The 117,335-nt window shown below is 40.1% G+C and overlaps 6 protein-coding genes across 6 annotated transcripts; 3 read left to right on the top strand and 3 right to left on the bottom strand.

Moving 5' to 3' along the window:
- Positions 1-1,054: 1,054 nt before the first annotated feature.
- Positions 1,055-19,998, bottom strand: ipo9 (importin 9). Its single transcript, XM_034198410.1, has 24 exons — positions 19,482-19,998; positions 17,141-17,202; positions 16,927-17,013; positions 16,609-16,810; positions 15,880-15,968; positions 15,491-15,577; positions 15,079-15,198; positions 14,215-14,315; positions 13,767-13,825; positions 13,520-13,671; positions 13,321-13,419; positions 11,377-11,483; positions 11,126-11,265; positions 10,826-10,988; positions 8,355-8,581; positions 7,747-7,895; positions 7,458-7,586; positions 7,013-7,288; positions 6,751-6,917; positions 6,420-6,553; positions 6,189-6,308; positions 5,648-5,752; positions 5,441-5,517; positions 1,055-2,163 (listed from the first exon to the last, which is right to left on the bottom strand). The coding sequence occupies exons 1-24, from the start codon at positions 19,639-19,641 to the stop codon at positions 2,053-2,055; spliced, it is 3,123 nt and encodes a 1,040-aa protein (XP_034054301.1). The 5' UTR covers positions 19,642-19,998; the 3' UTR covers positions 1,055-2,052.
- Positions 19,999-22,768: 2,770 nt separating this feature from the next.
- On the bottom strand, positions 22,769-50,359 carry LOC117534189 (guanine nucleotide-binding protein G(s) subunit alpha-like). The gene is made up of 12 exons (XM_034198331.1): positions 48,871-50,359; positions 47,047-47,119; positions 44,246-44,300; positions 43,916-44,035; positions 39,989-40,086; positions 28,507-28,561; positions 28,272-28,345; positions 27,166-27,224; positions 26,894-27,014; positions 26,036-26,166; positions 25,750-25,817; positions 22,769-25,399 (listed from the first exon to the last, which is right to left on the bottom strand). The coding sequence occupies exons 1-12, from the start codon at positions 49,007-49,009 to the stop codon at positions 25,253-25,255; spliced, it is 1,140 nt and encodes a 379-aa protein (XP_034054222.1). The 5' UTR covers positions 49,010-50,359; the 3' UTR covers positions 22,769-25,252.
- Positions 50,360-59,068: 8,709 nt separating this feature from the next.
- Positions 59,069-65,991, top strand: tubb1 (tubulin, beta 1 class VI). Its single transcript, XM_034198383.1, has 4 exons — positions 59,069-59,190; positions 63,623-63,731; positions 63,878-63,988; positions 64,351-65,991. Exons 1-4 carry the CDS (start codon positions 59,134-59,136, stop codon positions 65,490-65,492), a joined length of 1,419 nt encoding a protein of 472 aa, XP_034054274.1. The 5' UTR covers positions 59,069-59,133; the 3' UTR covers positions 65,493-65,991.
- A 1,062-nt stretch (positions 65,992-67,053) lies between these two features.
- Positions 67,054-73,112, top strand: LOC117534156 (PRELI domain containing protein 3B-like). Its single transcript, XM_034198278.1, has 6 exons — positions 67,054-67,396; positions 68,732-68,900; positions 70,480-70,569; positions 70,785-70,855; positions 70,960-71,062; positions 71,635-73,112. The coding sequence occupies exons 1-6, from the start codon at positions 67,365-67,367 to the stop codon at positions 71,749-71,751; spliced, it is 582 nt and encodes a 193-aa protein (XP_034054169.1). The 5' UTR covers positions 67,054-67,364; the 3' UTR covers positions 71,752-73,112.
- A 7,009-nt stretch (positions 73,113-80,121) lies between these two features.
- aurka (aurora kinase A) lies at positions 80,122-96,416 on the top strand. Its single transcript, XM_034198411.1, has 9 exons — positions 80,122-80,464; positions 80,857-80,922; positions 81,151-81,487; positions 81,577-81,622; positions 81,709-81,900; positions 84,429-84,567; positions 84,731-84,879; positions 89,293-89,467; positions 95,271-96,416. The coding sequence occupies exons 2-9, from the start codon at positions 80,860-80,862 to the stop codon at positions 95,451-95,453; spliced, it is 1,284 nt and encodes a 427-aa protein (XP_034054302.1). The 5' UTR covers positions 80,122-80,464; positions 80,857-80,859; the 3' UTR covers positions 95,454-96,416.
- Positions 96,417-99,245: 2,829 nt separating this feature from the next.
- Positions 99,246-103,834, bottom strand: slc32a1 (solute carrier family 32 member 1). Its single transcript, XM_034198271.1, has 2 exons — positions 102,884-103,834; positions 99,246-101,748 (listed from the first exon to the last, which is right to left on the bottom strand). Exons 1-2 carry the CDS (start codon positions 103,274-103,276, stop codon positions 100,561-100,563), a joined length of 1,581 nt encoding a protein of 526 aa, XP_034054162.1. The 5' UTR covers positions 103,277-103,834; the 3' UTR covers positions 99,246-100,560.
- Positions 103,835-117,335: the final 13,501 nt, after the last annotated feature.

The following is a 117,335-nucleotide window of genomic DNA, read 5'->3' as shown; positions in this document are numbered from 1 at the left end:
TTCATTTATTGCCATATGTTCTCATTGTTTTGGACTATGTTATTATTTCAATATCAAAAACGTTTTGATATTGAAATAATAACATAGTTTTTCTCAATATAATGACTTTTTGACAAAGTCATTATATTGAGATACTTAGCATTATTTTAAGAATGGTTCTTATTATCAATTATGTTTACGAGCAGCATTGAATGCACCTTGAGGTCAGTTTTCTCCCTCCCTCCCAAAACGAAGAGGATTTTGACCTTAACATGCACTTACAAAAAACCTCGTCATAAAGTGAGAAAAACTACTAGACATGTTCTGTGTTGGTAAATTAAACATAAATAAATATTAAATAAAGTTAAATAAAAAGATAAAGAAATATAGTTGGGTATCATCGGTCAAAGTTTAGGTTGACTGTAAAATATAAATGTACAACGACAATTCAAATCATCTTTTAGGTAAGCACATTTCTGTTTTAAGGATTAATGATGAAGCCAGTGGGTAACACCTCCCCCTTGTGGAACATCTGGAGCCTGCTGTATGATAGTGTAAGACCAGATGTGCCATGCATCTAAAAATGATAAAGTCAGGAGGATGAGCATTAAACAAGGTAACCCTGTTAAAGACCATGCACAGGTGTTTCCCCTTTGCCTGATTAGACCTCTGCAGCAGACTGTAGTTTGTGGCAGAAATGACAGCCTAATCAGTAGTACTTTATTTTACACCCCCCTATTTAGCATTCGGAAGCAGCATATAAACATTAAATGTAGTTTATAATGAAATTGTAAGCTGATAGGACAATTATTGTGTAGTAATGTAGTGTTACGGTCCACAACGTTTTAGTTTTCGTATAAAGTTGTTTGTTATATGATTACAACTGTGTTTTACTATATTGTCAAACAATGGGACTTTGAGTATTGTCAATGTAGTAAAATGAATTTATAATTGACTGTTTATTAAAATTAATTATTCTTGGAATAACATTTAATTGACCTTTGGTGTAACTTACCAAGTTTCACATGGTACTATGACGTATCCCCTTTATTTTAAACACCTTGAGATTTCCATGTCATTTTCAGTGTTTTATTTAAATAAAATTCATTATAATCATGTCTACATTTTTACTGTATATGAGCTGAAATGGTTAAGAAATATAAAACACAAATCACCACCAACTTCAACTATACAGTTAATTTATAGTGAGCCAGAATATGTAAACCAATACACTTTCAATTTCCATAAATAGGTACAAAAATGTAAATAACATGTATTTTACAGTTTTAGATTTATTTGAACAAGTGATTAAAAAGGACCTGCATATTTCAGTATTTCCCACATTTCGGGGAGACAAGAGAGGAATCTGGACATCTGGAAATCTTGTCCTTTCTGGACTTTTATTTAGAAATCTATCCACCCCAAATTTCAATGGGTATACAAGGAAATGACAATGCTGCGAATCACCGTGGCAACAGTTTGAATTTCCCAAATACCCATCGTACCCCGAGACATGACAGCCGGTATAAGAACTTTTCATTTCCTGTCAGAAACAGTGAACGTTTTTTGTGGAATAAAAGGCTGCCAATATTTCTCTCCCTCCCCCAAATATCACAAGGTTTGTTTTTATTTGACTTCCTTTAAATCAGTGTAGTCTGTTGAAAGCATTTTCTATGTTGCATTTTTTACAGAAATGACAAAAAGAATGGACTAAGTTACAAATAGCACATGGCAAAATAGTCTGTTCATATTTCATGTTTCACCTGTCCCACTGTGAAGCCTCAAGCTTTTTGTCCAATGCTCTCGTCAGTCTGAAGTTTCTCTAAAATGACGAGTCCTCTGAGTAGCGCCAGGAACAGACCAGGGCGTCTCTCACCTCCTCGCTTTAACATCTGCAAAATCCTTCATCCCGTGAGCACGTAGAAAAAGGGAGTTATGGGTAAGTGCTGTCCGTCTCTTTTAACCCGTTTCCCTCCTCGCTCATTCCATTTCTCCTTTCCATTGATAGGTTGTTTTAAATTTAAATTTAAGCGCACAAGTATTAGGAGAGTTCAGATGGAAGAGGAGCTCGGGCTAGAGGCCTATGGACTGCAAGGTTTGTCTCTCGGTGGAGGTGAGGTGTCCGGAGAACATGCTGTAACACGGCTGCTGGGCGAACTGAGTCAGGAAGTCTGTCAGGTAAGCCTGGGAACAAACACAGTGCAGGGAAACAGTTGTTATTACAGTGTTAGAAAAATACATTTTGCAAAGACAATGCTGGAAAATCAAGTAACAATTATTCATCAGTTGTGCAAATTGCATGCTTTATCCTTAAAGACTAATCCGACCAGGCTGGCCCCATTTCCCCCTAAAGCCCCATCTTGATCTGCTTTACCATTAAGGCAGAAAACCAATACCAATCTTCACACAGTTTGGGCTTTCTGTCACCGTTCCTGTAGCGAAGTCTTAGGGGTTGGTAATATTAGTCATGGTCACATGCTGCTTGAGGAACACTTTCAAGTATATAAAATAAATTAGCTACTATTAAATGCTGGACTTTTCATCACTTATTTCTTTATAAAGTAGAATGTTGTTACATGACACTAGGCATATTGCAACAAAAAAAACCACTATATTATGCAAGACTTAAAAGAAAGAAATAAGTTTGTCTGTTGTCCTCTCGAAAAAGCAAGACTTGGTGTTGTGAAGATCTGTGTTCCGGTATCTCAAGATATTGACAATAAGATGCAAAATGAAAAAGTTCTACAGTGCTGATTGTTAAATATAAACTGGTGGTGTGGCATCCTTTTTTTTTTATTAATTGAGATGTGTTGTTTCCAGATGTGTAATGTCACAATTATGTGTGTCCTTTTCCCTTTATTATATACCATTTCAAGACCTGGTGATTTAACTTTGATGAAGCCTGTGAGGGTCTAAGCTTAACCCCTCGATTCCACCGGGTCCGTCTGCGTCGCGGTTTTGGTCCGGCCTCCTCCGGCGTCATACCCTACTGGGCGCGTTTCAGAAGCTTTTCACAAGCATTTCAGAAGCGGAGCGTCTTGCCTGCCGGCTCGCAGTTTTTGTTGATTTGGGCATATTTCCTGGACAGGCTACTTTGTACAGACAAAGTTAATAATAATTGTAATATCCCAGTTATAAACGACATGAATCAAAGATGCGTTGCTGTATTTTAGTGATAAAAAAATGCATTCATCATCATAATTATTCTATATATATATATATATATATATATATATATATATATATATATATATATATATATATATATATATATATATATATATATATATATATATATATATATATATATATATATATATATATATATATATATATAAATAATTTACACAGTGCCTGTAAACCGGAGGAGAACACTGGCATTTCTCCTACTTGAAAGACTACGGAGGGATAGGGTCGGCAGAATTAGTTTATTTTGGAGATGGGCCGGATGCTCTGACCGGTCCACTTCCTGCCCGGCGCCTCTGCAACGCGGCGCGTCGAAAAATAGACTTGAATCCTATTTTGAGCGGAGCCCAGTGCCGAGACGCTTCTGAGCCGTAACGCGGCGCGTCTGGTGGAATAGCACCCATTGACTAGAGTGGCCGCGATCTTCGTGAACGCCGCGGCGCAGCCGTAACGTGACGCAGACGGACCCGGTGGAACTGGCATTGGGTTGCTGCTGCTGCTGGTGTCCACCAAGTCCCCAGGAAGTGCGCCGGACTCTGAGGAAAATATTCGTTATGGCCAAACGGCGGTACTACACTTCCGTATCAGTCGATGGGCCCGGAAATACTTTTTCCCCATTGACTAACATGGGAAAAGAGACGTAATTTACTAAATAAACTACCCAGTATGAACACTTGTATAGCCCTTATTCTCATTCGGTCCTCAAGTTGTAAAATATGCTAATAACGTTATTCTGAGAGTTATTTTCCTCGGCATTATGAACGCGGATCTAACCCACGGGACCGCGCCGCCCGGCACGTTCATGTGACGTGTTCAGTACTACATGAGTTTTACCTTTACCCATGGATGCACAATAAGAATGGATTATATGATTATATGAATATTAGGGCTGTCAAACGATTACAATTTTTAATCAGATTAATCACAGCTTAAAAATTAATTAATCATGATTAATCACCATTCGAACTATGTCCAAAATATGCCATTTCTTTATGTATATTGTTGTGGGAATGGAAAGATAAATGAAAGAAGGCAGATATATCCATTTAACATACAGTATCTATGTTTATTATAACATTGTTCTGTGTGTCAAAATGAAAGATAGCAGACACACCTATCAATCATCAAACCGTGGGGTCTTAATTCATTACGTGTTGATTTCTATCAACGGGGGAGTACTTCAGGAAAGTCGACGGGGGGCGGCTAGTGGAGTACTTCGTGACCACAGAGTGTGAACGTTGTGATCAGCTGTTTTAGCGCAGTTCTCCAGTGAAGGGGGGGGGGGAGTCTCCCTCCGCAGCCGGTTGGCGTAGTTTTGGCACAATGCCGTTCAGACCGACGTTAACAGCAGCCCTGTCTGTGCACACGGAGACCGACTCTGTCGTCCGGTGATCTAACCGCCTTCTGGAAAAGCTTCACAAGTACGTCGGTACGCAAATGCGCTTTGTGACACAAGTGACGGTACGCATTTCAGATTACGCACATAACCTGCGTACCAGTTATGTGTTACCTGTACTACAGCAAAAGTATTCTCCGTCGGGACTTCCTGCAACAACACCACGCCGTTATCTTGATTCTGATTGGCCAGAAGACATTATCAAAGATGCTCTATTGAGAAGACGATCACTACGTGACAAAAGTTTTCAAAACCGTTTCTGGTCTTCGGTATTTCCAGACAAGTGGCTACTGAAATCAATCTTACTAACTGCTGTCTGTGCAATTCTCGGTGCGAGTTGGCGGACTTTATTTTGCTTACTTTAACATCATTTTTCAAGGTGGGGCTAAGCCATTTCTTGGTATGGGTGTACCCCAGCCATACCCTGGCGCTGCCACTGGTGGGATGTATGGGGCGGGCCATTCTGCACATGCGTTAAATGCGTTTAACGCAATTAATTCAAAAAATTAATTACCGCCGTTAACGCGATCATTTTGACAGCACTAATGAATACGTGACGTTTCGCTCTCTCAAAAGTTGGGCCATTTTGTCTTCATGTGCCAATGAGCAACTCTCATAGGAATTAACGAGGCCCCGCCTCCCACGCTGTATCCAGTTCTTATTATACATACATGTGTCGATGGCTGCAACTATTTAAGGGTCGGATCTTCCCAGAATGCATTTAGAGCGAAGTTCAATAGACCTTAATGTTCCACAATAAGCCTAATTTTAAACCTAATGCACAAGACAGACTGAAAATAACATCCACTGCCCAAAGTGAGTGACCAGCATGGTGTTATTTGTTCATTCGTGGAACTAAAAGATTAAGAGTCTGCGTACCTGCAAATCAATCTGATATATGGGGTCCTTCAAGGCATCTGGATCATCCTCATCATCATCCTCGTAATAATCATCATCTGTAAAACAGGAACAAACCAGCCACTGAAACTTAGTGACCTGAATCAAAGTCCCAGGTAACAGAATTAATCAGAAGGGAAATTCAAGACAAGATACGGAATATTTGAGGAGCTGCTGAGTTACTCGTACCGTATTTGTTGGAGGCGATGAGATCAGAAAGCAGCTGCCCTGCCACCCCTTCATCCTCATCATCATCGTCGCCCTCTTCATCTTCCTCCCACATACCACTGGAATCTGAGGCAAACAACAGCTGGTGATAAATATGTCTGCTGTCCTACTCTTTAGTGTACAGGTTAATACACAGCTCTGACATCTGTAAGCAAGGCTTCACCTGCTAAGTGTGCCAAAAACCACTGCAACTAATTGTATCAAAAGTTGAACTGAGACAGAAAGTCAAAATTCACTAAATGTTATTTAGGAATTATTCCAGTTTATCCCATATTTGTTGCTCTTTTGTCTATTGAATACAAAAATGCAATGTAAAAAAAGAAAAAAAAGAGGGTACAATCAAGAGCAGTCTTTAAAAGTGTCCTGACATTAAGATTGACCTATTGTTTGAAATTCCTGATTGTATCACTTTCCCTCAATCATTTATTACAAGAAATAGGCATAGAGGTTTGACCTCCTCAATAGTGTGTATTGTCAAAGCATTAGTAGTATTTGTATTCACCTTGACTCCAGTCGGCTGCGTTCGTCCTGCTGGAGTTTGCCTCCACGACCGTCGACAGCTCATTGATGATCAATTTAAAGATTTTCACTAGCAAAGGAATGTTGGTCCAGCGCTCTGGGTCTGTGATGGGAGAAATAAAGAGTAATGAGCGTTAAGACAAAAACTGCTGTACATCTCTTAACATCCATCCCCGTGTGGACGTCATGTGATCTTTCTCATTGGCCTCCTTACTCTTGGCAGATTTGGAACGTGTGCGGATGCCGTCTTCATGGCTGTAGATCTCTTCCCCCTTCACCACGATGTCCTGGAGGCGTTTGTCGTCACTGTTGAGACCGTGCTGAAGGAGCTTACAGAGAGCCACCGTGCTGCAGGACAAACAATTATAGAACAACCAATGAGATGGTGCATCAATCGGTGTGACTTAAAATAACTACTTATTTATTGTAAGTCGCTTTGGATAAAGCGTCAGCTAAATGCAATGTAATGTAACTAATTTGAATGTGTGTTGGTTAATTATGTCAGAGAATAGTTGTAGAAATGATGAATGAGAATGTTATCTGACCTGACTTTGCCCTCGTACTGTCCATAGAAGAGGTGCTGCCTGCTCATCCACTCCGTCATGACAAACTCCAGGGCAGGTTTCCCCGTGGGGCCGGGCAGACTGCACAGGAACTCCAACAGAGGCTCCAGCTGGGAGTGCACCAGGTTGGCAAACACCATGATCAGAGACTACAGGAGGGGGAGGAGGAGGAAGGGGAATAATGAGGTGTTGAAGATAGCCTGTTGGTGAAGTAACAGCTACAGATGAGCTTTGCTCCCCTTACCTGCATGACACTCAGAGTCTCCGCTTGCTGCATCTTGCTCAGAATGGCTCTCAGGATCTGGTCCAGCTGTTCCCCGAGCTGGGTCCCCGCCCGAGAGATCAGAGTGGAAACCAACCGGCCCACGAAGGCGGCCGTGAACTCCGAGGTGCGGGGGTCCAGTAGCTGGTTGACAGCCTGCATGACGTACCATAGGCCGCTGTTGCCTTGCTCGTCCCTCCACTGAGCGATCTGCTCCAGGGCCACGGAGACGTACGCCCGCAGACACTCGCCTCCGTTCTGGAGAAGTGTGTGAGCAGAAGAGAATTAGGAAGAAGTTTTGTTATGTGAACGAATGTGAACACAATAAGTTATACATTGTGGTATTTCTTTATCTAAGTTATACCTCTAGACAGTTATGCTCATGTTGAGATGAAATGCAAAATAAAATTAACTTTGGTGTGTTTACCTGCATTATCGTGTTGTCATCAGTGCGTAAGGTGCACTGAGCCACCACAGGGAAAGCCTGGCACACCAGCAGCTCTGAGAGAGGGGCTTTGGTGTTTCGGACCACTGTGGTCAGGATGTCGATGGACGACTGTAGCAGACACAGGGAGACGAAAAGTGGTCTGATTTTGTTAAAAAAACAAGATAGCCCTGCAGACCAAAGCTGATTATTTGTCTTTTTTGGTCCTGTAAAATGTTTAGATGTGCCATATCGAGACACATGAACAATGTCAGTGCCTCTATCTACTCACAGCACAGAGTCCAGAGGGGATCTTGTCGGTGGGAGCCTGCATGATGCTGATCAGCGTGGGGATGAGACGCATCTGCATGGGGCCCTGGCAGCCCTCGATCTGTGCCAGCTCCTTAAAGATGTCCTGAGCCAGGGACGCCACCACAGGGTCTGAGAAGAAGAGGAGACAAAGATACAAAAAAGGGACATATTAAACTATGGATCTCTATCGAAATACAGAACCATTTATGCGTTAAGAGGGAAAATGGAGTCCCTAGGAGGAAATAGCTGGTCAACAGTATATGCCACATAGAAGTGGTGTACATCATTTGAAAGCTGGTAAACCTGATGCCTAATTCAAGAAGGAAGGAGCTCAGCATTTTTAGGTTAATATGTCTTTTTTTACAAAGATTTGGTTTCCAATTGAACAATTTCTGAAAACTCGAGAATGTAGAAGGTTTAACACAAATATGCTTTCTTTCAAAATCTATGTCAAAGTATCCAAAACATATTTTAAGTAAAAAATGTATCTCCTATTTAAGCCAGAAAGATTAAGAATGGAGTTCAAATGATGTGTTTGATATGAAAGTAGTCTGATAGAGGACGTTGTCAGAGGAGTTGTAGCAGTACCGTTGTTGTATTTCAGGAAAATAGCGATGGTGAGGGGGCAGATCTTGTTCTCTGCGTTGGTGGTGAAGGTGGGGTCCACGGTGCAGACGATGCACAGGGTTTCCATGACGAGGGTGAGCACCTCTGAGCTGAACTGGGCGGCCAGTTGGATCAGTCCTTCGAGGATGCTGGGGAGGAAGGGCTGCAGGACATGGGTGCTCTCCGACAGCTTCAGCTGATCACAGTACCTGGAGATCAAAGAGGAAAGCAGAATTTAATAAACAGACGGTATCCACCCAACACCTTTATCTGAAAGGTCCCATGTTTTGGCAATTTCTACTGATCATAATTCCATTGTTGAGGTCTACTAGAATACATTTACATTGTTCCAAACTCACGTTGGTTTCTCATACAGCATCTCTGTATAGTATGTGTATTCACTCTCTGTCCTACATGCTTTGTTGGAGCTCCTGCCCCCCCCCCCCCCCTATGAGCCCACTGTGCTCTGGTCAGCTCGCCCACTCTGTTCTGATTGGTCCACCACCGTTACAGCGGAACATCAGTGTTTATGTTTTACAATGGCGTTAGCAACCAGAAAATGACACCAGTAATGACAAACAGATGAGAATGCTGCGTGGGTGCCGTGTTGGCGGGACGTTGCGCGGCTCGCTGCTACGACTTGTGGGCTTCGAGGAGCGGACAGTGTGAGGTGGATTACTGGTTTCGTTTCCTGGTTGCTGCGTGGGGTCTGCGTGCCATGTTAGTGCAACATTGCGGAGCTCAGCCTGAACTTAGCTCCGCGGTGTCTGCTGGCATGGCACTTGGTCTATATCCAGCATCCAGGGAAACACAGCGGGAAATCCATCTCACACTGTCCGCTCCGGGAGCCTCGCGGGGTGGACTCCTCAAGTTCAAATCAAGTTTTATTTATATAGCACATTTATAAACGATTTTTGGTCGAGCCAAAGTGCTGTACATAAAATAAAAATAGCCTACAGTAGACACACTTTACAGCAAATACAACAGCACAGATTGTTCAGAATATCAGTATGAGAAAAACGACACCCTCTATCCTTAGACCCTCACATCGTACAAGGAAAGACTTCCAGAGAAAACCCACAGTTTAAGGGGAAAAAAAAATGGGAGAAACCTCAGGGAGAGCAACAGAGGAATAGATGCCGTGTGTACTCCTGAGTAGGGATGGGTACCGAGCCCCGGTATTAAACGGGCCCCGGGGCTGAATTATTAAAGACCGTGTTACCGTTAAGCTCCGACGTTATCCGTCTTTTTATCGGTACTGGAGACATGCGCAAAATATATGTCATATGTATTATTGCTACACAAACATTATATTGCAGCTTTAGTGTCGCAAACTCCGTTTCTAACATGCAAAACGACTGCAAAATGTGTCTATGATTATTTTTTGTATTTTCGATCTTTCCAGTCCAGACGAGAGATCTCTCTCCCCCGTCTGTGTGCGAGGGGGCGGGGCAGTTTACACACACGCAGCTGCTACATGCAGCAACACACACACACACACACACACGGAGGAGATGGCGGAGAGAACGTGCTCCGAGGTGATTAAACTTTACCCGTCTCGATGGTAACGAGCATTTGGTAACAATGCTCGTTACCAAAAGTCACGGAGAAATGCACCGTTTTAGACTGTCTTAGTAGCTCTGTAGCCCCATCCACGAGTAACGTTTCCACGTCAGGTATTATGTATGCTAGCAGCAACACACAGAGTTAACTCATGTGAAATATTATGTATTTAATTTAAATAAAAAGCAATGTTAGTTTTGTTAAACCGATGAGCGGTATCGATAAAAGTAGTAGTACCGTTAAAACCTTAATGATACCCATCCCTACCTACGGGAGCCTCGTGGGGAAGACTCCTGACCTGCTGGGGAGTCCACCCTGGCAGAGGGTGTGCCTATTGTTCTATAGCTGTGTGCTTATTGCTCCAGACTTAGTGACGTCAGTATGCCCCGGAAGAAAAAAATGGAAAAAGACAAATCTCCAACGAGGTGTTCTGGGGCAGCACAGACAGGTCTTTTCTGTGTTAGAGTTTTACTCGCTACAGGGTGTACTTTGAGGGTTTGTGACTCTGCAGACCACTTGCATGCAGAAAAACCTTCATAATACACAAGAGGACGGGTAATAACCAGAAAAGCATATGATGGGACCTTTAAGTCAGTTAGCCAGTGACCATTTAAAAACTTAAATGTTGCACATTTTTGGTAGTTTTTCAAGTATTTCAAATGTGGGTCTGAACCCCCTCTGACTGTCTGCTGATGGAATCATTTATTTGTGGGGTTTTAATGTTCAGCAGTTATATGAAAGACCAGAATTAATTGATTCCGTTAGAGAGGAACCATCCATACCGTTTTTTCTGGTTCTTAAAAAAAAAAAAATGGTGTTCATAGATAACAAATGTAACACAAGATGTTTTGTATAGCAGTTAAAAACAGTAACAAACACAGCTTGCTCACCCCCAGATGGCCCTGACCCCGGAGATGCGTACGGAGGGCGGCTGGTTGTCGTGCAGACCGCTGACGGTGGCCTGCAGGAACTGCTGGATGAGCTCCGGAGACATGGCAGCCGTGAAGCGACTGGCCGCCCACAGAGCCCGGCCCAGGAGGAACGGAGACGCCGCTGGACAGCAAAGAACCACACGAGAGGAGACGAGCAAGAGAGAAAGTAAGGTCAGTCACAAAGTTCCTACTTATGGTAGATTCAAGAGTTTTTCATGTGTGTTGTGGATCATTTCTCAGAGTCGGTTGAGTACTCACCTGCCAAGTTAAGATCGGCGAGAATAACACCAGCCAAGAAACCGTGCATGTCAAACTGGATACGACCGTTCTTCACGTTCTCTGTGATGATGGTTTTTACAGAGCCGAGGGCCAACATGCAGGCCTCATGGATCTTCCACCTGGTTAAAAAAAAGATACATATATTTCAGACTCAAAGCAGAAGTCTGGACAGGTGAAAAGTGTCTCAAATTGGACAGTTTAAAGACACTGAGATGTCATAAATAACTCACCAGTGCTCATTGCCGCTGTTTTTGGCCTGCTCGGCCTCCTGGAGATGTCTGGTTGCTGCCGCTGCCAGAGCTGCTGCGCTCTCATTCTGAAACTCTGCAGCAACAGCCTGCAAGCAGAGGTCAAAGGTCATCATCATACTCACTCTCCAAATGGACCAAAGGCTGCTGTGAAACTAATGCATACGTATCCATGCTGGATATTTCTGACCCCTGTTTTACAAGTGACCGCACTGCTCAGCGTCCCTATGATTCAACACTGCAAGAATATTAGAGTATTGTCATACTGATATTCTGTACAAACTGTGAAGTCCACTGAGACAAATGTAACATTTGTGATATTGGGCTATATAAATAAACATTGATTGATTGATTGAAGAACATCACTCATCGAAAGTAAACAACTATTTCCAGACGTTTTAAAGGACTAAGGCAACAAGGTTCAACAGATGCTGTATGTGTAGGAGAGGAACAAGGAGAGAAATAAATGGGTTTTTTTCAGGACTAAGTGTAGAGATATTGTTATACTGGACTGCTGCTGGACCTCGTTTAAAAGAAACAAGGTGTGAAAAGCTCCCTCAGACCATTTTTAAAAGGGAACTCACTCAGCTGTACAGTTAAATAAGCTGTGATTTTATATCAAATGCAGACAGGTAAGATGGCCTATCGGTGCAAACGCATTACAACGGCCCAAAACACTTCCATTAGGAGAATGGCGCTGCAGTTTCAAAAAACAATGCAATTAAAAGTAACACAAAAAATGTGCCAAAAACAAGGAAGAAACATCTTAACTAACTTGACAACACATGCACAGCATTAAGAAAATAATTTGTAGCACTTTCTCATTGTTTGTGTTGTTATGCGTGTTAACATTAGGGGTGCAACAACTAATCGACTTTATCAATTAAAATCGATTACCAAATTAGTTGCCAACTAATTCAGTCGTTGATTCGTTGGTGACGTCATCACGTGTGTTTTACGCGCCGTTAAGCTCCAACGTTATTGGACTTTTTATCGGTACTGGAGACATTTAAAAAATATAAGTCATGTATTATTGCTACAAAAACATTATATCGCCGAGTTAGTGTCGCCAACTCGTTTCTAATATTCAAAAAGACAAACAAATCTATGAGCGTCTATGATGTATTTTCAATCAGACGAGATCTCTCTCTCCCCCGTCTGTGTGCGAGGGGGCGGGGCAGTTTACACACACGTAGCTGCTACATGCAGCAACACACGGAGGAGATGGCGGAGAGAACTCGCTCCGAGGTGTGGTTCGTTGCCAAAAGTGCAATAAGAGTTTAGCATGTGAGGGCGGTAACACGAGCAATTTGTCTAAACATTTAGCAAAAGTGCTCCACATCCAGACGGAGGAATGCACCGGGTTCGACTGTAATCCACGAGTAACGTTTCCACGTCAGGTGTTATGTATGCTAGCAGCAACACACAGAGTTAACTACATGATACAAACATGGGTTAATGATTAGAGGAAACTGAGTTACTCTTTATTTTGTTACAGTTTCAGCTATTCTGTTCACAATTCAGATTATTTAATATGATTTGTTAAAACATTGTTGTTTCTTTTGATGTGAAATATTATGTATTTAATTTAAATAAAAAGCAATGTTAGTTTTGTTCACAATTTGTTAAGTTAATTTAATAATATATGTATTTTTGAATCAAGTATTCATCTTTATTGTCTTCATTGTTAGTTTCCACATGCCTAAAACAACCTCAAGCTAAATCTAAAAGTTGATGGCTAAACAAGAGAGTTTGAGAAATTGTGCAAGTCATACAGTAATAGTCCGAATAGTCGATTAATCGTTTCATTAATCGATAAATTAGTCGTTTGTTGCAGCCCTAGTTAACATGTAACTGTTATAAAAGGTGTTAATACAATTTGGTCTTTAAAATGTTGCCTTTTGGATTTGTAGGTTTTTTTCTCACCAGCAGCAGGTCCTGAGCAGATATCCTGACCGAGTAGGAGAAGGTGTCATCATCCTCATCCTCTACAAACTGCTGGGGATTTGCTGTCCACGCTTTGATCTGGAAAAAAAACCAAGATGGCACCAACACTTTTTTTACACCTCATAAATCCATCTTTGCCAACCAACGTTTCCTCTGATGTTTGCTGGCCGTTCCTCACCTGGTCCTCAGTGATCTGCATGTACAGGATGACGTAGTAGATGAGTTCCGGCAGTGCTTTCTTCACTGTGCTCTTAAACTTGTGGTTTTCCAGCAGCGTGTGGACAAAGTCAAAGATGCTGAACACCAGATTCTCAAAGCCCAACACTTCACCTGCAGAAAAGAGCCAAGAGAAATATCAGAAGATTGAAATGATGCTTTGAATGTCGCTAACTTTTCAAACAAATGTGACAAAGCTTTCTGCTCACCATCAGAGTCTACAGGGTCATCCACTTCCTCTGTGTAGTTGACTTCTGTTCTCACATAGGTGGACATTTGGTTAAGGAATACTCCAGTACAAAAACACTGTTACTCTTTATTTGTTTTATCTAGTTGTCAGTACTCATTGCATAGGATTTCCATTCTCATTATTCAATTAACTCTCCAAAATGTAAATGATTTGTAACTTTCAGTCTTTCTTAATATCAAAATGTTTGATTTTGATTAGTAATCATGTGACTTCCATGTAACAGGATGAGCCTATGTGTTGAGGTGGATCAGTGATCACAAACTCCAATAGTAAAAGTGCCATTAAGAAGTGAACCTGTAGCTATAACTCAGAACAACTATGTTTCACTTATTAGTCTAAAGAAGCTTTTAAAGATGCTTTGACAGCAGTAAATGAGCACTTGTGCTGTTTGGCATGGTAAAGGATATAAAGCTGCACTTTCAGTCAGTGTGTTCCAGACGATGGGTAGAATCTGCTGCATGGAGGACACCATGGGTTTGGGGAAATTGTTCACCAACGCAGTTACTGCCTGGGGGCAAGAAGGAAAACAGAATGAGAAATACAGATTCAAAGCATCAAGAGTAGACAGTCGTTGCAAGCACCGAAATGAACACGCAGACATTCCCAAATGCAGGTAGATTTCAAAAGGCTCCCCTGGCAGGCAAAGGTTTTTATGCTGGAAGTCTGTAAGGTGTTTTTGTACCATTAGGCTAATGAGCTATAATGTGGCTATGTTTACATGGGAGTAATCCAACCATTAATAAATACAACTTATGGATAAAATGTTGATCAATATTATGAAATATGTTTTCAAGTTTGCATTTAACATAATTTGAAATGGTGTATGTGATACAAAAATCAAATGTACTCTTCTGGCCTCATGTGCATTGCCCATGAGTGTGGACTGCTAATTGGAAAGGTCCCAGTTCACCTCCTGCCCTGCCGTGGTGCCCTTGAGCAAGGCACCGGACACTCCCCTTCCCCCCCCTCACTCCCATTGGTCCCCGGGCGCTGTACAATAGCTGCCCACTGCTCCTAGTACTAGACTCCTGGTACTAGGATGGGTTAAAAGCAGAGAACACATTTCACTGTGTGTGCTGTGTGCTCTGCATGTGTGACCATTAAAGAGGGTTTCATCCCTCCATATTCTATTCAATCTATTAAACATTTAATTTCGAATACATACAAGTTAAAACTTACTTGTCTTATCTCATATGCATAAATATGCAAGTAACAACTTCTGCTTTGAGACATGTGAACGTTGCGATACACTTCTACTCGCAGACTCTCACCTTTAGGACTTCCATCTTGAGACCGCTATCAGACAAGGGTCCCTCGGGCATCTGTAGAGCGTGCACAAACGCTTCAGTGAACTGCTGCACCACGGGGAAGATCAACGCTTTGGCTGCACCCTACACACACAAGTACAGAGCAGGAACAGTTTCATTACATACACATTATTGACAAGTCATAGGCAAGACGTTGGCAATGTCTGTCATCAGTTTTCAAGAAATGTGGACTTTTAAAAGTTAAATAAAACTATAAATGATGAATCAAATCAACTGCAACTCATTGGGTGAAAAAGGGAGTTAAGTCAAAAGTAAAACAAGTTCAATTGCATATATTTGATTCAAACTAAATGTAATATCTACTTATTCACATAATATCGGAGAAAATATCCTTGTATGTCTTGTTATGACTCACCTTCTCATGCTCTTCAATAGCACAGATGAGGTTGGCACAGGTGGTGAATATCTCCACGGCTCTGGATCGGGTACGAATACTGTACACCTGCAACAAGGAGGGAACATTAGAAAGGTCCCTGAAACTTCCTATAAGACAGACGCAGAGCAGAACCATCTCAGACATTATCAGGGACATAACAGCGCACAGTTCCAAATGGTAGTTGGAATAAAATGTGTGTATCCATTACAATATAAAATGCTTACAATACCTTAAGAACTAGACTGGGAAAAGTTTCACTATTTCAATTGACATTTTTAAAGAAAAAGCTAAGAAGTGTTGCATTTTAAAGTAAAAAGATACAGTGCTGCCCTTGGAAAATAGATGAACAAAATGTGGTGTAGAAATACCTCTGCCATGGTGAAGATCTTGTACATTTCAGGTAAGATGACAGGAGCCACCAGCGGCATCTGTGTGTCAGTCACCTCCCGAGTAAACTCTGAAAGCAAAACAGATTGTCACATGAACAAAAAAAGATTTAAAATGTGTTTTCTGACGTCATTATTTCTTCCAGGGACCTTTCACATCAAGTATTTTATTCTTTTCAAGAAAACAAAATACAACTTTCAAATACAGATAAAACGTAAGGCCGTGCACGAGACAGGAGTGCTTTCCCAACAAATCATTGTGTTTGACCTGTAATGAAATACTGTTTGTAACTTTCAAATCTCATCTTTTGGCACAAATGATATTGCTTGAATTCCTTGATAATATTAACACTGCATCTCCAACAACTTATAGCATCTCAAAATACCCTTTCAAGTGCTGCATTTAAAAGAATAAAAACAGGTCACACTTTTCATGCCTTTCCAAAATGTCATCACTTCTTCCTTTGATCCTGTATTTTGTGTGAAACTGTCACATCGTAAGAATTATTGATTTATTAACAAAAAAGTGTTTTATATTTATAAAAAAGTCCCTCAAGGATTTCCTTAAATATAGTGTTCATTAAATACTGGGATCATATTTGTACAACACAAAAACATTATGATAAAAAATAAATGTTAAGGGTTTGGCCTCATGTTGTGGAGGTTGTTGATGTACAGATTTAGTGTTTTTATGTTTATAATATTCCATACCTGTTAGGACCCTCATGGCCCCGTGCACAGCGTTGACATTTCCACTGACCAGCATCTCCATCAGGAGGGTGAGCAGCTGCGGCCAGGCCTCGGGCCAGTCCCAGTGGGCGATGGCCGACACGGCGTACGCTACACTGGAGCGGACCTTGCTGATGGCCTCCCGTAGACCGCTGGGCAGCAGCACCCTGATGGCGGCTTTAGCCTGGAGGGGGCAACAGCAGTTTGACAACTCAAATGAATATTATGTTCAACAATACTTTTGAAACAGGGATAGTTTTCCAGTAACAAACAAAATATATGTATTTAAGGTGTAATTACCTGATCGGAAGTTTCAGGAGGTCTAAATTTCTCTGAGTGGGAACACCAGTGAGTCTCCACATACTGCTTCAGGATGACTGACGCTAACTGCGTACACAGACAGATGTTTGAAAATAAGTGGAAGTCAGCTCAACATAGAATGTAGATCATGATTAAAAAACTGAGATGTTTATCTGACATCATTTGCTCACAATGTCTACTGTTTTACACTCACCTGACGGATTGCGAGTGCTCCCTGAGGATCAACTGTGAGTTCTGCCAGATGGACACCAAACTCTGGAACATAAATATATCAGCAAAGACAAAAATGAATTATTAATAAATGAGCTCAGCACATACATGATATGATTAGAGTAGGCTGAGAGCACTCACTAAGGCAAAAAGCTAGGTAGGAATCATTTCAAGTGTTTTTCCACAACACTGAATTACACTGGATGTAATGAAGATTTTAAGACACTAATAAACAGGAAAGAAATAGCCTTCCAATTCAAAATCTCTCCAATTTCTAGTGTTACCTAAATCTATTGACAAGGAATAAACGCTTTTATTCTTACAAATATGCCTCGACTTGAATTTATTTTGTGCTATTTGTAGTGGTAGATTTTCTTAATATTTAGGTTTTAGATCATTTGTTTTCTCTTCGTCACTTGAGTTTTCCCTGTAAGGACAATATGATTTGATCTGAGATTTAAACTGGATGCTGCTAATTATAAATATGACAAAAAAGCACCATGTGATAAGTAAAAAAAGAAAAACACAAGAAAGCCACAGCAAGTAGGCAGATTAAAACAAGCGTACACACAAACATGCAGAATTCTCTCAGCTGCAGCTTAATACAACAAACTTCTAGGTGTTTTGAGTTGGTGTACCACAATACATGACAACATTGATATAATGAAGTTCCAAGGCCACCGACATCGCAACAGCCTGTGAGCTGTAATGCGTACACTGGTGTGAACCTGGCCTGACCTGCGTGCAGATAAATACAGTTCAGGATCAGCATCAGCCTCAGCTCCATGCAGCTCTCTCATTAACTGGGTTTTACTAAAAGTGACATCAGGCGCCAGAAGACAATGTGAGTGCTGATGACAGTCCTGTAGAGCGTCTGCCTTAGAGAGGGGCCAGCGGAAAGGGTCGGCCTCGCTGCGACACAGCCGACAGAGTTAACAATTAGCCTTTTTACCATGGGCACGAGGATTGCAGGACATACAATGGAAAGTCTAGTGGAGCATAAGCTACGGCTGCTAGGTACTGTACCCATCCTATTGGATTGAGGACTTTATCAAAATGAAATCCTTTGTGATGGTTATTATTTCCACAAACACCAACTGTCCCCAATTGTTAACATAAGATACAAGGTTATTTCCATGGTGCCTAGGATTTTCATCAACTATATATCCAGATGCTATAATAACAATTTGAATACCAGGGACAAGGGAAAACAGACCCATTCTGTGACTGTTAGATACAAAAAGAATATAGAAACTGGCTGTCAACTGTATCATGTTTTACATCTATCAAAACAACTAGAACTGAAAGAGCAACAACAACAAAAGAGCCCATTTTGTGCAGTTGGTCTCCAGATAAGGGCACATTGATACGTTTGTGTAGGAATGCTTTACATTAAGTAATATGGACTTTATGTATGCATGGATGGATTCTGGGACAGTAGTCCTTTTTGTCTTGCCATCTCTCATCCTGATGGTGCTGATGCTGCATGGTGGCGCGGGAGAACCGCCCTGGGAGACATCTTCGCGGGAAAATCTGTCAACGGGCATTCCGTTGTTGCCATAGCGACCATAAAAATGGTTATATACGTTTAAGTGATGGGTAACTTCTGGGACCTCTTGAAGTCAGTTTGCATCTCACTGTAAACACTGTTGCTCTTAATATATATATATATATATATATAAACGGTTAAATAACACTTGTCTCAGGTGGGGTTTAGGACATGCTGCTGTCAACCCACCTGACCCCTTTTCCAAGTGACGTTGTCACATTCCAATGCTCTCCTAGTCCTAACCGTTTTTGTTGCTTTAGTTTCCGAAGAACTGGGAGAATCTCTTAGCTAGCTCACAGTGATACGCTGATATAAAAGCTAACGGACCGTTCCTATTGAGGCAGAAGAATAACCCAGCCCACCCTGTTGCTCTGCTGTTTAAGGGCCGGGGTCCTAGCAGTCCCCCATGTGCTCAATGTGACATACTTACAACCTAACGTTAACCATTACACTTGTGACACACGGTTAGTTGTGATTTGTCCGTCTGCGTCACTTTGAAGAAGGCAAGATAAGAGTTTTGAAGCTAACGTGTACACCACTAAATAACTTCTTAAAATGTGGCCTTCATGGACCTGACACAATTACCACACTATCGTGACTGTTAGCTACTTCCCAGCTTAGCAAACACAGCCGGAGTTAGCCCTGATGGAAGCAGCACATTGCTGTCCGCATGGTGCTTATCTCTGCGGAGGCCCATGCCGTCAGTGAGTGCGGACACCGGGCAGCTAGCCGCTGGTAACTCCCTCAAACTAGCTTTGAGAAACTGGCTACTCACCCTCTGTCACTTCCAGCACTTTGATCTGCTCCTCCGCGGCAGCGCGCACTTCTTGAACCGGGGACAGGATGGCCTTCAGTGTCTCGATTAGAGCCTCTTTTAGCCCCTGTTGGACCGGGCCAGCGGCCGAACCGGACCGAGCACTACCCGCCGCACTCATGCCTGCTGTGTGTTCACCCGCAGCCCACTACAGAGTCACCGCCACCCGGGGAGGAGCAGGTAGCCAGTCACAGAGGCGAAGCGCGCCAATGCATGGAAACGTGGAGGCGGGGCTTAGCGGGAGGAAGAAGCTCGTCGTCCGGTTCGGCCCACGTGTTTGTTTTTTACCCGTCTGTATTTGTTTTTAACCTCTGGCTCCCTCCGGTGGAGTGGGGGAAACGTATGCCTTAAACCGCTGTCAGAAATATTGGTCACTTTGAAAGCAGGTGGAAGGAGGGTAGGTAAGAATGGAGAAATCAGCTCGAGTGTGCTAGAATTTGAAAGTACACAACCGGAAAAAATCTGTCTCTTCCTTCAGACTTCCTTACAGAGCCCCTCCTCCAACACACACGAACGCGCACATGACCAATGAGGGCACGAGATAAGTGTGTGCACAGATGGAAGGCTGACAGGCAGGTAGGCCCATATATATCTATTCTATGGGTACTGTAGGCCATCCAGTTATTTTAGCCGGGCCGGCTAAAATGATTGGTCGTGCTTTTTACAGCACCACAGATGAAATGTTTTAATGTATTTATTGTCAAAGCATTTCATATATTCATTGCTATCGGGATGTTAAGACCATTCCATGGAATATAACAAAAAGTGTTTCTGAAGTGAATTACCTACCCCACCTTTAACTGCACAACTTCAAATCGTTTTTGGTTTTTTTAATAAAACATTTCAGTGCTGTCAATGTAGTAGTGGTATAGATACTACATGAAGTAACCTTTTCAGTATTGGTTGCATTTTAACATCACTTACTTAAACAATTCAAATGTATATTGCAATTATTTGCTTTCATACAAACACAATTTAAAAAAAATTAAATATCAGAAAAGTATTGCCACCTTGAATATATTTTATGCCGTTGCTCCAACTTTGAAGAGGCATTTTTTGTTTTGTCTATTGTGTTGTCTGATAGGATAGCCTTTCAATAAATATAGTACACCGTTTTACTTGCATTATATAAAATAAATACTACTCCTTCAGTCCCCCTGCGGATCAAAATGTGCCGGCATGGTGCAGTTTTGCAGTGACCACTGCCCAACAATGGTTTGTCTTACATTTGTCTTTGTAATATACCTGCTTTGACATCACCACTTGGGTGTACACTACAGCTGAAAGTATATGTCCCACTTAATCCACCTTTGGGTGTTTTTTTTAAGGCTTGGACAATGCTCTTAATTCCCGTTAGCATAAACATATACACTCATAATGATGTATAAATAAAAACATATGACATCCATGTTTGGTGAATAGCCATTTTGTTTAAAAAGTATACCTCCTCTGTTGACACTGAGACTCATCTACAGATACTTTGGTATATGAGAAGTTGACTAGAGACCTGACATCAACTCCAATCAAATCATGATTGATAAGGAAGCAGACTATGAGCCAGGGATTATTGACTATTATTAGCAGCCAATCTAAATAGGAGCACATTCAGCAACCGTACTCGAAATACGTTGTGGAAAGCCTTCCGAGAACAGTTGTTATAACAGCTTATTAATGCCCATGGTTTTTAAATGAGACGTTCAAAAACCACAGAGTGAAATATGCCTGTGTTCACATACCTTTGGCCATGTAAGTGTAATTAAAAGTTTAAATGACCACAGAGACAGTTTTGTGATTGAGTCCTTATTGTGTGTATCTAGTTACTCCTGCACAGTGGGTGGTGCGAGGCCATAAGGATTAACTTTGCAACAGCAGCAGATTATAAGACCTCCCTGCATCTGGTGTAAACAGGTGTAGTTTCACCTGAGCTTTAAAACAGGATTCCACTTTTATACAGACATTCTTTGAAACAATGGTGCAGTTCTGGGTGATCTTTGAGAGTTGGTAATCAAATCAACTGTGGGATTGGCGTTGGGTATCGTTTCTAAAGGAGGAATTACTCTCATGCGACATGTTTCCTCTTGAAGCTCAATCATTATATATATCAAACGAAATACTTCCTAGTTTAGCTTATTACATTTTCAAATGTCTTCAACAAATCTTCTTGCAAGTGTTAAATATCTTCATCCATGAGCTTTTCAGACAATCAGACTGAATTATAGTTTGTATGGCTTTTGAAAAACTTCTCATGTTATTTCTTTTGCAATACACAATATGCCATAAATAATGAGAGCATTTAAAGGCCTTGATGAAACAAGAGTTTTGTTTCCTAGATATCTTAAAAACGCAAGCCAAATGAGCACAACTGCACAACTACTATAAAAACTTGCGCCGGGATATTATTGTGCCTGTGCTTCTCTTGAGGTGTTTTTACCCATTGCTTCATGTGGCTTTTAAACATCTGCTTCAGCTTAAAGTATCGAAACCCAACGAATTCTGAAACACTTGATGTCAAAATAGCGAATTGAGCTCAAATTAAACCCTCTTATTGTTTCAGCCTGTGTGACATTAAGGAGAACACAGGTGAGGACGTGTTGACATAAAACGGTTAATGTAATCCCTTCTCTCGCGTTATCATTGCTGCACCTCTTGAAGGATTACGCCAGAGAAATAAACCTGGGCCCAAATGGCTTGGAAGTGAGATTTAAACATGTTCCAGGTAAGCCCGTCAGTGTTTTGGGGATATAGTGCGTTTTATATAAAGCTGATCTAAGCTTTATATAAAACGCACTATATCCCTTTCCAAAGCGGTAAAGTGTATTAAAACCTAAAAGGCCTGTTGTTTTTTTAAACTAAAGTGAATAATTATATGAATTGTATAATCATAAACGTTGAACTCTGGAAAATATAAGGCCCTGATGTCAACTGCATAAGAGGCCATGGTGGAGAGCATACCTGCATCTTTGACCACAACAAGTTGTCAGTTTAGGGAACAGAAGAGTTTCAGCTCCAACTGCTTCTGTTCGTCACATTCATTTTAACCCTGTGTGTTGTGAAAAGCAGGATATGACCTTGGCTAAAATGTTGATATTCCTCAGGACTGACTGGTGTAAGAAACACAAATTAGTTTATGCTCAGTTGCCATCGAGGTCAATCTATCTTAAACCAATGCAGTCTAATGCAATAGAATAACAATGAACCCTACTGTCATGAAGGTAATAATATTCAGTTTTTGTTGTAAAATCCGTATGTAAGAACACATTTAATATTTTTATTAATTGATCTAAATATTTACAGCCCATGTTCTCATGTTGTATCTTTATATATATAACCCTTAAAACACTTTGCAATCTCTGGTTTTGCAATATAAACACGTTTTATTATCATCAATTGTTTATCCTGTTTGACTGAGAGGTGTTTCTAATATTGAGTCTCCCCTCACTGAGGCAGAAATAAGAAGACCTCTCACAGAACATTACAATCTACATAGGGTTGGATTCACTGCAGGCCTGCTGCATTAGACTGCACTTTAAGACAAGTGAACCTAACAAACGGGCAGCTGAGTGTGTGGTGCAGATGTAGAGGATCGAGTAAACTCAGCCGTAGAATGAACCAAACACTAATACAACCGTTTCTTCTTGTTTAAGCAAAAAAGAATTTGGTTTATGTAGAAACAAGCAATGTTTTGCAACTGGATATTTGCCTCTCCTTCAAAAGAGTTAAAGCTAAAATAAAAAACAAATAAACAAATGAATACCCATCCCATTGCACCCAGAATCGCCACCTTTCCAACAACGTATGCAGATGTTACTGACAGAAAGGAAACCTGGTGGACAGCTCACAAGGGAGATAGATATCAGTGTACAGTGCATATATATAAAATATGAAATATATTTTATATATATATTAAATTGTGTTAGGGTTCAGTATCTTTCACTACACAGCATTAAAGGTGGTGTGTCTGATAATCTTCTTTTTTTTTTTCTTAATTTCTTTTTTTCAAATCATATTATATAAACCAGAGGAGAGTCAAAGCAAAACAAACAAATTAACGAACAAACAAATGTGGGGGGGGGGAAGGAAACTAAGCAACAGACGAAAGGCCAAAGCCCCGATCCGATGCCCCTCCCCCCGCCCTGCCGCGGGGGGGAGGGGGGGAGCAAGCACGGACGAGGTGGGACAGCCCCCTCCAGCTGTACAGCGCAGTGAAACATAACTTACATATTAGCTCATTTTTACACGTACAGTCGTGATCAAGGCACAGGGATCTTCTACAAGTATTTTTTTTTCTTCAATAAAGTTGTACAAAATAATACATTTTACAGTCTGTACAAGAATAATAGTCCAGCAGTAAAATAAAGACAGACGTACTTAAAGCCAGGTGGGACAGGGAGGGAGGGGTGAGAGAATAAGACGAAAGGTTTGGGGGGGGAGAGGCGTGTGGAAGGGGAGCTGATGAGGGTGAAGCGTGAGTGTGTGTGTGTGTGTGTATATTAGAGTGTGTTCCCAGGTAAAATGTTGCATCCAGTCTTGATAAGTCTTTATATTCATGCTTTCCTTTTCGATGTGTTTTTCCTTATTATATAAAACCTCTCTTTTATTTTCCATATGTTGAGTATTTATGAAATAGCAGCAGGGGCAGGGGGGGGGGGGCGAGGATGTATTTGTGTGTGTGTGTGTGTGTGTGTGTGTGTGTGTGTGTGTGTGTGTGTGTGTGTGTGTGTGTGTGTGTGTGTGTGTGTGTGTGTGTGTGTGTGTGTGTGTGTGTGTGTGTGTGTAGGGGGGGGTTAAATGGTGCACAAAGGCAGATCACACACACAGTGGTACACCAACACACAACATGGGGTAAAAACTAACAAAAACGTAAAAGTTGATTTGTGTTATTACAGGAATATATATATATATATATACACATATTTATATACACATATATATAAATATCTATATATATATATCTATATATATATATATATATATATATATATATATATATATATATCTTGGATTCTCTGCACTGCATGAAGTTCACTGGTATGCATTGTATGGTATTTATTTTCTTTTTTTTCCTCAATTTTTTTGTTGTTTTCTCTTCGATTGGTGTCTTGAAGAGCGGTCATGTGAGCCGCGTGGTCTTATGTTTGAGTCACGCTCACGTCCACAGGCAGCCGTTAGTCAATTAGTCCATCTGTTCGGGCAACAAAAAAGGCTCACAGCCCTCCTCTGTATCAGTTCTCCATCCTCCATGTCCATTGTTCTTCCCTTCCTCCTTCAGCAGACGGGGAATAAACTCCTCTCTCTCAGAATGCGTTATTCAACTCAGCCTCTGCCGACTGTCGAGCAGGAGGACTCAGTTTTAAAAGGCTCTCTGTGTGTGATATTAGACATTACAATCTATTTAAGGGCTCTGAATGCTGTAGTGTGTGTGTACCTGCCAGTGTGTGTTTATATCTGAGAGAGCTGAAAGGAGGGATAGCCTGCACGGAGGGATTCCAGTCTGTTTCTGAGCACAGCAGTCAGTCCTGGCTAATAGTTGATGAAAATGTCTTCCTTAACTCCTTTTTTTGAAGAAAAGTCTTCCACTGAAGTCCCCCGGGAGAGGAATCAGGATGGAGGAGAGGGCTCGGCTGTTTGGTGAAGTTGGGTGAGGTGGAGGGGGGACGGTGATTGGCTAACTGGTCGTGGGGGAGGGGGGGATAGATAGGTAGGTAGATACGTAGGCCGGTCACCGCTGCCCATCACAAGAGCTCGTACTGCCGTAGGTGCATCCTCTGAATGATGTCGCGACAGTCATTGAAGACGCGGCGGATGTTTTCTGTGTCGACGGCGCAGGTGAAGTGGGGGTAACAGTAATGCCGTCCGTCCCCGCTGGCTGTGCTGATCCTCTGAAGAACACACAGGTACACACAAGTTAGTGTTGAAGATCAGTGGCTCCACAACCTCTTAATGTCTTGTGCAACGCCACAGACCTGTAATAACCATTTTAGTATGTAGGATTTAGTTCGTCTAGTGGTTCGCGCACCCCTACTTTTACTTCAGGTAACATAAGAATGTGAAACGCCCTCTCTTGTCTGTTCTGAGCTATAGTAGATACTAGGCAGTGCAACGTGGCGGACTCCATGGCTGTACATATGAAGGCCTCATTCTACAAGGATTCTTAGTTTCTGGTGATAATGCACTAAAGTAAACTCAAACTCAATCAAACTCGATCAAACTCAAAAACACGAGTACGTACCAGAAACTCATCCCGAATGAAGTACTTCGCCCTTGTGACACGGGGATCCTCCCCTGGTTCTGGTATTGCTGTTAGAGGAGAAGAACATTTAAAAATATATATATATTTTCTATACATACTACCCTTTAGTTGCATTATTGGGAGTAATGTAAAGCATACTTTAAACTATGCTGTTGTGTTTTGACTTATAATGGATGCTCATCCAAACGAAACCATTTGAACTAGTTGGTAACAACCATGTTTATTATGCATTGGCCACATACAAATATCAGAGTCAATCTCTTACCATCATCAGGCGTAGTGTAGCGTGCGAACTCCGGAAAATACTCCTCAATTTTTGATTTCCCTGCCAAAACCTTCTCAGCGAGCAGGTCCTGTTTGTTCAGGAAGAGGATTACCGAAATGGTCCGTAGCCACCTTTGGAGGGAATTGAAGAACAAGATCAGTGCCAGATTCCTTTATTTTTTTTAATAACCCAAAATAAGTTACAGGTGAGTTACTGGAGGATGTCCACTTTTTAAGGGGCATTATAGAGTATGAATAGGCTCTGGCTGAAGAACAAGAGAAAAATGTACTCTGGAGGTCTGGGCTGAAAAGGACTTAAAGCTCCAGCCATACACAGATCAAGTGCGCCCATAGGGAGAAATACATATCAGCGTCTACTCCCACTGGACAGACATGCACCCTGTTTGTAAACAGCACATGTGTGACACCTAACATTTCTCCTCAAAGTGAAACCTCATTGTCGTACGGCTTCATTCTCAAGACATAACTGCATTCAATCTTTCCTTTACCATTTTACTAAAAATATAATATATATTTTTCAATTGGTTAAAAAGTAGAATAAATAAATAATGGTTAAAAAAAGGATATACATAGGTAATGTATGGCCCAATACACACTGCCACAGGTCCCATTACACCCAAAGGTTTAATACAATGGTACTCATAAAAAGCATTTCCATCAAGGGTTTAAGATAATCTTTTCATTATAACATTACCAACAAATGTTTTAACTGTGGCAGTGTGCAACAAGCTTGTCTTTATATGGATATCACGATCAAAATCTAACATCAGCCAGCGCATCAAAACCAAACTAGCTGTAACTCAGTCTCCATCACAACACTAGTTTCTATGATCATCACCTGTTGTTCCAGATGTTTTTGAAGAGGTTGAGGGCTTCCTGTAGTCTGTTGGTCTGATTGTCTTCTCTGATCACCATGTTGTAGCTGCTACTCGCCACCACAAAGATGATGGCTGTCACATCTGCGCCACATACACCAAAACACAAAGATTAAAACACCAACGGCGAATACAACTTCCAAACACTGTTGTTTATCTTTAGAATACCAAAGAAAAAGTGTTATTGAAAAGTGTCATCACTACTATAAAGCAGTCAAAGCTAGGAACATCTTACCGTTAAAACACTGGATCCATTTTCGACGTTCATCCCTCTGACCTCCAACATCGAACATACTGTGAGTAAAGGATTTACATTAAATACTGGAACAGGGATAACATTCACGTGACAACAATGTCTTGAGAAAATAAAACTCTTTAGGGGGAAATACATGAATTTATTAGATTTATTATTTAACACAAATACAATGTGTACATTGTCCTCTAATACAGTGTTTTTCAAAGTGGGGGGCCCCAGGGGGGTCACGCAAAGTTTGAGGGAAAGGGGAATTTTTTTTTAAAGTTACATTTTGTTGTTGTTGTAGATGTTATTAATAACTGCATATCTATCCATCTATGTGTCCTTTGATGCCAATCTTTTAATATTTTTGATTTATTAATATTTTATTTTATTGTTTTTAAATCTCACGACCGCCCTTCAAGCCAATCAGAATCGAGCTGCCGCTACTGAGAGTGAAACTGAGTATCTGCTCAGCTTCTGGAGCAAGTGAGAGCTAGTGAATATTTCGCTCTGCAGCTGGATGAGAGCACGGATGTAGCAAATATTGATGTTTATGTTTATTGTTAATAATTACTGTTGAGTATTATATATAATATTATTAAGGCATAAGTAGCTTTCAAAAATACTAAAAATATATGTTAATTGTTCATATTACTGTTCAAAATTATATAATATTATAAAGACAGAAATCACTTTAAAAATGCTTTAAAAATATGTTTGCTGTTGATATTACAGTTTAATATTGTGTTAATAATGTTTATAACAGAAGACACAATGAATGTAATGAATGACAAACAAAAGCATTTTTTAGAAGAATAACTGATTATTAATTATTAATACAAATATATATATTAAGAAAATGTATTAAGCTGTATGATTAATTTGTCATATTTTCCATCATAATGTAATCATCATTAAAAAAAAAAATTGCAACAGGGGGGTCCCCGCCAGAGGATAATGCTATATGGGGTCCTTGGCATGGCAAAGTTTGGGAACCCCTGCTCTAATACACTCTCGATGTTTTTACACAGATGGCGTGGTTCTTCTTTATAATCTGTGGACACACTTGTGAACTGCAATAAATGAATTTTGTGAAAACTCACTGGAAATTGACTTTGTCTATTTGAAATCGTGTCTCGAAGATTCCAGATGTCAACACTCTGCATCTCAACAGGTCCTGAAATAAAAAAAGAGATGGAACAGGAAGGTGTTAATTAGAAAATATAGAAAGAGAAAGGGATACAGACAGAGGGATGTAGAGATGTCATAAACAGGGGTGTAAGAGGAAGAAGTGTGTATGTGTGTGTGTGTGTGTGTGTGTGTGTGTGTACAGCTCACCTGGTCAGTGGGTGTGTAGTCGTTCTGCCTGACCACCTCAATCCGGTCTAAGAAGCTGTGAAAAGAAGGGGGAAAAATAGCAGTTTAGATCTTAGCGGCCTTAATGAAAGCTTATAATAACAATATAATAATATAATATAAAGCAATAATATTATATGTCATTAATAAAAACATTTCAACATTCCAATGAGCCGGATACATTAACCAGTTATGGATGCACCAATGATGTCCATTTTTTAAATCAGTGGTGTAAGAGTACAAAGAGACTTCTACTGGTGCTAGATACAAAAAAATCAAACAATGCAAGAATCTGATTAAGATACTGGCCAGGTTATGTCAGATCACATTCATTACTCATGTGATAGTAATCTGAATAACGGACAGTCAATCTACTCTCAGGTTGGCCGGTCAGAGCAGAACGACATCTGACCATATCTCTATGAAAGAACTCGAAACACCAAGACCAATATTAAATACAACAAATGAATCAATAAGTCAAATATATACCATAAAGTACACAATTCTTCTAGGAAATAAATGGTCATATTAAAAAGTATGGAATAATCGCAAAATACTTTTCTAAAGAAAACCTTAGGAATTCAGTCAAATTCAGCTTAGCAATTAGCCAGAATTTCTGTAATAATAAATGACATTTGAACCATCTACTATGTAGAAAAATACATAGAAACATTGAAATGTTTTAATAAAAGTACTAAAAAAGGTAATATATTACTCACTCGAAATGTTTGATAAGAATACAGGTAGGATCATATCAGCAATTGGCCAGAGTGTGTATTCATATATATAGAATATATATTTTTCTGAACCTTGCCCCAATTTAAAATAGTACTATGTTCAATAACCAATACACTGTTCTAACGTACATGGTGAGCACACACACACACACACACACACACACACACACACACACACACACACACACACACACACCACCACACACACACCACACACACACACACACACACACACACACACACACACACACACACACACACACACACACACACACACACACACACACACACACACACACACACACACACACACACACACACACACCCACACACACACACACACACACACACACACACACACACACACACACCACACACACACCACACACACACACACACACACACACACAGATGGAGGACAGGGGTCCCTAAGTGGCCACCAGGGGGCGTTTGTTTTAATTCACAGCAGATCAGAAGCAGCCAGTCTGAGTCACCAGCAGCCGTTTGCTCTGTCAGACCAGAGCAGCCTCTCAATGGAGCTGCTGTAGTAATACTTGCACAATCCTACGGTGAGACTAGATTTGCGGAGTGCCTACCCAAGTGAGTGTTAATTGTTCTGCTAAACTGGCCTGCATACATTAACTGCTGCTTATTGTGGTGTGGGAGCTGACTGATCCTTTCATTATGAGAGTGTGAGGGTCACCTGCTGGAGGTCTCTGCAGCAACAAGTCACAAATCAAAAAGGGGCCAAGTGACAGAAACTTTTACAAAAGCCTCCATCATTGGAGCAAAAGCATTTCTGTAATCCAGGCTGAAGGACCAAACATCTATCATGTGCAGGATGTGAGGAGCTGGATTATGTTAAAATACTTATAGGCAAAAAAAAAACAGTTTTAGAATGTTCCTGCTGTCCTGACAGTATTTGGTTCCTGCTGTCCTGACAGTATTTTCAGATGTACAGAGGAAACATTATGAGAAGGAGTTCTCCGCTCCGACAGTGGAAAGAGGAGTGGGCGAACCGCTGCTACACAGAGAGGATTTTGGGTGATTATCTTTAAGCTAAAGCAGCAACTATTGTGAGTGTCTAAAAAAGCAGCATCGATCAAACACAAATAATGCAGTTTTTTCACAATAATTCAGAAGTCAACTTTTGAATAGGTAATATAGGCATTTAAGTAACTAATATTGGCTACTGCAAACAGTTTAAACAGAAAGCTCCTACAAAGACATCGGATTGGTCTCCAACTTTTGCCATATGAGTTTGAATATCTGAGACTACAAATTTGACAGACACAAAACATTTAAAAAAGAATCAACATTAATGTAATTTAAATATTAAAAACAACAAGTGTTTGTAAACTAATTGAACATTTAAATTCCAATGTTATCTGAAGTTAGTTTGAAGATAAGCAAGGACATAAACAGACTGGGTAGTTATATTTGGCTGGGCATTAAACACATGTTTTAGAAACTTTTATTTATTGGTTATTGTCTATTAGATTACTTTAAGTCTTATATTGTCTAAAAACACAGCAAAACTTTACTGGAGTTGACACGTAATTAAAGTGATAGGAAAGCAGCAGAAACACACATATTTTTCCAAACTGTGATTATATTTTAGAAAGTCCTTTAATCTTTACTTTTGAATTACTAGATATCTAACCATTTCTGGGCCTCTCAAAATTATTAAATAAAAAGGCAAAACACTGTTCAATGGGTCACAACAGCCAGATCTGTAGCCTGGAAACAATGGAATGTATACATTGCAGAAAACCGTTCAAATAAAGCAGAGCATTATAGCGAAGTGTGTTACGTTTTATATTTTTACGAGATATAATGTGAAGCTTCAGGCTAACTAAGCAGAGGTGTTAATTTTCCCGGAAAAGGACAAATATTTAAAGAGAGACTGTTTAAGTATTGTATTGTTTTAAATGACAACAGGACAGGATGTGTCAGGGCATCTCTACTTATTAAATTACGAAACATAAACTAAACAGGCTGCTAAAGTAGACAAACGTACTAACTTCCCGCCGTGCATGATTCGTGTACGGCTCTCTGTTTTGACTGATGGCCTGCCTGCCAGTCCTACAACTAGAAAGGCAGGACGCTTGCTACTAGCTGCCTCTCAGGGCAAAGGTATGTAACCCCCTCTGAGATAACTAGGAATGTGGCAGGCAGGGGTGAAATGTGACAGGAGGGCTGCAGGTAACACACTGAGAGGAGCGGAGGGCTGCGGGAGCTAACGCACAGGCAGGAGAAAGAGTGTGAGGCTGAGAGAGAAACAGTTCAGGGAACTCACGAGCATATCTCTGCACAAACACACACAGATATTCATATTAAAAAAAACACACGGAGGTAATTAAGCAGCCTGGTCTGGTAGCATTGGCTCTCTGCGGGGGCCAAGTGGCTCAGCTGTTCCCACACCACAGCACACCCTCGCTGGACAACTGTTCCTCCTGTTACTGCCTGTCCACAGCTAACTTCAGCCTCCCCTCACATCCCCGGGCTGAGCTCCCAAACACATAAACAACCTGCATGTGATACAATCTAAAAGCCCTGAAAAGATGACAGAGTTAACATGGCTGCAGCCCGACATCTGCCGAGGCCAAACTCGTGTTTATCTTCAGCCCTGGTCTGAGGCGGCGACACGCCCAGGACAAACACACTGCTCAATTTTTAGCAGTTCTCCCTATTAATAGGAGAAGTGCCAATAATAACCATGCCTAGTCATTTGAACTAAATAATAGTGGCTGCCCCAGTAACAGAGAGGTCTGCGGTGTTATGAATAACCTGTCAGGGTTATTCTGGGGTAGCAGACTGGCCGACTTAGACTCTGGAAATACACACAGGGCTCTTGTCTGGTGAGTGAAAATAACCCAGTATTTACAAGAAAAGATTAACTATATTTTTAACTTTTTAGTGCTCTTTCCACTGTGGTACGAAACATGCAGGGGATTTAATATAGGACAAACACAAATTACCCGATAAATATACAGTATATACTTATTTGTATGCTGTATATTTTATTTATGGTTATATAAACATTAATTCTGGAAAATCTGTAATTAATTTTTAAGCAACATTAACAGAAAATACACACATTTCGAGAAAGAATAAGCTACATTTTACAAATAAATTCCCTTAATAATTTCCAATAATCAGTCAAAAACTGTATTGCAAAATTCCCTATACATTCAAATTAAATCTTGGTACTTTCTAAAATAGACTGCTCTCTAAATATTTAAAGTAATCACATTAAACTGCAACATGTTCAAACTATCCCCTTTATACTCAAAATCAAAGCAAGTAAATATAAGTTCCTTTTTTTCTCCACGTATCAAACTGAGGTCTTCCCATGCGCTGCAACAACAGAGCTGATCACCCTGGAGCCTTTAATGCATTCATCTGGTTAAAGTGGCAGTATTAGGACAAAGGATTACTCAGATTACGAGTTATACATCTTCAGCTCTACACGGGATTAGGCGACTGAGCCGTGCGATGTGTTGACTCGCCTGGCCTTCACACACACAAACAAACACACACACACACACTACACACAGCTGGAAAATATGCTGAATTATTAGCTTCACTGACTTGGAGAAAAAGCCCAACACACTTTATAAATAAGATAACATAATCAGGTTAAAGAGTGTTCTTACTGATTTATTAATTTAAATGTTTTTGGCAATATACTGTATTTGAAAACAGACTGCTTTTATGTTTAAACTAAAGAAATGAGCTGTTCTACTAAACCTGACAACATTTAAATAATTTACTTTTTACGTGAAAATACATTACAAACATACAACATCAGACACACAATATTCCTAAGAACCTATATGTTGCTAAAAAATCATAAAGGAAGTGAAGGGAAATTGTTCCATGTTACATAAATAAAACAACCAGTAGCAGGATTAAAATATAGCAACAGAAAATAGACCCTCTTTGTACATATGTGCAATGAGTCACTATTAAATTAAAAATAGTTCTCCAGTAATGTTACTCATTTGTTGAAACTCAACATGTGGCACATTTATTTCAGATATTCCTTGCATTGTTACGACTTTAAGTGATCATATTTACATGTAAGAAACAATTATGTGATAAGGGCAGCTTTAATGAACTCCTTTTCAACAAAAGTCCCTTAAACTGCACCACCATCATGAAGTACTCCACCTAAATTGCATGAGTTTGAAATGTAAAGCATGTTCCAGTTTTAAGCAGTGAAGAAAAACACTTGAATTAGTTGCGTCAGGATATTGAAATGAGACTGCACAACAGAAAACTGAAGCTTCACAGAACTCCGAAACACCGTGTGAGGAAAGTCAGAAAATGGACTTCTGGTGTTTCCTCAAAGGAGAGGGGGGGGTTTGTGCACGGCCTGCCGAGCGCAACATTTGGAGGGTCTTACTGCCTCTCTGTACGCCAACGCTTCACACTGCGAGCCGACCAAAGCAAAGGCTTCACCCGCCGATCCTTAATCAAACACACACATCCAGGGAGAGAGGGAGGCAAAGAGAGGAGGAAAGAAAAGAGAGAGAAGGCTGTGTCTGACATTACAGCGCTGCTCCAAAAATAGCTCCCTGGCGCCCTGGCCTCCAGCTTGGTTGTCATGGCGACAGAACTACAGGCGCTATAAATAGACAATCGGCTCCAAATCTTGTGCAACTGGAGAGAGGCCAGAGAGAGGGAAAGACAGACAGGGAGAGAGGAGAGGAAGAAAGAGAGAACCACGGAGAGAGGGGAGAAAAAAGGGAAGAGAGCGAGAGGAGAGAGGGGGAGAGAAACAAAGAGATACAGAGAGGGAGAAATGCAGGGAATGGAGTGGGTTAGAGGGAGAGGAAGAAGAAGTCCAAGAAAAAAGGGAACAAAGAATGAAAAGAGAAAATTAAAGAAGTTCAGTCAAGAAAGAAACAATAAATTATAGACTTGACAAAAGAAAAGAAAGAAAGGAAGACATACTGAGAGAGAGAGAGACAAGATGAATAGGAAGAAAGGAAACGACGACAAATTAAAAGAACACAACAAATTGCAAGAAATGACAAAGAAAGAAAGATTAAAGAAGATCAAACAATAGAAAGAAAAAAAGAAGAGAAATAAGGAGTTATGAAATTACTCAAAGAAACAAAACTAAATGAAATAAAAACTGAATAATAGAGGCTGGAAAAAGAAAGAGGAAAAAGAAAGAAAATAATATGACCAGAAGAAAGGACAAGCACAACAAAATGAAAAAAGACTAGGAAGAAAAACAGAGAATTAGGGTTTGGAAAAAGACACAAACTTTAGGAAGAGAAAAGAGTAGATGTGTTAAACAGCAGCAGCACATCGGGAGCGGCGCTGAACACACAAAGAAAATCACAATACAGAGAGATTGCAGTTTCTCAGACACACACTTTCAAATCCTCCCAGCTACCACAGAACACTGAGCACGTTTAACATCTGCTGCTTTCAAACACATCTGAACATTCACACCGCACTAAAGTACAGGCACTACAACCCCCTTCAAAAAAGAAAATCTGGATTTCTTTGCCCATCCCTCATATTCTCCTCTCTCTCTCTCTCTCTCTCTCTCTACATCCTTGCGATGAGTCAGAGACTCAATCCAAGCCATTTTCTGTCCCTGCAGAAGCTACACAGCACAGTGAGAGTAAATCAGGGGGTCTGCTGCACAGGACGGCACATTATGGCTGGGACAAGATTTCAGTGAATCAAAGGGTAATAAATAGCAGCTGGTATCACAGCGAGGCGTCACAAACAGACCCAGAAACGGAATGTAAGGGACGTCCAGTCATGTTCCTTCTTTCATCAAAATATATTATTCTTAATTTTCTGTTAAACCTGGTTATGGAGAGTTTTGAAAAATATGATCTTTCCGTGTATGAATTGATTAAGTCGGATACAGTTTGTTTGAATCCTTTAATTATAACTTGGTGTAAGGCCTAGAAAGTACAATCAGGAAACCCACTGCTAGCTTTATAAGCTGTGCTGGGTTTATGAGAGTTAAACTAAATGTACTCTATTAAGGGGTCGAAATATAGTTATATCCACAACTTAACATTCTTAACATTTGTATTTATTTATTTGTGAGTGTTTGAGCCGAACAAAACAAAGAAACAACTTTTCATATTTAAGCCGGTTCCAATGAACGGACGTTGGGCCTTTGATAAATGACTTTCTGATGAATCAGCTGGACAGAGAGTGTGTGCTGTATTCTCAAAAGGAGACCATTTGCTCTGGAGTTTCTTTCTTTGTGGTTGAAGGCACTTGTTGTTGTATGTCACTTTTGATAAAAGCGTCAGCTAAATGTAATGTATGCATTTCTTGTCAAATGATTTAATATATTTGCTTTAGCGTAGGGAGGAGGATTGGATAGATGGGTCAAACAAACACAGAACTTTAACCAGCTTAATATTAAACATGTTTAACAGTGCGGTGGTAACGTCAACGACAGAATCATTTATGTTATGCCATCAGCTGGTTAGCTTAGCATTAAGTTTGAAAACAGGGCAAAACCGCTAGCGTGGCTGTCCAAGAGGTACAACATCTGCCTATAGTACCTCCAAAGCTCACTAATTACAACATGTCACCTTGTTTGTTTGTTTCTTACAATGAACAAAGTGTATAAGCAAAGCCATTGTGGTTTGTTGGGTGGGTTATGTGCCAAATTAGTTTTTGTCTAGAACTAAGGACTTTGTTATATTTTTGTTAGGAGAAAATAACTTAAATAAGCAATCGATAATATAACATATGGTATATATTTATTTTACTCATAGTGTATATAATTGCAGTGTTTCCCATACATTGATTCATTTGCGGCGGGCCGCCACAATTAAATATCGTCCGCCACAAATAGATCTAAAAATAAAAATTACATTTTTTTTAATTTAATTTAAAATGTTGGTGCGGTGCCCCCACAAATAGAATCTGTCTACAAAGTTTATAATCATTTTCAATTATTTAAAAATCACATGTATTTGTCAACCAGGTCCGAATCTGTCAAAGCAGCTACAGTCATAAATGTCTTCATGTTAAATATGTCATTCATGCATCATCATGTATGTAACCAACATATTACAGCTCAACAGAATGTCTTGCTATTGAAATAGTTATTTAGAGGTCCATTTAAAAGCACTCAATTAAAAAATATATAATTGATCAAATATATTAGAATATATAAAAAAAAAGGAAAGGTTGGTAGACTTATATTTACAGATGATCATGTTTTTATTTATGTCAATTATGCACGACTCTTGAAAAGAAACCACTTATTTTTAGAGTCTCAGTAGTGATTTACAATCAGGGAGAGCAGCCAGAATGTTTCAAGACAAAGTTGACAACGTTCTCTCAATATGGATGAGACCTACAAACCTGGTTTGTCAGGTCTTTCTTTCGGAGGCAAAACAAACGCTTTGGCCTCCGTCCTGTTAGCGGACACAGTCAAGTTTGTTTGGACTTTATACGTGAATCGTCAGCAGCAGACCGAACACAACAGATCCACATGTAATCAAGGACAACAACATCCTTGCAAACAAAGTGTGTGACCATATAAGGTGTCAGGAAGATCAAAAACAACAAAAACACATGATACTGTAGGAGCATGACGAGGCAGAAACGGTCAGGGAAGCTTCACTAAACTACTTCTCATCAGACAAAAAAGCATCACCGCCCGTCAACTTCATCTTCCCTTTTGTATTCTACCATGAAACTAATCGCATGACCAAATGTGTGTTTGTTTTGAAAAAGGGAGAAACGGGGGTGTATTGTGTGGCCTCGAGTTGTCCCAGCGCTGATCCAGGTTTGACATTTTCATTTAATGCTAACAACCTTCATCAATAATGCTGAAGTTGTCTCTCTCCTAACACACTCGCTCATTCTTTCTCCTTCTGCAGCCTGCCTGGGTTAAAAATAGCTCTCCCCTCTCTCTTTCTCTGCTTCTCCGTTTACATAAGCACACAGAGGGGGGAGGGGAGCACTTCCGGTCTGGCCACCCAGCCCAGCATCTGATCCATAACACTGGGGCTGCTGGGGGGGAGGAGGGGAGAGACGAGGAGTGGAGAGGAGAGGAGAGATGAGGAGAGGAGAGACGAGGAGAGACAAGGAGAGGAGTGGAGAGGAGAGACGAGGAGAGGAGAGACGAGGAGAAGAGAGGAGAGGAGAGATCCCGCAATGCAGGGAAGCCCTCTCTTTCCATCCATCTCTTCAAACCTCTTTTTAAATTGTTCCGTCTCTCCTTTGGTTCGCAACTCTCTCCATCCACAATCACATTTATAACCAGGAAGCTTTGCCATGATCATCTGACCTCCACCGTGTCTCCCTACCCCCCACCCCCCCCCTCCACATGTACCTGCATAAAGTAACCCACATATAGGCCACACAACACCTGTGGCAATGCATGCAGTTTAAGTGACAAGGACACGAGTACAGTCCCAGTCAAGGTGCAAAATGTACTTTATTGCCAACCAGCCAAATTGATAATGTATGTTCAAATTTCCCCAACCATTTAATAGATAACCAATGTTTTTTAGTAGCCACTTGCATATTTTTAACCATTTATTCAACATTTGGCTAATGCCCTGCCTGAGCCATGCTTCCATTTTCTGCTACTTTATATTACAAATACTGCTACATTTCAGAGGGGAGTAATGTACTTTGTATTCTACTACATTTATTTTTTAGCTGGTGTTGTTTGTTTTCAGATTAAGATTTTACATTAAAAAAAACACACGACTAATTACACAACATGCAAGGGATACACTAAAATAGCTTATTAAAAGGTAGGTTGAAGTTCAAACACAAAAATAACAATAACATTCAAAGTTGACAACCATCATATGAAAACACCAACCTCCGATTTCAGCCGCTTGGCTTTTCACCTCATAATTTAGGTATTTTTGGAGCATTTTCATAGTTTCGCTGTCGGGATGCGTGCTTTGATCTGGCACCTGAAAACGACCTTTTATAGATTTGACAAAACCCAAAAATACAGCAACATTTGAAAATCCAAGCAGAAATCATCACCACACCCTTTTAGAGGGTTAAAAGTGACGATTGAGAGGAATAATTGTTTGTATACATCTATTATTGTATTCTATTAAAATGTCTTAAATCATGAGTTTGGATTGTTACCTCTTACAAAGAAACATTGTCTGTTTCAGATGTCCTTAAGCAGGTTCACCAAAGAGTGAGTGTCGTGCTGAAATTCTCAGATGGTTTCATTTAAATTATTGTTGCCAGAAAAGCTAAATATCAAAGGAAATATGAAGGGCCCGAGCCAGTTGGGAACAACTGGACTAAACTTCCTAACTTTACATAAAGTAGTTCAAACTAACTGCCGCTATCAGCTACCAATGTCATGTTACAAAAAAATGTATAGACCATTATTATAATATCATACTCTAATAACATGGTACTCACATTTTCCTGCAGAATATGGACTTTTAATACATTTTGCTGGAAAAATTAATGTACTTTCAAATACAGACTTTGACTTGTCACAGATAAGGGTACTTATAACGGGTCTGAGAACTTCTTCCACCACTGCATAAAGTGACATATACAAAAACACATCTACCTCAAACATGCACTGTACACAAACAAGCATGCACACAAGAGAGAGAGTGGGCGAGACTCCGCCCTCCAAGAGCTCTGGCTCCATGTGACCACTGCATGCCTTATAGCAGAGGCAGGCCTGACTGAGATCAAAAGGCGGATAAGATACCAGAAAGAAAGAAAGGAAGAGTTTGGAAACCGGGAAGGGAGAACAGGGCCAAGGGAGATTCAGAGCGCTGAAGATGTTTTGGGAAAAAATATCATATCTCAGCCTTTGTGACAAATAATTTCAATACACACAACAAAAGCACATTGACAAGGGTCAGCAGGGCGAGGAGGAAATCGCTGACAGAAACCAAAGACACGCTAACCACCAGGTCGGTGTCTTAGGTGTTGGGCCATACTGCTAAACAGACTGCAACCTAACTGAGAAGTCTACTTAGAGTACACTTTTGCAACTGCTCAAGCAGAATGCAACAAAGCAAAAGGGAGAGTAAACAAATCAAGAAAAAATCCTCTCTGTGTGCGCTGAAAACAAATCTGGTGTTTTGATATGGCCCTCTGTAAATGCGAAACAAAGAAGTGGATCGGACTGAGACACACGACAGCAATCCAGTCAATTAGCAACAAGAGGCGTTCATGCTCACGTACAGAACAACGGAAAGACCAAAGATGAATGAAGACAAAGGCAGTGGGAGGAGAGGGTGAATTAGGAGGCGGGTATTTGTTTGGGCGTTGAGTTCAAATATCTTTCTCCAGAGTTGCTGACTCCACATTAAAAAGATAAATCTGGTGATAAACTATATTTGTATTATTTTCAATAAATCCGATGAGAAGATCCTGTGTACAAATTCCATGGCAATCCATCCAATAGTTGTGGACGTGTTGCCATCACCAGCACTACACGGTGCCTTAAAATGAGCCACAACGCACACTGTAGTTTATCCACTAAGCTGTAACGCACTAGTAAGAACAGACACACGTTTGCACTCAAAGTGACCACATACCAAAACAACCAAATGTCCCACAATGTCGGTATAAGTGTAAAGAGTCACAGAGAGAAAAATGAAGCATGTCTTTGTGTCGTCCTTCATTTATATTCATGTTTGACTGCACAGTACGTATGGAAGTAAAACAAAGGGATATAACAGGAGATATTTCAAAACATAGAGACTTACTACTGAGCGCAGTCGATGAGTTGATATTCGTTAGACCTATCCCAGCAGGACCGCACACCCTCGTCAAGCCAGAGGAACTTTGCATGGTCATAAAACTCCTGGAGAGAGAAAGAGGGGTCTGGATTAACGACATACCACATCTACAAATAACTGCGAGTCAGACCCTCGGTTTAGGATCCCTGAAATAAAATGTGAAATCATAAAAAGATCTAAAAGAAAAGAGTGACCAGAACAAGAAGCTTATAGAGCAAGTCTTTAATATTTCTCTATACCACTAGTAGAGATGCAGATGAGTGCTACTTGGCACGTCACGTAAATTGTTCGAACAAGTGCACAACGTTATTTCCAGAGGGTTTATTTGAAAAACAGAAAATTATTTAGAAAGGATCTAGATAATGAATAATTGTTTGATTTGTTTTTGTAAACACAAAAATGCCAAACATCATCTTGTTCAAGTTTCTCAAATGTGAAGAATTAATGCTTTTATTTGACCTAAATGACAGAAAACCAAATGTATTTGTCTTATTTACTATCAGGGGAAAACAAATATGTCCCATTGGGCTGTGGAAACTGATAACAGGGTATTTGTCAGTATTTTCTAATATTTTGAAGAGAAAAAAAGGTTAGAAGATTAATCAATAGGAAAAATAGGAAAAAGACCAATAGTGTTAAACGTTGTGGATGATCTGACGTAACGTATATTGGATGCAGTACATAATTAGTGACGGTAATTTAGGAAAAGGATGTGGAATAATTGGATATATGTCTCTGGCTTAAAACAGTATTTCCCGTCCGACTCTCTAAAAACGTTTGGGGACGGATGTAGGGAGGCAGAGACTCTCCCTGGATTAGTGTGTAGTTGAAGGCCGGCTCGAGGAGGAGCAGCAGATGAGCGGGCTCTGACAGAGGCAGGAAACAGAAAGGTTCAGAGAGTTCATGAAGAAATGGAGAGCTTTGTACGGACACAAGGCTCGGCTGTCACCACACAAGAGCCTATCTCCTCACTACGATCTGCAGTGGGCCACATACAACGCGCTCAGGCACAAATAAGCCATTATGTGTCATTCTCACTGTCGAGTCTTCAAAAATACTTTGTGTAACTGAGAGTAGGCAGGTTCTGCTGACCACCACAGCACTGAGGGATACAAAGGAGTTCGGGGAAGAAGATGGCTGACATTGGATCAGATGATGTACATGAATATTAATGATTCATTTGCATTTGGGGGGTAAAATACAAGAGGTACAAAGAGTTTGGTTTACTGACATAGCTTTCATGTTAAGGACATGCAAGCTGATCAATGGGCTTATATACAAGTAAACCGTGTAGTTCCCATCTGTGTTCTTTTTGATGTCCTCATTTCCTTTTTCATTTGAGATAAAGATCAGATTCTAGCCAAAAACAAAGAGTACCAATACTACAAAAGGTTTCCTGGTTAATTTAAAGACTAGAAGCTGATAAGTAGTAAATGGTTAACAGCTTTTTTCTTTAATGCAAGGCCATTTTTATATAGATTGACTAATGGAGTATGTGATTTATTGTTTCAGTTCCATTGAGAGCTGAAGTTCACACATTTTTAAAGTTATTAAAGACATTTGCTGGTTCAAGCTTTCTTGTATGAGATCAGAAAACATATGCATTTAAAGTGCGTCCAAAACTACGCGTCTCTGTTCATACAACATCTCCTTCATGTCTGTGCGTTCATGTTGCTGTTGTTGTTCTTTTTTCCTGCAGCACCGTTATTTGTAGAGTGTATCCTAATAGAAATTGAGGACTTGTAAGAACAGAGGGTGTCATTAAAATGGTAAAGCCATGCAAGGCACATTTGAAAGTAAATACAATGAACTTGTCTACAATGGCTTGTCCCAGGCTAATCCCTTTCATTATAAACATTTGAGTAGAAAAACATTTGTGTTACGTTTTTTGAGAATAATAACTACCAGGATTACTGATTCGAAACAAAGCTCCAAAGGAAATCAAGACTTTGGATATCCAATCCAGGCTTTGTGCTTATTTTCTCTCCCTCTCTTCCTCCTCTGCTGAAGGCAGATTCAACCAGTCCAACTGGTTTCCAGTGGGCCCTAAGGCCAGACGAGGGGGGGGGGGAGGAGAGCCTATAAAAGTGTTCTGCTGTATTCTCCTTCCTGAACAACCACTCATTCACTTCAATGGACAGAATAGAAAGCCTTCTGGGAACTTCATAAAACATTACTTTAGGTAACCAGCTATCATTGTGCACACATTCTAAATAACAACTACTGTGACCGTCCACACCCCGACATGAAAAACGATCAGATCAAAGTGTGATCCTGGTTCACCGAGTCTAGTGACTGACTGACAGCCTGGAGAAAGGGTCAGCTTGAGTTAGGCCCGCATAATAAATGAGCCGTGAACCAAGTAACAAAAACAATATCAGGAGACTTTCTTTTGCTTACACACAAATACACTCTCTCTTCCCAGTGAGTCAGCTGCTGAAAACAATTCCACGCCATGGAAACAACCAGTTTAAACACTGAGGCTATCGTGGTGGAAAAACACAGGGAGAGACGCAGTGTTCTTCCTTTAGATGTACAATTGTTTTATGACTTGAAAGAGATGTCATGGTAATCAATAAAGCTACTATAAAAAAAAAACCTTTGATCTTGATTTTAAATAAATCATCAGTTTGATCAATCGTGTTTCTCTGAATGCTGGTTATAGACAGAAAACGTATGATCTTTTATCCTTTTAGATTAATCTGCCGATTCTTTTCTCAATGACTTTGTTCATCACAATTTCATTAAGCGCAACATGAGTTATTTAATGATCCTGTTTTGTTGGACCAGTAGTCCATCAAGTCAAAACTCTTTTTTAAATGATACGAAGCAGAGAAAAGCAGAAGAACTTTTCCTATATTTCGGGACTTTTCAGCCATTGTTGCTTGAAAATGACTTAACTATTTAATGAATAATCACATCTGCCACAGATTATTTTTCTGTTTATCAAAGGGTGTATAAGTGATGGTTTCATCTTAACTTTAAGGTTCCTCATACCCAGTTATGACTTTTTTTTAACCATATTTACGTGTCTCTAAGAGGCTCAGGCGGGACCTCCTCTGAGCCTCTGTGCTCCTGGGGGACGGGTCCCTCTGGACACACGTATTATTACAGACAATCAGTGTTAATGGGAGGCGTGGATCTCTCAGGTGAGAGGCTCATTCAATCGACAGCCTCCCCAGCGTAAGCACACCTGCTAATGAGTGAATCACTGCACAAACACACGCGGCTGCCAGGGGAGGCACCTGCCGCACCCCCCGCCCGGGACCGGCTCGGCAGGCCTGATGTGATACTTTAATAGCAGCTATGACACATAGACCTAAATATTTATGAAAAACCAAACATAGAAATGAAAGCTGATTTGCATTATCAGCTTGATATCTTGCAGGGACAATATGCAGACAAATCAGGCTGGGATTACGATTTGCCTCGGTGTAAAGTCTTGATTCTTAACGTTTTAACTAGAGGCTGCAACTCATCTATCATTTATATTATCAAATAATGTAATTATTTAAATGAAAACACTGTATGGTCTGTTTACTGTTTAAAAATGAAGTGAAAAATGCATATCACAATTTCCAAGAGCACATGAATACATATTTAAATGTCTAATTAATAGTCCAAAAACTAACACATGTAATATTTTAATATCAGTGATGAAAGCTTTGGCATTTTTTGATTTAAAAACATAAATGAAAGAATTAGTTAATTATCAAAAGTGTTTCCAAATACTGCCTCTGATACTGATGATAAGATGTAATAATGTGATATTACAACCTGTGCATGGCCATCCAGATGACATTAGACTAACAAGGTTTTTACTGTCAAATGTCACAGACAAACTAGTACAGACGTCAGAGTGGATAGATCCCAAGGAGGTCAAGTGAAACTTACTGAAGGAAACTCAAAATCCTTCCGGTTGACTTGGTGCATGACATACTCGATTCGGGACTGGTTTGCAGGACAGGCTAACTTGCATGGCGGTGTGAGCGTGATCATGGCAGCAATGATCGTCTGAATGGAGAGAAGAAGAACCAAACTTAATACAATGATTTATTATGACTTTGAGGCAAACACATTACATTGTGAACTCCAGGAATTCACTTTTGTGTCAGTCTTGTTTCATACTTTTTAAAACAGTAACTAACCCTCATCATTCTTCCCAATCTGGCAGAACATATTTGTACAAATCATTTAAAAGGAATCAAAAGATCAATGACTTACCTCTATAGCTTCTTTAATGTTGTTTTTAATATCATGGATTTTCTGTTTTTTCTCCCTGTGAAGAACAAAGACGTTTGTTTTATTTATACAAAAGCATAAATTGAAAGAATGTTTCAACTTTATTCAACGTGATTCAATGTTAACAGTCAACACAGTTCATGACTTTGATCAATTCTAATTAAACATTATTATTATCAATGGTAATAGGTATATATTATTTCAGTTACTAATATGGATCATGCATCTGTTCAGGAAAAATCATATTTTTATCTAATACCAAAGGAGAACAGCATTTATGAAACAGAGTGGGGGTGTGGAGGAAAACATGCACTTTAAAAAGGGACATTTTAGGTGTTTTGAAGTCTAATATTAACTACAATCTACTATGAGCACAAAGTATGATTCAAAGCTTTAGCAAATACAATGAAATGTTGTTGTCCATTTATTGTTGTATATTTTAAACCCTTCTTTTATATTGTTCCTTTTTTACTGTAACTTATTATTGGATGATAATTACAGAGTCCTTATTAATAACCAAGTACCATCAAATTAAAACATTTAACATATATTTCTGTAATTACTAGTGGTGCTTTAATTACAGAAGACATTTAAAACTTTAAAATGTCAGAATTATCAATAATCACGAGGATAGAATAATCTAAATGCAACAGAAAATCTGTCATTTGACAGAGCTTAAAAGTCCAGTTTCACAGAAAGCAACTCCTTTATCTAATATATATTACTTTGCTCTGGTCGTTATAATCAGAATTCACTTATCAATCTGATAATTTTGCTGCATTGTTTTGGGATAAACTCTTCAAAAAGGAACCTTTTTAGACAAAGGTTTTGTTGGTTTATCAAAATGTAAATAGAAAATATTTTGATAATAATTGCCGCTTCTCCAATGTGAATTTATTTTCCCTTTCTACGTGAATATTTTTGCTGGTCAGAGAAAACAAGCAACAACTGCGGATGTCACCTTGCGATCCAGGAAGCTATGAAGGGCCTCTTCCATATTTTATAAACCAAGTGATTAATAAGTAAATACAATAAACAGTAGATTTACCAATAATTAAATGAATTGTTACCGGAAACCCTATTTTACAATATGTATTTTTCTCACAATAAATAGAGATGCACAGATAAATTAAAACGTGGTGTTCTGGTTTTTAGCATGTACAACGATGTACTTATTATAAAATGTTATATGTTAAACTTATAATGACTGTATGTTTGTTACCAACATTATGGGAAAACTACTGGTCCGATTTGAATGAAACTTGGCAAAAGTTGTAGTGTGAAAGAACGGATACCTTTTTACAGCGGATCAAAACGTCTGTGCTCTCCTTGTGCCATTTTAGTTTGTTCTGGCTACACTGAAAAACGTTCTTAAGTCAGGGGAACTAGTGATACCTCCTTAACATGTTTGATTTTGGAAGAAAATGGCTAAGAACTGATTAGAATCTGATTATTCCCTCAAGGAGAAGTTTGAACTTTGGAAGAGTGGATTCATGGAGATTCCCTTGGCTCCTTGTTGCTTTTCTCAGACTGACGGAGAGAGAGTAAGACTACATTCCTCACACTGCCGTTCTCACCCTCATCCCTCCCATTTAACTCCCCCTCCTCATCTTCCTCATCCTCCCAGCACCTTGCACTGGGAGGGGAAACCTGGCCAGGGGAACTCCTTCGGCCCAAAGAGAGAAACAAAACCCCCGGAGCTACTGTAAAGCTAGGGGGGGGGGCTGACTGTGGATTTGTCATTATAGGAGAGCATCTGTGAGGAGCATGTGTTCGCCATGACCCAAAAATAATCACACGATGATGCTCATACCCAAAAAAATCTTTCTAGGAAAGCGATGATTAAGATTAGAAAAACGTGACTATTGTTTCCTTTGCATCAACTAGGGATTGAGTTTTAGGAAATTCACAAAACAGGGCGGCTTTAAAAAGCCCAGGGCAATGTTCCATGAATAATCAGTAGAAATCTATATCAATGTCCCGTTAAACAATAAGAGGCAATGTACTTTTATTCTCTCTGGCTGAGGATAAAAGTTGCTCGTTTATATCGCAGGAAAGTATTTCTATTTTTCTTTGTTGTACTGACAACTGATAGCACTTTTAAAGTTTCATATAAAATACTTTAAAATGTGTGTATGTTCGACAATCAGTACAGAACATGAAAATGTTCAACAACGGTGATACTTTTATTATTATTTTTTTGTCAAATAGTAATTTAGTCTACATAATATTGGAAATTCATAAAAAAAAGCCCATCATAATTTCATCATAAATATCTTGTTTGTTTTTTTACCAACAATCGAAAATGAAAGACATTTTGTTTACTGTGATTTCAGCTAAATAGATACAATAGAAAGCAACTGAGAACAGTGAATCCTCACATTTGAGAAGCTGCAACCAGAGAATATTTCCTGATTATCAATTATCAAAAATACTGGCAATTAATTGAAAATAATACATTATTTTCCAGTAATTGCTTTTAAAAGTCATGTTGTTGTTATACTTTGTCCAGATGTCGATTACAATAAATTACAATTAACAAAGAGATAATGTTCCACCTTGTTGGGAACCAAGCTCTAAACTAACTTTGCATGCAGGTCCATTTGAGTATCTATCAACCTTCCTATCACTTGTCAATGCAAGATACCCAAAACATCATCACTTTATCAAGGTATTTGGGCAACAAGTATATACATATCCGAGTCACCCAATCACCCCCAATAATTAACTAGTTTAACGATGAAATATATGTGTCAAATAAAACATGGAGGGAAACCACTTACTCTGCGTTGAAGCCATTGACGTGCAATATTCGCATCTGTTTGACTATCGTGCTTTTCCCGGATTCACCGGCCCCTGAAAGCAGAAAGAAAGGAAAATAAGTCCGAGATGTTTATCAAGAGGTGAACAAACTCCTTCAAAGGGCCCAAACTAAAACATCAATAATGGAGATCCATCTGAAACTAGACGATGATTGTTTGAAGCGTATCGCCAGATTTGTGAAAGTTTATGCTGCAGATACTCTTCAGATAAAGGTTGAACATGGTAAGCTTATGAAATACAAGAAATTGGTGAATATTAAACAACTAGTTCCCAACTTTCGTAGCAGTGCGTGAATGTCACATTTCTCAAAGTGGGATTTAAAACAAAAACGTTATAGTGGATATAGGCACATTTTTTTTGCTTTATCTTATTACAGGGTAAATGTTTTTTGCACAATGTCATATCTATACATTAATGAGTCCTTCTTTGTCTAGTTTGGGTGCTTATAAGCCTCGCTCTCACTACGTAATTCTGTTTGCTAACCCGTACAATAACCCGGGAAAAGGAAGAGTTGATCTAACAAAGAAAGTAACACTCTACACTTGCTCCAAAAGTCGCTAAATGTAGCTATTATATGCCTTTTTGCACTTTGGTGACATCATCTAACATCGGTGGCATAAAGCTTAGTGGTTGTGTCTCGTTGCAGTGAGGGAGAGTTGTCTACTGCCACTTTAAGAACATTTTGGTGATAATAAGTCTACACTTTCACTTAGACATTAGAGGTTAATTGAACAATGTTGTATCTGTACTCTTATGGAGGTAAAGGATCTTCTTTACCACTGCATTCAGGACTAATCAGAGATACATTAGCTCTATTTTAAATTTGTTTTATTGAGGAGAAGTAAGATATCATCAAGCCCTAATAAATCATTTTAAGAATAGAGAAGATGTAATTTTCTAAAATGATGGCATTATAAAATACGGACATGCATGTTCACAATGGAAAACACATTGTCCTAACAAACTTAAATTGAAAGAAGCCAGGCCATAACATCTCCTGGAAACAAGGAACTAGGCTGCAGCCCTGCCATTTAGAGCACGAGTGCAAGTGTACAAATCAAGGATCCATTTCAGATTAGAAAGAGCAGGACAGTGTTTAAAGGGAAGCTAGTAATCCTAATTTGCTCTCGTACTGAAAGGGGCTTGGCAGGATACTAGCCCTGGCCTTGAGGTTCAGACTGTATCATGATGACATGGAGGCCTGGATGATAAAGCCAGAAATAGCATCATCAAATAAAAAATAGACTTTTTTCAACGACTGATTAGAATATCCATTTTCAGAATAGCTAGTGAGGAGAGGATTATGCGAAAAGGTGAGCATAGAGTGTGACAAACAGCACCAAAAATGGAGCCTAAGTATAAAACTTAATGACTCAAGGTGAATATACACTAACACACATTTTGCCATGTGCTGAGTGTCCAGTATATCTAAAAATGTTTATTAGTGTGACCTCCATGCTGCCTTTACACAAATACTGTCTGTCTGTCCACCATCTCTCACATGTTCTATTCTCCATGAGAAGCCATGAATGCACCAGACAGGCCTGCTTTTCAACTGCCCTGTGTCAAGACAGTGTAAAAACCTGGTGTAGAGACATCATGTCATTGCATCATATAGTGTCATAGGCTGAGAAACATGTTTTTGTATTTACATGGTTACATCAGTGGTTACATTTGTATTGAAACAGGTGTTTTCTTCTGTGTGGGTGCAACAATTGGGTACAAAATGGGACAAATATTGAACAGACACATATGCAATAATGATGATATTTTAGAGAACCTACCTAATAGTAGTAGCCGGTGAGTGGCCCGGTATATCTGTTTGTCTTTTTGGAGCTGCTTCTCTATCTTTTTGTTGGCTTCCCTCTGTGCCTTCTCCTCATTTCGTTGGTCTTCAGTCTTACTATTGCCAAGACAGCCCATCTTCCCAAAAAAACCCAGTGATAGGTTCAGGGGGAGGCAGGGTGGGTGTTTTGGTAGGTAGGTGTAGGAAGGGAGGAAGGAGGGAGGGTGTTGATCAGGAGAAAATTAATCAATCCTAAATTCCTAGACTGGCCCAACAGAGAAACACCTGGCTCAAAATGGGTGACATTTATGTTGCCAGATGAAAGAAGATGTTAGGTAGTAGACGGTGAGCTCCACCAGGCTTTGGCACAATATGTATCCGATGGATGTGGCTATTTACTGGCAGGAGATCACTACATATAAAAAGCAGCAGAGCAACGATGCCGCCCTCTCAGTCGCTTGATTCCTGTGTTTTTCACTGTAAATCAGCAATGAAGTCATCAACATTGATATGAGAGAGTGGATGTGAATTTTCCAGCCCTGTAATGTACACGCATGAACGTCGGTGGTCCGGTTTCCTTATAGCTGTTTTCAACGTATATGTTTAGATTTCTTAGCAAATGTCTCCTCTGGAGCCCATCTTCGGCAGATATCTCACACTGCCATTCAATCCTTTTCCACACACAACACTATTTATCTCTATGATTTAAATGTGTATTTTTGTAAATGTTGTTTGCAATCCAACTAACCAAAGCACATCAGAGGGCGGGTGGGAAACAAATAAAAAATAAATATTTCCTCTTAAAATGACGGCATGTGAATCATCAGGCTACACCGGGGCTTCTTTCTCTATCACAACTCGTCAGGAATACACCGTTTTTTTGGGAGCTGGGGGGGTTGATATCAATAATATCTTGTTTTTAGCCGAAATTATTTCCTCTCCCCGTCCACAGATGCTGGTGCTTTGCTTTTTTTCGGAGGGTTTGACCAGACCCCAGAAGAAAAGAGGCCCCTTCTTCGTCCTTTTTCTCTCTGTCACGTTAATTTGTATTTCTCCTCACATCGGGAAGCAAAGGCGATTGGTTTTTGGCAGTCGGATGTCCTTGAATATAACGCGATATCCAGGTGATACTGGTGGAAAAAAGCCTCCGTTATTTCCTTGTTTGGCGCAGGAACAGCCCGCTGTCAAGTCTCTCAGGTTTGTGTATTCCCTTTGAATCCGTACGGCAGATTATGGTTACATGTGCATGATACATGAACACACCGCGGTGCTCTCAGTCACTGTCCAAGACGTTTACCTTTAACCGCCGAGAGGCCGCGTCGGCTCCGGTGGACCGGCCGGGGAGAGCAGAATCGTTTCTTTGCGGTGTTACTCTGAATTATTTTTGCCCCCTTTTCTCTCTGAGGATTGAACATTGAGATAGATAGCGTTGAAGAGGTGGGGTGGGGCAAACGGCTCTCACGGAACCCTGGGAACGAAGAACCATTGTCAAGCTAACAAGACGATAATTCAAACTTCCGGTCGGAACTTTCACAATAAAGCCCCGATGGAGTCAATCTTAAAACAGTGTGAAACATCTGCGATTACATTGTAGAGATATTTTTCCTTTTGCTTAAAATGATTCATTGTGTGTCTCTTATTTTAAAATGAAATGAAGGAAAACTATTTCGTAAAAATAGTAAGCGAAAACATGTATGACAAGAGTCAAGAATAATGTATGTAAAATATGAATTTACAATGAAAAGAGCTATACAGTGTTTAAAACCAAGATGTAATAAATGTGACACTATTCACAGTATCGGAAGAAACTGTCTTTTATCCTTATCCTCATCCTTTGCTTGATATGATATATCATATCAGTTACAGCCCTAGCAATATCAGAGACCTAGCTTAGTGAGGAGCAAGCTGACATGGTTGAAATCGAGGGATACAACATGTTGTTTACTAATAGGACACATTCTAAAGGTGGGGGGACTGCACTTTATATTAACAAAAGTTACAAAAGTAGATCTGTCAGTAATATGTCTTTCGCTATAGACAACATTATGGAATGCATAACAGTAGAAATTGAAATGAAAAAAATCTAAAAACCTTTTGATAACCAGGATCATGTATTGACACATTTGAGAAAAATCTAGCTGAACTTTATAACTACACAAGCAGCAAGAAAATGTTCTTTGTATGTGGAGATTTTAACATTGATTTGCTGAACCCACAAGAACACAATGCAACTACAGAATTTATTAATTCTATGTATAGCAACAGTTTATATCCTACAATCACACGACCAACCAGAATAACATCACACAGTGCAACACTCATTGACAACATATTCACAAATGTTATGGATAGGAAAGTAATAAGTGGAATATTAATAAATGACACAAGTGATCACCTGCCAGTCTTTGCAACGATACTGAACTGTAGGATCAAAAAAGACACCAGAAGAGTCTGTTAATTATTTGAAAGAAGAATTATCTAAACAAGACTGGAACAAAATGTATGTACCAGATATAAATGAAGCCTATGAATCATTTCTACATATTCTATCAGGGCTGTATGAAAAACATTGTCCTCGTGTAAAGAAAATAGTGAAACAAAAATATGCTGAAAAACCATGGATCACTAAGGGAATATTAAATGCATGTAAAACGAAAAATGAATTATATAAAGACTTCTTAAAGAATGGATCAGTAGAGGCTGAACAAAAATACAAGACATACAAAAACAAACTAACAAAGATAATACGATGTAGCTAAATGGATCATTACAACAAATGATTGGAGGATAACAAAAATCACATTAAAAACACATGGAATGTATTAAATACCATTATTAAAAAAGGAAATGGAAAGGAACAATACCCAAACAGTTTTCTGTCAAAAAACGATACAGTAATTTATGACATGACCTCAGTTGCTGAAGATTTCAATAAGTACTTTGTCAATGTTGGTCCTTGTCTAGCTGGGGAAATTCCAAATACTGGTTGTAGTGATGGTGTTGAAAGTAAAGATATATATGTGAAGGAAACTATATTCTTAAGAGGGACTGATGAAAATGAAATGATTGACACAGTTAAAAAACTTAAGAGTAAAAGGTCTACAGACTGTCATGATATTGACATGTATACAGTTAAAAACATTATTGAATGTATAGCCAAACCACTAACTCACATCTGTAATCAGTCAATACAAACCGGTGTATTTCCAAATAAAATGAAAACTGCTAAAGTCATACCAATACATAAATCTGGAGATAAACATGTACTGTCAAACTATAGACCAATTTCATTGCTCTCACAGTTTTCTAAAATACTGAGAAAAATCTACTATACAAGACTAAATGACTTCATCACCAAACATAAAATACTCTATGAACAACAATATGGTTTCAGAGCTAACAGAACCACATCATTTGCAGTTATAGAATGTATGGAACACATTACTAAGGCAATAGAAAAGAAAGAATATGCAATAGGGATATTTATGGACCTTAAAAAAGCATTTGACACGTTTGACCATGAATTATTAATTAAAAAACTACAGAGATGGCATTAGAGGTGTTGCACTATCATGGCTATCCAGCTACCTACATAACAGGGAACAGTAAGGCAAGGCAAGGCAAGGCAAGTTTATTTATATAGCACCTTTCAACACAAGGCAATTCAAAGTGCTTTACAAAAAACGAAAGACATTAAGAAAATGGCATTTAAAATCAGTCATTAAAAAGAAAAGATAATAAAATAAACATTAAAAGAAAAAATACATGGATAAAAGTTACAGTGCAGTTTAAGATGTAAATAGTTCAATTAAAAGCAGCGACAAAAAGAAAAGTCTTCAGCCTGGATTTAAAAGTAGTCAGAGTTGCAGCGGACCTGCAGGTTTCTGGGAGTTTGTTCCAGATATTTGGAGCATAATAACTGAACGCTGCTTTACCATGTTTAGTTCTGACTTTGGGGACAGAAAGCTGACCAGTCCCTGAAGACCTGAGAGATCTGGATGGTTCATAATTTAGCAGTAGGTCAGAAATGTATTTTGGGCCTAAACCATTCAGTGCTTTATAAACCAGCAGCAGTATTTTGAAATCTATTCTTTGACACACAGGAAGCCAGTGTAAAGACTTCAGAACAGGAGTGATGTGATCCACTTTCTTAGTGTTAGTGAGGACTCGAGCAGCGGCGTTCTGAATCAGCTGCAGCTTCCTAATAGATTTTTTAGTGAGACCTGTAAAGACACCATTACAGTAGTCCAGTCTACTGAAGATAAAAGCATGGACAAGTTTTTCCAAATCCTGCTGTGACATTAGTCTTTTCATCCTAGATATGTTCTTTAGGTGATAGTAGGCTGATTTAGTAACTGTTTTAATGTGACTGTTGAAACTCAGGTCAGAGTCCATGACTACACCTAGATTTCTGGCTTTATCTGTTGTTTTGAACATTGCACACTGAAGCTCAGCGCTAACTTTTATACGTTCTGCCTTGGCTCCAAAAACCATTACCTCAGTTTTATCTTTGTTTAATTGGAGAAAGTTCTGACACATCCAGTCATTGATTTGTTCAATGCACTTACTCAGTGTTTGAATTGGAGCATAGTCTCCTGGTGAAATTGTTATGTAAATGTGTGTGTCATCCGCATAGCTATGGTAACTTATTTTGTTGTTTTTCATTATCTGAGCCAGTGGTAGCATGTAGATGTTAAAGAGAAGAGGCCCCAATATGGAGCCTTGAGGTACCCCACATGTCATATTTGTCAACTCAGATGTGTATTTACCTATAGAAACAAAGTTTTTTCTGTCCTTTAAGGATTCAAACCAATTTAGAACTGTTGATGAAAGTCCCACCCAGTTTTCTAGTCGGTCGAGTAATATGTTGTGGTCAACAGTGTCAAACGCAGCACTGAGATCTAATAATACTAACACTGAAGTTCTGCCACTGTCTGTGTTTAAGTGGATGTAATTGAAGACCTTTACAAGAGCAGTCTCAGTGCTGTGGTTTGGACGAAAGCCTGACTGGAACACATCGAAACAACTATTTAAATGCAAGAAATTACTCAACTGTTGAAAAACAACTTTTTCAATGATTTTACCTAGAAATTGCAGGTTTGTATGGCAGATTTGTACGTTGAACTACAAAGCCATAAATCACAACTACTGCAGGTTACATGTGGGGTGCCTCAGGGCTCAGTCTTGGGGCCATTACTATTTATTCTGTATATTAACAATACATGTGAAGTATCAAAAACTATTAAAACCATTCTTTTTTGCAGACGACACAAGTCTACTCTGCTGTGAGGACAATTTAGAACAGCTATTGGTCACAATGGAGAAGGAACTGAGCAGGATGAAGATCTGAACATTGAACGCAAGCAAAACCAAACTCAATCGGGAATCGATCGACCAATACAGAGAAGAAACTCACTATAAATGGCGTCCAATTAGAAAGTGTATCGGAAATAAAATTCCTTGGAGTAATCATAGACAATAAATTAAGTTGGAAACCACATATAAGCTATATCAAAGCCAAAATATCCAAATCAATAGCAATTCTGAATAAAGCCAAATACCTAATTAATCAAGCTTCTTTGTTTATGCTGTACTGCTCCTTCATACTTCCATACATGATGTATTGTGTGGAAGTTTGGGGGAACACATATAAAACAAATACACATCCTATCTTCATCCTGCAAAAAAGAGCCATACGAGTTATACATAAAACTACGTACAGAGAACCTACAAATAAATTATTCATCAAACTAAAAACACTAAAACTACAAGACCTGGTTGACTATAAAACTATTCAAATGATGTTCAAAGCCGCAAATCAACAATTACCTCATAATATCCAGGGACTTTTCACACGGAGAGAAAGCATGCACATATTGAGAGGAAACTGCATTTTCAAAAAACCACCCGTACGAACAAATGCCAAAGTTCATTGCATCTCATCAAAAGGTGTTAGTCTGTGGAATAACTGTAATGATGCACTGAAATATTGTACAAGTCTATCTAAACTGAAAGTATTATTTAGGAGCCAAATCATTAATGGTTATGAACAGGACCTGTAAAATCCCATTTGTTGTTATTTCTTGTAATTGTAAAAGTAATTTATTTCTGATTGTTTTGTAAAAAAACAAAAAGCAAACAAATTAACAAGACAAACATGTCGCTGATGACGATGACCTAATGTTTTATTTATAAGAAAAATATATGCTAGAGGGGGTAGGACCAGAAACGTTTTTTTAAGCTTAATCTTGCCCCTGTTGAACATGACAGAGACTATTTGAGAATTATTATTGTTTTTTTTTGTTTGTTTGTTTTTTTTAATGTTTTTTTGTTGTACTTTGTTATAATTATTAATTTGAGTGAGAAAAAAAAGAGAATATATATATTATTGTTGTATGTTTTGGTTTCTGACATGTTCAATAAATTGACAAAAAAATATATATATCATGTTGGTCAAGTAAAGGAGACTGGTGACCTTGGTGGACTTCCTATGATATTAAATAGTAAACTACATTACACAGCACACAGGCAGACACACATGCACAACCGCGCAACAATATAAATCTTATACTCACTGAATATCAAATCGCAAATTAACAATATATAAACACACAACGCTTGGGCATATATTAATCAAAAATATTGGTTCCTTGCCTTTAGGAAAGAAAAATTAAAGACAAAGTACTGCAAAAGTCAATAATTAATTGAAATACAAAAAGTATTTAATTAACACTGAGAAGAGTCTATTTGTGCTTGAGTAAATGTTAGTTACTTTGCTTCCTGAAAAAACTATTGAATAGAATAATCCAATTGGTACAAAGTAATGTATTGATACATTAAAATAAAATTGCATTTTAAATATGTATTCTTGTTAATGCTATGAATGAATTCCCGTTTTAGATTCATTACAATTGCAAACATATATTTTGGACAAAAAACATCACATTACAATACCACCATTAACTCATTAAAAGAGATCATTGATCTCAATGGGATTTTACCTGGATAAATAAAGGTTTTGAATTAAATTGAACTATTGGCCTGCACTCAATTAGAACACATAATTACAAATTAGATTACATTTTTCATTAAACAGTAGACTGTAACTCATATAATTGTTATTTTTTGTGAGTTTTCTACACTTGTGTGGAGCTGTAGTTTAACATAAAATACAAACTTTTATTGAATTATTTTTGCTTCTTTTTGACATACACCATTCATATTGCTTACACTTCAAGGCTAAATTAAATGAATGATCTGATCTGAAGACAATCAAATATGTTTACACTTCACTTTTGCTAATCATTGACAAAATGACATCATGCTTTTACTTTGAAGTTAGGATTAAAGTACTTCCTGTTTCCTCCTTGCTGACGCTTGACGCATCTTGTGAAGCAGGTTGGATCACATGACTGCCCGGAGCGTCATCAAGCGGAGGTACAGAAGGGGAGAGGCGCCCTCTTTGAAGAAAAATGATTATCAACTTATACACCCAAAAAAGTATTAATCAATAACATTATTAATTTAAAGGTTAAGATATAAAAAAAACATTACATTCATTTAGTAGCAATAATAGGCTGGGACAATACGTACATTTACAGATATAAAGGAAGCTATATATTTTTGTATTATCACTAATTAAGAACTTTTAGTGTATGTTGTTTTTGACTGGGGTTGGGGATCAAAATAATTTGATCAACCTGAGCCTGGTTTCAATCGCTTATTGAATCGATTTGTCTCCAGCTTTATTTCAATTGATCAATACAGTTTGAGTAACATATAGAATGAAATCCAGATGTTTATGTCGGCTTAACTTCCCTACAATAATGGTGATTTTTAAACTGCACCCTTTTCCCCCCTCTATCCCCTCTCATACATTTTGCACAGTTTTACTACATTCCTCTTCCATAGTTGAACAATTCCCTTTAAAGCAATTAAATCAAATGTTCCATTAGTGTATTGTATAATGTACATGCAATACATTATACAGACATATAGCATGCATAAAACAAAGGGCATATTGGAAGGCATGATCAGTGTACCTTAAACAACTTAAGAAGATTAAAGAACAGCAATTGCCCGACTAAAAATAAAAATCTATAGGCCTACCAGCTTATACAGTTTTTGCTCAGAGTTTTACAGTGGTCCCTGCTATTTTACCCTTTTAGCTCTCACGAATTCAAACACTGTCTGTGCATTACAAATCCCACACCTACAGACACACATGCGGAGAAAACACATACAAAAACAGCACCCTTGTCAAATACGTCAAAAGGCAAAGGAACGAAGTTCAGGGCAAACGTGGCTCTAGTTATCACCAGCACACAACTGAAGAAGGCAAAGAAGTAATGACTTAAAACTTTAAAACATGTTAAACACAATGTTGTCCTGTATCTGCTGATGTGTTCTACTTTACAAACTGTAATACTCAGACCAGGAAGGTCACACTATCTGGTTAAACAGTATATCTGTGAAAACTGAACATTTGTGCAAATGCTTCCGACAAGAGGAATCATATTCAAACAAATATATTAACTCAAACCAATTACAAGCATTTTAAAAGTTGAACATACAAAGATTTTTGCCCTTTTTCTTTTTACTTTCTTTCTAAAAAATGTCACTATTGAGATAACAGGAAGTTAAGAGAAACAGAAGTGAACCAACAACAGATCACAAAGCAGTAAGAGGGCATTAAAAAAAAAACCTAAGAGGGGTCTTATAAAAAGAACCAATGGGGCTGCATGCCTTAAACTGAAGAAGCAAGAATAAAAGGTGTCGCTTTACATTTGATTTAAAATGGTCAATGGTTTGAACAGGACTTGATAATGGGATGGGAGGCTGCAGTGCCAAGAAGCAGCAATACAAACATGTGTTCCTCTTTGATTTTAAGTGAAAAAGGTGCTGCTGTTGTGGAGTTGTTGTGAGGTTGACCTGAGTGACCTGCAGGCAGACAATGGGAAAGTAATGTATTGCGGAGCTGATCAAATTAAGTCGTTATGATCAGTGATTAAGTAAGATTTGTTATCCATTCTGTATTTCTCTGGTAACATGCAGCAGCAAGCCATGCAGGAGACAGAGAATGTGTTGTATTTTCCTTTTCCCAGGTCAAGCAAAAGCAAAAGAGAAAGGAGATTAATGAATGTTAAATAAAACATTTGCAATAAAAGTTATGTTTTTAAATTTGAAAATATCCGTACAGTGATAAAGAATGAACTGTGCAAAGATACTGAGCACTGAATGTACATTTTCACAGTATGAAAACTGTTCAGTGTCAATTTAAGATAAAAGAACGACAATTCTCCTTTTAAAAAAGTAATTATCTTGTTTAAGTTCATTTGTATTTTTACTTAATTTAGAAGACAACAATTTCAGCCAGATGCTGAAATATTAATGTGAGGAGCAGTACATGTTTTCACAAGTTGAACCTAAAATATCTTTGAGAAAATAAAATGCAAAGATTTACATATTACAGTAAAACAACTATTGTTTCTACAACTACCTCTTAAACAGTATCATGTTATGCCTGTGATGGTCCTCTAGGTGGTAGCATCTCTCATAACCTCCCAACTGATACCTAGTATCACCCCTACACAGTCTAAGTACATGAATACTGAAAATATTATTATTATTATATTATTTTTGAACTATTACTTAGAATCCCACATGGGAACAACCTGTTTGGTATTTGTGTGCGTTTACAGTACATTCATATTCATGTTTTTAATGAAATGGGTGTTATCTTGCACTGGCCAATTATCCAACAAATGATCCTCTTTTCACTTCCTAGCTGTTTTTTGTCATCATAAGAGCTCACAGATGTGTTTAATCCACAATGTTGTTTTGTCATGTATCATTGCACCTTTTGTCTTTTTTTTGTTGCAACAGTTGATAATTCCTTGAATCAAACATCCCTCATGATTTATTGTATAATTTACATGCAATACAGTAAATAGAAAATTGAACATGCACAAAACACAAGGCAGGATAGTGGAAGACATGATAGGTCAACCATAAACTAAAAACCATAAACTAAAAAGTATAAAAGTATCGCGATTGCCCTCATTAATTATTGTATCCATGCCTGTTTATTGTTATTCTGCTTGCCGTTTTCATAGTGTGTTTAGGCTCCTCATATATTATTGCATGGGGTGTTTCCCCAACATCACTGGTGACATCATTTCTCGTGCTGTATAAAAGATGGGTGAGAGAACTGGAGCCTATCACAGACCCTCAACTGCTCTGTGTACTGAAGCCGACCATCATGCGTGAAATTGTGCATCTGCAGATTGGACAATGTGGCAACCAGATCGGCTCAAAGGTAAAAAAGCAAATCCTTTTCCAAAAGTTATAATGTGCATCATTAAAGTTATTGTTTGAGATTAAAATTAACTGAGCTTTGTCACACTAGATAAAGACAATTTGAAAATGTTTTGAAATATATATGCATATTTAAGGTTATTTATGTAGATCTTTTTAATTATATAAAGAATAAACAGGTATAGTTTTCCTTTATATATTTTTTTGATGACGCTGCATATTTAGACATATTCTGTTACTTTGCATGGTGCCACCAACAGTTGTGAGTGACACGGGGTGTACCCTGTGAGGCATTCAGGGGAAAGATAAGGGCAAAACGAACTACAAGATATGACGGCTAACACATAATTCTGTGTGACATTCGAGGACATTGTGGTAAAAGAAACTAGCAGTCATTATGCAGAGTGTATCATTTTATCATTTGCAGCAGAGATTATTGATCTGGTCAGAACATCATGAGTTGCCACAGATTAATACAAATTGCTTAGAAATGTTCTTGTCGATTCTATCTATTTTTAATGATTGCTCACTTGGAATTTGTTTTTCAAGTTTCATCATTTTAAAATTATGAATACTTTTTTCATGATAAGCAATGCTATTAAATAATTACTACTTGTACTAGTTTATAATAATTATAATAATAATAATAATTTCAATTTATATAGCGCCTTTCACGAAACCCAAGGACGCTTTACAATGGGAAGTAACAAAACAAAAAGTAATAATAATCATACAGATACACAGGCTGAAGAAAACAAAACAGGAACAGGTTGCTGAGTACTGTATATTAGTTGAGGCCAAAGGCCTGAGTGAACAGATATATTATAGCTTGTGCAAATTAGATTTCCGTAAGAGTAGTGTAATTTGACCATTTGTAAATGAGGAAAAGCAAATTACATTTGATTTACAATAAAATATTTTGAGATTTTTTTAAAAGAGAAGAAGTATTAGTGACTTTGCACATTTTCTTTTGGATGAGGTGCAACATATTCAGTGTTCGGAAGCAAACCAAAAATAAACCAAATATTTTGATTACATTTTATTACAGTTTTTCTTCATTCAACAGATGATGTTATTCATTTAAATAATCTGACCCCACCCTGCTCATAAGGATAGGTTCAGCAGTCATGCATTACATTACATTACATTGCATTTAGCTGACGCTTTTATCCAAAGCGACTTACAATAAGTACATTCGACCAGGAAGACACAACCTTGAAGAAAACAGAATCATATAAGTACATCAGGTTTCATAGAGCCAAACATTTCAAGTGCTACTCAACTGGCTTTAGGTAAGCCAGTCCTTTATTAGTATAAAAGTGCTTCGTTAATAGTTCTAACGCTCGAAGTGGAGTCGAAAGAGATGAGTTTTCAGTTTGCGCCGGAAGATGTGCAAGCTATCTGCCGTCCTGATGTCAATGGGGAGCTCATTCCACCATCTTGGAGCCAGGACAGCAAACCCACGTGTTTTCGCCGATGGGAACTTGGGTCCCCCTCGCAGCGAGGGCGCAACGAGTCGTTTGGCTGATGCAGAGCGTAGTGCACGCGCTGGGGTGTACGGTTTAACCATGTCCTGGATGTAGGAAGGGCCAGATCCATTCGCAGCATGGTAAGCAAGTACCAGTGTCTTGAAGTGGATTCTAGCAGTTACCGGAAGCCAGTGGAGGGAGCGGAGGAGCGGAGTGGTGTGGGAGAATTTAGGAAGGTTGAAGACCAGACGAGCCGCTGCATTCTGGATGAGCTGCAGAGGTCGGATGGCACATGCAGGTAGACCAGCCAGGAGGGAGTTGCAGTAGTCTAGGCGTGAGATGACGAGAGCCTGGACCAGAACCTGAGTCGCTTTCTGAGTCAGCTGGGGACGTATCTTCCTGATGTTGTAAAGCGTGTATCTGCAGCAACGGGTTGTAGCAGCGATGTTTGCAGTGAAGGACAGGTTGTTATCTAGGGTCACACCCAGATTCCTTGCAGTCTGAGTCGGGGAAACAACTGAGGTGCCTATGTTGATTGTTAGGTCAAGAGTGGGACAATCTTTTCCCGGGAGGAAGAGCAGCTCAGTCTTGTCAAGGTTGAGCTTGAGGTGGTGAGCAGACATCCACTGAGAGATGTCAGCTAGACAAGCAGAGATGCGTGCAACGACCTGGGTCTCTGAGCGGGGAAAGGACAGAATTAATTGGGTGTCGTCAGCGTAGCAGTGGTAAGAAAAACCATGCGGGCTAATGACTGATCCGAGCGAGTTTGTGTACAGAGAGAAGAGGAGGGGACCAAGAACAGAGCCCTGAGGGACCCCCGTAGTTAATTGACAAGGGTCGGACTCAGACCCTCTCCAAGTCACCCTGTAGGTACGGTCTTTCAGGTATGAGGTGAGGAGGGAAAGTGCAGAGCCTGAAACTCCAAGTTTTTGGAGAGTGCGAAGGAGGATCTGATGATTCACCGTGTCGAATGCAGCAGACAGGTCCAACAGGATGATGACAGAGGAGAGGGATGCAGTTTTGGCAGTGTGCAGTTCCTCCGTGACAGCAATGAGAGCAGTTTCTGTGGAGTGACCTGCCTTGAAACCAGACTGGTGCGGATCCAGAAGGTTGTTCTGATTGAGATAACAGGAGAGTTGTTTAAAGACAGCGCGTTCAAGTGATTTAGACAGGAACGGGAGGAGAGAGACAGGCCTGTAGTTTATAACATCAGACGGGTTGAGAGTGGGTTTCTTTAGGAGAGGGTTTACTCTTGCCTCCTTGAGACTGTTTGGAAAGTGACCAGAAGTTAGAGAAGTGTTGATGAAATGGGTGAGAAACGGTAGAATATCAGGAGCGATAGTCTGAAGGAGGTTTGAAGGGATAGGGTCCAGAGGACAGGTGGTAGGGCGGGCAGAGGTAATGAGGGTAAGAACCTCACTTGGAGAGAGAGGGGAAAAGGAGGTAAGTGTGTTGGTGGAAGGAGGGTCTGGTGACCCAGCGGTGAGTAAAGGTGAGTCAGAAAAAGAAGAGCGAATATCATCAACCTTTTTTTCAAAGTGGGTAACAAAGTCGCTTGACAGAAGTGAGGAGGGGGGGAGGAGCTTTTGGAGGGTCCAAGAGGGTGGAGAAGATGGAAAATAGTTTTTTAGGATTGGAATAGGAAGATTGGATCTTATCTTGAAAGAAAGTGCTTTTTGCCTGAGAGATCGAAGCAGAGAAAGAGGAGAGGAGAGCTTGATAGGTTAGGAGGTCGTCACGGTGTTTGGATTTCCACCATTTCCGCTCTGCTGCCCTAAGGACGGTTCTATTAGCACGCAGTGCATCATTTAGCCAGGGAGCAGGAGGGGACTGACGAGCCTGCCGAGATGTGAGAGGACAGAGCGAGTCCAGAGTGGATGAGAGAGTAGAGAGGAGAGTTTCTGCAGCAGAGTTTAGAGGCAGGAGTTGGAACGAATCAGAGGAAGGGAGGGCTGAGAGCACCGACGAGGCAAAGGTAGAGGGGGAGAGGGAGCGAAGGTTACGGCGGACAAGTGCAGGTTGGGAAGAGATTAGTTTGTTATGTTTGGAAAGGGATAGAGAGAATGAAATGAAGAAGTGATCGGATGTGTGGAGCGGGTTTACAGAGAGGTTAGAAGTAGCGCAGTTCCTTGAGAATATGAGATCAAGGACATTGCCAGCTTTATGAGTCGGTGGGGACGGAGACAGTGAGAAAGCAAAGGCGGTTAACAGAGATGTTAGTTCGTCTATCTTCCCCGTCTGGAGGTTGAAGTCTCCGAGAAGTACAGCGGGAGGGCCAGTTTCAGGGATGAGTGAGAGGAGATTATCTAATTCCTCCAAGAAGTCCCCCAAGGCGCCTGGTGGACGGTAGAGAACAACAATGGTTAACTGTATAGGATGGGTTACTGTGACGGCATGGAATTCAAAGGTGGAAGGAGTGAAGTTAGGTAGCTTGAAGAGGGAAAAGCTCCATTTGGGAGAGAGCAGGAGACCAGTGCCACCTCCTCTGCCAGTGGGTCTGGGTGTATGGGAGAAGGAATATGCAGTGGAGAGAGCTGCTGGGGTGGATGTGTTGGATGGAGTAATCCAGGTCTCAGTGAGAGCAAGGAAATCCAGAGACTGTAGGGAGGCGTAGCCAGAGATGAAGTCAGCCTTAGGAACAGCTGACTGGCAATTCCACAGGCCACTTGAAACTAGATGTTGGATCTCAGTGGAGCACGTGGGATAGACGAGAGCAGGCCGGTTATATCGATTAGGAGATACACGGGGCCAGTGATAATTGCGAGAAGACACATGAACAGGAATGGAGAAAATACACATGATTATGCACTGACTGAAGAGTCTACAACATGAAACCATAAATGTATTCTCCACAAAAACAGCCCTACCTAGAATTGTAAAACTAACTTGACTTATTATACACAAACACTTTAAATCTGGTGATGTTATAATGATGATTTTCCTCTTTGGCACTATATTTTCTAGTTTTGGGAAGTGATCAGTGAAGAACATGGGCTGAATGCAACAGGCATGTATGAGGGGGACAGCAGCCTCCAACTGGAGAGGGTCAACGTCTACTTCAACGAGGCTGATGGTAATGGAGAGGTTATTAACTGTTCATTAAATAACCGGCACTAATTCAGTTTATTTCATGATAAAAACTTTAACATATCTTTAACATATTTGAGTTCAGAATGCACATTTCCAGCTATATCATTTTAAAATGTCCATTGTTTGCAGGAGGTAAATACGTCCCTAGGGCCCTGCTTGTTGACCTGGAGCCCGGTACGATGGACAGTGTAAGAGGAAGTCGCATCGGATCCCTTTTTAGGCCGGACAACTTCATCCACGGTGAGACAAACAACAACATCCTACTGGGAATACCTGCTACAATTTGCTTTATGTTGTTTATAAAGGCTATATTATATAATTATGTAAAAGTAAAGACATAAGTTAACTTCTTAACACATGTGGTATTTTGGATACAAATGCTTCCCAACTGGAATAAATCCTGCATATAAGTTGTATCATGTCTGGAATTAAGTGTTTTTAAAATCTTCTTGTAATAAACACCATCCATAAAGAACTGGCACAACGTTTTTGTTTTAGAAGAAGAAATACTCCCCAGAGGAGAAATACAATTTTAACACATTACATACAGGCCCAAAATAAAAAAACATTCGAAATAAGGAACTACTTTTTCGGTGTTGCAGGGAACTCAGGAGCTGGGAATAACTGGGCGAAGGGCCACTACACAGAGGGAGCGGAGCTGGTGGAGCAGGTGATGGACAGGGTGAGGCACGAGAGTGAGAGCTGTGACTGCCTACAGGGCTTCCAGCTGGTTCACTCCCTGGGCGGAGGAACCGGCTCCGGCATGGGAACCCTCCTCATCAACAAGATCCGAGAGGAGTACCCTGACCGCATCTTCAACAGCTTTAGCGTGGTGCCCTCCCCTAAGGTCTCTGACACGGTGGTGGAGCCCTACAACGCCACCCTGTCAATCCACCAGCTGCTGGAGAACACGGACGAGACCTTCTGCATCGACAACGAGGCCCTCTACGACATCTGCTTCCGCACCCTGAAGCTGACCACGCCTACTTACGGGGACCTCAACCACTTGGTCTGCATGACCATGAGCGGGGTCACGACCTCTCTCAGGTTCCCTGGACAGCTCAACGCAGACCTCAGGAAGCTGGCTGTTAACATGGTGCCTTTCCCTCGCCTCCACTTCTTCATGTCGAGCTTTGCCCCCCTGACGGCCAGGGGCAGCCAGCAGTACCAAGCCCTCACAGTGCCTGAGCTCACCCAGCAGATGTTTGACGCCCGCAACATGATGACGGCGTGCGACCCGAGGAGGGGGCGCTACCTCACTGTTGCTGGCATCTTCCGAGGGCGGATGTCCACCAAAGAGGTAGACGAGCAGATGCTTGCAATGCAGCAGAAAAACAGCAACTACTTTGTGGACTGGATCCCCCATAACTGCAAGGTAGCAGTGTGTGACATACCACCTCGGGGGCTAAAAATGGCCTCCACCTTCATCGGGAACAACACAGCCATTCAGGAGATTTTCCGGCGTGTTGGGGAGCAGTTCACCTTGATGTTTAGACGGAAGGCTTTTCTTCACTGGTACACCGGGGAAGGTATGGATGAGATGGAGTTCACAGAGGCAGAGAGCAACCTCAATGACCTGGTGTCGGAGTACCAGCAGTACCAAGATGCCACCTCTGATCTAGATTTGGGAGCAGAGGATGAAGAAGAGGAGGGACCGCCATCACCAGTGACAACGAAAAGTCAGTCCCGGGTGGAAGTTCAACTGGAAACAGTGAATGAAACGAGCAAAGGCACAGAGGGATGAGTGGAAGACGTATTGTGTGGTGTTAAGGTTTGAACCCTTGTTGGAACAATGTGGAAAACTCAAGTGGAACTGTTGGTCTGAAAAGGAACTGTTTTATTTTGTAGTTTTCTTGTGTTTTGTTTGAATTAGACAGTTTTGACTTAATCAGGATGTTACATATTTAACAAGAGTGCTTGTTGTCTCTTATGTATTTTTCAAAATATGTATGATTGTGTTTAAATCATAGTTTAGTATGTTCTTTCTTTCTTTTATAATGGAGTTTTTTTGCGTGTTTATGGTACCTAAAGTGTGGACAAATGTATGTTATGCCAGCTTTTTATAATTCACAGCCATTAAAATAAATTGTGATGTTAACAATTTTCCATTCTCCTATTAGATTAAATGTTGCATTGACTAACCTAATATAAGGTATTATGGCAATTAAAACCAATAACATCAAAGAGTGATTTTTTGTTATTGAGAGTACACATTAATACAATAATAAAAAAATAACAAAGTATGTTTCTTTATTTTTATTTTGTTCAATCATTTTTTAAACTCGACCCAACGTTTCTAAACTTAGCTTCAGTGACGGTCAGTTCTTTGACAGCACAGGGACACCGTTCAAGGCTGTCGCTCAGTTTCCTTTAACTGTAGCGAGTCTGTCACATGCAGATTACACATAACTTGGACAGAGTGTCTGCACTTTGAGATAAGAACACATGACGTGGAGAAGAGTGCAGTACTGCCATAAAGTACACAACTACTCACACAAAGGCTATACGGGGATAAAGGAGAAAGGCAAACACCAATGTTACCCACATCTGAATATAGGTTATGGTGACAAACCCAGGATTCACTCACTGAGGCCAATATGTTGAAAGTAATAACTTAGCAATGAGTTCAAAAGGGGAAAAAGCTGTCAACTATCATACAGATCGGGTTAATATGCAACAAAGTTTCATCATAACATGAAATAAAATGTTTGTCTACTCACTTGATCCTGACAGTCAGCATTAATACTGTATTAAGTTGAATGGATATCTATTATTGATCATATGAGCAGCCCTTCTGGTGCCAGCTTGGCTAGAAATTGCCCAATCAACAGACTAGTGGTCTAACCTTTTTTATTGTGACCAGTTCAAGCAGGGTGAGTTTGTATGTTTCCTTGAAGAAGAGATTAAGTCAGGAGAAAGTACAATTATCTAATAATTAATTCACAATATAAGATAATACAATATTCTGAAATAAATATAACTTTATCCGCAGATCCATGTTTTTTCATGTTAATCGTCTCTCTCTGTGGTTCCCAACTTGTGTTATAGAAAATTAAGAACTGAAGATGTTAACAGCTGAAAAGAATAGAAAAGTATTAGCCCTTCAAATGTGGTAGCTAACCCAATTGAATAAAGTCTACACTTAGAGCAATACTGATGCATTTTGCATCGTTTTGCATAAAGATTTGCCCATCGATTTGACCTTGTTTCGTCAACAGCTGATCTCTCATTTATTCAAGGTTGCAGAGAACTTCCAACCTTCACTAAGCTGAATTGTGTAACAGCAGAGGTCCGTGTGTCACCTGACAGGAACATAATATGCATGCTTCGAAGGTAAAGAGCGATGTAAATCGTTGTCATTCACCTATTGTTGAGTTTAGATTTAAAGCATTTATTTTAAGCCTTCTGTAGTGACAGTAAACTCGTGAGGCACATAGGTAGCGGAAGTGCGTCAGTCAGTGACTCATGAGTGCAGTGTCAGTCAGTGACTCAGTGCAGTGTCAGTAGGGGGGATTGCAGCAGCCTCTGAACGTGGTTCTGATTTCAGCCAGTGTGAAGTAATTTACCGGCAACCGCGCCTCCACCACCTCACCAGCATCTGTAAACTACTGCAACCATGAAGATCTGGATGTCAGAGCACGTGTTTAAGTAAGTATACTGTTTATCTAAATAATGGGATAGTTTTATATTCCGGTGATTCAGAGGTGTACTGGCACGCATTTACCGGCTTCGTGTGGTGAAGAACACTCGCGTGGTGGTTCATGACAAATAGAACAACCAGAAAACGATGCTAATCATAGATATAAAACATATGATAACTACAACATCAGCGTTACGAGTTAGTGTGCTTATATAAACTAGTAGCCTGACTTTGAATGGCCAGATTTCCCTCGGTGGAACGGCTGTCACTCTGTCTGTGGCTTTATCGTTTAACAAAGCATTCAATCAGGCACGAACGAACACCAATGTATTCATTTATAGCCTATACCTTTATATTTATAAGTAAACTTCAGATGTTCAATACTGTCTGGTTGCCGAAGAGAGATGTAGCCTAATGTTGCGTAATGATCAGCGGGTCAGCCCCCAGCGCGCGACCTTTCCCCCACATCTCCTTTATGCCGGTTTTGCCACACTGGGTTACGCCGGCGCGTTCACGTGTCTCCGTGGCAACCATCCACCACTACGTTCTGTGAACTTGACTTGAAAGTGATAAATACTTGCATTCATAAAAAATTGTGCCATATCAACAGTATGGAGGCCTATATGGCAAACACGGTTGGTACACTTTCTGTGCTCCTGTCTCTTCCACTGAGTTTTTTGTTTTGTTGCCTTGTTTCTTTTTAATTTTCAGTCTAATATAGTCTAATATAGTCTATTGTTAGTTGCTGCTGAGCATCATTTATTTACCCCATTGTTCATTGAATGATATCCTGTCTTTTTTATTCATTATTCACTTTAGCTAAAAAATTATAAATATAAACACATGGAAAAACAGTTGATATTTGAAACTGGGAAACATAAACGTGCAGCCTCTTTGAAAAAGTTGCAAAGTATTTACAGTTGGTGCTACAAATTAGTCCTACTTAGTATAATAAAAAAAGCTGGATTAAAAGTAGAAAACACACAAAAGTCGGCTACACTCACTGAGGTTTTATAGTGCTATTTGAAAAGAAAGCCTTATATAGAGGAGATTCAATGTCCTTTTACATCATTTACTTTTTCATTCAAAAGATCTTGACAGGTTTTAGTTTGCTTTGTTCATACCCAAGAATTTGAGCTTTAATTTAGTTTGCTAATGTTGTCACATAAGGTGTGTCGAGAGGGTTAAGATGCTTGTAGAATAAGCACTATACTGTTAAATGACTCCATAAGTTGAGTAAGTCCGGCATTGAAAATGTAACATAACTACAGTTGATGTGTTCATTTGTATAAATTGTTATTGATGCGTTAATAATATTATTATTTTTTGCTTTCCTCTAACAGCCATCCTTGGGAGACGGTGACCAAGGCTGCCATGCAGAAGTATCCCAACCCCATGAACCCCAGTGTGATCGGTGTGGACGTTTTGGACAGAGACATCGACAAACAGGGACGCCTCCACAGTAAAAGACTGCTCAGCACAGAGTGGGGTCTTCCCTCCATAGTTAAATCTGTGAGTACCAAAAACTGGTCTGCTGCTAGCATCAACGTCAAACATGTTGCTGCTCCAACCTTGTAGTTTAAGATAAGATAAGATGGATCTTTATTAATCCCTGTGGGGAAATTCAGGAGTTTTAGTGAGAGTGAAAGTACAATACAGTATTCACACAAGATTAATACAATTGAAGATCAAATAAAATTAAAGGTAAGATAAAAACCGCTTTGGTCACACTTAACATGTTCACATGCGACTCTGAATGGAAAAACATATGACGTGCACTTTTGTCCTGGTGCTTTTCATTGATGTTGTGATGAAAACAATATGACACTTGATAACAATGTTTCAAAACATAGCTGACACACTATCTTCTTAAATAGTAATGATACAATTACTTAAAGGACCGACACACACAACATCATAATCCATCCTGAGTCTGTTATTCACCAGAGGTAGGTTAATGCTTTCTATCCAGCAAACGTGACCTTAACCCAGGAGGCTATTTCTGTCCAGGGACAGCAGACTTGGTGGCTGACTTGATCCCAGAGACCATTTAATGGCTTTGTGCCACATTTGCGTTGTACAGGACATGGTAGTGCCATTTCTAACATTGCTGAGATGCATGTGATGTAACTTTCCAGCATGGTTTAAACTCGAGGTCACTAGAATGAGAAGCGGTGACAGAGGCTTGTTACAACATGTCTTTTAGATGTTTCCCTTGTGTCTTCAGACTGACTCCAGCCCTGATAAGGCTTTAAAGGATAATATAATGTTGGAACAACTGTTCTTTAGAATGTATCTTTGCTTACGTGTCTGAGGACAGGGATGTTGTTAGTAACAACATCTTTGAATAATCCCTGTAAATCCACGAGCAGTCTAAGACACAGACTGTGTAGGTGATGGATAGCATATACATACACGTAACCCTTAATCAGATTGTCTCAAATGTAATCACTTCCGAGCCTCAGACTGTAAACCGGATGTACCATGGACGTGTCTTCCTTTGACCTCTGCAGATACTGTGGATAGTTAGTTAGGTAGTTATAAGTGGGCTTGAACATTAGATTAATACATAGCTCATCACCTATTTTTTTAGCATAAACTACACTTATAAGAAGGCTAATGTCTGCATGAAGAAGATAAATATGAATGACACACAATGAGACACACAATGAGACTTAAATAAGACATTAACATTTAATGTTAATTGTAAAAAATGAAAATGAAAGAAGTGTGTGAACTAATTCAACAAAGTCGTGGTTCAGTGTGGGCATGACGAGTCGAGATATACTGCATATTATTCAACTGTAATCTCCACTAGCATTGGTGTGTTTGAAATGAAAACACTCATTATGTAACGTTTAGACAACAGATGAGTTGTGTATAAATGTAACACAGGACTTGAAGCTCTGTGAACTTAACAACCTTTTGGGGTAACCCCACCATTGAATAATTGGTAAATGTTTTAATAACGGCCCCATCTCAAAGGTAAAAATACCGCAAAGTAACATCTGCAAGAAAACAGTCTTAACAGATCATTTCAGTTTGTAGTGAATAATATTTCAATGTCTTTTTTCTATTTCTTTGTCTTCAGATCATTGGTAACTCAAGATCATACACATATATTCAGGAGCAGTCGGTTGTGGACCCCATAGAGAAGACTTTCGAACTTCAGTCCTCAAATGTGAGTACTTATGAAACAGCACACACCCTTTTAATGATGGTATTATTTAGATTTAAACACAGACATTACGCTTTGTGTGTTAAACGGTGAAACTTCTCTGGAATGAAGTTGGACATACGGTTCTGAGACTTGTTTGACAACTCTCATTGTTGAATGTGATACTGTACAAGACAAGTTGTTCTCTCTCCAAACATGAACTACTTTGTCTTCTGCAGATCACTTTTACCAACTTGGTCTCTGTGGATGAAAAATTAACATACAAACCCCATCCTGAGGATAAAGACAAGTAAGCTTTTTTGCAATGCATGGATTATTTAATTTAACTGATGAACCCTGAAGTTCTGAAGCCTTTTGACAATATTAACAATTATCATTATTTTTTAACTCTAGAACAATACTGACTCAGGAGGCAATCATTTCAGTGAAAGGAGTCAGTCTCAGCAGTTACTTGGAGGGAGTTATGGCCAGTTCCATCTCTGCAAATGCTGGAAAGGTAAGAGATGAACTGTCTTTTATGTCATCCAAAGCATGTGTGAGGCCCATTTCTGGTAGATCCAAAAATGTATAATGTTAAACCAAGCATCCGACTAAATGTTCTTTGGGTCCTGCACTAAAAATAATCTACAGTAATTGTAATTTTCCTGCCGAGTGGCATATGATCTGGCCTATTTGTTGGTAATACCTACAAAATGATAATACTGTGCTTCAAAAGATCCTAATGTTTTTATAAGGTTGGTTTTATAAAATGGAACAATACATGACGTGGTTCTTTAGTAATGATATTTTCTGATTATTTCATTTGATAGATTTCAGGATGTCATAAATTGACTTTTTAATACATTTATCCCATGCTACCTCAAAACACCACACTTTTGTTGTTTTGAGTAATAGATCCCCTAGCAGCAGATACATATTGTGCATTTAAGTAATCTCATGAACCCTCAAATGTGTGTGGTTTTCCTCTGATTGCAGCAGGCAAATTGTGTCCTTTCTTTTATTCCGCTTAATGTTATTCTCTTTATATTCCTACCTTTGGGCTAATGCTTTATATTTGTTCTTAATCAGGGCCGTGAAGCTTTGGAGTGGGTAATCAGACGACTGAATGCAGAGATCGAGGAGCTGACAGCCACAGCACGGGGGTCCATACGGCCCCCCATGGCCGCTGCTGTCACTGAGAAATGACAACCGCCTCTATTTTCCAGCAGAGTCAGAGAGAAATTGCATGCCAATCCAGCCAGCCGTTTTATGGTGCTCTGATTCTGTTTTGGTGCTCTGGAGTTTTTTTCTATCATACTAGAGTACAATTGATCTATCTCATATACTTTTTACTATCTACATTAGATATATTTTTAATAGCAGACTGCAACATAAAGTGATTCTGTTGAGTGTCTCCAGGCAATTCTGCCTGGCAGGACCGCATTGATGAGAGACTCGATCAAGGACATGTTTAGACACCACTGTTATCTGTGGGTTTGAAGACCTCAAGCAAAGAACTATGTGAAGCACTGGATGAACTAAAAACACAAGAAAAGTGCCAAAGAAGCACTCGCACCACTCTTTGTCCAGCACAACGCCAGCCAGTATGACTCCCCTTTTGACACTGACGGCCACAAGAAAAACACTTATAGTAAAGAAAAACAGTTATGGTGAGATGCGTAGAAAGGACCGTAAAGAATACTCCTGTCAAGAGAGCATGGCACAAAACAATGCCTTGAAGAGGCAGGAGTCATGTGCAATAAATGTCAAGGGTCCATGGAAATGGTTTCAGGTGTCAGAGAGTAGAGTTTGTCCATGTGATCATCGACAATGTGACGTCAATGAAGTGTTTCCACGTCAGGTTTATTTTTGTAACAGCCATCTCCTAAAAAACACTTTTTTTCGGGACCTCATTTATAACAAGACACAGCACTAGTCGACGTTCATAAGCCTGAATAATAACTGTGATTTGTTTTTATGTGATAACTAATATTGTTATAAAGGTATTTAAGTTAAATGAAGGGATCAAGGTGTTTGCCATATTTAGGTTTTTGAAATAATGTATAAGAACTTTTCAAATGCTGCATCGGTATTACTTTTGATATGAATCACTTGGATGTGTGTAGAGATGACAGTACAAACTTACAAGTTACAGATTCACTGTACATGAATGTGTTTGCTAAACTCAAACCGTTTTATATGCACAAGACTACTTTAAGCTAAGACCTGTGAATTGACTTTTATTCGCACTTTCACAAAGAAAAGCCGCTACACATGCTGAAAATGAATCTGTGAATGATATCACTGTTTGAATTTGAAAAGGTCTTTCTTTATGTAACAGACAGCAGTGTGATGATGGTGAAAGATTTACTTTCTTTAACATAATATACAAATATATTTTTTTTATCTGTAATGGGAATATTTATTTCGAAAAACGGTTGTTTTGAGGTATTAGTTGCAACTTGGGTTGAACATTAAGAAATGTGATATATCACTTGTGTGACTCCAATAAGAAAAGGTGTCACCAACTGCAGAATGTGACAACAAAATAAAAATATTTAAACTTGTTTAGAAAATATCTCTGCCAGTTATTACGTCGTAAAAAAATAACAATCAGATCCAATTAAGAAGAATATTGTTTTTTTGAATTAGCATTCATTTTCCGTTTTCCAGTACTCACAGCCTCATGTAGAGGTGATACTAGCTGGGGGTGTGTGTGGAGGCACCGCTACAGCATGAGCCTGACACAAGCAGCACTCCCGCTGCTGCAAGAGTTGAAGAGAGGTGTGGCGCTATCTGTTGAAACTGCCTCCACCTATGGGAGATTTGAAAGAGTGGAGTGGATATTCATCCAAATTATTTTTTATTTTCAAGTCACATTATGGCCTATCTGAAAACATGTCCAGTGTTTATGATTCTGCCAAAATAGTATTTGATTGTCTTGGGAGGCTCAAGAGTTCAATAACTGCTTTCCCAAATAAATGTTAGGTGTGCTCCTCTTTATTATGTGAGCATAAACACTCAAACAGCTACTGTGCACTGTAGACCAGTACAACTGGATTCTTCTAACATTGGTCACTGGTTAAGATGCGTTGGTGTAGTTTTTTTGAAAACATAAGAGTTACATGCTGCCCCACTGTGGCCAAATGCTAGACTCCATTTGTAATGTCAGAAACGGACTGGCCAGAGTCAATATTATATTACGGTTTTTAAGTTGCTTTTCCTTTGTGTGTAGAAACGTTGCCAGGGGGTGGGGTGAGGGCTAAAGAAAAATATTAATTAGTGAATGCTATAAACAAGTTAACCAAGAAGGCACCAGAACTAGAGATGTCAAGTGGATTTAACCATAGGCTACTAGCCAAAAGTTAGAATTTCACAAGAGCAGTGTTGATTTCTAAATATTTGTAGAATTGATTGTAACATGCATATGTTAAAGATTTTTGAATTAATATTAAAGATACAAAGTGGAGGAGTCGAGGAGGGGAACAGAGGAAAGAGGAGGGGAAGCAGCAGGCGTTTAGAGAAATGAGAAATTCTCTCCTCTGAGCAGTCATTTTAAAGAGACGTCCGTCCGTCTGATGGACAGAACTGTGATCATGATTACTTATATATTTACTTTTAATTCATTCACAGTGCGGTATAATGAGACAATAACAGGGTACAGATGCGGACATTTATATAAATATATACAATTTCAGAATCAAACAAGTATGAGAGCACTCCGTAACACAATCAGAGACTGGATATATGGAAATGCGTCCGTGGAGGAGCCGTGGAGGATGCATCAGTGTATCCTCGATCATAGCTCCTCCAGAGAGCCTCCTCGATGCTCGATCCTCGAAGTGCATTTAGAGAAATTAGATGTCCTTCAACATGGCGCGCTGAAATTCATTTCCGGGTCACTACCGGAGGACCGAGGAGTTGAGGAGGGGAAATTTAGAGGTTTCTCAATACTCTAATTTCCCCTCCTCGACTCCTCGGTCCTCCGGTAGTGACCCGGAAATGAATTTCAGCGCGCCATGTTGAAGGACATCTCATTTATCTAAATGCACTTCGAGGACCGAGCATCGAGAAGGCTCTCTGGATGAGCTCTAACCGAGGAGACACTGATGGGTCCTCCCATAGATATATAATAAGAACTGGATACAGCGTGGGAGGCGGGGCCTCATTCATTCCTATGAGAGTTGCTAGACTTGTTTGAGACAAGCGAGACCTGCGCAGACCTGCGCAATTTCGATCAACGTCTTGCTCGTGCGTTGCATGATGGTTAGTCATTTTGTCCGACTTGCTCTGGAGGCTCGCCAACATGAGACGTTGAAATCTCGCGGGACAAAGACGCCCGCAGCCTTGAGAGCGAGGCGCGGCGAGGCGGCGCAGTTCCTCTCCACGGGCTGCGGAAGCGAAATGCTTGATGGGAAACGACTCGCTGGTATCTCGAGCTGAACGCTCATTGGTGGTTTTTTCCACGTGCTGCTGATGAAACTCTCCAATTGGCTGGGCAAAAGTTTGTTGTTGTTTTGTATCAGTTTTACGTCGCCACTTCCATTCCCATTTTTCATCATTGTTCCACAATATTTATCATCATTAAATTAATATCCATATATTTTATACTATACTTGCACTGCTTACCGTTTTCTTACTTTATATATCTTAGCATATTCATACACACTGTTCATACTGCTCACAGGCTGCTGTGTATATCTAGTGTATTCATACCCCTCACTGTTTATTCATCATTCAATTCATTCTATATTTTATTCTGTAGATTGTGTACATTACTTTTCACTTTACTGCTTGTTGCACCTGGTTAGAAGCTAAACTGCATTTCGTTGTCTCAGTACCTGTAATATGTGCAATAACAATAAAGTTGAATCTAATCTTGAGCAGGAACAAATGTATTTACTTAGTACATATCTGACATTAACGATTAAACACATGTGTGCATTCTTTATAAATGCAAACCGAGTCAAGCCGACTCCGGAGGCAGCAGTATGCACCTTCAAGCTGTTTGCAATCCGCCAAAAAACTGAGAGAAGAAGAAGACGAAGCCGACTCCGAGCTGTCCGACTTCAGGCAAGCTTTTTGAGACCTCCCCCGGCTGCGATCGGCTATTCTCGTCTACTTTCGAGGCGAGCCGCAACGCGTCTCAAACAAGCCTGCTCATTGTCACGACCCGATCCGTCACCCTGCCCGATCGGTACTGCGCATGTGCGAGATGGTCCGCCATATTGGACAACTCCGGACGGCAACCCAAGATGGATACTTGACACAGTGGCTTTTAGCAAAGCTCAAAAATAAAACGAGAGAGAGATGAGTTATTTTTATTACAACGTGACTTCACTATTATTTAACAACTCTTTGTATTGGGTTCTTTTATTTGGGGTTAAGTACATTGTCAGCTCGTGACGTCACTGTGTGTGAAAGAATGTCTTTCACACACAGTGACGTCACGAGCTACCCACAATGCAACACGTGCCATATATATATATATAAATACGCCATTTTCCTGGAGGTGCAAATATCCTGGAAGTGCAAATATAAACAGCTAGCTAACGTAGCCAGGCAGAGGGCACTAGGTTTTTTTTCTGAATTAACGACCGAAGAAATCGCTGCATGTCTTCGGATTACATCTCTGGACTTGAGGGGTGTGCTCTAGGTCGTTACCAGCGTAAACTAGAGCTGTGTGGGTTGTCAGATTGCCCTTACAGACTGCCTGCAGATGTATGGAAAAACGACCCTCGAAAGTGACTTTCGTCGATTTTGGCTGCATCTACGTCTAATTTCTGGAAACACCAGGTGAATACCCCACTTGTCACAATAATATTATCATGCCATTGCATATATGTGGTATTTTAGAGTTGACTAGATATTGATTAAGGCAATAGACTATGATATTCAGTACAGGAAGCTTAGCAACACCTAGACGGTGTACGGCTAAACCCTCTGCCTGCTTGCACCTCGCGTAAAACGGCAGATACCGGAAGTACGGTGTCGCCCTCGGCCCAATACCCGTATGTGTGTGTGAAAGAATATGTATTTTTGATCCTCACATATTAGTTTTCCGTTTAAATCCCCTGAACCTGCAAACACAAACCGCTTTCTGTACACGGATCGCTGTGCATTCGTGTGTGGGTTTTTTGAGACTCCCCTGACGGTCAGCCGATTCGTACTTGTAATTTGTTCTATCTATAGCCATTCAGATGTCTCCTCAATTCTAAGCCAATCACATGAGCTTGCCCCCACGAGGGTAGATTTCTTGCGTTCATGACGTAGCGCTTCATGAATGAATGAATGAAAACTTTATTACAGACTCAGGGTCCAGATAAAAGACAAGGCATTACATACATATAATAAATTACATACACAGCATAAAAATAATTCATAGTTTAAGAATAATTTAAATCAGTGTCCTACAAAGAGACAACTATACCAATGTCTCCACAGCTGCGATTGGTAGCGTGTAGTACTATACCTTATGTTCGATAAGGCCAAGAGGATTTCATTATCAGTCATTAAGCCGGCAAATACATTTATACATAATATTTCTTAAAACAGCTTGTAGAGTATTGACTCCTGCAGCCACAAACATTTCACTTGCACTAGACCATCGAGGTCTCTTCAGCAATATTCTCATGACATCATTATAGCTACTTGAAGTTTCCGTAAACTTGCTTTTCTGTAGTTTGACCACAAATGTGCAGTATGAGCGGTGTACAATATGCTCTGAACAGAGACATCTTCACTCCATCTGTACACGCACTAAACTTACGTAGGAGAATGTTTGCTTGTGCATACATCATGCGGCATTGCCTATAAATATCTTCATCATCTGTCATTTGTTCTGTAATAAAGTGTCCAAGATATTTTAACTTATTACAGACACTAAGATTAATATCAGACAATTTAAAATCAGGACATTTTAGACATTTATCTTCTTTTGTTCTAAAAATCATGACAGCACTCTTACTGGCGTTGTATTTGATGTCATGTTCCACACCATACACAGAACAAACAGCAATAAGCTGCTGAAGACCAGCGCTAGATGGACTCAGCACAACAAGATCATCTGCATACATAATATGGTTCACTAGACTAGGGTACTACCAATCATGCATCCAGTATTACAGGCTTTCAGTCGCTTGGACAGATCATCAATATAAAGGTTTAAAAGAACTGGGGACATAATTCCACCTTGTCTGACACCATTGCTAACCCCAAATGGGGCTGAGACCCTATTGCCCCATTTGACTTGCATAGTCTGGTGGCCAGGGGCGCCGTAAGGGGGTGAAAAGTTAGGACGATTCTTAGGGCCCGTGACTGACAGGGGCCCCAAACATTTTTAGAACATTAAGAACAAAATGTTTAAGTAACCTTTCATCAATGATCAATAATTAACATTAATAGGACCTCATATTGATAATGTACTCACTAAACTTACGATTCATTTAACTTATTTTCTTCCAAAAGTTAATTATCCAAAGCATCGAACACCCCTCTCTATTTACATCTAATGGTTTGGTCCTGCCTCCAAACGCTGTGTGACACCGGCACTTTCTAGCAGAGAGTGAGAGCATGTGAGGAGGAATGCTAGTAGCTACTTACGTGTGTACGATGTCTCAACGACTAACAAAGTCAGCCTTTCAAGAAAGAAAAGAAAGGAGAGAAAGACAAGAGAGAGGGACTAAAGGGCGACAGTATGTCACCCAGTTTTTCAAAAGAAAAGATGGGTGTGGTCCATGAGTGGTGGAAATTAGTCTGTTAGCTAAGCGTAGTCCATTGTAATTTGTAAATAATAATTGTAATGTTTTCCCAACCTTAAAGGTGGGGTAGGTAAGTTTGAGAAACCGGCTCGAGATACACTTTTTGTTATATTGCATGGAATGCTCTTAACATCCCGATAGCAATAAATATCTTAAGTACTTTGACAAAAAATCCATAAAAAATGTCATCTGTGGAAGCCGTAGTACTGTAAAAAGCACGACCAATCATTTGAGCCAGCCCGGCTAAAGTAACTGGATGGCCTTCCTGCCTGTCAGCCTTCCATCTGTGCACACACTTATCTCGTGCCCTCATTGGTCATGTGTGCGTTCGTGTGTGTTGGAGGAGGGGCTCTGTAAGGAAGTGGCAGATTTTTTCCGGTTATGTATTTTCAAATTCTAGCGCACTCGAGCTGGTTTTTCCAAAATTACCTACCCCACCTTTAAGTACTGTTAATATTTTCACAGAAAATTCAGAGGTTTTTCATTTCACTCCTCTTTTAGCTGACATTTAATAAATGCAGTTACATTTTTAGCAGCTATTCATACTAAATCAGTTGTCCCTCCCCCTGGTGCCAGGACCAACAGATCCATCTTTAGGCTCCGCAGCCCTGTCCCCCCATAAGGCTTTGCAGTCTTGCCATGCTGTCCATTGAAAGCCAGTTGGCTAGAAAGCTGGACTTCAAGGACTTGATCAGTGACTTTGCCTGTAAGAAGGCTAGGCGCTGGGCTCTTGGTGAGTAAGGCTGAGCCAGGGCTCGTAATAACTGTTAAAGGGCAAGGCTATGGTACGATATTGGATCACTACACACAAGATGCATGATGAGAAAAAGACTAAGAACAGGTAATAGGCTCTGATTTAGCACCACCATCAGGCCTTTTCATTTCCATTTCCGTTTTGTTGTCCATTTACACTACCCGCTTATTTTGTAGTTGGTATGTATATTTAATTAAAAAATCTGCTGCTTATGTTTTTTTTTTTGTTATAGCATTTTATAAATGAAAATATTGGTATTAATGTTCACTTTATTTTAATTTAATGTATATTTAAGTTAGATTTATTTAGATTTTTTAATGTTCTATTCAAAAATGTTATTAAAAAGGCATGTACACCATAAAAGATGACTATTGAGGTCTATTGTCAGGAATGTTAGTGTTATATCAAATAGTGAATTCTACTGCAGTAGAATGTTGCACGTCTGCACAGTGTTATATTTTCACCGCTCAGTGTCAGTAAATATTGTGTGGTTAGTATTGGACTACAAGATAGATGCAAGCCTGTACAGGTGGAGTTATTTAAAGCATAAATGAGTCGGTTGGGTTCTGGAGGTGTGGTTACCGTTACAGCATTGTGCTTGGTTGGCGTGGCCTGTGCCTGGTGGTGGGGCCCAATGTGATATATTTTCATGGGGCCCAAAATCCCTGGCGGCGCCCCTGCTGGTGGCCATACCAGTAGACCAGAATTCTCACAATGTATTTGGGCACCCCTCTTTGACTCAGTTTAACAAATAACTTCCTATGATTAACACGATCAAAGGAGGTTTCTCAATACTCTAATTTCCCCTCCTCGAATCCTATCCTCGATACTTAAGCTTCATCCCAATACCCCTCCTCGACTCCTCGCTTCACTTCCTCCGGGACTTGACCCGGAAATCGATCAAGACACGCCATTTATATATAGAAAGAGTTTTTCCCTGTCGGCTGCTGCTGCCCTCTGCTGTTCAGGAGGATTTCCCTCTGACGTCACGCTACCCTTCTCGCCAGCCAATGAAAAACGAGCACAGAGCATTCTCTCAGCCAATCGGAGGCCGGGATGTATTTAAAGGTTGTGAACCGAGGGACGTTTGAAATCAAACTAGTAGCGCTTGAGGGAAGTGTTTTCCAGCGGCCACATTGTTAATTATATTGGCAAGATTTGGTTCCAGTTTGATTCCTTTTTATCTGTGTTTACCACCTCACAACATCGAGCCGGCTTTTAACAGGATTAGTATACTGTCCATCTCGTGGTATATTTATGTAGACACAAACCTTGAGCTCTCGTCAACTGGCCGACGTAGCTGCTAGCTAGCGAGGTTGACGTTGAAACTACCTGCTTGAGAGCTAGCTTACTCTTAGTTTGGATTCTGGATAAGTTATCGGGCATTGTGCAATAACATAATCGGGTAAGTAATGTTATCTATGATAAGTGTCGAAAGTGATGTATGTTGTTGATTCTATGGTTACCGAAAAGCTAACAGTAGCTCAGAACTCAACGTTCACACGGTTAGGTAACATTAGCCAACAAGCGGAGAATGCTAACGTTACATCTTCTTTTTTGTCCATAACCGGCAGTGTGTAGTTTTTACAAAAAACAACATGTTTTACATTTATATGTATTCAAATAATAAGTAACAGATAATACATTACCTTGAAGAAATTACACCAATACTAATTGTAACGTGAGTGAATGTAGTCACAGAAAATAAAAGGCTTTTTTTTTGTTAGAAGCTCTACTTACTATCTGACTTGTTTGATGAACAATGTAAAAAATAACCTCCCTTTTACCTTTTCTTAGAATATGGACTCTTCTGCCAGACTAAAGATGACAACGGACATGAAACTCCAAAGGCCAGAAGTGAAGGTACGATTTTACCATGACTACAAAAAATACACTCACGGATGAATTCAACTTCAATTTGTTGTGAAAATCAGAGTCAATACTACAGCTATAACACAATTAGCGCATGTATTTTTCAAATGTAGAACTCATTTGTGTGCAAACCCATGTAGAGAAGATGGAGCTTTCATTATTCTATCCTTTTTTTTAAAGCCAGTTTATACAGTGTTTGGTGATTTCCTCTGATTTCAGACAAGCATGGATGGTCCAAAGCGGATTCCCGTGTCACAGCCGTCTCAGGCGTCTGTAGTCGCACCACCTCCACATCAGCGAGTTCTAGGCTTGTCAAATGGACCTCAGCGCATTCAGCGTCCTATGAGCCACCAGAAATCTGCATCTCATGTCTCGGTTGCTGTCAAATCTACAAACCCCGCTGATCAGAATGTGACCCCTACTACTCAGAGTAGAAGTCGGGCAATGCAGCCCAAACGTGTGTCTCAGCAAATCCAACCAAAGGCAATCGTGCCCAAGGTGAATCCAGAGCCAGCCAAACCCCCATCGGAACTGGCAAAGCTGGAGAAGCCACAGAGTAAGCCAAATATAAAATTGGACAATCTAATCAATATTGTATCCGGTTTTTCTGTATGCTAAAATGTGTTCTTTGTGTCTTTTTCTTAGCCAAACCTCCCAAGATTGTTTCTGCAAAAGCCTCTTCAACAGATAGGTGTATATTAAATGATACTTGTATTACTTATTTTATGCATAAAGTATTTGCGTGTTGTCTGTAACTCTGCACATTTCTACTTGCAGCCACCGATGGAGCCTGGAGAACTTTGACATTGGCCGTCCCTTAGGAAAGGGTAAATTTGGCAATGTCTACCTCGCCAGAGAGCAACAGAGTAAGTTCATCTTGGCCCTGAAGGTGCTCTTCAAGAAGCAGCTTGAGAAGGCGGGGGTTGAGCACCAGCTGAGGAGGGAGGTGGAGATCCAGTCTCACCTCAGGTAATGTGTCATTCAAATGATGTGATATGATGCCAAGTATGAATCCTGTCTGTTACACAAAGTGGTGGTACAAATTATTTAATTTCAAAGATGTCTGAATCGCGAAAAAGATAAACTTGCTTATTAAAGATCAAATGCAAAGTTTTTTTTTATAATTGCCATTCAAATCGAAATCATATAGCTACAACACTATCTAAGATTCTTGCAGTATTAAAATCGGAGATAATATGCGTCTGGCAATGCGCAATATTTATTTTGTTCAACCCCCAACACCAAGTCCGACGATTTATTTTCTCAGCCGCTCCGCCGCAAGATGGCGTCGCGTGACGTCACAGTGGCCAAACAAACAAACCTTGGCTTATCGCTCACAACTGCTTCCGCCGATAGTACAACTTAGTTTCGTTATCATGTCTGATTCTGAGTAGACTATAGACTAAAAGCTTTAGGAATCCAAACTATAACATATAATAAGTACCCTGTATCAAGATTGATGCAAAACAAGTGACGTTTGACCTTTTTAGAGAGGTTTAGAAAAATAAAGTCCAGGCGGACTCACCACTGGGTAATTTGGGAACCATCACAACCAAACACAATGCTAACAGTGAGACTCTGAATTAGCTCCGAGCGAAAAACGCTAACCTATTACTATAATAATAATAATAATGCATTACATTTTTATTAGAGCGCTTTTACAGGTGCTCAAAGCGCTTTACAAGTACACATTACACATATTAGACATGTAAGAGTCATTACTGCGGACATTACCCACAGGAGCAAATGCGGGTAAAGTGTCTTGCCCAAGGACACAACGGCCTGACGCAGTGGCGGCCGAGGCGGGATTCGAACTGCATATATATATATATATATATATATATATATATGATTACTGCACCGAAATCACTCCTAGCTCCCTTATTACTTATCCTAGCTCCACATCCAACACATTGTTTATGATCGTAAAGACACAGAATCTAACGGTGCCCACCTCTATAAGCACCCACTCGGCTGAAAGAAATGAAAGCATGGCGGAGGGCTTTTTTGATGCATAGGCCTAATGAAGTGGTTAGAAGAATGTTGGGTTTTCTAAGTGCTCACAGTCACTTTTAATTGCGCGGGGGGGGCATTTTTAATTGGGCCAGGAGGAATAATAGTGGATTTAATCCCTATCATAATGCATATTGTTCACACTTTTCCGTTATGAGTGGAGGAGCGATGAATGAGCTGCAGATAAACTACAATGCTAACAGTGTATTAGCCCCGAGCGAAAAATGCTAACCTATTACTGCACCGAAATCACTCCTAGCGCCCTTATTACTTATCCTAGCTCCACATCCAACACATTGTTTATGATCGTAAAGACACAGAATCTAACGGTGCCCACCTCTATAAGCAATAAAGCTGCAATTCTGTTATCTGCTGTGCTCTGTGCGCTTTGAAATCTAATCAAAAGTTGTTTACCTCAATTCTTTGGCGTTTCTGCATCGCCCGGCTCTTTCGTTCTTTCAGTGGTTTCTTGTGCTGAAATATGGAGGGGACGGCTCCGGGTTTCAGCCTCCGACGTGCTATTAATGCTTCTCCACCAACAGACTTCATGATAGCAGGATCAACGTCGTATGCATCACACGCGAAGTGGTCAGAACACAACTTGCTCCATTTTGTCGGTTGCCATCCAACACGATTCACTAAAAAAATCCATTTTTTGTGGATGATTTGGTCTTTGGGAAATGCATGTAAAACTCTCCCAGATCCCGCACCGTTCGTACAACAAAAAGCATAACAATAACCCATGTTAATTCAGTTTTCTTTTAGAAAAACATGTGACCGAGACTGCCGAGTCGGGATATTTGGTCCAGAGACTGTTTGGCCACTATTACGTCACGCGCGCGGAGGCTGCTGGGAATTACATGTCAGAAATTCAGACGGCTTTGGGTCGAGTTTTGGATCAATAAAAAGCTTTTTTTTTGGTGTATTATCTCGATTTAAATACAATAAAAAAAAAATACAGGCAGTCTTAAAAACATTTCTATAAAAATGTAGCATATTTGGAAGCTTTGCATTTGATCTTTAAGAGAGAATATCACTGGCCAAACTATAATGAGCAGTTTGGAGAATAATGCACATATGTCTAACTGTACGCATACAGTTAAAGACAGGCTGCTATAGTGGACTAAATCATTCTATTTCTATAGTTGGTGCACCCTGCTGTGTGCCATTTCTCTCTTTTGAATTGGTCAAAGGACCATGTTAAACCTGTATGGCATGTGTTTGTAGCAAGCTCCTTACTATCAAGTGTGAACACTGCTTAATTTGCCATCCTGACCCTCATCTGGTCTCTGTTTAAAATGTAAGCGCAGGGAATGATTGCATTTTGATAACCAGGCTGTTAAAATCCTTGTTATGTGGACCTTCTCTTGAAAGCAGCTGCTGGGACATTTGATTTAATTTAGTTCTGTCTTTTCTCTTTTAAATATTGTTTGGGTCCTTCAACAACATTTCTCTAAATACTCCTCCATCTCGCCCTCCTGCAGGCACCCCAATATTCTGCGCCTCTACGGTTACTTCCATGACTCGACTCGTGTATATCTCATCCTGGAGTTTGCACCCAAGGGTGAATTGTACAGTGAGCTGCAGCGCTGTGGATGCTTTCCTGAGGACAAAAGTGCCACAGTAAGTGCCAACTTTGGAACTTTTGTGAAATGCGTGCTTGTATAGGATTAAAGTCCATATAAGGTGTATACTCATTTAAAAAATGTTTTGATGTTTATTTTCTATTGAACATTTTTAGGAGGGTGCGGACATTGTATTAACCATTCTTAATGTGCTGTTGTAGTACATCATGGAGCTGGCTGATGCCCTCAACTATTGCCACTCCAAGAAGGTGATCCACCGGGACATCAAACCAGAGAACCTGTTGCTGGGGGCCAACGGGGAACTGAAGATCGCAGATTTTGGCTGGTCGGTTCACACACCCTCCTCCAGGTATGTGCATATGCTTTTGTACAAATAAAGTGAAATGGAATTGGTTACAAAACTTAACTACACATCTCGATTCTCCGGTGTGGCAGTATTTTGGATTCAAGCCAAATCAACAAGGCGAACCTACGGACTTGATATACCACGCATTTTAAACTACACCTAAAACACAACCACCCCATTCCGTTTTCCAAGCTGGTAGCAAACACGGCAGCTGGAGATGGAGAGCCCCCACCTTCCCGACAGTTTACAATCAAATATGCATTTGCCCGATAATGCAAACATGTTGGTGTTCCTTGCTCGAAAACTTTGAAATACAGATTTGGATATGGCCTGTTGAGGCATCTGGGTCTTTGTATGGACACTTGACTGTTGTTTTAAGGAGGTTTTTTTTTGCTTGTGAGAAATGTGTGCTTTTATTTATTGGTGACGTGCAACAACAGTGACCTTTCTGTTGGTCGCTTGTTAGCAGACCCTTCACGCGATGGCAGAGCAAACGGGTACAGGCAGGTAATACCCACAAATAAACATATGGACAAGGGTTACTATTTAAACAAATAGTAAATGTATTTAGGAACCTATCAATGTGATTTTAAGTGGGGGTGGACCTCAAATCCTCTAGGGGGGACACCCATATGAAACAGAACTGTATACATTTCAATAATCATAAAATCATGGCCATAACCAATAACATACCATTTCCAATATGAAAAAAACACTGAAACTTGTTTGTTTTATTTTTGGTTCATTTATAGTTGTGAGTGTGTCTGGGCTCCTGAACCAGCCTCTCCTGTCTCCCTCCTCTCCCCCCTTCTCCTCTTTGAGGCAGCAAAGACTAGTTTTAGCTCAACAAGTTTTAAAAGTGTATCTTACCTTTTTTCACCTAGTTAACTTTTTTTTTTTCATGCATATTTTACTAATCACTACCCTCTCAAATGGAAATATGTGTTTACATAAATGGTGACCAAACCGTTTGAGACGCACTGAGAACTTAGACTAAGTTAACTATCTAAACACTCAGAGTCCTTTACCTCACCTGAGGTTATCCCGAGCTTGAATGACACACGGAGGGCTTTGATTTGTGATCTGTATGACAGTGGCCATGTCGGCAGGCCAAATCATGGCCTTAACAGGCCAGGCCATCGGGAAACCCCCCGGTTCTCCCGATGGCCAGTCCGGGACTTGGTACAGGAGGCGTAGAGCGAGGGATCATTGGCCACAAGTTAATCGATCGCAGATGCCGTCGTGATCACGGACGAATACAAAAAAAATTATATAGAAAAAAAGAAACCTAAATGGGTCGCAAAATATACTTGTCAAGTATAATCTGTGTGAGAAACCCTGCATTTGTTACGTCCCGCATCGACTACTGTAACGCCATCCTCTCAGGCATACCCACCGAGCTCATCAATAAACTACAAATCATACAGAACTCTGCAGCCCAGATCATCACCGGCACCAAGGCCTCAGAACACATCACCCTCATCCAACTCCACTGACTCTCTGTTCAATCCCGTATTAACTTAAAAAAACCTACTGCTCACTTACAATGCCCTACATAACCTGGCTCCCCCTATCTGGCTGACCTTCTTCAGGTGTACACCCACCCTCGTTCCCTCCGCTCCCCCTCTGCTGGTCTGCTAACCGTCCCCACGCCTCGTCACCATGGGGACTCTGGAACTCCCTCCCCCCGCACATCCAGCAGTCAGACACAATCACCATATTCAAATCCCAATTTAAAAACCCACCTGTTCAAATCTGCCTACTCACTGTAGTGCTCCCCATTATATGTTTCATTTGTGTCCACTTGATTGTCTCCATGATTTCCTGTTTGTGTTTTTATCATGTTCTGTTGCCTATTAGCGTTTTTCTTTTTTTAACAAATTGTACGGTGTCATGAAAGGTGCCCAAAAAAAAAAGTATTATAACAGTGTTGGGCAAGTTACTTCCAAAATGTAATATTACTTATTACTGTCTTTTTAAAGTAATAAGTTACATTACAATATTACTGTCTCTGAAATGTAATGAGTTACACTACTTTAGTTACTTTTTAGTTACTTTCACCAAAATAACCGCAAAAGAATGGCTAGGTATTTTAAATGCTGAAATGTAGTTTAGTGCAGCTCATTCTACATCCAGTGAAGGGCAATGTGGTATAGCATAACTGTAGGCCCTTAAGACTACTAACAACTTGTATTACACGGCTTAGTTGAATACTCAATTCTGATTGTAAATTCTTAACATGTGACACGTTGTTAATACAGTAGTACAGACCACTGTCAAGGACTATAATGAAGGTTGCTAAGGAAGATCAAGAAAGAGAAAGGAAAAGAGGTTAAAAGACGGAGCGCTGGACGTCAGATAAATCACCAGAAGAAGGCAGACAGGAAGTAAACACTAACAGGACACGGAATGGGCTCTGTAGTGTGTTTAGTATATGGCCATGTTCAGACCCGGTTCCAGAACAAAATGACTCGGGTGCCTCTGAGGTTACAGGGGGCGCAGCAGTAGTAGGTTTACATGAGCAATAGTGGCCGGCAACAGCAATGAAAAATAGCATTGATGGTCCCAATGAACAGATTATGGCATTTGTTATGTTTTGAAACCAAGCAAGTGAGAACATTTCAAGTGAGTTAAAAGTGCAATCCTGAAATATTTCATATAGTCCAAAGTGGACTACGGCAAAGAAAAGCACAAAAGCTTCAAAGCTACTGATAAAATAAATGAGAACATGTAAATCAAGGCACATATTATTTGAACCAGCTCATGGTTTGAAATGGCAAACATTGAAAGGTAAAAGTATTATTAAAACCATGTACTAAATCATCACCTTGGTCCCATCATATACTCTGGGAAGAGAATATTTACTGTGCTTGAAAACTGGGATCACATCATCATGTGAGGTTGACTTTGAGACCTGGAGAACATTACAGCTGCAACATTAGCTCGTTGATAAGCTTGGGATATGAGAGTTTTGTAGCCATTCGTGGTGAAGGCATCTGTGCTATTGTATGCATTATTTTTGACCAACATTTCTACAGGCATGGCAGAATATGGCACTATTTTCACATGAATATTCTAGCCATTGTCTATTTTTATGCCACGAGCTGCAAAATGACCGCCTTACCCCACTGTACAGGCGGGTACTTGTTTGGACCTGGGCAGGCTCTGTTTTGCCGTGGTATCCTGGCACCTGCGGGCTGCAGAGGGGCGGCGTAGTTTCGGGCGACAAAGACTGCTGCTCCGGGGGCGAGTCAGGCGGGAGTAAGCTAGTGTCCACAACGGAGGGTAAAGTGATGTCCCCATCTGACATGTTGCTACTGTCTGCAGTAGATGCAGTGTTGCTGGCGTTTAGTGATGTTTGCTTTAACCATTTTCGTATAAATGATTATCCACAGATGTGTGTCACTGCTGTGGAAGCACTTTGGAAATGATGCACGCGCAGCGGAGCAGGTCACGCGCACCTGACACAATTTTTTCTTTGTATTTTTCGCTCCGTTCTCTTTTTTGAATAGAGGGTGCATAACATTCAACTGGGGGTGCAATGCATGCCTAAGTATGCACCCCCGAAGATCCCGACGCAAAGCCTGAAGGGTAAACACCAGGTTTACTAATCTACCCGCACAATTTGTCTCTGGTGTCGGAATGTCTCGCTATGTTAGTATACTAACATAGCGAGACATTATACATTCTTAAAAAACAAAACACCATTTAATTTAGGGTTAAAATGTGTTGTTACTGAGCATTGTAACGGGTAATATATTACCCACATTTCATTAGTAATGCGTTACATTACTTCGTTACAGCAAAAAGTAATATATTACTGTAACTCCGTTACTTTTGTAACGCGTTACACTCAACACTGATTATTAAGGTAAGAAGCTTCCTCCGTGAAGCTACGCGTTGTGATGTCTGGTGTCGCTTCCCCTGTCGTGAGTTTGGATCAACCGGGGATGATACTAACATTTCTGGAATCTCAGCTTGCTAATCGATATCTTGTTTTTGCAGATACGATAAGTAATAAGGGCATTTAAGCTGAGTTCTGTGCTAAGTGCGATAGCTTCGGGGCTCATTTAGACGCTTCTTGCAAGACTTTTTGTTTCAGTAAAAATTGTTCGTATCGTCAGGTAGCTGAGTTTCTTCCCGTTATTTGGGTATGACACATTCATACGTTTTTAAATATTAAGAAGCCCTCAGACGCTGTTTCTTGCAGTAATGCGTTTTTTCCCCTGCCGGCTGGGGAATGGGGATTCACAGATTAAGTATAATTGGGTCTCTGTTAACTCAAAGTGTATTGCTCTGTTACATTTGCAATTCACTTGTTTTGCTTCAGTATCTATGCTCAGGTACACCTTTTTTGTTTCTACAAAAACTGTGAGCTTACACACTAACTTCATGCATTTCACTTTGTTATTTCAGGAGATCTACGCTGTGTGGAACACTGGACTACTTGCCTCCTGAGATGATTGAGGGGAAAACTCATGACGAAAAGGTTGACCTGTGGAGTCTGGGCGTCCTTTGCTACGAGTTCCTGGTTGGAAAGCCCCCCTTCGAGACAAAAAGTCACGAAGAGACCTACCGCAAGATTTCAAGGGTAAGCGGTGTGCGAAAAAGTACACGTCCCACCGTCCGGGACGTGTTATTTACAATATCGGACAAGTAGATCTGTCAATTGACTTGTCCGATGGACAAGTGACGTTTATTGACAAATTATTGATACATTCAGTTTACAAAAGGCAGAACTCATTCGCAAATTGTACGTGTCCGCCATTGTTCGTTTAGAAATGTTAGTTTCGGTTCTGCTTGTCGATTCCTAAGGAAATGCATCTCGCTGCTTTCTGTACAGTTAGACGGGGGCGGGGCGGGAAGTGTAGCACAGTGGCAGGGTTGGGAAGCAAAACTCGGTTCCGAGTAGGAACAAATAACAATTGTCCGGTACCGGGATTAATAAGAGTTGTGAGGACAGGAGGCGAGGCCGAGCCCCGGACTGCAGCTCTCTCATATGCTCCGTATCAGCTGCACGGTGCAGCTCAGCGTCTCTCTCTCTCTACACACAGCGGATCCGCTGCCCGTTTAACAGCCTCATCTTTGTCAAACTTTCTTATGTTCTAACACGTAATGATGGTTATTAAGCGTTTTAGCTCCTGTGTTGTTAATATTGACCGCCATTTCCTTTATGAAGTGAAGCAGCCTCCCTGTCTGTGTCCTCGCGCTGTCCTCACATCCCCGGACCCCCAGACTCGGAGGAGCGCAGGGATGTCAGTATTGTTTATGAAGCAGGGTATAGAAAGTAACTACATTATTGAAATGAAAATACTATTTATTTACTTTTACAAACAGTGAGCCGCTGGGCAGCTGCAGCATGTGTATTGCAGGACATGTGCAAGCGTCTTTGAGTTGTAGAAAAGCGCTAGGCCTATAGGCTATACATATAATGTATTATTATTATTATTAGGTTATGTCCGTGTTGGACATGTGTGGTTGGACTCTGTCTCACAGGCAGGTTGCAGTGTAACATCAGAGGAGACTGGGCCAATTGTACATTCTCAAACTGCACCACTTAGAACTAACTGAACAATGCATAGATTATTTTTATATAATTGTATTCAATAACTGTAAGAAATTAAACAGTATGAAGTGATTTGTAAATAGGAATACAGATTTGACTTAATGTTTTCATAAATATATTTTTCTCCCAGTTTGACTTATTTTTACCCTCTCAAAGAACCGGAATCGAGAACCGAAAATAACCGGAATCGAAAAGCAGAACCGGAATCGTTAAAATCTAAACGATACCCAACCCTATGTGTGATGCAGTAAAATCTTACCGCTCACTTATGTTAGCGGTGTCGTAAAAACCGTGGGAAAATGTAAAATACCATGACGAAGAAGAAGATTCCAGTGGCCCCAATTTTTGTCCATTCTGGACAAGTGAAAAATTTATTCGGACAAGTAAATTGCCAAACTCACTTGTCCATGGACAAGTACTCTCTAAAAACTTTTTCTCACACTGGTAAGGCATATAAAGCTAAAAAACAATACTCCTTGAAAATGGCTTTATTTTCAACATATAAGAAGTTTCGTCTACACCAGGGGCCTCCAACACGGTAGCTCGCGAGCAGATTTTCAGTAGCTCGCTTCTGCTTTATCCATCAACACCAGTCCAGAATCAACAGCAGAATGACCCGCTCTGAATCAGTCCGTGTCGCTGCGGCTCAGAGACACAGGGATTTGTGTTTTTTGAAAAACACTCGCTATCGTCATGTCAGGTTTTTGGTGGATTTAATCAAGTCTTGGATTGCAGAGTATGAATGTCCTCTTGCTATTTTAAGTTGATAAATATGTTTGTGAATGCAGGAGGAGATGTTCCGCGATCACCGTCTCCTCTGTTCCTCCAAACCCCGCCCCTCCCTGTAAATAATGAGTGACCTGATAGAACCTTTATTATTCACTTAATCACTGATTGAGATATGATGAAGCTAACTTAATCTCATACATTCATGGAATTTATGTAACAGTAAGACAGAGAATGTAAGTGTGCACCCCAGGGTGGGATTTTCACGGCGGCCATGGCCGTCGTAGCCCCTCGGTCTGGCCGTTATGCCCCACAAATAATTGTACGTCCTACGGCCACCATGGCCTTTGGGCCCCTCACACTGTTAAAAGTTGCTTTAAAAGCGTCAGAACAGTGGTTTCTGAACTGCATTATGCTGCGTTCACAACGGACGCGATGCGAATACTCGCATCGCTCTAACCGCTGGAGTTTCACCGCGGCTGTCAGCTGTGTTTACTCCTGTCATTCAAACAGGACGCGCTGGAGAGGGGGCGGGGCGTATCTCCATGTAAATACTGTGGTGGAAACCAAATTAACCTATTTTATCGTGATTTCATTGTAATACACGTTTCAAAATGATGCCGAAGTAACTAAATACTGATAACGGTTAGTAAAAACCATGCTTTAATGCTTTGGCAGGCGAAAAACCTTTTTAAAATGCGTGTTTTGTGAATGGAGATTGGATCGATCAGGCTAAATTAACGTTGTAGCTGCTCCGTCTAAACTCACAACAACGTCCTAAAGACAGAATTAAAGCAGCGACTGTATTCGTCATGACAGTCTGTGGTTTGTACATCTTTAACTTTTGTCCAGTTTCTGAACAGATATGAGGAGCTGTGAGGAGTTGATTAAAGAGACACACACGCACTCTTTTGCATTTCAAAGTATTGCTTGTTCATACAGTTGGATGTTGGAGCTTCACTGTGCACTGCTGAATGATGTATGTGCAGAGTTTGACCCTTGAAGGCAGTTTCTTCTGCTCTGAAATGGAATATATTTGTTACATATTAATAGAATTTTTTATTTTTAGATTTCATTTCGGATTAGTGAATGGGAGTAGTAGTAGATGGAAAACATCTAACACTAATTATTCAAAGTAAAGTATTTCATTTTAGATACGTTAATACTAAGGAGGCATAGGCCTATATGATGATACGATTATTGATATTAAAAAAGTTATTTGTTTTTTGTCATTAGAAAGTAAAGTTATTTATTTGTAAGCTCTAAATCCTAATTTTCCGCCCTTTCCGCCCTGAAAAAATGTGTGACACCAAAGGCCAAATGGCCTTGCCCCTAAAATGACGAAAATCCAAGCCTGGTGCACCCACATGCAGTATTTTTTGTTTTTATAATGCTGTTGTACTCCTGTTGACTGCTGTGTTCAGACTCAAGTCATGTTTGTGATGCCACATTCAGGACCTTCAGTGTCCTTTTTTTTTAACAGAAGACCGTTGCTAGAAGCTGCAGCTAGACTGCAGAAGTATTAGTTTTTAGTTTGAGGATGGAACAATTTCACACACAGATATAGGGAGGCTAGACCTATACAATTGATTTATTATGGTTTATAATTGAATGTCAACACAAAGAAGAAGAAAAAGATGGCTGAACTGTTCAGTGTCAATCCTGTGGAGATGGAGGTTATAAATCTCCAAAATCATGTTCAGCTTAAGTCTCAGCAACACTCACAACATTTCTGGAACCTTGTAGACCCAGAAAACTATAAGAACATTCACCAAGCAGCACTGAACACGTCTGCTTTATTTGGCTCTACAGACCTTTGTGAAGCAGCTTTTTCTGACATGAATGTCATGAAATTTAAATACAGAACAAGACTGACTGATGGACATTTAAATGACTCTATTAGCTTGAAGTGGGTACACTCCAGCATACACCTCTATGGTGGACTCCATGCAGTGCCATTCATCTCACTCACTGTGAAAAAGAGTGAATGTCACTTATTTTACACATGTGCCATAAGATGCTTGTAAGGTGGTGATTAAGGTGATGTACTCACAATAGCCGCGTTCACACCGGAGTACTTTTCCCCTTTAGTTCCGTTAGTACCCCTTATTCACACCTAAAAGAGTACTTAGTGCCGGGAACTTTTACCCCCATTTTTAGTTCCTGCTAGAGAGGTGGTACTATCCCGGGAGGGAAAAGTGCCCCGGTTCTGATTGGCTGGGCGAATTACAAACCACGCCCCGTAAAACTCTGAAAAGTTTTGTGAAGCCGCTATTGTATTTGTGGCATTAGCATTATTAGCATTAGCCCCACGCACCAACGGAGAGAGAATAACTTATGGCAACACAAAAAAAAACATTGGAGTGATGAGGAGGTGTCGGCGTTCTGGCGATTTACTCGGAAGGCTTCAGTAGAAGCGTATTATGTGGGCCATAATAAAATGTGAGAAATTGTCGTTACGATTTTTGATAAACTTTAGGTATTGCAATTTCACACGTGTAAACAAGTAGCTTCATTCAACTGATGAGGAAGATGTGAATAAATGTAAGCGATGTGATGCAAGTAGCTCTTGGCCACTTTTATTTTTTCAAAGTAGCTCTCAGGTAGGGATGGGTATCGTTTGAAATGTATCGATTCCGGTTCTGCTTATGGATTCCGGTTCTTATCGATTCCCTGTTTCGATTCCAAAATTGTAAAAGAGGTCAAACGTTTAGATGACAAATCTTTGTTCTTTTAAGCTTTAACCGACCTTTTTATATAAAAAATATACATGCAATACAAATGTATTGTACAATAGCTGTGCTTTATTTTAACTGAGCTATGCCTGTGGCGAGCTATGCCTGTGGCAAGCTATTAACAGGCATTGCACTGTGCCTTGTCTTTTTCTTTTTTAGTGGAGCCTCACTTTAGAGCATTTACCGCAATCCATCTTTGGTGTTATGAAGTGACTGAGCTCGCGAACTGTCAGCACAACTTACATGATGCCGTTTTAAGAAATTAAGGGCGGTGCCGGTGTTGTCAAATTATGCTCCCCCTGGCCTGCCGTAAAAAGCACCCCCCAAAAAAATATGCTTCTATTAATCCCACCCTCAAGCACTTCGGAGGGTATAGTTGTAGGACCAGTATCAATAAATGGAGCAAGTTTCATGTATGTGACATGTTTATTGTCAGAGATAGCAAGGGGTGCATATCGTGGCAACAAGGCTGTTCATAAAAAGCACCACCCAAAATAAAAAATATTATATTAATCCCACCCTCAAGCACTTGATGTAAAAATAAACGATACATTGTAAAGCACAAGCAAAAGTATACAGACAAACTGAAAAATAAGTGACGAATGAATGCAAAATCCAGGATTCGACAACCCAACCATCAAAAAGACAACCTAGAATAGCGGACTATACTTTCAAATGCACGTTCCCGTGTCAAGGGGTGCATTTCACGACGGGGGTGCATAATTTGACACAACACCGGCCGTCAGCGAACCGAGCCGGCCGTCAACGGCCCGCTGACGACCGTCCGTTCTGTGATTCTCCAGAACACACAGATGGCCAGTCCGCCCTTACCCTGTATCCCACCGCGGCGCAGACGGACCCGTTGGAATACAGGGTCTACCGCGTTTAGGAACCGTTAAGCAGAACCGAAATTGTGTATTTTGTATGGGTACCCCGCATTTTTTTATCGGTTCTCATCTGGAACCGAGTTTCGGTTCCCAACCGTACTCTCAGGTGAAGAAAGGTTGGAGACCCCTGGTCTACACGATCACTCTTGTAAACCAACCATTTTAAAACTAATACTCCTCGTCATATTATTTGTTTTCTCCTGGCATCTCAAACTACGTGATCCAGAGCAAGTTAAGCATTAAATAATAATGATTGCAACGTGGCAGAAAAACCTTGATTTCTGTGACTTTAAAGGAATTCAGTAAACGTTATATTTTGTAGTTGCATTTTATAGAAATTATTCAAATGTGGTGATAAAGTTTAGTTTTTTCTTTTTTTTTGTGGTTAAGGTACCTTGAAAGTGCTTGATTATCCTCTTAAAATGCTGTACAAGCCCGATGTTTAATCTTTGTACGAATATTTCTGTCTTTGTCACCCAGGTTGAGTACACTTACCCCGCACAGTCTGACATCAGTACCGGAGCCAAAGACCTGATGGCCCGGCTGCTGAAACACAACCCCATGCACAGACTGCCCATCCAGGGAGTCCTGTCCCACCCCTGGGTGGTGGAGACCGCCACCAAGAAACCCACAACCCTTAGCCACGAGGAGCCCGGCCTCTGAGTCTCATTGTGTCCCTTCACCCAAAACCTGAGGTTTGTATGTGGGGGCGCAGCAGAGCAGAACACAGGCTGAACAAAGGTGTGAAACATGAACACCAGTGTGCAGCTGATTTATCAGAATCTGCCCTATTAACTTTAATATCACTTCATTTTGATGTTGTCTGCAGTCACTTCCTTGTCTCTTTTTTATCTTCCTTTCCTTGTCTCGAATGTAATTCTATGCCTGTAAATATTTCACTTTTATTTGTGTAATTATGAAAATGTTAAGCTTTTCTAAAATGCCGTTACTTGAAATAAAAAGATAACTTATCTTTAGTGGAATATGTCACTTTGGAATTAAGCATTTGTCTGTTAGTGAAAAGTATTTTAGTTTTCTCTTAAATGAATTTCAAGCTCTGTTAATTTTCTTTATTACTGGGAAAACTAGACTTGCACTGATATCCAATGAGCGACCAGCAGAGGGCGCCAGCATACCACTAGAGTTCTCTTGGGAGCTCGTTACAGATAACAGTCAGTATTACATCCATAGTTAAAGGTAGGGTAGGTAATTTCGGAGAAACCAGCTCGAGTGCTAGAATTTGAAAATACACAGCCGGAACAAATCTGCCACTTCCTTACAGAGCCCCTCCAACACAGACGAACGTGCACATGACCAATGAGGGCACGAGATAAGTTTGTGCACAGATGGAAGGCTGACAGGCAGGTAGGCCATCCAGTTATTTTAGCCGGGCCGGCTAAAATGATTGGTCGTGATTTTTACAGTACTACGGCTTCCACAGATTACATTTTTTTTGTCAAAGCAGATATTCATTGCTATCGGCATGTTAAGAGCATTCCATCGAATATAACAAGTGTATCTCGAGTCGGTTTCTCAAACTTACCTACCCCACCTTTGATTAATTGGTTTCACACATTATTTCTTCTACAATAAAATGTTAAGATATAAAGAAAGTATTTAGCCTTGTATCATGTTTTGTTTTTTTTACTGCTGGATTACAAAGACTATCAATAAACTTGAATTAGAAATAAATGTGCAAACTACAATGTAGATTACGGTTAGGGTCCTTTTTATAGATGACTCAACTGGGATGTTAACTGGAGGCAGTTACTTAAAGGAGACCTATCATGCTATATTTGAATAATATATTGTAGGGCCATACCTATATAAGGTATATTTATAAGTTTTCTTTTTCAAAATACCAAACAGATTATGCATTTTAGCCATGCCTCATTTTGCTCTCCTCCAACCTTGTCTTTGCATGAGCTGCAGCTGACCACGCCCCCCTGCAAAGGAGGGGGCCGATTTACGAGCGTCATGTTACCATGCCACAGCAACCTCTCATTTCCCTGATTGGTGGAGAGTTGGCCATATAGGCGGACTTCCTCGTCACTGACATCAGAGATATTTCTAATCTGTATCAGATCCGTTGTAGCCCCGTTTTTAGAGATTTGGGTATGGAGGAAAAGAGAGGGTTGTGTTTTCTGACACTTGGTGAGTTCCCTGACACACCGGCAGAGACGGCCCGACCCATTAAGCGACAAAACGTTTTTTTTATCACTGTACACCGTTTTTTATCTCAGTACACCGTCGCCGTGATAAGTATGTTTAATTTTGTTAATATGCCTAGATTGCCTACTCTCAAAGTCATGTATTATATTATTGAGTCAATCATATAATACATTAACCGTGCTTTACCTGAACCTCATCATGAGAGGACGGCAGGATTGTAATTTCCCGTGTTCAGTGAATGCAACAGAGGCAAGGCACCAGACCAACCAGAGAGTTGAATGGAAATAAACATCTGTCTTATTGGCTGACAGGTACCTATGCTGTGAGCTGTGACAATGTTTAAAATAAACTGTCAGTCTCAGACTGTTTGAAGATGGACATAAGAACATTTGTTCTTAAAAAATACGACAATTCTCAAGTGGTGGTTCACACTATAGATATATATCTATGGTTCAAACAACAACCCCAGAGCCAGCACTTGAGCCAGGAGAAATTGCAGCTACGTTGAGGTTACTTTGAATCGCAGGAGTAAAATAAACCGTTGGCAAGTAGCTATAGCTAGCCAGATATATTAAACAAACACTTTGCCATACAATCTAAATGTAATGTTAGCGTTACCTGGTGATTTCAAAGAAAGCTCTCTGGGAAATGTTGACTTACTGTTCGACATGAAGCTAGAAGCTACCTTACAGTAAGTACACAGTTGATCCTGAATCCTGTCAATTAAAGTGTTTCATAGTTAGCTTAGCTAAGCATCAACCTAGCACTGAAATATATGGATGTTATGTGACAGTATTTCTGAGAAAAAGTCAGCTGAAATGGTGGCATAGTTGCCACTGCTTTACGTGTCGACAGCATGTTTGAACATATTTGCTGCAGTAAATGTGGCTGTTTGGCCACTGACGTTGCCATAACAACACCTGAATTTAAATGCAGTAACAAAAAAAAAAACATGATACAAGGCTCAATACTTTCTTTATATCTTAACAAGCCAAAGCTCGCTTAGGGCCCCCAAAAGTCTAGGGCCGGCCTTGCACACGGGGACACATATTCATGTATAAAAGACGTACAAAGGTGCATTTTACATGATAGGTCCCCTTTAAATGTCACCTATTGTGCAACATCAACTTTTTCATGTATTTTATACATAAATGTGTCCCCTTTGTTAAAAGAGTTTCGGAAAGTTTCAGGAAAAAATATCCTATCTTTTCGTCCTGATCCATCTATATAAAAACCTGTCTGAAAATGAGCTGATCAGTTCGTTTGCATTACAGATACAGAATCAGCACTTTAGAAAGGCTGAAACCGAGGGGTTTACGCACGATCTGGGATTTCGATCCTTTTCAGAGACATATTGTATATGAGACTTATTATATATTGTTGAAAAAAGGTATAATAGGGGAGAGATACCGTGCCTTGAAGGCCAGTTATTCAAACCAAAAATCCTTGTGATTTATCATTTTTAATGACTGCAATTATTCAATTTTGAAGCATAACCTCTCCTGTCCACTAGGAGGCTCTCCGGGCATCATGTGTAGAGAAACCGAGAGGATTTTAGAAACAAATTCATCCAATTACTTGACAGTCATTTCAGCAGTCTCATTAAAGTCGTGATTTTGCTCTTTGTGTGTTTTTATGACTAGTTGATAGAAAATACTGACTAGTGATGTGTGTCCGCAGAAAAATTGAATTCTCTATATTGGCGTTTTTTTTTTAAGAATATTGAACAAATGTTTGGGCTTTATTCAAATGGTGTTTAAGGGGCAGCTGCTTGTGCTTTTCATCCGTTAATCCGGTGATCACATGAGAAACATCACTTTTCTGTCCCTGCAGTTTCATGTGAACTGGCCCTTTTCAAGCTAGGGTGGTCTTCATCAGAGCATATGCACCAGGTAGCCATTTGTTTCCACAGCTGGGGATTAGCCCATTCAGTGAATAATCGCTCTATCCAGATGTTTTGCGCAGAAAATCAACACGGTGGACGAACAGGTCCACCATAAAGCCGGATTCATGCCTGCAGCAGGAAATCTGTCGAGATGATTTTGGCAAGGCCCATTTGTTCTTAACTTCCATAGACAAAGCTTGAACATGTAGAACATATCTAGAATAAATGTGATAGTATTTGTAAAAGCTCGAGTAAGCCTGTACACCAGCCCCCCCCCCCCCCTCTCAAACACAGGTAATTATTGTCTCCAAGCCACCAGGCCTCTGCAGCCTTTACGCTGTCAATAGACATTAATTTAGATTTATTTTGGACAAATATGAATGCGATTATTTTCTCCATCATTTTCTGTCTTTTATTATAGAGAAAAAAAATACATGTTCTGAACGTTTTTCGTTTTACATAAAACCACACACATTTTTACAATATAATTTCACTTATTTGTTTATTCTTTAATATTAATTTCACGATATATGATAACGACTTTGAGATATACATTCCATCTTTTTGAAACCACAATAACACACTACACACACGGTTTTATAACATTTCCACAGGACCCATTGGATTGCACAGAATGAAAAATGTCTGTAGGCTATGCACATTTTCCTTTTAATTATCTATTTTTTTTCAGATTCAGACACCGAATTTTTTAGACGAGAGTCTATCAAATTAACTTTAGAACAGGCCATGAGTTTTCAAATGTAATGGAAAAAAGCATTATGGTAAATTGAGTGTGCAGAATTTCGGGGTCCCCATCTATAGAATTTAGTTCAGGGCTATGGGTGTGTATTACAGGTCAGGCGAATTTTGTTATTGCCGATTTTAAAAGCTCATCAAAGAACATTTCAAATATTGGAGAAAAAAATATCAAAGCATTTACACTTTCAGGCAGGAGAAACCAATTTGGAGATTGTTTAATTTACACTTCCCAGTTTCATTAAGCTTTTGTGTGTCTGAAATATAATACATTCAATGCATAGTTCATATAGCTGCTGTTTACTTTGATATCGTGCATTTCCAATATTTTAAACTGCTCGGGGAAGGTCCAATGTCCTCATTTCTAACGAAACTTCTGTTATCTCTAAAAGCAATCATCGGTTGCTGGTTATTGCCATTGTGTTATTTCTGTGTCCACAGGCCTTTCTGGATTTAACACCACATTCACTGCCCATAATCATAATGCAAATCACCTAAAGAAGCAAGTGCTATTTCAGTGTTTTTTCTTTTATATTCTTTTAAATGAACTTATCTTATATCACATTATGCTGTCGAAAGTCCATCCATCACAAACTGTAGCGTTACATGAAGTGAAGTCATGAAGACATACTGCCCTTTTTGCAATTGTGTTTAACTTCAATATTGTAAACGTTCACTCCACTGGAAAATATGTATATGTACGTCTGTACGCATATTTATACAACATGTACTGTCCATATAATGTGTTGTGGATGCATTGGTTTCCCTCACTGCACAGGCTCTACTTCTGTGTGTAAGCGCGCGTTTTTTCTGAATTGATGCAAGACTGTATGAAGATGTCCGAGTGTATTGTGCGCGCTTTTACGCATGAATTAAGCAGAGGGGCTCGTGTGTTTTTAATTGTTTTCACTAAACGGGGATTTGCAGTTAACATCTAGTTCCAGCAATAGCTCGCGTCTACTCCTCTATGTTATATTTGAAAGCCTCTATGAGCCCTTCCATTGAGTGGATGAAACCAGATATGCTGCATATACCTCCTATTACAAAGATGGCGACATCAAAGAAAACCTGGTGCCATAGCAGCTTTCTCCATAGAAGCCTGAGGTGGAAGAGGCTGGGGAGCAGAAAGCACAGGCCTGCACCTGTCAGGCTGCCAGTGAGGCCCATGAGGAGGGCGAAGTGTGGCACAAAAACCGCCATGAGCAAGGTGAACACGACAAGGGTACATCTGAGAGCGAGTCCCCAGGGTTTTATGCGTCCATCGCCTCCGTAGCAATTCGGAAAGGTCGCACGTCCTCCGTCCTGGAAAAAGGATTTCTCAAAAACCTCGACAGCAGCGAAAAACGGCAGCGGATACGACAGCAAAGCTTTGGCCACTAGAAAGATGTTGACGACGGCTCTGATGGTGGAGGGCAGGTTGTCTGTGATGACCTCCTTGGTTGCATCAGCCCAGGTCAAGTAGGCCACCAGGGCGAACAGGCCCTTGAGGATACAGGCAGCGATGTGAGTCCAGTTCATCATGCAGTGGAAGTCGCTGGGTTTCGACATGCTCCCCTCCATGGATGGCAGAAAGATCTGCGAGGTGTAGCTGAACACGATAATCCCGATGGAGATGGGGAACTTCTTGACATCGATGTAAAACTTGACCTTGTCCCAGGCCCAGTCCCTGGCTCTGGAGAGGCAGTAGGCTATCACCAGGACGTTGATGACGAAGTGGGCCATGGTGCATAGCAAGCTGAACTTGGAGACGGCTTTCAGGCTCTTGAGGAAGGCGCAGGGGAGCAGGGCGACGGTGGCGAGGATGGCCCAGGACTTCTGGGAAATGGGCATGGTGGGGAAGCTGTTGTACATGAGATTGCCACTGACAACAACATACAGGATGCAAGTCATCACCAGCTCTATGATTTGGGCTACATTCACGATATGGCCACCTAAAGTCGGGAATCTGGGCGCGCAGCAGGCGTTGGCAATGTCCACATAGGATTCCCTCACACGGACCAGCCGCCCGTCTTCGTCCTCTTCGTACAGGCAGGCAATGAGGATTTTCCCCGTGTAACAGCACACCACGGCGGCGAAAATAATGAGAAAGAGTCCGAGGTATCCTCCGTGCAGGATGGCGTAGGGCAACCCAAGAACGAACATCCCCTGCAAATAGGAAAAAAACAGAGACGGTAATTGTAAATGGGTTACACTTTTAGGATTTAAATAGGCCTATCAGATTATTAATACTTATGAACACATTATTTTGTATACAAATTGGGCTAAAACACATCTTATTGTTTTCTTATTATAGTATGTGCGGCCTTGTCTCTGGTCTGCCTGTGTCTTCAGTTGATGTCAGTCTCGGTTTCATGTTGTGGGTTTTCCACTTTGCTGAGAGCACAATCCGCCCGCCTCTGACGTCACATCACCACGAGCTGAAGGAGACACTCTGACGTCACGGTGACCGCCGTGACCACAGCCGTGATAAGGCTTGAAAGCGATTGCGTCTAGGGATTTTTGTCGCATAGCCTCCACACGCTGCAGACTCCACTCTCTCGAGTAAATCCTCGCACTTTGAATTATGTTGGAGCAAGTCATCTCCGCAAAATATATATTTTCTGCTACTTATTGGAATACATGTGACACAAACTATTATATTATGTTGCGTAATAAAGTGCCCTTGTATATAAATGGAAACCCTCTCAATCTTTATGTTATGTAGGCTATATTTGCAAATAATTGTGGTCAATTTAAATAGCCCTTAAATGTTCGAAAACGTTTAAAAAAAAGAGGCCTCAGTTATTATTCTCTAAAGTTATTATAGCCAACGGTCACAGTCTCCAACACGATTGTGATTTTCTTTATATATTAATTTATTCATAGACATGCGGAGTACGTCGTTATCAGGGGCGTGCATCGGTGACACTGGACATCACTATACAGACAAAGAATGTGTGTGTTGAGGAGGGGAGGGGAGGGGGGGGGGGGCACAGGGCATCATCTATCTCCCTTTTTTCAGCGCGTTACAACGCATGAGCTGCTCCAAAATATCTGCATTGCTCCAGCATTAATATATGAGAACATAATAAATGGGGAGTTCAAATTACACTAAACATAATTCAGGTGACCCTTTCTACAGTGTTAACAAAAAACGTTATGATCTTGCTTCAAAGGGATCCAACTTTGAACATGAATATTTAATCAACCTTTTATGCAGTTGCAGGTGTGAGTTTATCTACAATTTCACAGCTGCTTTGATCACAACCGCCCGTTTATAATCCGTGAAGTGCATCTTTACCTGGATTGCATTCGTGACGTTCCAGCCCGCCTCCCACGTGGTGATTTTTGGTTTTTCTTCATTCAGCTCGTTCGCCGGGTCTCCGTCTTTTGAGGCTGAGCGCGCTGGCCCGGTGCCGTCTCTCTGGTAGTGGCTGTCCCCACCCAGCCCGCCTCCATCCCCGCTCCCCTCTCCTCCCACCTCATCGGTTGTCAAAATGTCCATCTGCATGCCTTGCCGGTGGTCGTAGTCCAGGTCATCGCAGGCGGCGAAGCCCAGACCCTCCTCATCGGTGGTGGCCTGGAAGCCCATCCTGGCGAACATCCCGCTCACCTTCGCCTGGGATTTGTTGGAGACGGTGGTGGCTGCATTTGACAGTTTATTAGAAAGCTTGCTTCTGATTAACGTTGCCATGTTTAGCTCCTTTCGTAAGTCGCGATCGTCTGCAGTTTAATTAGTGTTTTCTCCTCCAGTCAGTAAAAATGTGAGGCTACTTTGGATGACAGCTCTTGGTTCTCTGCATTAGATTCAGCCACAGGGATAAAGCGCACGTTTTGTTTCAAGACACCGACGGTTTTCAGTTGCTATCTCCACTTCTTGTTCAAAGTACTCCTGCTGCTCTTGATTATCCCCAGGTTCATGTCACCTTCAGACGTCGCTGCTCCGTTTCTGCATCTTGGCACTGCGCTCTGATGCTCGAAGAGAAGCGCACCTATTCAGTCTCTGAGGCGGTGTGCGCAAAAGCTTTACGCACGAAGAAAGGCGAGCCACAGGTTTCTGTAGGGCCTGTAATATCGTTTTCTTTTGGGTTATAAGGTGGCAGGCAGCGTTTCCAGGAGTTGGTTGTCGGTTTTCAGGTGCTTCAACTGATGCCAATGCGGTACGGTGGAGCCCGGAGGGGGAGGCAGGGAGTTGACACGTGTCCTCATCAGCCTGCCAATGCAAAGCACGTCTCCAGCCCTCCCAGTGCCCCACCAGGAGAGAACGGGAGAGATTTGCTGCATTTCTAGGGGAGGTGCTTGCGGTACCCCCACCATTCCTTCCCCAACCCATAATCTATAATACCTCATCCTGACATCCAATGACATTCCGGGGGCCTCAAATCCTGCATAACTTTACGCATATAAAAGGAGGCTGGAATTTTACAAAAACATAAACTCTTTGGACAAGGTTGAATAAAATACAAAACTAGGATTTACTTTTTTCAAAATAAATCTTAATTCCTTTTTTTTAATTAATTATTGTTTTAAGCGAGAAGAGGACGTGGGGCATTAACATAACCCAAGTTGTTTCTTGGATTACATGGATCGGGTTTAAAATCTGTATTGCGTTTGTTGATGAGGAGAATGTTATGTATTTTCGTGCGCTTTTGTTTTTGCTAATTGATGGTAAGACATAGAATCATGGACGGCACCTGTTTTGTTATAGCATTTCAAAGTTGTCCATTTTTTCCTGAATTAAAACTTAAAATGTAATCTTATATTATTCTTCCATCTTTGTTTCCAGGCTGCAGACTTCATTCCGACGCTCATTCATTCAGTCATTCACCCATTCACTCATTTACTCACTGTCTGTGATGACGTGACAATCTGAGGCATGGTGGTGTTTCTATATAAATATGCATTTGTCACGCGATATTTTCATTAAAATGTCTGGAGTCAATTCAAGCATCTTTGAAAAATAAATATGTGTATGTATAGTATGTGTTAACCCAAGGTAGCATTTATTTTAAAAATACATTTGAAACCGAGTGCTTCAGCTTTTTTTCTTCCAATAAAGCATATCTCTAAACAGCCTGTACAGTACAATTCCCTGCTTTATATATTTGTTCAAATAGAATTCAGTAACCAGGTGGTAAACCTATTCTTATTCCTCAATTCTTTTTTGTGTTAACACCTTCAAAAAATCCTAACAATATGTCTGGCTGCTTCCCATTAATGTAGCCTCAGTGATTTAGTAACCCAGATCTAAAGTGCTGTAAACAGTTTGTTGACATTGCCTTGTCACAAGTACTTTGTGTCCGCCATGTTTAGTGTTCCCTCAGGCTGCAGTATCAAGAGTTCAGCACCATGATACAAAGCACTGGCCCGAGTTAACATACAGTAAGCAATCCGGTCTATCACTGTTTGTACGACCAGACTATTTGCTCTACGCTGGATAATAAAATAATAACATGGCCTATTAAAAGCTCTGGCACTGGTCTCCTTGAATAGGCTGTAACGTGATATTATGAGCTGCGATTCAGAGGAATAACAGAACTCACATCCCCAACTGCTGACCAAGGAATAAAGGTATGCTATTATTTTAACCCAGATTATAATTTAAAGGCCTGAAATGTAAAAGATTTAAAGGAGGATAACACACTGCAGATACACCTGCCTGTTCTGTTAATGTTAAACGTTATTTATTATAATAATGAAATCCTCTTTAAAGTCGAATCATGTTTTGTTGGATTAAAATGTGATACAAACGAAAAAGCAATTAATCCTTAAACACAGACAAAGAAAATATAGCTAAATAGTTTGATGCATTGTTCGTTTGGATTTATTTATTTGATCATCTCGAACTAAATCCAGGATGAAACAAGAATGCATCCCGATGGTTACACTGAGCTGCAGATGAGGGAGAGCAGGCCGAGCTTTATCAGGCCTTTGCATCTCTGTGAAATCTCCAGCTCGATTAAACGAGAGAGCTTGAGTCATACATTACAGATAGCCTACACTGCTCACTTTGTATAGCTCCAACTGCGTGCGTTTTCTTTTTGTCCTGATTTTCAGTGGTGGGAACGAAAATGGCTGCTGGTTCCTGCAGCCCTGACTGAAGGAGTTAATGACAGAGCTGTTATCAGCGAGTTGCAGCCGCTCTGATCCGCGCTGTCTGATGGAGGCTGCTGCAGGATGAAAAGAGCAGCGCTGACACAGGCAGCAGGTTACAGCACAGACCTTTTCACGACCCATAGGCTAATAATAACAACACTAATAATAATAATGATGTAATAATAGAACACGTTTGTCATGCATTTAAAGATATTGTACACTCAGTTTACAATAAGAATCAGGTTCATTATAACCATATCATGAATCCAACACGTTCACATGACATCATTTGTCTCAGCGTGCTCACTTGTGGCCTCATGTCAAATGCAACTTTTGCCCTATATTATCATGTAAAGTGATGGATTTAAAATATTTCGAGGCTCAAGCTGACAATATGGGTTTACTTTCAGGCCTTGCAAATAATTGCACACGTTTGATCACACTGTTATTTTATAGCGTGCACGGTGTCTCTGTGATGTGTGGTTATCCGTCTGCAGGAGAATGAAAGTGATTTTCTCAGTTTATAACCCGTAATCCCGAGTCATCAGAGGGTCAGGGTGCCACGTCCCAGGAGGGTCCTCGTCTCTGCCGATACAGATATGACCAATCAAAGCTCTTTATCTGCTTTGTGTTTGACCCGCATGTCCGATACCCATCGGTGAGGCTCTTCTTCTTTTTCTTCTTCTTCTTCTTCTTCTTCTTCTTCTTCTTCTTCTTCTTCTTCTTCTTTTTCTTCTTCTTCTTCTTCTTCTTCTTCTTCTTCTTCTTCTTCTTCTTCTTCTTCTTCTTCTTCTTCTTCTTCTTCTTCTTCTTCTTCTTCTTCTTCTTCTTCTTCTTCTTCTTCTTCTTCTTCTTCTTCTTCTTCTTCTTCTTCTTCTTCTTCTTCTTCTTGATAGAAAGTGAAATCCAAAACGGCATTGTGATCGCACTGTGTCCTCAAATTAATTTCCTCCTGAGTACCCACCCCCCACACTGTCCCCCCCTCCTCCTCCTCTCCCTCCTCAGTATTTCACCCCCGGCTCTCCCTTTTCACATTACACACATGGGTGAGCTGGCACACGGTTCTCCGCCCTCCATGTACCCCCCCCCCCCCAACACACACACACACACACACACACACACACACACACCACACACACACACACACACACACACACACACACACACACACACACACACACACAACACACACACACACACACACACACACACACACACACACACACCAACCCAACCCCCAATGTTTTTCTAGAATCACAAAAATAAAAGCACAATTTTTACCATAATTGGGGGATACTATAAATATAGAAACACTGAGACTACCTGCTTATAGTGATTATTATAATCTACCAACTAATATGAAAATAATAAACATTACAGACAATACAAGCCACGCATAGATCTCCTGGTGTTTTTTGAAATGGTGCAACGTGTACTACATTTATATTTTTGCTGCACCAAGGCAAACTGGATTTTATTTTTCCATGGCGTTGACTGCAATTATGTAGCTCTACAATGACTTTTATTGTAGGCTATCATTACCTCATCCATTAAACGTTCTCAATGAGACAAGGTAATGACAAAGTGTGTGTGTGTGTGTGTGTGTGTGTGTGTGTGTGTGTGTGTGTGTGTGTGTGTGTGTGTGTGTGTGTGTGTGTCACAGTCACATGAATCGTTTGACGCACGACCCAGATTGCGCATGGATAAGAGAGTATTTGAGGGAGAGAAAGAGCTATGAATGCTGCGATTTTGCAAATACATTTTTGTTATTATAAAAATTATTCTAGAAACCGAAGCATCCATCCCGTGTGCCGTCACCTGTCCCTTAACCCATGACTGCCTGCTGCTGTGGCTCTGAGCCAGCAGGGAGGCAGAAAAATACCACCCAACACTCCCGCAATTAATAAGGGAGACAGTGAAAAGGCTCTCTGGGCTCTCTGGGGACTATGGAGGAGGGAAATTAGCCCACATCAGGCTAATCAGAGGACCTCACAGTCCATTAACATTTGCATCACAATCCCAGGTAGCACACTGTCTGTGTTATCCACTAGATTGTGTTTTGTCTGCTCTGAGCAGGTTTGTGCAAATGGCTTTGAAATCAGAGAGCGAGAGAAATACATTTCAGAGGCTGTTCAAGGTGGAGTCCAGATTTCAGCACCGCGGACAGCGTTTGTCTCTATTCAGCAGCTTTAGGGAAAATCTAATTTTAACATTTGTAATGAGTTTTGAGATTCATTCTTGGCCTGAGCAATCCTCAACACAAAGCCCACTAACTCTCCTAGCGACGCGTTTGGATTTAAGTGTGCAATGCCATTAGATGACACATTTTAGAGACAGACGTCAGTGACTGACCTGGGCTTAGAAACGTTGAGAGATTGTATGAGCGTTTATCTGAATTTAGTTTAATGTGCTTCTGGAAATTAAATCCCAATAACATTGTCAAGCTCTCATTGTTTCCCTACTGTTTTTAACACGAGGATTATTGTTATGCACCGCAGCTTTACTACCTTCACCGATGTTCATCTTGAGGAAAACTATGATTCAAAAGAACACATTTAATATCATCAAAATTACAGATATACTGTCAATGAATCTTTACTCGATCAATTCCCATTTGAGACCCGAATGTGTCTAAAATTAGGTCAGGGTTGGACATAAAAACATGTATACAATCTATATTTACTACTATGGTAAGTAAGTAAGGTAATCTCACTAAGATCAATATCCCTGCCATGCCGCAAAAGGAGCCTTACACATACAGTAGATAAATATCCAGTCACACACAACTAAAAATGTTTTACTATAAAATCAGATCAGATTTTGAAGTTTCAATGACATATCACAACACATATTGAACTAATCTGATATATTGGTCTTGATTGCCCCTTGAAACATTTAGTTTCTGTATCAAGAGCAGAATCTGCATTTATGCTATATTTTCATTGCCTATCAGGATAATGAGGTACACTGCTTTTTTACAAATGTGTCTGCGTGTAAAAGTTGTATAAACCAGGCTAAGGCCACGACAAACAGCACACAAAGACCATCAGACATTACACCTGAAAAAATCCCGATATGCAAACACCATCGTATTTATCTCCTATGTTTTCCTCCCTCACTACGGAGACGAGCCATCACAGCCACAGAGACACATCCAGGTGGCCCGCAGTGGTAAACCACTAAGAGCCTTTTCATTACTTCTAATGCGTCTGTTTAATGGCTTATTATGGGCTCCCTAGAGACTTCCTCAGAGAAGGGTTTGTATTAGTCCTGCATGATGGCGTCTGTCTGAGAAAAACAACAGAGACAAATGGCAGGAGAAATCCTCTATCATCTATCTATCTATCTATATATCTATCTATCTATCTATCTATCTATCTATCTATCTATCTATCTATCTATCTATCTATCTATCTATCTATCTATCTATCTATCTATCTATCTATCTATCTATCTATCTATCTATCTATCTATCTATCTATCTATCTATCTATCTATCTATCTATCTATCTATCTATCTATCTATCTATCTATATAGAAAAGGAACACTAATTGGCATTTGAATTAACACTACAAGCTACTTAAGTGCTATGATTAGCCACATAAAGAGTGTAAACTGTAGCTATGTGTGAGTTTTTTCCTCTCTTGCTCCATGTTTTTGATATGAAAAGCTCCCCAGACGCCGTTTTGCTGTTAACCCACGGTGACTCGGCTCTCTCCATCAACCTTTTGACGTCCATGCTTCGCGGGTTCACTCTCCTGCTGCGACACATTAACATTGTAATTGCCTTTTTTTGAGCACAATAAACGGAGGCAGTCCGCGGGGACCTGCACGGCCCGGGGCTGGCACAAAGCTATGCCATCGATTTTTCACGCACTGCCAGTAAAATAAATATATAAATAAATCTCCAGCCATCCACAAAAATGGATCTGGACATGATTTTTTTTATTGTTCATGTTGAACATCTGCAGATAATGTATATCTGCTTTGCATATCTGACAATGCCTCAAGGGCGAATACAATTAATTGCGTTATAAAGTAGCTCATTATTGTTTTAAATGGCCCACTAATGACGTTAAACGCTATCATTATCATTTTGTTAGACATCAGTTGAGTGCAGCTGAGAAGTAAAGCAAGAACCATGTCTTCTGTATTGAGCTTAAAGTGTTGTAAAAGCATCAATATCTATCACACCTAATCTACTACAGTAAGAACTCCTTTCCAAGTATTGATGTGTGTGTGTGTGTGTGTGTGTGTGTGTGTGTATATCTCTTTGTGTGTGGGTTTGTCCTTGTTTTACCCCAAGCTTGTACAATGGTTTATATGTTTGCATATGTGTGTGTGTGTGTGTGCGTGTGTGTGTGTGTGTGTGTGTGCGTGTGTGTGTGTGTGTGTGTGTGTGTGTGTGTGTGTGTGCGTGCGTGGTGGTGTGTGTGTGTGTGTGTGTGTGTGTGTGTGTGTGTGTGTGTGTGTGTGTGTGTGTGTGTGTGTGTGTGTGGTCTTGTAACCCAGAGCAGAGTCAATAAAGGAGCAGACCTCAGTGGTTGTTTAACTGACTTGTAATAGTTTTGTTCTCATTAAAGTTTCATGCCATGAGGGCTGCGCCATCCTCTCAGGGATTCCCCCTGTTTGAGTCAGACTGCTCTTTGACTGAGAGGTCCTCAGTGTTTGTCCTGCAGCCCTTTATCACAGTCACAGTCCCAGTCCCACATGGTGACAGGGAGAGATTGACATCAGGGGACCTGTCTAAAGAGCTTGGTTTATGGACTGTCATCGTTTTCAATCCAATATTTATTTAATTCAATCAAAAATAATAAAGTTATCTTCAAATAATGACTAAACATTTGTAGCCCTCTCTGCTCAAGAATGACCTTTACATTTCCAGGAATTTATATTTGTATTCAAGTAATACTTATATGGTTATGTGTAGATATGTAATGGTTAACCAGCCAGCCAAAGAGACAAACATGAGAGAATGGTAATAATCTCTACATCTCATTATAGCCAAGACAGTTAATAAGTATATTTAAATGTCAAACTACTTCTTCAACAACATATTAGCTATAGGCAAAACGATATGAAGCTACTATAATGATTATAATACATTATAAAATGTATTGAATGCTCAACTTCACCTTAATCACATAGGTGACATTTCTTATAATCTGTTGTATCTCTCATTGACCTCTCACTGACGCTATATCACTGGTGAAAAATAACTACCTCTTAGTTACAGTTTATGAATAGGTTTATAAATATTCACAGCTTTTGTTTAGCTGAATACATAATTATTTAAATACTTTTGTGCTTGGTTAATTATTCAAAATGTCTTAAAATGTCAAAACTTTAATTATTTAGTTTGTTAACTAAACACAACAAATAGCATTGCATTGATTACAGAAATAAATAAGCCACAAAAAAATGGAGGATATCTTTTCCTCTGTATGTAATCTGCACGAGTCGTTTGGATTCAGATCCCTTCCTGTTTAAAAAAAAAAAACATTCACTTGCTCAACAAGCGTTTCTTTCTGGGAGCATAAATAGTTTTCTCTTTGAACTGGATGCTGGATCAAAAGCTGAAGACAGGGAATCCCTTTTTCTAATTAGCATTGATACTTTATTTATTCTGACGCATCCATGTTTTTGTTATTAGTATAACCCATCCATTTCCTCTCCTCATCCAGTCTGAATGATTCATTGAAATGCACATCTTGTTTGCAATTGACTACATTCACAACCTGCTGAAAGCTTTTTGTTCTGTCCCTGTGATGTCGGCAGGCCTTCAAACAGCTTCATTTAATTGAAACTCGCAGCGCTCATGGAGAGTGCTCAGAGCTTAATAAAGGCAACCGCTGGCCATGCTGCACACAGGTTTATGAATAAAAACCATGGATGCTTTTAAATGGGTTTTCCTCCATGTCCTCCCATCCCCCCCCGCAGCCACTCTGGGCTGTCATTAACTGCTATTGTCAGCGGCACAATCAAGAGCAGGGAAAAAATTACTCTAGCACTTATCATGAGCTCAGCCACAGGACTCACACATACGCCTCACAGGAGTACACACAAATGCACAACACACACCAGGAGAATAGATGTTACTATTGATTTCTGGGCTGATGTGCGAGACGTTGCACAAATACAGAGCCCTAGCCACAAATGGTGTTTTTTGTCTTTCAAGAGCCATAATCGTTCTGCAACACCAGGCCAATGACTGGCTCTATATCTAGGCTGCAGGTCAATACAGACACAAAGGCTGCATCACTCCAATCTTCAGTTTAATCTGAGCTACTTGCACCTGCAAGACTTCTTACAGAGCAAACTCCCTTACATGACTTTCAAAAGAATTAAAGGGGCTATATTATAATTGTTTCCAGATTCATATTTGTATTTTGTGCCTTTACTCTGACATGTTTAAAGGCTTTAATGTTCAAAAAGTGCTTTATTTTTCTCTTGCTGCCTGTACTGCAGCCCCTCTTCACCCTCTGTCTGTAACCAGAGCCCAGTCTGCTCTGATTGGTTAGCTGGCTGGCTCTGTTGTGATCGGTTAACTGCTTAGAGATGTCCGCCCTTTAGCCTATCACCAATGTGTTTGAGCGCTAGCCAAAAGAAGCGTGAGTGTTACATAGCGATGTCACTATGTCCTGGAGGTAAACAAAGGAGTCCAATCGAAGCGTTTCCGGCAAAGGTCTGGCCTTTGCAGAGCATTTACGGTACATGCACAAAAACCTATATGACATAGTACAGGAAAGGGAAAACCCCAAAAAGCACAATAGGGCCTCTTTAATGTCAATACTTAAAATAAGCAAATAAACCGCACTGTTGTAATAAGTGACATTGTATCTTCATTACAAAGCACATGGGCACTGCAGTTTATATATAGTAAATAGTAAATCCAACACACAATTGATTTCTTAAATATACCAAAACCAAATAAATCCACAAGTGAACATACTTCCCAACAGATAGACTGTTTACTCCTGTGTAAGTAACATTTGCTATCAACGGCAGAGCTGAGCTTAAAAACTTTTTTTTCATATAGACCCGACATGATTGTTACTGTATTTTCTTTGCTATTGCCCTATATGTTTGCTTTTAGTTTTTTATGATGATCTTAAAATAAAAACCGTAAAAATCAAAAACCTGGATTAAAATGTCAACATGAAATACTCATGACCAAATAATCAACAACTACAGGAACATTATATATGAAACAGCAAATTAGCTTCATGTTGGTGTTAATTGATCAGATTTCATTGATAGTGAATAAAAAATGATTGATTGATTCAGTATCAAATGGTGAGTAAAGGGACATGAAAATGAAATAAAAAGTAATGTTACTGTATGTGATGTAACGGATTAAACATTTGCTCAAAGACTGTAATGTGAAATATGGTTTCCTAACCACAAATATTATCAGTGCGCTCCAGACACGTCGCTCACATGTCTCTCGCTCACATGTCTCTCGCTCACATGCGTCTTTCATTCCTCTCCATTGACAGACTGGAGGTTAATCTAGTGGGTTGTTTTCTGCCTGACTTGTGTTATAGAGTGAGCTGCGTCCCCGAGGGAAACTGCAGCAACACATCTCATACAAACCTGTCAATACACTCAACTTCTCTCACTCCTCTCAACAGCGGCCCTCAGGCTCTCTCCCTGTGTGTCTACAGTCCAACACTGATTGCTTTCTGATCTCCTTCTTGTTCTGTGTAAGCAGGAACACAGAGCAACACATGCACGGCTGCAAAGGGCAGGCTGGCTGGACCGGAAACACACAGACATCCTACACCTCAGAAGAAGAGTCCTTTGAAGGTAACATTTTCATAATTGTTATGAAAATAATAGATTATAAAAAAGAGCAACACAGGTGGAGCTAAAATAAGCTTTTCCTTATGTCATTAAAGTTGTACAGTATGTCTGTATTAAAGGACCCCTATTATGCAAAATGCACTTTTTGACGTCTTTTATACATACATATGTGTCCCCGGTGTGTCAGGAGACTCACAGTGTCCGAAAATAAAACCCTCTCTCTTTTCCTCCTTACCCACATCTTTAAAAACGGGGGTACAACGGAGCTGATCCAGATTTTCTGCGGTCATGACGTAATATCGGAAATGTGGGCTGGCTTTACGCCCGTGGTCCTATCAGAAATGCGCTATCAGAAACAATGCGCGACGTGTTTTGGACGTTACATGGTCTGTGTTTACATTAGCAAGCATCGCTAACACTCAGAGCTAACGCTGTACTGGAGAGAGTATGTGTACAAAAGCAGAATATAAAAACTCACCTTGTGGTAAACCCGTGAGAGAAAAAGCATTTGATCTTATATATATTCCTAAAAATAATAAAATAGGAGACCTTTAAGATCTAGAAGAAATAGCCATAAATATTGTTAATTAAATTCAAGAAAAATAATCTAGCATCATATAGGGACTTCATTTTCCATGATTTACTGGCTTCACTTTGCAACATATGATAATTTGTTCTCCTTTGTTGTAAGCATTCTTTACTGCAGCCACTCCCATCTGAAATAAAAGGAGACATTTGGGAAATATAAGATATGTAAAGAAAGATGTTGACAATGTTCTGCAACCTGTTATATGCTAAACAGGACGTCTCCATGTCTTCGCTCATTTCTCTTCCCCCTCTATCTTTGGGCGTTTAACAGGAACACCAATCAGCAGCCTCCTGCTGTCTGACCACAGCCTCATGTTTCTGTCTGCAGTGGACGCTGTGTTCACGTTTAACAGCGGTTGCAGCCCCCACCCCCATTTCACCTTGAATGTGATATTGGTGGAAACCGGTTAGGTCCAATAAGTCTTGAGGGCGGTGTTCAAGAACATCTAAAGGACCATACTGGTGGGTTTGCACTTTTTAACTACAATTTTGCCACACATTTTTCCCAAGGAATCTGGTTCTTTACAAATAAATTCCCAATGTCCAGGGAGACATTCGTTTCAGTTGATGCTAGTGTGCTATACAAATCAATTTGCAGAGGTCATTGCTCCACGTTGACACAGACTATAAATCACATTCAATGTTACATTTCGTATTACATTATCTTGATGTGGTTGTGCACATGCAAACAGGGACTAGATAATACATTATAAACAGACTTGAATGCTCTAAAAGGATACAGTTTTTCCCAGCCAACAGCAGTGCAACAAGAAAGGATTCGAATATTCGAAGTACTTCTCTAAGAACAATATAGCTCCTCTATATTTGTATATTTGAATTTAATTCACATTTCAGAATACTCCTCTTACATCCAGTCAGCTCAGCTTGTCTTTAGCATTCTTAAAAAAACAAGTAAATACTCTGCTGTCCACACCTGCACCAAAAGAAGTCAAGCTATTAGATCACACCTCCCCGTAATTCAATCTTGAATGTAGCTTATCAGGTTTCCACCATGATCTAAAATGCCCCCCCCCCCTCCCTTTAGGTGTGTGAGATAACATCTCTATTGTGCGGTTGTGTTTGGTTGAGATAAACAGCAAACAATATTAAACACCTCCATATCTACACCTCCTCTCTCCTCGCACAGTCCAGCTCTCACTCTCTGCTGCCTTATTGCATTTCAATTTCACAGCTCTCTGTATTCTCCAGTAATGCCCCCCCCCCCCCCCGTGTGTGTAGTGGAATCTCCCAGCAGCGTTGCTGTTGTTCAGTTGCAGTCAGTGTGTGTGTGCAATTTACTACATTTAGTTTTTAGTAATTTCAGGTGTGGTTGATTGGTCTACCATGGACTGACATATCGTAACAAATACTATATGCATTGGGTTGCCATTACATTTGGTGCAGACATTCGTGTTCGCTGAAGGAAGAATCCTAATGATTGCAGGATCCTTGAGGTCAGACACCATGAAGTTGAGGTTATTGGTGTCCTTACAGAGAAATGTCTTTCCCAGGAAACTTGGTTAATTCATATTGGTCTCAGGATTGAATGTATTCACTTTTGTGAAACCATATTCACTTTTTCACTTTTCATCTCACAAACCATCCTGGGATGAAATCTTAAACGTGTCCAATGATTTTATTTGATCAAATATCTGACAAGCTAATGACATCTCCTGTTTGTGATTAGGTTCAATAAGTAAATGTTGGTGTCCTAAAACACACAATCATGACGTAGAACATATATTAAACATTATACCAGCCTGAAATCTACATGTTAGCATTGTCACTTTGAACATGATTAGCTCAAAGGACCACTGTGTAGCTTCATCCCCTAGCATGGCTGTAGACTGTTAGTGTTGTTATGTTTATTTAAAAACATTTAATTTGCACATCTGCTCCTTTTTTTTATAAGAAAACAACAATTATGATGATTACCTTATAATGTTAGCTCTGGGAAACTGCATTTAGCATTTGTTTTAAATAACAGTTTTGTCCCTGTTTTCTCGATGAGCCCAAGGTCCACGACTGATGATGTGTCGAATAAAATGATTATATTTGAATAAAAAAATAATTTAATACTTAATACAAAAATAGAATAACTAAAAAATAGAAATATACTACCTTATATGACATATTTTTTCACTTTTGACACCTGCGGTTTACTCTTAAAACCCTTACCCTCTTTTTCACCCCTCGTTTCCCTCTGCTGGTCTATGGCCTCGTAGAGCAGTGGTTCTCAAATAGGGGTACGCGGACCCCTAGGGGTACGTTGGAGTACTGCAGGGGGTACGTGAGATTTATTTTATGTTAATGAAAAAAAAAGGTAAGATAAATATACCAATTTTAATATATAATAATAATACATTTTATTTTTAGGCGCCTTTCATGACACCCAAGGACACCGTACAATTTGTTAGAAAAAAAAAAGATGATGCTTAGACAGGCAGGGGAGTGCATTTACGTAGACACGTTGTGCCTCCTTACCTCTGTTCCTTACCCCATATCCTAATTGTCACCCTAGTCTACAGGGAAAGCACTTTTGGGTGCCTTTTCATATTCCTGTTTCCTACTTCTTATTTCCTACCCCTTTTCCTCAAACTATTTTTAGGAGAGTGCATTTACGTAGACACGTTGTGCCTCTTCACTTTTACTTTCTAAGGGTCAACGTTCATATGGCGAGGGATTCCTTTGAGCGACATGCACCGGCCCGTGCCTTACCTTGGACTTCTAACTGCTCGGGTCTTGATAGATTGAGTGGGGAAGTTCAGGAGATATCTGCTAAAACTGACCAACAACAATAATTGTTTAATTTAGAAAAGAATTGCGGATGATCACCATTAAAAATGATGATGAGATACAGCTTTTTTAGTGACCTCCCATCCTTCTAAAATCGTTATTTACCTATTTTATTTATGATCACTTGTATATGCGGCCATTATCAATTCTGCCTCATGTGTTCTTATCTAACTCGTTGTCTCCTTCATATCTCCTTTTCCCTGTCCTCCTTCAATTGTTATTCTTATCACGCTATTTTAGGTCTATACTCTCTTTGCTCTCTGCCTACTCCATCCTCCTCCTCTTCCTGTCCCTCTCCTCTTCTCCCCCTCCCAGACTGTGTCCTCTCTCCCTCTGCTGTTGTGATCACACCTCCACCCAGGCACCTGACTGCAGATAATCACCCCGAAAAGAAAGGAAATAAAAAAAGCTCAGCTTTTATCTGCAGCCACAGCTGCATTCATTGTAGAGTGGTGAATGGCGGGGG

The sequence above is a fragment of the Gymnodraco acuticeps genome, unplaced genomic scaffold (genome assembly GCF_902827175.1).
Source record: "Gymnodraco acuticeps unplaced genomic scaffold, fGymAcu1.1, whole genome shotgun sequence".
NCBI lineage: Eukaryota > Metazoa > Chordata > Actinopteri > Perciformes > Bathydraconidae > Gymnodraco > Gymnodraco acuticeps.
The sequence above is the reverse complement of the archived record's forward strand: the minus strand, read 5'-3'. Positions and strand labels throughout refer to the sequence as shown.

What these genes read in the sequence shown, in the direction of transcription:
- LOC117534189 (XM_034198331.1), bottom strand. Translation starts at nt 49,009, where the DNA reads ATGGGCTGTCTTGGCAATAGTAAGACTGAAGACCAACGAAATGAGGAG. An exon ending in AGGATTTTGAGTTTCCTTCA is followed by an intron (nt 40,087 to 43,915) that starts GTAAGTTTCACT and finishes TTCTCTCTCCAG; the next exon opens with GAGTTTTATGACCATGCAAA. An exon ending in TCATTCGGGATGAGTTTCTG is followed by an intron (nt 25,400 to 25,749) that starts GTACGTACTCGT and finishes TGTGTTCTTCAG; the next exon opens with AGGATCAGCACAGCCAGCGG.
- ipo9 (XM_034198410.1), bottom strand. Translation starts at nt 19,641, where the DNA reads ATGAGTGCGGCGGGTAGTGCTCGGTCCGGTTCGGCCGCTGGCCCGGTC. An exon ending in AGACTCTGAGTGTCATGCAG is followed by an intron (nt 6,918 to 7,012) that starts GTAAGGGGAGCA and finishes CCCCTCCTGTAG; the next exon opens with TCTCTGATCATGGTGTTTGC. An exon ending in CAGTACGAGGGCAAAGTCAG is followed by an intron (nt 6,554 to 6,750) that starts GTCAGATAACAT and finishes TTTGTCCTGCAG; the next exon opens with CACGGTGGCTCTCTGTAAGC.
- aurka (XM_034198411.1), top strand. Translation starts at nt 80,860, where the DNA reads ATGGACTCTTCTGCCAGACTAAAGATGACAACGGACATGAAACTCCAA. An exon ending in AAAGCTGGAGAAGCCACAGA is followed by an intron (nt 81,488 to 81,576) that starts GTAAGCCAAATA and finishes TCTTTTTCTTAG; the next exon opens with CCAAACCTCCCAAGATTGTT. An exon ending in GTTCACACACCCTCCTCCAG is followed by an intron (nt 84,880 to 89,292) that starts GTATGTGCATAT and finishes TTGTTATTTCAG; the next exon opens with GAGATCTACGCTGTGTGGAA.
- tubb1 (XM_034198383.1), top strand. Translation starts at nt 59,134, where the DNA reads ATGCGTGAAATTGTGCATCTGCAGATTGGACAATGTGGCAACCAGATC. An exon ending in GCAACCAGATCGGCTCAAAG is followed by an intron (nt 59,191 to 63,622) that starts GTAAAAAAGCAA and finishes TATATTTTCTAG; the next exon opens with TTTTGGGAAGTGATCAGTGA. An exon ending in CTACTTCAACGAGGCTGATG is followed by an intron (nt 63,732 to 63,877) that starts GTAATGGAGAGG and finishes CATTGTTTGCAG; the next exon opens with GAGGTAAATACGTCCCTAGG.
- slc32a1 (XM_034198271.1), bottom strand. Translation starts at nt 103,276, where the DNA reads ATGGCAACGTTAATCAGAAGCAAGCTTTCTAATAAACTGTCAAATGCA. An exon ending in ACGTCACGAATGCAATCCAG is followed by an intron (nt 101,749 to 102,883) that starts GTAAAGATGCAC and finishes TCCTATTTGCAG; the next exon opens with GGGATGTTCGTTCTTGGGTT.
- LOC117534156 (XM_034198278.1), top strand. Translation starts at nt 67,365, where the DNA reads ATGAAGATCTGGATGTCAGAGCACGTGTTTAA. An exon ending in ATGTCAGAGCACGTGTTTAA is followed by an intron (nt 67,397 to 68,731) that starts GTAAGTATACTG and finishes TTCCTCTAACAG; the next exon opens with CCATCCTTGGGAGACGGTGA. An exon ending in TCGAACTTCAGTCCTCAAAT is followed by an intron (nt 70,570 to 70,784) that starts GTGAGTACTTAT and finishes TGTCTTCTGCAG; the next exon opens with ATCACTTTTACCAACTTGGT.